General features: G+C 40.9%; 6 protein-coding genes and 1 pseudogene across 9 annotated transcripts; 3 read left to right on the forward strand and 4 right to left on the reverse strand.

Moving 5' to 3' along the window:
* Positions 1 to 6,106: 6,106 nt before the first annotated feature.
* Positions 6,107 to 19,660, reverse strand: LOC109996569 (insulin receptor substrate 2). Its single transcript, XM_020650759.3, has 3 exons — positions 15,957 to 19,660; positions 15,344 to 15,840; positions 6,107 to 8,798 (listed from the first exon to the last, which is right to left on the reverse strand). Exons 1-3 carry the CDS (start codon positions 18,515 to 18,517, stop codon positions 8,794 to 8,796), a joined length of 3,063 nt encoding a protein of 1,020 aa, XP_020506415.1. The 5' UTR covers positions 18,518 to 19,660; the 3' UTR covers positions 6,107 to 8,793.
* A 3,303-nt stretch (positions 19,661 to 22,963) lies between these two features.
* acp2 (acid phosphatase 2, lysosomal) lies at positions 22,964 to 32,159 on the forward strand. 2 transcript variants are annotated; one of them, XM_065952256.1, is made up of 14 exons: positions 22,993 to 23,123; positions 23,840 to 23,911; positions 25,670 to 25,765; positions 26,120 to 26,206; positions 26,366 to 26,426; positions 26,515 to 26,606; positions 26,682 to 26,780; positions 26,906 to 26,995; positions 28,472 to 28,555; positions 28,650 to 28,698; positions 28,934 to 29,022; positions 29,723 to 29,829; positions 30,040 to 30,215; positions 30,301 to 32,159. In XM_065952256.1, exons 2-14 carry the CDS (start codon positions 23,909 to 23,911, stop codon positions 30,444 to 30,446), a joined length of 1,179 nt encoding a protein of 392 aa, XP_065808328.1. In that variant the 5' UTR covers positions 22,993 to 23,123; positions 23,840 to 23,908; the 3' UTR covers positions 30,447 to 32,159. The 2 variants fall into 2 exon arrangements, with proteins under 2 accessions (XP_020506426.3, XP_065808328.1); XM_020650770.3 differs by lacking the exon at positions 23,840 to 23,911 and having other exon boundaries at positions 22,964 to 23,123.
* A 2,897-nt stretch (positions 32,160 to 35,056) lies between these two features.
* cfap20 (cilia and flagella associated protein 20) lies at positions 35,057 to 38,172 on the forward strand. Its single transcript, XM_020650745.3, has 6 exons — positions 35,057 to 35,347; positions 36,634 to 36,713; positions 36,815 to 36,926; positions 37,036 to 37,224; positions 37,323 to 37,436; positions 37,580 to 38,172. The coding sequence occupies exons 1-6, from the start codon at positions 35,264 to 35,266 to the stop codon at positions 37,583 to 37,585; spliced, it is 585 nt and encodes a 194-aa protein (XP_020506401.1). The 5' UTR covers positions 35,057 to 35,263; the 3' UTR covers positions 37,586 to 38,172.
* A 1,034-nt stretch (positions 38,173 to 39,206) lies between these two features.
* LOC136178192 (G-protein coupled receptor 20-like) lies at positions 39,207 to 45,149 on the reverse strand (annotated as a pseudogene).
* A 3,580-nt stretch (positions 45,150 to 48,729) lies between these two features.
* On the reverse strand, positions 48,730 to 60,205 carry gpr137c (G protein-coupled receptor 137c). Its single transcript, XM_020650751.3, has 8 exons — positions 59,516 to 60,205; positions 54,792 to 54,841; positions 54,489 to 54,596; positions 54,266 to 54,404; positions 53,769 to 53,918; positions 51,879 to 52,004; positions 51,665 to 51,789; positions 48,730 to 51,580 (listed from the first exon to the last, which is right to left on the reverse strand). The coding sequence occupies exons 1-8, from the start codon at positions 59,888 to 59,890 to the stop codon at positions 51,292 to 51,294; spliced, it is 1,362 nt and encodes a 453-aa protein (XP_020506407.1). The 5' UTR covers positions 59,891 to 60,205; the 3' UTR covers positions 48,730 to 51,291.
* A 672-nt stretch (positions 60,206 to 60,877) lies between these two features.
* txndc16 (thioredoxin domain containing 16) lies at positions 60,878 to 72,700 on the forward strand. Of its 2 annotated transcripts, XM_020650747.3 has the most exons (20): positions 60,878 to 61,300; positions 61,507 to 61,671; positions 61,762 to 61,844; positions 61,958 to 62,031; positions 62,131 to 62,205; positions 62,592 to 62,713; positions 62,927 to 63,017; positions 63,099 to 63,267; positions 63,519 to 63,688; positions 63,931 to 63,991; positions 64,080 to 64,197; positions 64,293 to 64,439; positions 64,530 to 64,589; positions 64,709 to 64,904; positions 65,854 to 65,984; positions 67,262 to 67,346; positions 67,455 to 67,596; positions 68,908 to 69,095; positions 69,245 to 69,435; positions 71,878 to 72,700. In XM_020650747.3, exons 2-20 carry the CDS (start codon positions 61,512 to 61,514, stop codon positions 72,111 to 72,113), a joined length of 2,499 nt encoding a protein of 832 aa, XP_020506403.1. In that variant the 5' UTR covers positions 60,878 to 61,300; positions 61,507 to 61,511; the 3' UTR covers positions 72,114 to 72,700. The 2 variants fall into 2 exon arrangements, with proteins under 2 accessions (XP_020506403.1, XP_020506406.1); XM_020650750.3 differs by lacking the exons at positions 60,878 to 61,300; positions 61,507 to 61,671 and having other exon boundaries at positions 61,793 to 61,844; positions 62,105 to 62,205.
* A 28,770-nt stretch (positions 72,701 to 101,470) lies between these two features.
* ptger2a (prostaglandin E receptor 2a (subtype EP2)) lies at positions 101,471 to 115,332 on the reverse strand. Of its 2 annotated transcripts, none has more exons than XM_029280574.2 (3): positions 114,339 to 115,332; positions 111,938 to 113,099; positions 101,471 to 104,489 (listed from the first exon to the last, which is right to left on the reverse strand). In XM_029280574.2, the coding sequence occupies exons 2-3, from the start codon at positions 112,850 to 112,852 to the stop codon at positions 104,211 to 104,213; spliced, it is 1,194 nt and encodes a 397-aa protein (XP_029136407.1). In that variant the 5' UTR covers positions 112,853 to 113,099; positions 114,339 to 115,332; the 3' UTR covers positions 101,471 to 104,210. The 2 variants fall into 2 exon arrangements, with proteins under 2 accessions (XP_029136407.1, XP_020506402.1); XM_020650746.3 differs by having other exon boundaries at positions 114,335 to 115,332.
* Between the last annotated feature and the right edge of the window lie 2,805 nt (positions 115,333 to 118,137).

A 118,137-nucleotide genomic window follows, 5' to 3' on the forward strand; every position in this document is an offset into this window, starting at 1 on the left:
TGTAGCAATTGATTTTATCATTCAGTATAGCAGTGATATAGCTTCCTAAACGTAGTGTCCGCCTCGCTCTTTAAAGTCCCAAAAGGATAGAACCAATCAGAAGATAGAAGGGCGGGACTTAACGTTGGTTTGAATTTGATTGTTGAAATTTGTTTTTTTTATTGGTAAAATTAGTAATCTTAGATTAGAGAGAAAATTAGAGAGAAATAGTGTTGTTTGATTCAAAGCTACCCCAACCCCACCCCCGTGGCCATAGCGTTACCTGTGACATCGTTGCAGATCTTGTCCTTGTCAGATGAAAGCTCTCATCTGCTCCTTTAAGTCCACAGAGGATGGAGGACAGAGGATGCTTTAACTCACTTCGTCTGACATCTACCCGCCCTCAGCTCTGAAAAGAAACAGGATAACTGTATAGGAACTATCAATCATGATGCTAATGGTTTATGTTTTCGGTCATAAAGAGGCCTCAGAATTATTTTCAGTCTGTTTCATAACCAGTTAAAAAATACATGCAGGAGCTTTCATTTCTTATTTCCCACTGACATCTGCCACTATTTCTAAACTTACCTTGCCTCTGAGAAATTCTAATTCTAAAAAACTGAAGCAGGGGAGCATGATAAAAAAAATCATCAGGCTGAGTCACAAACTACATCACTCCCACTAGATATTACACAGCTCATCAGACACACAAAGATATGTGATGACTTATGTTTGTCTCTTTCACAACAGAGTTTCCTTTGCAAAACATGTTTATGAGCTGTGAAAGAGAGTCTGCAGATAAGACAGCATGTGGACAGGGAGGCTGGAGTCTTTTCAATCCACTGCCAGCGTGGTAAACAGCAGCAGGCGTGTTTGTGAGCAGTGGGCGGGGCCTGGGCTCCACATGCTGTTCAAACACATGGAGTGTGAATGACCAAGAGATACAGAGCTGCAGAGACTTGAGGTTTCCATTGACACCACACGCGCGCACACACGCACACGCACGCCTTTACTTATTTTTTCCAGAAATTCCAAATCAACATGGAAACTTTTTTACTGGCAGAACAGCTGGAATGTTAAATCAACATGACAAATATCCCGTCTTCAGATACCAAGCCAAGCATCCAGATGTTTTTTTTGTTTAGCCTCAAGGTAGCTTCTTCTTGTTTTAGCAATCACAGAGCATTGATGGCTGATAAAAAGCCAAAAAGGTTGAGAGGGAATGCATGAGGGGTGGTTAACCTGTTGAACTTGTGTGACTTAGAGTGCTGCTGTTGCTTCAGGAGGAAGACCAAAAACCGAGTGCAGACCAATTTCCCCAACCTCTCTGGTATTTATACAGTGAAAGACAAACCAAAGAGACGACCTTTTAAACAAGCGTCTCCTGTGACCTGCTGTTTCCCTAAACATTCACCCTTAAGAGCTGTTTTAAAAAGGTTTTTAACATTTTTGATTCCATGGACAAGTCAGAAATATTACAGCTCTCAGTTTGACCTATAAAACAATCCTCAGCCATACTGTGTGTTGGTGCTAATTAGCAGATGCTAGCATGTTAGCATGTTAGCATGTTACTAAACTTTGGTACAGAAACTAAATCCTCCGTGAGCGAGCTCTCTGTGAGCAGCGAGGACAAGAAATCCAACTGAACAGGCAGAAACCTGGAAAAGGACTTGACTCATTTGCAACCAGCCATCTGTGTAACAAAACCACAGGTAATTGAACTCAAAAGCACAACTCAAAACACAGTCTTTACTTCTCACAAGCAGACAGAATCCAAAAAAGTGTTCCAAGAGAAACAAAGGCTTGTACTCTTCACACAGAGGTCAAACACAAACTGGCATAGAAGGAAGGGAAGCCACAGACTAAATACTAAGGTGAGGGGGAAGACAACAAGATGCAGCTGGGAACAATCAGGGCGGGGCAGACAATCACACAGGTGGGAAACACATGAGGGCAGGAAGTGAAGGGTCTGAAATGAGAGGAGAGGTTAGTAACCCAAAACAGGAAATAATACAAAAGTAATACAGGTGCCAAGGTTTAGAGATGTTACTCCCTTTAATCAACACTGAAATAACTCAACATTTCAATGGATTCTCCTTACATTTTGTGTATATATTTATGGAATCCTTCTAATTCTGATCATCTCCTTATGTTTCTGAGTTGGAATTTTATATTCTCTCAACAAATGGAAACCATGTGGTCCTTTGATGTAGGTTCAACCCTCTCTGTCCGCTTCATGAAAGCAATATACTCTTAATACTTTTTGATATGAAATGGAATTTCATAAAAATATGTCAGTGTGTTATATTTTCATGAGGGATCAGGAGTGCTGTGTGTCTCTCTCTGTGGAGAGCCAGAGCTCGCTGTCTGTAAGTGGGTCACAGCTCCGCTCCCGCCGCTGTGCAGGGTAGTTCAATGAGCCCCCGCCTGAAACCCTCCTTAGGCTGATTCAGGGAGAAATAATGGGGCCAGCGACTCCCAATCCCCTTGAGAGCCGTCAGCGCAGCAACGTGGCAGCGAGCTGGAAGACAGAGCAGCTATTGGCTCTTTTAGACCCTCATACCCTGCATACCACACATTCTGTTTCCATCTACAGTGGAGCCAGTGCATCGAGTCCATACTGTACATTAAAGGGCAATTTCACATCATCATTTCCAGTTTCGCTCTCCGCAGGTCAAGGCGTGAACAAATCAGCTCCGGGTCACGAGTTAAAATCCCAAATGCAGCTAGAAATGATTTTCACACAGTCATAAACCAATACATACTATCAACGGGGCTGTTGCTAAATTTGCTGAATTCAAAATATAAAGCAAAAGACTATTTGTGACGAAATAAAATATGCACACGGCACATGCTAATTGTTTTGAAGTTGGAGGTGATAAATATTTCTGCAGTAGTTGATTGTGCTGCAACTATATATCGCTGCAAAGAACACAAGAGGGGAGAAGTGGGAGGAGATGAATGGATGGAGTGTTCAACTTGATAGCATAGTCAGGCTACTAGTTAGCTCAGGCTATTAGTCAGCTCAGGCTACTAGTTGGCTCTTAGGTTACAAGTTAGCTCAGGCTACTAGTTAGCTCTGGCTACTAGTTAGCTCTTAGGTTACTAGTTAGCTCTTAGGTTACTAGTTAGCTCAGGCTACTAGTTAGCCCGTTAACCACACATAGGTGCATAAATACAAAGAACATATATTTACTTCAGGCAATAAAAATTATGGATTTCATGGTCACATATTTGGAGTTCCTTGCAGTTAATTTTGCATGTGCCGTGTGTAATCAAATGAAGAAATCCACTGGAGGCTGCTAGCTTAGCTTCCATGTTGCTAACCATCGTTACATGAGAGTCAGAGAGTCAGGCATGCCACTTGATGTCACTAATAATTGGATGTTTCCTGATCTTCAAAGACCGCAGGGCACAAAGAAATGTAACAAGGTTGAGGGAGAATAAAGCCTCTGGATCATTATGATGACGCAGACTTCATGGCCTTGGCATCACAGTCACGATGAATTCTCTCCTGCTCGTCTGCGTGTGTGTATCCAAGCATGTGATTTTGAATGTGATTCTAAATTTGGGAATAATTGAGGGCATCCAGGAATAGACTAAATAGGCAAACACACACAGAATTGGCTTGAAAAGGAGCTTCCTGTACACTGTATTTTTAGGAGCTCCTTGACTGTAGTTGAGAAATCCACTTTGTTCAGCGAGCTGTCCTTCACATCGAGGAAGGAAAAACAACAAAGACTTCTGCCTCTGTGTCTGTCTTCTGCGGTTTTGCCTTTGGAGCAGAAATGTGCCCGTACAGATTCAGTGAAAGTATAAAAGGGAAGTTGTTTTTTCTCTCAGACAGACAGTCAGTGCAGAGAGAGGGTGAGGAACATCGTGTCCCTCCTGGTGGCTTGGTGGTGGTGGGTTCTTATGTAAGGCTGATTTCTGCCTGGCAGCAGAGCAAAGCCCCACTGACACTGTCAGACTCCTAATTAATACACGCTGGAGGTGTGCCCTCAGTGGTTCATTTTGTGTCTGTTCTGGAGAGCTGAAGTGATGCCCATAAAGAATATTAAAGGGGCACATGTCTCGTAATCATATTGTGAGTGGGGGTGTTTTTCATTATCACCGTAATTGGCTTTCCAAGGGGATATGCCTGGAAAACGACATTTATAAATGTAAAAAATAAGAGGAATATTTTTCTTAAATATTCATCAAACAGAACTAACATAATGACTGCCACTTCCTACTCTCATAGTTTGTTTTCCGCTTTGGGAATAATTTCATGAAAGTTTTTGCTAGCATCGATGTCAGTTATTAGTTATACGGGTGCCGTACTAGTTAGCTCAGGCTACTAGTTAGTTCTTAGGTTATTAGTTAGCTCAGGCTACTAGTTAGTTCTTAGGCTATTAGTTAGATCAGGCTACTAGTTAGCGCTTAGGTTACTACTTAGCTCAGGCTACTAGTTAGCACAGGTTACTACTTAGCTCAGGCTACTAGTTAGCACAGGTTACTAGTCAGCTCAGGCTACTAGATAGCTCAGGCTACTAGTTAGCACAGGTTACTAGTCAGCTCAGGCTACTAGTTAGCACAGGTTACTAGTCAGCTCAGGCTACTAGTTAGCTCTTAGGTTACCACTTAGCTCAGGTTACTACTTAGCTCAGGCTACTGGTTAGCTCAGGCTACTAGTTAGCACAGGTTACTAGTCAGCTCAGGCTACTAGTTAGCTCAGGCTACTAGTTAGCTTTTAGGTTACTACTTAGCTCAGGCTACTAGTTAGCACGTTAACACACAGAGATGCATGACACAAAGAACATATCATCATATGTCATAACATCCACTTGTCATAATTAGATTAGCGTCCCGATGTTTTACATGTGGAGCAAGCCAGGAAAATGTAGACCAATCAGAGGGCTTGAGGTCTGGTCGTGTCAACGCAAGGTTACATTTTTAAGGAGGTGCTTATAGGCTAATGATGCTTTATCTCCAATTCCACACATATCCCAAACATAAATGTGATATCAGTCTTATATCACTGACAACACACACTCAAATAAACCTGTCCTTAAAACAACTACAAAATGATTCCCTGTTGAAAGTAAAAGACAAACTTTGGAAAATACCAAAGTGCATCGTCTCAAACTACAATCTTATGATAAGAGGTGTTATATCCATTATCTTACCATGGATGTGTGATAACTCCATGGTAAAGAAACAATACGTTTCTATGTGACACTGCCAGCTATTCATATCTGACTGTGGGAGATAGAATCTTTATTCACTCATTGAACCTGTCAACCTCTGGACTCTTACGACACAGTGGTTTCTGCAGACGCGTGGCTTGGCAGGAAGTTGTTGGCTCAGTCGTTTCCTGACTTGGACTCGGACTGAAATAAAAAAAACACTCACAGAGGGAGAGAAAGTGTTTGGCCGGGAAGTTCAGCTGCTCACTCTCCACAGGATGGAGGTCGGATATCCTCCTCTTTGTGAGACTATTAGACAGTGTGTCAAACACATGGTTATCCAGCGGCTGAAGGGGGAAGGATAAAGACAGCATGTGGGAGATGGAGTCTCAGTTATTTGTCTTTACATTTTCAATCATTTTTTCAAAGTGAAATAGTTTTGCCATTCTTATTTAAAACACAGCAGAGGGCATTTCCTGTTGATTTCAAATACCAGCTTTATGATACTGTCAGAACAAGGTACAGTATTTCCTTAGAATTGATTCATTTTATTTTATAAATTTTATATATGGACCTCGTTTCCAAAAATGTTGGGACGCTGTGTAAAATTGATGCTGCGTTGCAAAACATTGAAACCCCATATTTACCAGAAACGCAAAGACAACAGATTGAATGTTAAAACTCAGTCATCTTAATTGATTTAGTAAAATGATGTGCCCATTTTGAATTTGATGCTAGCTAAACTTTTCAGAACAGTTGGGTATCGGAGCTGCAAAATGAGCCATTCAGTGGTATCTTCATTGCCTCGGTGGCTCTACAACGGTACGCATTAAGGGACAAAACAGCCTGCAGTTAATGCAATTGAAAAAAAAAATGAATGCATTACTTAATCGTGTTGGTGTTCCTGTTTTGTCAGTTTTGTTCGAAATTTGTGGAAATCAATATCAAAGACAAAGTGGTACCTCTTTAAATAAATTCATTTATTTCTGTAGGTTGCTATCCATAATCAATACAGACAAAAGCAATACTCGACTACCAGAATTGATAAATCATTATAATCATCTCTTGTGAGCATCACAATAAACAGTATATTGAACTATGTACAATGGAAGACGATGACACGGTCAGACTGAGCCGATCCAAGATGGATCTGTAAAAGAAGAGTCCGTCCATGGGACACAGAAATGTGGGGAGAGCGCTTTGAGACATGTTAAGAACAAATTTCCAAGCAACAAAACCAAAACACTTGGCAGAAAGAGAAATGTACAAGGAGCAAAACAGAAAAAAAAAAGAAAATGATGCAATGTTACATTTGGTTCCACGGTTGTAAACTAGATTGTTTCATGTCACTATTGCATATGCCATTGGGTAAAGTGTATCGACAAGGCAAAGAGATCTCTATAATAAAATAGTATTTTTTCATATAGTCAGACACTGTGAGGGAGAGAAGCATACACTGTACAAGCCCAAAGCAAAAGCCCCGCCCCCTTTTTAAAAATCTGTAGCCAAAGTCTTTACACAGGAATATCATTGCAACAAAGGTCAAATCTAAGTACTCTATGTATGTCCAATAGATTTCTTTTAGTTAAACTCTCTTATGTACACATATACACATTCAAGACTGTGAACATAAATAGATACCACAACCTTGCGCGGTACAGCTCCAATATTAGATGACTCTGTGAAAACCATTTCCCACATTATGCTCCTGTGGTGTTAAGCTCAGCGATACATTCAGACATGGTTCAAGTTTTACAATCTACTGTACACTAAAGGGGGTGGTGAGCCAGTACACGTTCAACAAGCTCACACGTTTGAGAAGAGAGATAATGTTAACGCAACATCTAGCAGCCATTTTGGAAGTTCAAAGCTTTTCATAAGCAGCTGAGTTTTTTGGTTGTTTTGGGAATTCTTGATTTTCATTTCAGCTTTTTAAAAATGTTAAGGGTCTTCTCAATGATAGAAGACTACGTTTTAAAAGTTAGCAAATAAAACCCTAACTTGACAAAGCTCTCGTATGGCGTTAGCAAACGTTAGCTAAAGTTAGCAAAGTTTTGACAGATGTTGTCAAACGGAAGTTACCGAGTAGATTTGCATACTTTTTAATCCAATATGCCGTGTACTAGTGTTACACTACAAATTTATTTGGAAATATTTTTAAATCTCTTCTTGTGGCCACAGTGGCTACTGTTGTGTAAAGTATAGCTAACTTAAAAGAGAGACTTAGCCTAACTTAAAAGAGAGACTTAGGCTAACTTAAAAGTGAGACTTAGGCTAACTTAAAAGAGAGACTTAGCCTAACTTAAAAGAGAGACTTAGGCTAACTTCAAAGAGAGACTAAGGCTAACTTCAAAGAGAGACTAAGGCTAACTACAAAGAAATACTTAGTCGGATTGGATTGTTTTAATGGTGTCAGTGATTTAGCTGACACCATTGACAGCTGATTCTCCACTGAACCTCCATGATGGTGCCAAATGTGGCAGTTGGCCTCTTTTCCACTTCTTTCTCTTTGCGGCACAGACTTCCTGGCAGCCCCCCTTTTCCCTAACTCACTGCATGATCAGAAACCATTTTAACTGTGCCCCAGCCTCATCATTTTTTCCACTGGCTCCACCCCTTCATCGTCACCTAAACTAGACAGTTGTGCCGTCAAATGATATCACAGCAGGGCGGCCTGCGTCGAGCTCAACAGCAAGGCCGTAGGATCGAAGGTAGGAGTGTGTGAGGTCTTCAGGAAACGTGGGAGGTACAGTGCATTCAGATGCCTGGTGTTGTGGGGGTCTGAGCTAAACCACATGCATAACTCTCAAAAGACATTTAGAAATATATTTCTTTAAGTCCAGCTCTTTGATTGGACACAAATAAAACTAGGTTAGAATAAATAAGAAATTATTAATTAAGAAAATACTTTAATATTAATACGATAAATCTGGTCTCAAGCAGCCTCCCTGTATTGTACATTTCTGACATGTTAAGCTAGGCTTCTTACTTTTATCAACAGAATAACAATATAGAGACTCCGGTCCAAATAGAATATTTATCTCTTATTTCATAGAAAACATAAGGACAGTATAGACATTAAGGCATCGGGTAGGTCTTATCAGACATTCATCTTTCAAAAATAAATAAAATATCTAAATCTAAATATAGTTATTTACTCAGTGTACCTTGGTATCATCATTCCCTGGGCCGTTTTAAAGTTTCATTTCTCACTGGCATACTGGTTGGTTGTGTCTCTGAAGCATACTCGCACACACACACAGCCAGTCATAAAACCAGCCTCAAGTAAATAAATAGTATCTGGGTACCATTAGAGTTTTCTTATTGTCTTGACTATCTTTCCTTTTGTGCTTTGCGCCAAGATTTGGGTCAGAGCAGAAATGGGCCTCTGAAAGCGCAGGGAACATGAGACACACACAAACGCACACACATCCACTCGTACACACGAACACACCTGTCTGGCCTTCAGCCAAATTCATGACATGCATTGATGGTGACCTGCTTGTTTCCCCAAGTGCGTGTATGCATGTGTGTGTGTGAGGGTCCAGACAGTCTTTTAGGGCCACATAGCAGAGTTTTTAGTTTCTCTTCTTGTTTTTGAGCAGCAGTTCAGTGAAGACACCGATCCCGAGGATAAAGGAGTCCTTCAGTCTGAAAGAGAAAAGCAGAGAGAAATGGTGTGTTAGTGTATGTATCAGGCATTAGTGCAACTATGTGACTAGCACCTGCAAATTGCACTCACAAAATGTGACATTAAAAAAAATAATGGAGAAGGATAGATTCTACAGGATATGGACCAGATGGACTGAATATGTCAAACCTATAAGACCTGATTTTATTTGACTTATTGGAGTACATTGGGTGTTGTTTCCTCATTTTTTGTCATTTTCTTTCATCCGTTAACCTGCTCTGTATTTCATTTTCAATTTAATTAATGTCATGTTACTTGAATATGAAAAAATCATTGGAGGAGCTAAATTTGTTAAATATACTGTTAGCAACGTACCCACCCTCTTTCTGCAGATAAAGTGCTCCAATGTTTGAAAGTTTGAGGGAGGAGCCTTGCGATTATTTATTTTTGGGCTTTTCGTGCCTTTAATGCAGAGCTAGGACAGTGGATAGAGTTGGAAACCAGGGAGAGAGAGCGGGGAATAACATGTGGAAAGAAGCCATGGGTGGAAACGAACCCGGGCCTACTGCTCGAGACGAGAGTCTCAACACATGGGACGCGCGCCCTAACCATTGTGCCACCAGCATGCCCCACCTTGCGATTATTTTGCTATTATGTGTAATTACTAATGTGTGAAGAATGCTTTTCCTAAAAAATAAAGGGCCCATTCCATCAGCTGAAAATTAGTCAAGGTAAATCAAATATACAAGGAAACTTAAAGCTGCCATTGTTAACATTAAAATTCTAATTGCATACATCATAATTACATTTGAATTCCTTGGCTAAAACATAATAAGAAATGACATACGTCAAGCTAATTAAGAAGATTTGTTTCTTCAGTCTAAGTGTTAAACAAACTGCAGTTTGTGGGCTGATTATTATTTCCTTCTAAATATGACTGGTGCCAACAATGGAGACCTTTTAAGAAGCAGACGTGAGAGGCTGGAGAGAACAGAGCGCTGTACTGTACAGCATGAACTGGTTTATGGACTCAGATTAAGGCTGTGTTCTCGTCCCAGAATAACAAGGAGACACTGAATAACAAGAACAGGGAGTGCTGGATGCAGATTCAATAAGAGGGGGGGGTTTGGAAATGTTTACTTGTTTGTTATTGCTTTATACATTCACATAGTGTGATTCTACTGCACATAAACAGCTAACTGGTCACGATATACATTGCAGAGACAAGACCCTCTCTGCAGGGTCAATAAAAAGCTATTTCAACTTGTGAAAAAAAAGAGAACCCTTAAAAGCAATATTCTCCAGAAGGAAAAGGATAAAGGAATGGTTTAATAAACAATGTATGTTAAGTCACTTAATCCTTAGATAAGAGTGAGGATTTAGTATTTTATATTATGTAATATAATAATATCCAGGATTCCCTTGTATGAATTGACTCCTGGGGACAAAGCAGATCAATATTCCTGTTTGGGAACATTGTCTTTAAGTGCTGCACAGATTGAATCCTGCAGCCGATTTCACACATATTCCAGAGTTTAGCTCCATTTGTCAATCTGGACAGGTCGCCCACACCTTGCATTAACCAACTGCTGTCTGTGGAGAAAGCCCCTGTCCATCGCTGATCTCCCCCCCCCCCCCCCCCCCCCCCCCCCCATGGCCCATCTAATCTGGCCTGTAGAGGTCTGTAATCTCATCTGGAGAGCCGCGGCTGGCTAAATGTGGGGAACGCTGGCCACGCAGTTATCTAGCAGCTAGCGCTTTCTGTCTGGAACATCCCGCCCTACTTTTAGCCCCCCCTCCTGCCTTGCGCCATGACACACACACATCGCCTGGAAACTCTGACACAAGAGCCTGCGGTGTTACGTGTGCATGTTTGTTCTCTATATATCAAGTAACATGGCATTTCTGGATTTGTAGTGTTTGCCAGATCTCCTGCTGTAATGCAAGTCTGCAAGGAGTGTGTGTGTGTGTGTGTGTGTGTGTGTGTGTGTGACCCCAGTGTGAAGGGATGCAGCAACACGGGATTGGACAATCAGTCTGATGGATGAAATCAGGTGTCACCTTTACGGGTAATTCCACAAATGAGAGCTAAAAAAAAGAAAAGGCCACATGGGTTCAACAGGATTATCATATTAGCCTAAATTCCATCACAAATTTTAGTTTTGTGACTTAATTTTTCTGTAAATCCAGTATTCCCTGTGTGAAAACTGTGGAGGAAACACTTCTCTTCCCCTCAGAGCATCTACTGAGCATGCTCAGAGCGAGCGTTAGGGATGCATGGCCGAGCAGCAAGACCTCTTTCGCTCACTGCACAGGAAATGTAAATAACACATTTAGAACATAACCGGGCTCTGGGTGCATTTTTAGATCACTGCCTCGTCTTTGCGATGACATCATTCATAAATACTACTTCCTGCATGATGTTAAAAGGGAAGCAGGATTTGAGCGGAATGCTTCTAATCTGGCCGATGAATTACACACAGACACACTATGTAGGCCTGTGGGAGCGGCAGATGGTGGGGCTGTCATTAGCAGGAGGATAGTGGGTAGGTGGGGATGTGTGTGGGTTTGCTTGGAGAGTGGGGTGTAGTTGTTATGTATGCATTTATGTGCAAGAGTGGGCATATGCAGGGGAAATTGGTGTAATGAGATGGTTTGCGCGCGTGTTCAGGATAGTGCAGCGTGGCAGGTGTTTTAGCCCCCAATCCACCTCCTTTCCCACACACACACACACACACACACACACACACACACACACACACACACACACACACACACACACACACACACACACACACACACACACACACACACACACACACACACACACACACACACACACACACACACACACACCAGAGAGTGGCCATCTGCCACTAGCACTCAGGAGGGACTCACAGCAGGGCACCTCCAATCTTAAAGCCCCCCTTTAGGTTTTTCCAAGAAATGTTCCGCTACACTTTTCCTTCCTGATTCTGATTACAATAACAAGGCTAGCATATATTAGCCGCACAGACATGTTAGAATGCTTATATTAAAGCTTTTGGCTACAATAATAGCCGTGTGTGAATTTGATATTAATGCTTTGTTGGTTAACCTGGCTCAATATGCTAAATCTATACAAGTAAAACGAGCTAAGCTAATGCTACACACTTGCAGCCTTTCTTTGCATCCTGTGTCTACCAAAGAGATTTTTTTTTTTACTTGATGTTAGTGTTTTTAAAATCTTAACTGTTGATTAAAACAGCCATAAAATGTCTATTTGCAAAAGACTGACTGCTAGGTATGCTCTACGCTAGCAGTGCACTGTTCTTCTATGCTAGCAGCGACAAAGAAGAGTTGCTAGTGGGATCACTGAAGTAATCGAGCTAGGCTAAAGTTAGCGGCTGCTTTTCTCACTACCTTCCATGTGTTTGCTGAGTGTTGTAGATATTAGAATTGGTGTGATAAGCTGCTGTTTCGGGGGGGAAGTTACTACATTTTCGGGGGAAGCTAGCAAACCTAGCTAGCAGCCTACCATTTAGGCAGTTTTGGGGCATTTTTGGTAGTAAGTGTTTATCAGAAAACTCACTGTTTTTAGTCCATCTTCTATCCTCTATCTTCTACCTATTATGATGTCTGATGATAAAATGTTTATGTACTGTACTAGGAATAATCTCGCTAGGCTAATAGAGCTTCTTGAGTCGTCACAGAGGTGTCAGGAGCTGTTTGACACCGTCAGATAAAAAGGTATTAATCAGACGGGGAAGGGGAAACAAACAGAGACGGCTGACTCGGCTAATCTAAGTCTGGTACAGAACATCCACCTGGCTGAGCTGCGGCCTGTTGATCCTGAAGGGTGATGATCAGCCGAGGGGTTTGGCTTGAGCAGACTTTTTGGGTCAGGGTGGCACAAGGTCCATGTTCCCAGCATGGTGCCCTGATGAACACCAAATCAAAGCTGTCCGCTAGTTGGGCCTGGCGCCAAAAAAGCCTCAACGACCTCCTTCACCCGGGACTGAGTGTTCAGTAAACAAGCCATCAAGTCCTGCTATCCTGGGCTTCTGAACTCCCAGAATGCACCTTGGTTCAGCAGGGCCTCACCAACGAGTTTGTTTGTTGCTTAAAAAAAAAAAAAAAAAAAAAAAGCCAGAACCCCCCATCCTCCTCCTTTTTTCTAGCGAACATGCAAGTGTGGTCCATGTCGCCCTCTCCGCTCGTCTTACTTCTGCTAAGTGAACAGCCTAACGAGGCAGAAGGCCAGTGGAGCGCACGTGCCATGCTGCCCCATTATGCACGCATTCACTCGCCCTTCCACAAACAAGCAGGCAGGCAGCACTGGAAAACAAAACACTCACTCTCTCTCTCCCTCTCTTTCTCAATTTTTTTTTTCAATTCAAAGAGCTTTATTGGCATGAAAGTGTAAAATATATTGCCACAGCATATAATAACACATAATACAATAATAATAAAGAAAAGTTATAATTAGCAATTAAATATTTGAACAATGAAAAAATAAAATAAAATAAAATAAAATAATAAAAAAATAATAATAATAAAAGAACCAGAAGCTCTCCTCTCTCTATATATACATATATCTTTTCTCTGTCTCTCTTCTCTTTCTCTCTCTCAGGCAACACTACTGGAAAAAAAAGGCTCCCTGAGAGAGAAAAACAGCCCTCACTGCTCTGCATGCGTACGTGCTACAGTCCACATGTATGTGCTTGTGCCTTCTTTTCCCACATTCTCCCGACTCATTTGGATTCAACGAGCTCTATTAGTGCCAATAAAAGGTTTGCACTCCCATCAAAACATGAGTCGAGAACACGTGCGGGCCCACACTGCTCGGATCAAAACAAACCCAATATGTTCCCTCATGTTGTTATTAGTCATTTATCTACTGTTCATATACACTCAGTTACATTCTGAAACATGACTCATGTACATGATCTTTCAGAATTTAGAAAATTTAGATTTTCAAAGCATTTCTCTGCTGTTTAAAAGGAAATGTAATATAACGTCTCTTCCAACACACACAGGGGGCCTTGTGGTGAAATAAAAGCCACTTTTCTATTCAGGAAGGGGGACAAAAAACAGGCCCCCCTTTCACAGCAACTTTCCAAAACCCTGCTCGGCCAGGAATGTGAAGCGTGACATCCAGTTACCTGATGGCCGCATAGCAACTCGCCCACTTTGTTGTTTCCCCCCCCCTCTCTCTCGCTGCCTACAAGGACACACACACATATCCACTTGTGCTGGGGCCTCACATGTCAGCGTACAACCCCCCCTTCTATGTGCTCACAAACACATGTGAGAAGACACAGAGTCAAACTAGGCTTTTAAGTCAACATTGTGCGCTTTGTTTACATCTGTTTGTTTGGTTATTTTGGGACGACGTATTGATCATTGGATGGTGGGAATGAGGGGGTCTATGAGGGCCATATTGATGTGCAACACATCCTAAAGCCTAGCCAACTGAAAAACAACAGGCAGAAATGCCTGGGGCTGACAGGAGGGCTTACCTATTAGCTCTGAGGCATTCTTTCAGCGTTACAAACAAGATAGTAAATAACAAGCTATATTTACTGGTTAAGCTCGACCATCCAGTCCTCTCCTCTCTGCCTTTTGCACAAACAACTTTCATTCATAACAAGCGTTGGAGGAATCCTCAAATCTACACTGAGGCAGTGAGGAAGCGAGGCAGCATCCCGCTTGTTTACTTCAGAGCTCACAGCCTGGTCACGTTTCAGAGCAGCCTCATGCTGCTTTCACATGCCGCCGGAAACCTCGCTATTACCGAATTACAAAAAAACACATAACAGAAGAAAGCACAGCTGATTCAAACTGTAAAATCAGCTGACATTCCTCACATTACATGAAAGTGTCTAAACAGCAGCTTGAAAGGGAACACCCAAAGGCCACATCAGCACCACCTCTACTCATGCTGTCCAAATCCACAGAGCCAGTTTCAGTTTGATTCCACAGGAAATGCAATGTTTGGCATTAGCCCCCTGATCCCCTCTGTCTCTGTAAACGTCACAAACAGTTAAATATGCTACAAATTGTGAGTTTGCACATTTAATTTTTTCTTTATTTTCATTGTTTTCTGTCTTTTTTTTTTTTTAACTGAGCTTTTTTTTTTTTTACCTGAGCTTTTTTTTTTACCTGAGTTTTTTTTTTAACTGAACGTTTTTTTACCTGAGTTTTTTTTTTTACCTGAGCCTTTTTCCCTGAGCTTTTATTTTTTACCAGAACGTTTTTTTACCCGAGTTTTTTTTTTTTTTCATGAGCTTTTTTTTTTTTACCTGAGCTTTTTTTTACCTGAATGTTTTTTTACCTGAGTTTTTTTTTTTACCTGAGCATCTTTCATCTTTGTTGTTTTTCTCTCCTCCTCAGTTTGACTGCTGACTGCACATCTGCTTTTTTCATAACCAAACTCTTGTCCTTCTTTGTATTTCAATTTGAAAAAGATTTATGTCTCGCATTCCTCAAATACTTTGTCTCCTACTTTAAAACAATAACACCTGTAAGATTCCAAAAAATGAAGGAATCCTGCACTAAAACACCTGACATCAACTTCACTCACCTTTGGCAGTAGTTGCAGCCTCTTTGAATCCCAAACAGACATATGGTGAGCTGTGTAATCCGTGCATTCCGCCTTTGCAGCTGCTGGCGGCTTTGAATCCAGACAAGTCCTCGCACTTCTCCACGTCCCTGTTGTCCAGCAGGTTCAAGGCGATGTAGTTCAGTCCGCTGGGGTACCTGGCCGAGCTCCGCTGGCTCACGGGGCTGCCGTACTCCTCGTCGGAGCCCTCGCTGCTCCGGGACGAGATGTTCTCCACTGAGCTGTGCCTCTTGACCGCGTCCCCACGTGCAAAAGACGGGAAGACGGGCGTCACCGTGGCGGTGGCGGAGAAGGTCTCGGAGCTGTGGCGCCGGCGTCCCTGCGGGTTGGCCCGGATCACCTTGGCGGAGCAGTCGGGGTCCAGCGTGGAGGAAGAGGGGCCGCCGAGCAGGAACACCCCGATGCTTTCTGGGACTCCCTGGTCCTCCAGTGAACGTTGCCTGTCTCTGCTCATCTGGCTGCAGGAGGACACATTTTAAAAAAATGCTGAAAATTACAAACTGTCATTTACACGTCATTTATTGAGCATGAATACACCATTTTTTAATTCAGATTCAACCACAGATGCACATACCTTGCTGCGTTCTGAGGAACCAGCTGAGGAGGTGAGCTGGTCATCCCGAAGCTCATCTCGGTGTAGTCACCTTTCACATCAGACCCCTTCTCCTTCTCCAGGTGGTACACTCCACCCTCCTCTTGCCTTGTCTTGTCGGCCTCCTTAGGTGAGCGCGAGCCCAGCTCAAGGTTCATGTAGTCCGTCAGAGACGACCTCCCAGGCCCCCCGCTGCCGCTGGATCCCAGAGATGAAGACCGGCTCTCTGTGGGCGGGGAGTACCTGGGGCCGCTGAAGTCGATGTTGATGTACTCCCCGGGGCTCCGAGGCTCCCCCGGAAGAGGGTGCTCGTTCATGCTGGGCAGGGTCCTCAGGGTGTCCAGATACAGCCTGTTGGGTCTCCCGAGCCGTCCTCTGTACGGCAGGCTTTCTGCCCGGCCGTGCCTGACCGGGGAGGGGACTGAAGGGCTCAGCGGGGAGGTCTGAACCGGGTGTACCACAGAATAATAATCAGACTCCCCCGGCCTTTGCCTCCCGCTGTGAGGACTCATCAGCACGTACTGGTTGCTTTCTTCACTCTTCGGGGTTTGGAGTTTAACAGGAAGTGTCAGGGAGCCCGCCTGGTGAGCGGGATCCGCAGCCAGCAAGTAGTAGTCAGGGGGGGTCTGGAGAGGGGGCGGGTTCCCGGGCGACATGTTCATGTACTCACCATGCCGGTCCGGGCTCTCGATGGAGGATTTGGATCCGCACCACATCCTCATGTAGCCGTTGTCCTCCAGGGAGCTGCTGCAGGGGGAGCTGGTCTTGTACGGGGCGGCCGCCTGCGGGTGCACCCTCGGGTTCACAATCTGCTTGGGTGCTGAGACGCACATGGGGCTCATGGGGACGTAGTTATCCACTTTAGTGGACTGGGAGGCGACACCTGGCGTCATTGGCATGTAGCCGTCGTCGCCAAGGTTACTACTGGAGCTCCGGGATGACCCGATCTCAATGTCGCCGTAATCCTCCGGGTAGCACACCTTGGGGGAGGCGGAGTGCGAGTTCATCCTCATGAGGGTGTACTCATCGAGGGAGGCCGAGGACAGCGGCGTCAGCACCCGCTGCTGGCGCGGCGTGGTGAGGGAGTGCGTGCGCTTCCTGTACGCCTTGTCGAGCCCGGACCTGCTTGACCCCTCCATCGTCATGTAGGGGTCGCTGATGTCGCGGGACGGCGGCGTGCTGGACAGAGAGTCCGGGGTGTCACTGCGGGTCAGGGGGAGGAACCTGGGCTCCCCAGGGCTCGAGCTGTAGTCGTCGCACAGCAGGAAGCCGGCGTCGCTGAGGGAGCCGGAGATGGAGGCACTGCAGCTGAAGGGTCGCCTCGCCCCGTCCGGAGTGCAGACGCCGCCCCCCCCTCTGGGAGACATGCTGATGGGGCTGGAGGCGGCAGGGGGGGAGTTGGACACCGGCATGGAGCGGCTGTGCTGCAGGTTGGAGTTGGAGGAGGACTCCAGCATCCTGCAGGTGCGCCCGCTGCTCAGGGTGTGGCACCTGCTCAGACTTCCAGAGCTCGGACTTGTGGGACTTCCGGTCACAGATATGGACATGGATACAGGTCGGGTCACGCTTCCATCCCCTTCACTTGCAGTTCTCACCCGACAGGAAGTGAACTTCCTCCCCGGGGATGTAGCCGCCATGCTGTCCGTCCTGGACCGCCTCACTAGTCCAGTCTGGCTCGGGGGCAGGTTGTTGAGGTGGCGCCGCGTCGGCACCGAGATCGGGTTGGTGCTGGAAGACTGGCTCTTACTACGCGGCCGGAACTCCGACAGCTCCTTCATGGCCTTCATGGCCTCCAGGATGGTCTCATGGACGTTCTGCGCCACCACCGGGTCCTCCGCCTGCATCCAGAACTCCCCGGGCCCGGTCACTGCAGACCTGCCCACTTCAATAAAGAAGAAACTATCGGAGTGTCCGCACCTCCGGATGTTCATGAGCTGCAGACTCACCGCGGCTGTCTCTGAGTTCAGCTTCACGAAGCTGATGGTTCTGCTGGACAGACACAACCGGTACACCCCGGTCAGGTTCTTGATCTGACCCAAACCTTTGGATTTTAAGTTGACTTGCCACACCTCCTTGTAGACGGCTGCAGCCGGAGTCATGAGTCCATAGCTGGATTCCTCAAAGCCCACTAAAGAGGACGTGGACGCGGGGGTGTCGTACACCTTCCCCTCCGCTATGACGTCAGTCAGCACCCCGTGCCAGCTCTCCTGCTCCCGCTCGGTGTCCGCAGCCACGGCGAAGTACTCGTCCTTGGTGTAGAGGGCGATGAGGTGCTTGTGTTTGGCGTCGGCGCGCTTGTTTACGCACAAACAGGAGTCCAGAGCGATGACCCGTTTGGCCGCGGACTTGTTCCTCCACTTCTTCTCGCTCTCGTAGTACTCGAGCCGGGCGGGGTGGCGCTCCGTGGGCTCCCGCAGCACGAAGAAGCGCCTGTGCCCGTGCTTCTGTTTCCTCAGGTACCCGCACTTCTTCACCCCGCTTGTCCCGTTGGATAACAGGTGTCCCCCTCCTCCTCCTCCTCCTGTCGCCGGAGGACTTGCCATTTCTCTCCACTTCTGTTTTTTTTTTTAAGTTCCGGATTAAGAAGAGAAGAAAAAACTCGAAGCAAACTTAAAGATCACCCGTTTTTTCAAATCGAATCCATTTAACACCGATTGCTGTCATCCACAGCAGTACGGGGACCAGGACCAAATGGAGGGGATTGATCAGTTCCAGGAGAAAAACAACATGTGACGCTGCTGCTGGCTGCTTGCTCTAAAAACAGAATAAAACACGGAGTCATAGGGGGGCGGTGCCTGTCCTGTGTGTGCAAAGGGGGGCCGTGCCTGTCCATCAGCCGGCTGCGACGCCGCCTATTGGCTGGCTCCGATAAACCCCGCCCCCCTTGTTTTCCAAAACAGCTCTCTCATGTAGAAACTGAAATTATCAGATTGAAAAACAACAAAGTGTTTATGATGTGTTGTAAAAACGAAAGAGTTCAGGGCACGTTTTTATATCTGTGTTTCACAAAGCAGATTCAAATATATGGTGATTATATTTGATGTTTTTAGAGTTAATGAGGATTTGAAATGTGCAACAACATAATGCATTCATTTTCTGAGGCTACACTGTAAACAACCCCAGCTTCTTATGTAAGTGTGTTGTGGCCTATTTTTTTTTCTTCATCCATTATGAACCCTTTTTACATCCTATTTCAGAGCATCACATGTTCATCCTCACATCCAAAAAGTAAAGCATTTTCAAAACATGTCAAAGCACTAATGGTGACAGTTGAAAATGTATTTTCAGCCTCAAAGAATTTGCTCGTGATGTGATGTTCCCTTAATGCTTTTGATGCAATTTGCTGCATTTTTACAAGATCTTCATACTGAATGAAAAACAAACCAGTTCTCTCAGAGGGGAGAGTGACTAAAGCAAAATGCGTCAGAAGCCTCAGCACAATCCCAAGTTTGCAGAAATGCTGCCATCATCTGGCTGCTCTGGCTCACTCTGCAGCCTGCAAGACTTTTTTTTTTGTTCCCACACAAAAAACAACTTCATTCCTCTGTGTGAATGGAATCAGAGACAAACATTTCATTTATCACAGTGATTGGAAAAACAAGCGACTATCAGGCTGTGAACAGATCACAAACATCTGTCCATCAGATCATCCCGGTAATTAAGCCATGTAATTCTGTGATCTTTGTAATCGTTTAGTCATGCCAGTGCAGGAAAAGACCCCCCCACCACCACCTAAATACACTTGGATTGCTTTATATAGGAGCCTAATCCCCCCAACAAGCAGATTACACCTCTGGGTGGGGTGAGGTGTCATTGTGTAGGGAGGGTAACCCCTCCTTTAATGAGCATATCTAACAAACATGTACATACTGCAGATTAAGAGTAATCCCTGACTCCTCTAATCACTATTGTTCTCACTATTGTTATTTTTGTTACCAATGTGTGTTTTTTTTTGCACGTGTTAATCACCAGGGGTTAAACTCTTTAGCCGCGCACGAGCTATAATCTGAGCTATGCAAAACACATAAACACCTCCACCGGGATTTAGTAACACATGCCATTTGACCACAAATATAAACAGCCTGAGGCAAAAAAAAACAACAACAAAAGAACACAAAGATTATTGTTGGCATCATAAGTGGTGATGACACACAATAAGGAGGTTAGGGAAGGTTGGGAATGCCAGATATTATTATTTGGCATTGGAAACTCTAATTAAATAACTTGTTGTTTGAAAATGTTTTGAAGACAATTGGTGGGACGAAGTGTGCTCATAGGTTCCCACAGGGTTTTATTTACACACCAATCTGTCTGTTTTCAGTCTCAACCCGGGATTTGTCATTTGTTTTCCTCTTCCAGGTGTGCCACAAGATCTTCAAAATATTATGTGGCTCATATTGTGATTTTCCTCTGTCTTTCCTCTTTCCCATTCTGTAAAATATAGTCTGCATCTTCTCCAAGCAGATGCTGATACCAGTAAAGAAAAACATCAGCCAATAAAGGGAGGGGGCTGTTCCACCTGCAGTGGGATATTTTGGGAGTCTTTCCACAGCTGGTTAATTTTCAACTCCATGAGGCTGACAAGTTAACCCCATGTGTGATCAGAGGATAGACACGTGTTCCCTCCCACTGTCACACCTCCACATGATCCTCTCAGTAGCTTCAGTAAGGTCCATTTATTAGCATTTAAACTAGCTTTGATAGTCATCTTCAAAGTTGAGTCAAACATATATTTCTGCTCTCCTCTGAACTCTCCTGTATGTCACAGTAGTAGCTCTTGGCAATCTCGGCAGGAATAGAAATAGTGGAACTTACAAAGTAACCATGTAGGGCAGCAGTAGCTCAGTTTGTAGGGACTTTGGTTTGGTTTGGTGTGTCTTTGTTACGCCCCACCATAAGGCGGCCCTAAGGGGACAACAACAATCCACACACTGACCCAATAGAAACTCTAAAACATCTTTCCCAAGTTAAAAAACAGATTTATTACAATTAATCTAACTTAATGATAACAAAGTTCAACTTAGAAAGTAACATAACAAAAGACAACAGACAAGACTGAAAGGCACAGCAGGCCCAGTCCCAGTCCCAGGTGTACCTCGTTATTCAATTAGTGGCTTCACCTGGGCTGCAGAACAGAAAGGGAGAACATTCTCCTCTCCTCTCCTCTGCTCTGCTCTGCTCTGCTCTGCTCTGCTCTGCTCTGCTCTGCTCTGCTCTGCTCTGCTCTGCTCTGCTCTGCTCTGCTCTGCTCTGCTCTTCTCTTCTCTTCTCTTTTCTTCTAGCATGTTCAACAACAGAGTGTCAAAATTGAATTTCCCCTCATGGGATGAATAAAGTCTTTAAAATAAAGTCTGGAGCGCTCAGAAGTTCTAACCAAGTGTAGTGAAGGTGACAGAAAACATTCAAAAAGAGGAATAAAGCCAAGACTCTCTTCTGAAATAAAAGTAAAAATACTTTATTAAATTTCATCATAGAAATGTTAAAAAAAAAAAAAAAAACGGTATGTATACAAAAAGCTGTGTAACAACCAGCAGCCTTCTTCATGGTGTCATACCCTGATCACCTTGTTTTTAACATAGCACCGGTTATCTTCTTGAACCATTTCTACATTAAAAAAACACTTTTAAAGTAGTTTAACCATGTTGTGAAGTCTACACAAAAATGTAACCGAGTGGTTTCTTTTCTTTCCTACATGAGGCTAGTTACTTTTCTGCAGGACTAGTTCTGTTGTCTTAATTTAGCTTCTTACTGAAAAGGCTTAACATTGGTACAGCACACCCAGGGAGGTAGGTATAGCTTTAGTGAAGTTGTTTTGTCTTCCATATAAAGCTCTCAAAAGGGATTCTCATCGAATGTTTTTCAGAGTGATTAGGAATCACAACAGGAGCAAAACAAGTGACCAAAAGATGTGTCACCCTAGCTCTGTTTTCTTTCTTCATGCACACAGTGGGGACACAACATCCTGGTGTTTTACTGTAAAACTATTCAAAGATATTCAGGAGTTAATCCTTCATCTTTGGCACAAACTATCATCTCATAACCAAGATGAGCAGAGTACAGAAAAACACGATTTTTTTTTTTTATATAGTTTTTGTGATAATGAAAAAGGTAGATTAAGATCAGATTGACGGTAAGATCCAGGCTTAGTGATCCTCACACACAGAGCAAACACAGAGCAGCAGTGTGGCATAAGAAGGGAGGTGCATTGATTTAACACAACACTGACTTCTAGTGGCTGAGGGGGAAAACGGGAACCTGTGTTCTGTGAAATGTTTTTGTAAACCAGACTCTTCCAAGAAATTGAACAAAGCCTTTAGTCACGTTTTGGGAAATCCATGATTTACAAAGTTTAAATATTAATAAGGGAAACTGTTCATCTCAATTATTGTTTATGTTAAAACATTATTTTGCTCCAGTCAGATCATATATACAAATGTTAAACATTTGATGGAGAGTTTTCGAGGGAAATTTGAACTGATAGAAGACTTCCTCTAGTCTGTGGGCTGTTAATGCTAAAGGCACCGATTTAAATTCATCTAATAAACAGAGTTACATAATATTTAATTGAACTCAACATTGTTGACGCGAGGTCCAAATGTCAAAGTATTCTTCACAGTGCACTGCAACACCTGAGAAATCTTGGGACTGTTGACAAGCGAGCACAAAGCTTGGACCTCGTCACTTCCGGTTACTCTCTCTTTTTTTTTTAATTCTTTTTTTTTTAATCAAGTTAGCCAACGATACGCCGGCTTAAATTTCAAAATAAAATACACGCTCAACTACGTGTTATTTTCACGAACTTGAATGTGGTCGAAAATTCAGAAATATCCATTAAAAAGTAGCAGCTAGCCACATTGTGTCTTGTAAACACTCCGTTGACCTTCATTCTTTTCTGTTTTTGTAAAAAGTAATGCGTCACGTTTAATGCTCGGACTTCCGAAACTGTCTTGAGTGACCATACAATGGCGAGCTTGATTGAACAGACTAGATAACCCCCTTGTAAGGAAAGACACTTTCCACCATAGCAAACACAGGTTAGCCCGACTGTAAGACGGAAACATGGTGTCCGCTTCGTCGCTGTTTCTTATAACATTGAGCTTTCTCTGTGGAGAAGCTGTAGCACAAGGAAAACTAGTATACGTGACTGTGGTGAGTAATAATAACCATTTTGTATAACGCCACTGTAGCTGTGTTGAACCCTGCTGCTGCAACTCTCCCCGTTTTCTCTTAAGGGGGTAAACAGACGCTCACGGAACCGCGTTCAAAATGTAGGAAGTTTTGTGTTTTCGCTTGTTATTTGTTCACATGTGAATGTGTCTGCACAGGAATTTAATCTACCAGAAAGTAATTTGTATTTCAACAAATTCGGCTTGCCTTAAATCCGGCTAGAAGATTTAATTTAGTTAAAAGAAACAAATTTCATGTTTAATTTGACCCGCTTGTCTGCTATACAAAGCGTTAGAAAATAGGAACTAGCTTAGCCGACACTTTGAATAAATCAAGTGAGGACTTGTGAACTCTCATGTTTCTGTTACTGCTTCCCAGTTAAAGTGTCAGCCTTAACCTGTTAGACCTGTCTATTCTACTTACATGACAAAAATGTGGGGAAACAAGGTGTAGCATTGTCACTGTCAGAAAACTCCTCGGTCAGCTGTAACAACACTTAGGGAAAAAGCACATGTCTGCTACGTTGATATTCTGTAGGTTAAGTCATTCCTATGAGGCGTTTCTTGTCGTATATCTTTATATTTGTGTTATGCAGAAACCTCCCTGAAGGTTTGACACCTTAGTGACAGGACACAGTGAGGGGAACTGAGATGAAATTCAAGGATGCAATGTGAATGCCTCTTGTATTTGTGTCACAGCTTTCCTGATTTCCACAGCGATGGCACTCTCCTTTTGGCTTCAGATAGTTCTTGGGTCTTCAATGATAAATGGTGAATGTATGCATGGTTTGAATGTTGAATAATCCCCTCAGAGTTAAGCATCACTTTTGCATATTTGCAATTTTTCTCTCAGTCTTCTGTGCATTTCAATGGGCTTAGATTTCCCTATGCAATGTTTAGAGATAGAGGGTGATAATGTCATGCTGCAGACTCAGAGGGATTACTCCGGCCCCAGCTCGCACAGCAGCTTTTGAAATGACAGTTTTGGTGATACTTTAGTGCAAGGTGGTATTGGAGATTGGACAAGCAGGGTTTTGTTTCCCTCCCTCTATTCCATTTTTTTGTTCTTGCGTCACAGACATGGAATCTGTCACACATGTGAGAATTGAAATGAAATCCGTTGCAGTCATGTTTCCCCTTGTTAAATCCACAAACTTGCGTGTCTTGCATGTCACTGAGTTTGAGTTTGACGCTGAAAGGGGTTGAGGTCAAAGGTCAACACACTAATGTAAAAGTAGTTTGATACTCCTCTTATTCTTAACCAGCTGCCCCATTTGACAGAATAGATCAATATGTAGATTAGGAGTTTGAAAAGGAGCTTTCAAATAGAGTTCACACTCTTTTTCTGCTCTTCTGGACGGATCAGTCATGCATGCTCTTCACCCCCGACCACAAACACACTTCTCTTTTAGCTCGCGGAACGAAACTGGAAACTAGTTCTGCTTGACTAGCAATCCTTTCTGAACTGGCTTCTTGATGTACTGTCAAAATGAACCACTTCAATTCAGGAACCTGAACCACTTCCTGTTTCGACCCTGTAGCATGCAGGAGAGAGAGGAAGTTCTGAAGTGTCATTTTGACTTCAATAATAAAACTCCTCTTGGTTTATTCTTACTCCTGACACTGAAATGAAAAAAATCTTGTTAACATGCCTCACACCTCATCTTGACTTTGTTCTCAGAAATGAAACTATATTTCTCTTAGTTGTTTTTTTCTAACATCTTAAATCTGTCTGGATACTCTGCAGTTTAAAATGACTGCTGCTGATTTGTTTTTTTTAAACCTGTGGCTGACATATGATTTACAGAGCGTGACAGACGCTGTGAAAACATCAGCTGACTGGACAACAGACCGTGACACAGATTAAACCAGGCTCTGTTTCAGAGGACATGACTAATGTTTAAACATGTATTAAAGGGGAAATCATCAGCTCAGTTAGGTGTAAGAATGATGTCTTCTTTAAAGTGTTCAGATGAAGTCAAACAGAAGTCATGTTTATTTGTTCAGTCTGTATCTGGCTGTAAGAGCGTTATCTGCTAGCTGCTGAAACATCAACCTCATACTGTTCCCACAGTGATTCTGCTCATACCAAACCAGACACATCTTCTAAACACCAAATGGCAGAATGTAAAACTTTTATCAGACCAGGAGGAGACAACCAGGAAGCAGGAGTTTCCAAAATGCTGACCTTACCTCAGAATTTGTTTTTCCTCATAGTCCACTGCACAGCTCCTACATTGCACCTTTTGTACATTTTTTGTTTTTTATTTTATATATTTTTTTATTTCTACTTTATATATTGTAATATCTTCTTATACTGTATTATTTAAGTTGTTGCTAGTTCTGCTTTATTTCCTTGTTAATTGTTTAGCACCAATACACCAAGTCAAATTCCTTGTATGTGTAAATGTACTTGGTAATAAACCCTGATTCTGATTCTGATTCTGATTCTGAATGTAACACACTGATGTTCTGTATATTTCTGTGATTGCACATTCGAAGGGTAGCCTCTCTCTCTCTCTCTTCCAGTTGTTTCGACATGGTGACCGCTCCCCAGTCAAAGCCTACCCTACAGACCCGTACCAAGAATCCGCTTGGCCACAGGGCTTTGGACAGCTCTCACAGGTACAATCTGCCTTTACACTTATCACAAAGTATTCATTCAGATTATTCATCTACTCTTGAATAACATGATCATTATTTAACATATAAGCTCTATTTATCATCAACTCCTTTTTTTTCATCTTCATGTGGTGTTTGATGAATATTTCTCCATTTCCTCCTCACTCCTCCTCACAGTTTGACACCTGAGGAGCTCGCTGAAGGGCGAGGAAGCTTTATGAGTAACTTTCTTCTTTACAATGATGTAGTCTGAACTTTAGGGGGACATTCTAAGAAGAGAGAATTGTCACTAGGAGCATATAGGAGTCTTTGTCCAAACAGCCCCAGGAGGGTAACGCTTCCTCTCTTGTGTTTCAGGAGGGGATGAGGCAGCACTTCAACCTGGGCCAGTTCTTCAGAAACCGATACAAAGGATTCCTCAACGAGTCCTATGAACGACACGAGGTATGCTGACCCTCACACACTGACTGTGACCCTCCTTACACCTGGGTGTCAGCAGGGTTCAAACTTGTGCTGGAATGTTGAACATGATCGATGATTAGCCTCAGTTAGCTTCTCGCAGTTTTTTGTCAAACACTAAATCAACATCTCGTTTGTCCTCAGATATCAGTCCGGAGCACGGACTACGATCGCACCCTCATGAGTGCTGAGGCCAACCTCGCAGGTCCCACCTCCTCTTCCTCCTACCTCAAATGTCTCTCATGTTTTAGTTATTTTTCTTCCTCATGTGAACCTCTACTTCTGTCCTCCAGGTCTGTACCCGCCCACTGGTCAGCAGGTCTTCAAGACAGACTTACAGTGGCAGCCGATCCCGGTTCACACAGTCCCACAAAGTGAAGAGAAAGTACGTCCATATTATCTATATTTGTAGAAATGCTTCCTGTAAACCTTTGTCTGAACATCCCTCCTCTTCTTGTAGCTTCTCTCTTTCCCCAGACATGACTGTCCTCGCTATGAGCTGCTGATGACTGAGACCGAGCAGGCGGAGGAGTTCCTCAACGTCACCACCTCATACCAGGTAAAGTCAGGAAGCTGAGGGCCAGTGTTTACGTCCCGAGGGGTTTAACTTCTTAACTCTACAGTAGTTGTTTGCGCTCCTCTTATGAACTTGAAATGACCTTTGACCTGTGTTCCTCTCTTCAGGACTTTATCGAGTTTGTGAGGGACAAAACTGGATTAAATAAAACCGATGTGGAGTCAGTCTGGAGCGTGCACGACACACTGTTCTGTGAGGTGAGAACACACACACACACACAGGAACTTCACAGTCGAAGTGAGGAAAGAGTTATTTCACCCATTTGGTTGCGGTGAAGAAATATTTCTTGTATTAGAACTCCCTTTGACCTTTTGTAATGACAGTGCATATTTGTATAACCAAAGAGGTGTTGTTAATTGGAAAAACAGGAAGTGTTGAACTCCAGTTGTGATCATGTGACATGACTTCCCTCAGGCCTGCCTGCAGAATGGAGCTGGGCCCCTGAGAGGCTCAGTGAACGGCCCCTCTCAAGATAGCCTACAGGCTAACATCAGCTCCCTTAGAAATATATTGTTATAAGAAGAGGAAGTATAGAATTTAATCAGGAGCGATATGGATCAATGATGTGTTCATTAGACTGCATCATGTTTATAATGTATAAACTATTTAAGGCTTTTAAGTTACAGCCAATTAATTAAAATAATTCACTTCTGAAAATAATCTTAGTTATTTTTGTGTTCTTTTGGAATATTATTTAAGTACAGGAAGTGTTTGCAACCTCCTGGTATCAAACGTGAACGACTTGCTGAAGTGCCTTCAACCTGCTTTCTTTCTAATGGCCAGCAGGGGGCAGCTGAGCTGAATGAAACAAAGTTAAAAAGGCGTACCTCTTACTTTATTTACTCACTTTTTGTGAACTTTTTCTCCAATAAGTTTATGGTTTAAATCACAACCTCGGAATCTATTGATAATGAAAAAAATATGTTGTCAGGAACATTTTGGTCCCATTTAGAGTAAAGACCTAAAAGAAGGGCGTGGCTTTCTATGATTGACAAGCAGCTTCCACAGAGGTGTACCACCCTGTTGGGCACATATGGTAACTTTTTTTTTTGGTGAAAAAATCGAAACGGTGATGATCAACATGAGGCTTCAAAATGGTAGATCACAGACCAATCGATGATGTCACAGTTGCTACGTCCATTTCTTATACATAGTCTAAGTTTCAGACGTGAACAAAGTTAATTGTAGACTTCTGCTTATTTAGATGTTTTCTACTAAATTAGCAGTTAGTTTGACCTTTTCAGAGAAACATGTTCTTACAGTTTCACATCCGTGTTCACATGGAAATCAGCGAGGCTCTAAAGGACAGCGTGAGCACAAATATGATCCAGACTTATCACTATTTTTAAACTAATATTCATGGGTAATTACCACTTTAAAACGAGTTAAACTGGGTCACTGAGGTCAACAGTGTGAGAGATAGTTGCAGTTAGAGGACTGCTTTCTTTGGCGTTCCTCCTTTAGTGAGGGGAGGTAGAGCAACAGCTCTGATTTTACTTCATGAAACAATAATTCTCTTAAATCATCAGATTTTCTACAATGTAAAAGAAAATGGGACTCCGTTTCAACTTCGTCCAACTCACACATTACACAAAGTCTGTTTTCTACTGGAATATTTTAGAATCGACCGACTTCAATGATCTACAACTGTGTGTATTTGTGTGTGATTTCAGTCCCGTCACAACAAGTCAGCTCCAGACTGGGTCACTCCTGAAGTCATGCAAAAGCTCCGTTTCCTTAAAGATTTTGGATTTAAGGTAAAACTTTGCAGCAATTGTTATCGTTTTGTTGAGGAGTTTTGCCGTCTCAGAACAGTTTTATTTTTCAAATCTGTTTGTTCAATATTCACAGGTATTTTTCGGGGTCCACAATCCTCAAGAAAAAAGCCGTCTGCAGGGAGGTAAGAAGACGACCATCAGACAAGATCAGCCGGAGAGGAAATCAGAACAATGTGTTTTATCTGTTTAATCATTGCTATAACATTAAGCTTTTTTAAAGAGTGTTGTTTGGACTCTGATGCACACAACAGGTCACAGATTGATTTTTGTTTTCAGTTTTGATTTATTGACAAAGGGAATACTGTAAAATATGACTGTTTGTTTGAAGGAGACTTAAATCTTTTGTTTGTTTTCCAGGAATCCTTCTGGGTGAAATAGTGCAGAACATTTCCAAGATGGCTGTCCCAGACCCCAAAAATAAACTCAAATTGATGATGCTGTCAGCGGTAAGCAAGTTGACATGACAAGCTCTATGACAATGTATTTAGAGTTTCTTTCAGGTAACACTGTGAGCTAGATTCAAACAAAGTTTTATCACCAATAATCGCTAAATTTCAATAGTTAAAAGCGATTGGTCGCATTTTTTGGAAATTCCATAATTTGACTGTCTCAAGCTCAAGGCAAGGCAAGTTTATTTATGTCGCACATTTCAACAATAAGGCAATTCAAAGTGCTTCACACAAGATAAAAGCATCATGACAGCAAAGAAAAGAAACATTAGAATAGAAAATAAAAAAATCGCTGAAATTATTAAATCTGAAAATATGTTCAAATAAAAATAATTCAAATGAAATGAATTGAAATTAAAAAAATAAAGAAATTAAAGTAAAGAAATTAAAAGAGTTAAAAAAAAAAAATAGCTCAGAGTTCTTTACTTGCTGCTTTAAATCAACCCTGCTTTTATTTTGAAATGAAGTAAGGACCTTCTGGTAGATCGAAGGCGACAGCAATAACTTAACTACTTTGGACTCGTCAGCTGAGACACAAGTTCTTTTCCATCACTGCGACTGTAGGGAGACACTTATCTACGGTGCACCTAAAGGGACGATCGGGCTCTATTTTACACAAAGTCATGACCTTGGTTTTCTTAGTTAGTGTTCCATAAACTTCTTGTTTCATTAATGTTCAATGTGTGTTTCTTTACAGCATGACACCACTGTGGCCGCGCTGCAGTGGAGCCTGAACGTGTACAACGGGAAACAACCGCCGTACGCCTCCTGTCATATATTTGAGCTGTACAAGGATGAGAATGGGTAAAACACACACACAGGATACTGACATGTTTACAACATAATTAAGAAGCTGATGACAGAAAGAGAGGAAACATATAATGACAAATATTTCTTTCCAGAGATAAACCTCTGAATTAAAACTAAAAGTATTAACTGATTGATTTCAGCTCTGAATATAAATAAATCTTATTACCCCTGTCTCTGTCTCCCTCTCTCTGTGTCTTCTTTCAGTTCTGCTTCAGTGTTGATGTTTTACCGTAACGACAGCTCAGTGGAGCCGTACCCTGTGCAGTTACCCGGCTGTTCCCTTCACTGCCCCCTAGAGGACTTTGTAAGGATTACAAAGCCGTCTATTTCAGAAGACCGGGACAAGGAGTGTCAGCTGCCTTCAGAGAGGAGAGATACAGGTGACGTTTTCACACACTACACCTCAGAAAGTCCTTTTGTTCCCCTCCTCCATCTCTCTTTATCCTTCTTTTTTCTGTCTTTCAGAAGTCATCATCAGCCTGGCGCTGTCCGGCTGTCTCCTCCTCCTCCTCATCGCCCTCCTCCTTGGCGTTATTTGTTGGCAGAAAGAGCCAATGAGCACTCGGGGATACCAACATGTGATCAACCAGGAAGTAGGAGAGGACTCCTGACAGGAGTACAAGCTCCTCCCTAGGAGATCGACGAGCCTCGTGTCATGGGAAAGCAGTGATGACGGTGAACTCTGAAAGACCTCTTTGATGGACTCTGTAGGATCCAGTTCCAACATGGTTTTTGTTTTGTTTATTTCTTTTGTGAAAGGTGAGTTTTAACCAAAATGGACCTACCTACAGGACTCTAAACTGAGACCATGTTTAAGGACCAGCTGATTCCCACATCGAGCTAACAGCAGAGACAACACGTAGCATGTTAACTCGCTGTCAGCCAATCAAGCTCATGATTTAAAAACATGGACAGTAGTCAAGACCAGGACACACCTGAATCAGAGTGCTCTGAGACCCAGAGCTTAAATAACTAAATCAATATCTTGTGTCCGTAGCACAGGGAAGGCTGCGGCTGGAACCGAGGGGCAAAAAAAAAATCAAACTCCAAATGAATAGAAATCATTATTTGTTTTAGAATGGGTGCTTTGGTCTTGATTTAAAACCTGGAGTCCACCAAGTCTGAGACCAAGACAAGACCAAGTACTACAACACTAGTCTGATCACTTCTGTTATTAAAGATTGCATATGTCCGTGTGTAAGTTTACCTTTTTGTGTTCAGTGTCTGTGCTCACTCTGAGGCCTAACCACCGAGCTGCCTTCAACATTTTCAAAACCTTTCTTTATTTCTTCTGATTGAAGTGTTCTTTGTGGAAGGTCAGGTACTTTGAGTTGGAGTCTCTAAAACGCTGTGTTTGAGTAAAGCAACAGCTCAGTGGTGTCTTCACTCAGCAAGACTTTTGACCTCCGGAAAGGCGGGACTCTTCTTCTGTGTGTCAACAAGAATCAAGTCAGTCTATTTGAAAACTGGAAACCTTAACATTTGTGTTTTAGGATCTGAATAGCTTCTTTAAAAAAATTTTTTTTTTAAAAACAGCTTTGAATTTTTTGAAACATAAAAATCTGTTTTGTCTTTGAACTAATCACATTTTTGATGCAGAGCTGATATTAAACGCTTTTCAAGAAAATCAGAAACTGAGGATGGTAGACTTTGAGCTATTGCAGTTTAAAGGTCACATAAAATCCACTTCTCCATGTTCCTCTAACACTAATATGTGTCTCTAGTCCATCCTCTCCGTCTTTTGCCTGCTCCACTTTTCAGAAAACGTGTGCTGAAACAAGCCATTTGGAGATGTTCCCTTCATGACATCACAAAGGGCAGTAGCCCCTCCCCCAGGTGGGTGACACTCCCACAGCTAGGTGTTTGTTCTGCCCTCTGAGTCTGCCTTCTCACCGTAAACAATAGAACATGGAGCGAGAAAGACCGAGTACACCCAAGCCCTTCCAGAGAGGGGGTGTGGTCAGACACAGCTCATTTACATATTTAAAGGTACAGACACAAACAGTCTGTTCTGAGCAGGGCTGAAATAGAGGGGTTTAAAGACATGATCAAATACAGGATCAGAGTGGATTTAGAACAAGAAACTTATTTACATATGTTGAAGAGGAGGAGAATATGTGACTTTTAAATCTTAATCAAGTCATAATAAAGATGAAGGTCTTTGAATTGAATATGCACAATGTTTAAATAATCTATGGAGAATACAAAAAATACAAACATTGCTTTAATTGTGTTAATTGCTTGAATTTCATGTCATGCTGTATGAAGTGATCGATGGGACTCAAAGAATGTGTCAACTTGTTTTAAATAAATGATCAATCATGGCACATGCTGTTTGCAGATCTACAACACAACAAAGAACATAATTAGGGCCCGAGCACGAACCGTGTGAGGACCCTCTTGAAACCTTAGCGATTATTATTATTTTTATTTTTATATTGTTCCGCCACTTTGCAGCCACTTTTGAGGGCCTGAACATGCCCGAAAACTCACCAAACTTTCCACGGTCATCAGGTCTCGTGAAAAATTTGATATGTTGGTGGTTTCGTAAAAACAAATTCGCAAAATGGCTCAGTGGCGCCCCCTTGAAATTTTCAAAATGGCCTCCCCATAAAGGTTTTTTTCACGTACACTCAAAAATTGGTATGCATATTAAGCTCGTCAGGATGGACTAAAAATCATCTTGCAGCGTTTCAAAAAACCCGACAGGAAGTCCACAAATTAAACTTGAATTTCACGATAATGGTCAAAATCGCAGATTTCAGCCTTCCTAGTTGAAGGATCTTGCCCGAGGGTGCTCATCTGATCGGCGCAAACTCAGTGTCAGTGCGTTCTAGACAGGCTCAACATATCTCGTTGTGCGCTGCATATTATTTTGTCAAAGGGCGTGGCCGTGGCGTGTGTTTGAAGTTTTTTTAACGTTTTGGCAAGTTGCCAAAAAAGTAAATGCTTATATTTCTGCCATCTAGTGTTCAATTATATTACAATTTCTCATGCATGATACAGGACCCGCCCTGAACACATCCATGATTGACATTTTTTGATTAGTCACAGCGCCACCTGTTGACAACAGGAAGTTACTGCTTCTCAATTAGCATTAGCCATTGCTACACGGTAGCTCATTTTCCCCTCAAAATTGGTGTAGACTATGCTAACACCTTGGCCATACAACACTTTCAAGCTCAAACGCCTACGTCCAACGCTGTCACCATACGGACGCGTCGCTCGCCAACAAACAGGAAGTAGTTTTTTCACGGGCTTAACATAGTCGTACTGTCCTGAAACTTCATACATGTAATCCTGGTAGTAAAGTCAAACATCTTATACCGTTTGAGTGGGCGTGGCTTAATGGCTCAGTGGCGCCCCCTACAATATTTCAAACATTCAGCCCCTGCAGCACATTGAACCTACAATTCTGAATTTTACTATGCATTTCCAACATGACAAAACCTACAAAAAAGCCTCCTCAACCCACTCCCAAAACGCAACAGGAAGTCCACAAATCACATCGCCATCAAACAGGAAGTGGCTGTAACTCTTATATACTTTGATCTTCTTGAAATTACATAGGTATGATCAGGGTTGGCTTCTGAACACCATCCCAAAACAATAACAAAGTTTAACCATAGCGCCCCCTACTGCAAAGTATAAGTACTACCTCCCATATACAATGTCAGATTTGCTCAAAATTTCCCATGAACAATGTCAGTACTGGCATGATCACATCTAACCTAATACAATTATGCTATTAACATAGCGCCCCCTACTGGAAAGAGGCGGTACTGCATCTCAGATTCTATGTCTGATCTGCTTCAAATTTCACAGGTATGATCAGGGTTGGCCTCTAAACACATTGACACAACAATAGTCAACTTCAACCATAGCGCCCCCTACTGCAAGGACTAAGTACTACATCCTATATACTTTGTCTGATCTGATTGAAATTTCACTTGTATGATCAGGGTTGGCCTCTGAACACAGACATTTTACGTGATCTTCATTACGTTGCCTATTTCAACATGCCAGTACTACGACTTTTAGACAAATCGAACTGCACGGCCTGCTGCTTAGCCACGTTAAGCTGCTGCTGCACTCCCGTGGTCGCGAAACACCCTGACATACAGAGGCGTGCGAGGGCCCTTCATCACCGCTTGCGGTTTTAATTCATCTTGGTTTTACATAAAGTTTATTTAAAGTTATCTCCAGGGTGGTCCGACACTGAAAGGGTTTGAGGACAAAACAAAATATAGTCCCTACAACAGTGTAGCGTGTTGGAGACAGAGAGGAAGGATGTCAAACTTTTAAAGACATTTAAGTGGGACAAAATAAGTTCTGAAATGTAGTTGTTAATGTGAAGGATCTTTCTAGATACAGTTACTGGATTTAAGGTTTAAATTGCCTGCCCAACACTTTTTGTAAATCTTTTGTACATACTGAATTTACCGGGCAAGGCTGGGAGATCTGACAAATGTAATTAGTTTGTGAACTTATATTTGGCTTTTAACAGAAATCCTGTAGCGGTTGTATGACTGCATCTTTAAATCAGATTGATTTATATCCTTTAAAAAAAAAAAAAATCTTTAACAGTTTTCAGCATAGCAATAATTCCATGTCACTTTGATAAACAGTACAATAATGTTCTTAAAAAAAATAGTGAATCATTAATATATAGCTACTTGGTAATGTGAAGTTTTTTTTTTTTTTTCATATTTTATCAAGAGGCATTTAATATTTACAGTTATATGAATCATAAAATTAAACTTGAAAAAAATACTGTTTTTTTATGGACCCCGCCCCTTTAAGCCGTCGTGCTCAATAACATAAAAAAGAGAATACATATTCATACAAGTAGCCTATTTGGTTAGATGGCCCATTATCAACAAGCACTAATAATAGACCTATGTGGATTATGGCGTCCAAATAAAGTTGTGAATTTTACAACATTATACAAACGAAAATCTATAAAATATGCTATGTCTCATGAAGAACACACAATTATAAAGCAGATCAAATGTGCTATCAAAGGTGGCGGACAAAAATTTGAAAATTGTACATTGCTCTGGAAAAAACATTAGTCAGGCTTTTTGTTGCTACGGCAACCGGGATACGTCAGCGTTTAGAAACCGACGTGAACAACGTCAAAAGGTTCCTCTCCCTAGCAACACCGTAATAAAGAAGTAACAACTACTCTACTTACGTTTTACAGATTAAATGAGAGATATTTGAGTCAAACAAACACACGACATATCTCAATTCTGTTTCACTGAAACGTTTTAATTTCACGCAGCGGAACGTTTTGTTTGTATTACACGGAACCAAAAAGCGTTGGGACGGAAACCGAATCTGTAAACAAACGCAACTCGCGTTAGCAACGGTGTCAGTGGATTAAACACATGTGAAACACGACTGTGAACTAGCTACCCTCAAGATGTTTAAAAACACATTTCAGAGCGGCTTCCTGTCTATTTTATACAGCATCGGCAGTAAACCTCTTCAGATATGGGATAAAAAGGTAAGCAGCGTTTTAGAATCTGAACCCAATCTTTTTAGCTTCCGTAGCCTGTCATGCTAAAGCTAAGTCGCATAATATGTTTTAATACTGTTTGATCATATGAAACCTATAATCGCTGCTGTATATTGGTTTGGAAGCAGTTTTGAAGCAGTTTTAAAGCAGCTGAGAAAGCTTGTTTTAGCTCCATTTGAGGCTCATTACAGCATTTTGCCTAAAAAAGGAGAAACTGTTTGAGCTAAGAACAAATTAAAGTTAAACCCCCTGATATATTTACTACGACACCATTCATTAGCGATTACATGTTCTTTCTCTGTAGATATTTGGTGTTAGTTTGCCACGTTAAACTATATTTCAACTAAACACAGTCTTAATTAACGATCACAAGCACCAGTTTATCTGTCCACAGGTGTTACGGTTTAAAGAGTGACCGTGTTAACTGGTGACCTTCGGCCGGATACGTCTGTGGTTGTAGTTACAGCAGATGTTGAAGACGGATAGTGTCCATAGACTGTAAATATTAATATATATTTAGTGTGCTAACGAATGGCTCTATGTTGAGTTTCTATTAAAATGTAAAACTACTCATCATCACATATTTATTAAAAAAAGAAGCAATAGAGTTGTTAAACCATAACACCGGAAGAAGCTTTTGCTTAGCAACAGATACGAATAGCAACAACATAATTGTATAAAACAGTTTGCCATTAACTTACATGTTTCAATAGTTAGCAGATTTAAATGATCGAACTGACAGCTTTCTTGACATTTAAAAAATATATATATTTTTTATTTTTCATTTAAAAAAAATATATTTTTAGTATCTATCTATTTTTTTGTACATTGTTAATTTTTTATTTTATTTAAATTGTACTGTGTTCACTTTCTGTTGGCAATTTTTGCTCTTTGCTGCCGTAACACTGTAAATTTCCCCGTTTTGGGATAAATAAAGTATTATCTTATCTTCTCCATGATCATCTTAATTGACAGATTGTTTTTGGAAGTCACTACCAATTTTAATTCGCAAAGATGAAAAATATGAGCAGAGCACAACAATTTATCATCGGAAATGATGATGAAAGTATCTCAGAACTAACTCTCCTATAGCATTTCTGTCGTGCAGTTTCTTGATATTATTATGGCCAATTTATACATCAATGCATTTATATGGACTTGCATGCATATCAACTAATATCTGATAATGATGACAGCTGTCTTTGACCAGAAAGATCAAGCTTGTTTCCTGTGAATGAACCTTAATAAAAAAATGCATTTGTGTGTGTTCACAGGTGAGGAATGGCCACATCAAGAGAATCACAGACAATGACATCCACTCACTGGTGTTGGAGGTTGAGGGGGTAAATGTCAGGTAAGTGTGTCAATCTAACGTCAGCTCACATCAACTCATTGAAGCACCGGTAACCTAACCGACCCATCTTTGTCTGTTTTTCTTCCTTCTGTTTCCTTTAGTACTACATATATAACATGCCCTGCAGATCCAAAGAAGACATTGGGCATCAAGCTTCCTTTTCTCGTTATGATAATAAAGAACCTCAAGAAGTATTTCACCTTTGAAGTCCAGGTAGTCCCACTGAAACATCAAACTTCCAACAGTTCATGCTGTAATTATTCCTTCATGTGCAAAGATTTGAAGCCGTCCATACATTCTGCCCCCCTCTTTCAATTTGCAGGTGTTAGACGATAAAAATGTTCGCCGGCGGTTTCGAGCGAGTAACTATCAAAGCATGACACGAGTGAAGCCGTTTATCTGCACCATGCCTATGAGGCTAGACGACGGCTGGAACCAGATCCAGTTCAATCTGTCTGACTTCACCAGGAGGGCCTATGGAACCAATTACATCGAGACGCTGCGTGTGCAGGTTAGTAGACGGGGACCAGCTGTCTAAGATATTCTTTTGTCACTTAAATGTTTGCATGATCTCTAAAGTAATGACTAAGTTTCTCTCTTTCCTCTCAGATCCACGCTAACTGTCGAATACGCAGAGTGTACTTCTCAGACAGACTGTACTCGGAGGATGAGCTCCCAGCAGAGTTTAAACTTTTCCTGCCTGTCCAGAACCAAAAAGCAAAGGTGAAACACAAACATTCAACTACAACATACTGTAGACACAAAACATCAAACCGCTCATTACCACAATCCATGCATGTGCATTATTTTAGTTACATAAAATGAGAACCTTTCCTCTAAAACTCGTTTGTGTTTGTTTCTTGCAGCAATAGAGATTCTCAGCCTTCACTGTTCCCCACGACCAGCTATGGAGTTTAGCTGTAAGGTTTTGTGTGTAGACGTATGATTAATTAAAACCTTTGATATTGTATTCTTTTGAAGTATAAGATTTGTGTTGCCTTGTGTTTCACTATGCACAATAACGTTTTTTATTGACTCACCTGTCCTCACAGTTCTCAATACAAACTGATGAATGTATCTGCATTGTAGTAACATTACATGCTTACAAAGGACACACTTGTTAGTGCTTAAAATAAAACGTTTTTACAGCAGTTTTTACAGATACAAAGAGTCCATCCATCAGATATAAATAATCTTTATCAAACATCACAAATCATTTCAGGCAAAAGGCTTTGAAACTGGTTTGCCTTCCTCACTTTGTGCTCTGGTATACTACATGAAAGAATAGCAAATCATTTATTTCATTACATTTTGCGTCACAGAAAAGTCCACAAACAGAATTAATGACAGTTCAACTTGAAGCTGCATTTTCAAATCATATCAGGAGCAGACTCAGTGGAAACACAAACTGATGAACATCAAGCTGAATGAATAAAAAACAAATATGTCATGAATGATACCAACGTGTTCTGACTGATTTAAGTGATATTACTTTGAACTCGTCTGAGCATTTTAACGGCATTTTGTACCTTAGGAAAACGCTGCCTAGACAGCATCTGTTAGCATTGCATTACACAAGTTGTCAATGTATTACACAAGACACATCGGCTACCTCAGAAAGTAGAAATTGTACAAATGTCACCGAGTCCAGTTTGAAAACATTCACACAGACTTTACACTGGGTCATAATGATCTATAACTCTGTCAGAGCAACAGCCTCTACATCAATACGATGATCAGATACTGATGAAGAAGGCTCTCTTCACCTCTTCAGGGTTATATTTGGTTTTACATAAATGGTAAAAATGTCAGCTTTTCATAAGTGGGGTCATATTTCTAGTTTTTGTCATGATTTCAAATATTTTAAAAAGACTATTACAAGGACATTAAGAATATTTTGGAAAATGTCAATACCAGTAATAACATTTCTGTATTCAAGTTATTGGCCCTGTTATTAAGCTATTTGTTTTTTGTAAACCTACATTTACACCTTTTTTTTTTTTTTAACATTTAGGGGTTTAAAATAGTTTTCCAGTAGGCACTTTAATATTTTAGAATCTTTGTGAAAACTGGAAAGCTTTGATTTAATATTAAGTCAACTGCTGTATTCAAGGGCGTATCCAGAGGGGTGGCCAGTGGTGGCACGGGCCCAACTAGAAATCTTATTGGCCACTCAAAAAACCTATACTATGATTGAATATTAGCTCTGTCAGAGGCGGGACCTAATGTTAAAACCAAATATTAGGCTGGTAGTTTTCTTTACATGTCAATGTAGGAGATCTTCTGTTGTTTGTACATTAAATGGTAAATAATAACTTTGCACGTCTATTTCAGAACACAGGTTCATAGGAACGTAATCTACTCTGTCTTACTTTCGATTAACTATTTATGTTTAGGGACCAAAACATTGCAAGTTAGATAAAAAGTATACATTATAAAATACTTTAAGTTGTGACTTTGAACGTGAATCTCCTTTTTGTGTCATTAAAAAAATAAGCCATTATTTCATTATCTTGTGTTATGAAGTAGAAATGATTGGTGAAGTAAGAAAGGGTAAACAATTGATGTTTATTTGTGTGTGTTTGTGCACACATCACACTTTTAGCCACCTGTGCAAAAGTCTCTGCCGCAGATGGGCCACCCCTGTCAAACAGTCTGGACACGCCCTGGGCCATAGTGAATTTGGATAAGATATTAAAACAAAAAGTAAAACAAAAAGGAGCTGTGACATCATTGATAGTATCAGATCAGGTCAAATGAAGAAATAGACTCTTCAGGAATTTTACACAAATAATAAAATAAATCAAGCTTGAATGTTGTATTTTAACCACTGCAGGAGCTTTTACATTGAAACTAACTGAACAAACAACCTCTTCAGACAACAAAATGTCAAGCAAAAAAAAAAAAAATTCAAATTATTTCAACAAAACAATTTTCCTTCATGATTATTGAAACAGAAATACATTCATAGAAATCTATTGCTTTAGTTGACAGCATGCATTTCTTTAAAGTGCGGAAAACATTCATTTGTTAACATCAGTAAATCAACTACTGCATGAAAAATCACTGACTGAACAAAAAATACAAAATAACTGAAATTTGGCACAGCGCAACATTCAGTCCTTAACATACATAAAGTATAAAATAAATCATGTGTTTAGTAAAATAAAACACACAGAGGACTATAAAGCCACGGGTAACACATGGAGCATGAACCCCTTGCATTGATGGATAATAAAAAGGTCACAAAAATGTCCTTTTACTGTTTCTCCTCCGCTTTAAAGCTTCCTTCCTCCATATCTTTGTTCAGTGTCCTTTCTTTAACAGTTTTTGAGTTGCAGATCATTCTTTTATGCATTTCTTCAACATACATGATACATGAGATATTTACAATAAACATGTACCACAAACTGCTTTTACAGTCAATCCTACAATCATCCTACAAGCCTCACCATGTAGAAACAAACTCTTTGTTTGGCCTCTCATTTTCTCTTTTGCCTCTATTTACAAGTAAGAAAGTGACTTCTTCACCACTGATGTAGAGACAAAACCTTCTCATTGGTCCTTTTCTGGCTCGGCAGTGTTTCACGATAGTTGCTCTGGCAGGTTTGTGCATAACCCAAAACTCAAGAAGTGTTGGTTTTACAGCACTGTTTCCACTTTTTTCGTGTATTCAGGTGCTTCCAAAGTCATGTAGAAGAGTGAGGTCCACAACATTTAACCTTTCTGTGAGCTTAAGAATTAACTACCACCGATATTGGCTGATCAGGGAAACCTTAGCACTGCATATTAACTTTTATTTTCAGCAAACTCTCTCTACAGACAAAGATAAAATCCAACGGTGATCAATATCAATATTACCTTTGGACCGGGATCATTTGTTTAAAGTTAAAACGTTCAAACCCTTAAAGATATCAAGAGCCTGTTGGAACTGTTGAGGCTGCCAACAAAGATGTACTTAAAAAAAATCTCTTCTTACATTGTGAAAATAATTTGCTGGCAAGACTGCTATAATTCTCTCTAGTGCAAAATCAAGAAGTCAAAAACTCTTTCCCTGCTGTTTACAAACATGTACATATTAGCAGAACATTGTACTAAAATCACCTTAAAACTCTGCATTCTCTCATTGAGGCTTCCTGCAGGCTTGTGTGTGTGTGTGTGTGTGTGTGTGTGTGTGTGTGTGTGTGTGTGTGTGTGTGTGTGTGTGTGTGTGTGTGAGAGATTGTGGGAGCAGAGTGCGGCTGTGTTTGTCCGGTGTTATGTAGCTTCCCTGTAATGAATGACATAGTAGTCATGGACGTACATCAACACAGCGACAGGCTGGCCGATGATGAGTGATATCCACACTGCTGCGTTGCCATAGTTTCCATTCAGGAACCGACCCACAAACCAAGTCAGAGGAACCTTTAGAGAAGTCAAATTGTGTTTGTCCACGTGTTATTGGTAAATGACAACAGAAAAAAGAAACAGACAGTCTTACCTGAGTGTCTTACCTGAGCCATCATTCCCATAAAGGCCCACAGTCTGAACATCTTCAGAGGAACGCTCACCAGGTACTGCCAAACAAACACAACCCAATGTGTTAATGTAAGAAGTCAAAGCTGATCTTTGGATTTTTTAACTTCATTTATCCTTTAATTTCTTTTCTTTTAATATGTTCTGAATAAAGATATCAACTAATCAAACTTCAGGTATCATGGTTTGGGCATATTAAGCCTTCTGAAGATGTCTGCCTGAAGGACAACACCTTACTAGTGAAGTTCCACTTCATGGTGTTTCAAACAACACAGGAGATTTTTTTATTTGAAATACAGATGGTCGTGTGACTTCCTGTTATTTAAGGTTGAAATTGATTACACTGCATGTTGACTCCAGAAGTGCTAAGGGAAACTAAATTATGTTTCTTTTTGTTTTTTTTACACCTCGTGGAAGAATACAGATACCAGGAAGACTGCGGTTTTAGCCAGAAATTTGTTGGTCCCTCTCTTCAACATTGGCTTATAGAAGTGTGATAAACAAATATCATACACACGCTTGATACTGATCTGTAGTCTGCACCTTGATTTCTTTATTTTGTACTCTGGATTTTATTTGACACAGGTTACAATGAACATGTTGAAACATAACATCACACTAAATCAAACACAGAAAGTGCTCCTGGTAGAGTCGTTCGTTGCTCACCTCAGGCACCACTTGTGAACTGGGATGTTCCAGTTGGCCCAGAAATATGTGACAGTCTCAGAGTTCCTGAAACATGTGAGAGAAATGGCACAGTCACAGAGTATTTTGTTTCAGGACAGTCCTTCAAATCACTTCTGGCTCTGAAGATAATCGGACATATCCAACATCCATGCCTATTTAACATGTGATAATTATTTTAACAAACAAAGGTTAACAGCAAAAATGATTGTGTCTGTTTGAATGCTCACTGCCAGTCTCTGTAGAACTCCCTCTCTCCAAACTGAAGCAGCTCTGCCACAAAATTCATAGAAGAGAGGAAAAACCAATAGAAGAATATTAACCATATCAAATGGTTAGGAACCAAGGAGAGGAGAGGAGAGGAAGAGGAGAGGAGACAAGAGGAGAGGAGACAAGAGGAGGAGAGGAGGAGGGGAGAGGAGGAGAGGAGGAGAGGAAAACATTAGAGACTGTAATTGTGATTGTGTAATGCAAGAGGTAAGTGGTTAAAGGGTTTTTCATTATGAGGTCATGGCAGCATACTGTTGTGTTTCTAATGAATCTTCAGCACATCATGAAACTTACAGCCAGCTTTAGGAGGCGCTCCACCATCTGAGAAAAGTCCATTTCCTGTGAAAGACATAAAAACAGACTTTTTTTCACCAACATTCATCATGTTCATCTACAGAAACTAAATAAGACATTTTTGACTTGTTCAGACTAATTAAGCTCCCACTTTGTAATGGGCCTTTGTATATGTGTGTGAGCACTCACCTGGAATGATTTCATTGAGTTTTGAATGGTTGGTACCATTCACTGGAAAACATGAATGAAAACATATACAATCTGCACTGTTTGATGAATATCTTTGTGTGCATAATGCAATCTGACTGCTTGTCACTGCTTGTTCTGTTAATGTGAGACATACTTGTTGTATCAACCCCACCAACAGCTGCATGAAGAAAAGCAGGTGTCCAGGTCAGCCACCTTTATTTGTCTTAAGCGGACTGTTCCATATGGGCTGCAGAGAGGGGAGAACTTGTCAGGGTGAGTGTGGCCACACTGTGAGCTATCGCCAGAGCTGAACCGTTGACTGAATGCCTCTCTCCTTCCCCTGCACTCGTGTGTCCCACCTCCCACCCCCTCTCCCCCCTCATCCTTGACCTCCACACTCTCTTGAAGCTGTCCGTCACAAAGCAGTAAACCACTGGATTCAGGCAGCTGTTCAAACTGCTCAGAGTGACTGTGATGTGGTAGGCAAGTACATGCCCCGCCCCCTGCCCCATCGCCTGAGTTTCACCTGGAAGTAAATCAACACCTGCCGGACATGGAAGGGCGTGAAGCAGATGGTGAAGACCACTAGGACGGTGGCCAGCAGTCTGACAGCGCGTGCCCTCCTCGCCCGGCTCTGCTGGGGCATCGGGCCGTGGCTGGTGGAGAGGAAACAGACGACCCACAGCCAGCAGGGATGGTGAGGTAGAAAAGGGCAGGAAGGAGCACACAGGAGGAGTTAAACTCCAACGCTGTGGTCTGTAGAGAGAAATATAAACATGTTAAGTGCTTTTTATACATCTTTACATTATATTGCAATCTTGCTCTTTTTTTTAAGTAGGGTTGCTCATTCGGTCAGGTATAGGGGGGCTCATTCTGATATGAAGGGTTGCTCATTTTGTCACCAAGAGTAGTATACACTCCTGTTCAGTACAGACCTCCGATACTTTACAGTCAAAAATACCTAATGACACCTGCTCCACAAACCTACAAGTCACATTATCCCCATAAGGGACCCATCTCCTTATTAACAAACCATTCTGCAAAAAAAAATGTACTGGAGCCCCTTCCACCCCCTTTTGAAATTGTCCCTGCACAGTCAAACAGTCGCCTTAAAGAGTTGCCGATGTGTGTGCCTTCACCAGCTCTTTTCATTTTTAGACTGCAAACTTTCTGTTGAAGGAGGAGCACCTGATACGATCACCTGGCATCATGGGCAGTTCTAGGCAGGGGCCAACAGGGGCCAGTGCCCCTGTAACACAGATCTTGGACCCCCCTGTGGCCACCCATCCAAAAGGAAGGGGTAAATACTGTTACTGAAACAAATATACATCATGATGTTTGTTGCTATTATTTGGCATAATATATTTTAAAAAATTTAAGCGATCATCTTTGTTAATTTTTCAACTGGGTTTAATGTTCTCTCTGACCAAACAACTGGCCCCTGTTTGGCCCCCTCAGTAAAAGTGGTCTAGAGCCGCCACTGCCTGGCGTGGCTTTTCCTGTTACAAGTAAGAAAGCGTACCCTGAATAAGCACATGGAAAAGTGCATGTATTTGTTTGGCTACTGCCTATAATGTCACATTTCCACTTTTTTTTTTTTGTTCTTTCATGTTAGTAAATGTTTATTTTTTTCCCTGAAAGGAGTAGGTGACCACCACTGCAATGATCCATACTGTTCCTGTAGTCCTGCATTTGTGCAGAGTACTGGACGCATGGACGACAGCGAGGTAGGGATCTACACAGATACTGTATGAAGGGAAGTCATACGGATATATTATTATGTATATTATGTTGACAGATTTGATTCACTTTCTATCAGTTTTCAACGCTGACTTAAGGAGTGGCCCACCCACCTGGTTAGAAACAATATGCTACAGTACATGTTGACAAAGTAGCTGAAGGTGTGAATGTATGAGCAGGCCACACAGGTACCTCCGCTGTGATACAGAGCGATGCGAGCGGGTAACGACAGCGCCACCAGCAGGTCGGCTACGGCCAGGTTCATGGTGTAAACCACAGAGGCTGATGAGTGGGTGGAGGCCCGCAGAAGACATAGAGGGCCAAACGGTTGAGGACCACACCGACCACCAGCATGAGACAGTTATACACCTGTAGCAGGTAGAGATATGAAGCATCAGCTTAGTATCAGTCACTGTTGATGTACTGCTCTGATTGCATATTCATTCAGAGTCAAACTGAGTCCAGAGAGCACAGACATCCATCATACAAAACTCTCAAACATTTTTTAAAATCAGTTCAGCAAAAGTTGATGATGAGGTTCTCCTATTAACTGGTGTCTTTTCTTACCATGAGAGACACCCAAACAGATACCAGCGCTCAGTCTTTAAAATGCCCTCTAAAAAGGATGTGACACTTTGAACTTCAGTTTATCACGTGACCTCTTGCGTTGCTTTAAACAGTGCACAGTATTAAAGCAAACCGTGTCAGTGCGTGCTGCTCCTTTAACACACGTGTGTTGAACATGATATATGTGTTTGTCTTAAAGGAGTCCCATAAATCTGATGAATGCGACACATCCTGTTTAAAGACGAGAGGCTCTAGAATCCTCAACGTGCAGACATGGTGCACTTTCAAGAGGTTTAAGTGAATGGATCTATACAAAAACTCAAAATAGAAAAAAAGGAATTTTAAGGATGGGGAAAAAAACAATAAGTGGTGGAAAATTAAAGTTGTATTCAAATCGATAAAAGACAGGTGTGCTGTAATTCACAAGTAGAATCACTCAAGATGCAATGCCCACATTAGGTGTATCAGGTTTGATAAAGCACCCAATCCTAGAGATACATTTTTTTACACGTATGAGCTCATGAGCTGTTGATTAAAAAAAACAATCCCTAAACAACACCTTTGCAGTTATCTTTAAAGTATGACTCCACGGACCCCTAGATGTCTTTCCTTATTAAAAGCAGAGACGGATGAGCTCCTGTCTGTTAACACGTCCTGCCGAGAAAAGGTCTTTCCACTCTTCATCATCATACAGACAGTTACATAAAACATGTCCAAGTGTCTGGATTTAACGACAGAAACAAACCCGCTCACCCCCACATGGTTCCTGATCGTGCTTTTATTATATCTTCATGTTCAAGTTCTGGATGTTCCTCCTGATCTCCTCTGTATTTACCATTATATGCTCAAATTGGATCTTAAAATCTGAAATTGAATCTCTAGCATCCTCTGAACATTTAATTAGCATATATTAGATTTAGACTGAGCAGCAGAATTCACTAATGTTATCTGTAGTGAATCAAAAACTGACAAGCTGCATGTAAGCATAGCTGTGAAAACATAATTTTTGCATCTGGTGAAGTATTTTTATTTTTGGTTCAAACAGGGATAATTCATAAAAATCATTTTACTAAATGAATCTTGGGTTCAGTGCAAACATTCTCTCTGTGAAAATAAACCAAAAAATATAGCATTTTCACAATATGTTTAAATAAAAGACAAAGGTTCAAACAATGAAAACAGGTTGAGAAATGTGTTTGTGACACTTACCTTTTGATGACAGTGAAAGGGGAAAAAATAAGATTCACACATGATATCTTCAAGGTTTGATGTTTAAATCACTTTAGCCTCCGATCTCTACCTTTTCTTTCTTCCTGTTTAATTTATTCTTTCAGACCTTGGTAAGCAGAAAGTAGAGCGTGAGTAGAGAGATGTCTGAGTGGGACGATTCCTCAAGCAGAGCAGAGTGTGGACCTCCTCCTCGTCTCTCTCTCTTGTTGTGCCCCCCTTTTCCCACTGAGGTAAAGTGCAGGTACACAAATTGAAATAAAGAGTCTGTCCCTACTATTTTTTCTATCGATCATCCTCCAGCGTTAATCAGAAGACTGCTGGTCTAAGAAAACATACGAGTTTGATCATAAAGTGTTACTTATACACAAAGTGGATTTGCTTAATGCAAAATGGTTGTTGAGACAGGCAAAGGTTGGAAACAGGCAAGCAGTAAAAACATGAAACAAGGGATTTTGATAGAGGAAGACATGCAAAAAAACTGGGAAGACTGCTGTAAAGTTGGAAAGCTCATTATGGAGGATAAACTGGATCTGGATCTTCACCAAGGATGTTTCAATGATGGATTTGGAAAATAGAATCTGATACAAGTTGGCATAGAAGACTGAAAAAAGTGCATCATTGACATCTTGACAAACAAACACTGTCTTTTATTTGTGAGACACAACGAAGAAGAGAAGGAGTGGACTGTTTCATTAGGGCCCGAGCACGAACCGTGCTTAAATTTTTATTATTCTCCTTATTTTTCATCCGCCACTTTGCGGCAACTTTTGAGGGCCTGAACGTGCCCGAAAACTCACCAAACTTTCCACGGCCATCAGGTCTCGTGAAAAATTTGATAATTTGGTGGTTTCGTAAACGGAGTTTGCAAAATGGCTCAGTGGCGCCCCCTTGAAATTTTCAAAATGGCCTCCCCATAAAGGGTTTTTTCACGTACACTCAAGAAAATTGGTACGCATATTAAGCTCGTCAGGATGGACTAAAAATGCTCTTTCAGCGTTTCAAAAACAGGAAGACAGGAAGTCCACAAATTAAACTTGAATTTCACGATAATGGCCCAAAATTGCTGATTTCAGCCTTCCTATTTGAACGCACTCGTCCGAGGGCGCTCATCTGATCGGCGCAAACTCAGTGTCAGTGCGTTCTAGACAGGCTCAACATATCTCGTTGTGCGCTGCACGTTATTTTGTCAAAGGGCGTGGCCGTGGCGTGTGTTTGAAGTTTTTTGAGCGTTTTGGGAACTTGCCAAAAAAGTAAATGCTTATATCATGTTCAGTCATATTATGATTTCTCATGCATGATACAGAGCCTGCCCTGAACACATCCATGATTGACATTTCTTCATTAGTTACAGTGCCACCTGTTGACAACAGGAAGTTACTGCTTCTCAATTAGCATTAGCCATTGCTACACGGTATTGTATTGCCATACAACACTTTCAAGCTCAAACGCCTACGTCCAACGCTGTCGCCATACAGACGCGTCGCTTGCCATCAAACAGGAAGTAGTTTTTTCACGGGCTTAACATAGTCGTACTGTCCTGAAACTTCATACATGTAATCCTGGTAGTAAAGTCAAACATCTTATACCGTTTAAGTGAGTGGGCATGGCTTAATGGCTCAGTGGCGCCCCCTACAATATTTCAAACATTCAGCCCCTGCAGCACGTTGAACCTACAATTCTGAATTTTACTATGCATTTCCAACATGACAAAACCAACAGGAAGTCCACAAATCACATCGCCATCAAACAGGAAGTGGCTGTAACTCTTACATACTTTGTCTGATCTTCTTGAAATTACAATACTCTAAACACATTGACATAACAATATTCAACTTTAACCATAGCGCCCCCAAATGCAAGGACTAAGTACTACATCATACATACTTTCTCGGTGCCTATTTCAGCATACCATAGTACGACTTTTACACAAATCGGACTGCACGGCCTGCTGCTTAGCCACGTTCCGCTGCTGCTGCACTCCCGCGGTCGCAACACACCCCGACATGCACAGGGGTGCAAGGGCCCTTCATCACCGCTTGCGGTTTTAATTTCTTATTGTTTTCTTTGCAAACTTTCACTTCCTGGAAAGTGCAGTGACATTTGTCAAATATCTATCCTGCTGCAGATATTTCACTAAGAACTCCCTTAATGCTGTTTGTCTGAACGCAGAATAAATGAGGCCATCTTTGTTTCTTTGTTGTTGTACAGCTAGCTTGAGCCAATAAATAAAATGTGGACTATACCAAATCCCACCCACCAAATTGTGTCGACATGAGGGCTGTCAGCATCAAAGCGTCAATCACTATGCAGTTATTGCGTTAATTTTGTCCCTTTTGGGCCACTGTAGGTAATAGTCTCCCAGTAGTCGCAATGATGAAAAAGAATGCATGTTTCGCAGAGTCCACCAGCTGCTGTCTTCACTTAACTCGGATGTCCTTCATCAACTTGTTTGCCGGAGAATTCCGCCTCATGACCAGCTGCAGGAGTTCATCTGTGTGTTGTTATTCACTGTGCAGATTTGAACAGGAACAGTGCAGTAGGCCTTTATTTCAATATGGTAGTGCTTTTCTCTCATACAGCGTTAGTGATCTGTCACACGATAGGTTACATTCAGTATGGCCACGAGTAAAACAATAACATGACACAATTAACTCTGCCTTGAGGCCACAGAAAGACATTTTTTACATAAATAACCTCACCCTGGACAGAACATGTGACGCAGAGATCTCGCACGCTGATACAGAAGCATGCACTGCAGCTCTTGAGATCTCTCAAAAATATGACACAACTTGTTGATTCAAGTCATAATCTTTGTTTTTTAAACGGTCATTTACAGTTTAATTTCTTGATAGCTGAAGAGTGGTAAAGTATCATGCTGAACGTAAATCTGACAAAAAAAGGTAGCACTGATTTATTCCTTAAATCTGGTGATGTATGAAAATGTTCCATCGAGGTGAAAAACGGCTCGCTGCTGCAGTCTGTCATGAGATGCTGAACACGTGTGTGAACTTATGACTAACCATAGGAGATGGAAATAGATACAAAATATAAAATCTGTTAAAGGATAAAAAAAAAAAAGTTTATAAAAGCATATTAAAACGTCAAAGACAAAATTAAGATTACACACAAACGACTCAACATGGATTAGGAATCAACACAAAAAGACACGCCTCAATTCAACATTTCTTGTGCAAAAATATTTCCCATAAGGAATGAAACGATTTGTCATGACAACATGTGATGGCACGTCGATGTTTCCTTTCTCAAAGGATAAGATAGTCAAATATAGAATTCAGACGATTATTGAGGAAAAGGGAGTTTTAAAATCCCCCCCAAAGGCCTTTTCTCTCAACGTGAACGTCTTCCAAGTGCAAACTGTTGCCTCACAGGTCACAACAGATCTGATTACAATAAAGGTTTTTGGTCAAACATTACATTTCAGAAACAGTTCCCCCTTTTTAATGCACAATCCGTAGGCTGATTTCTCCTTCAATGATGATTGTATTCTACACTTTGATCTCTTATTAATCTATGATATGTTCTTTAAACCCCAACATTTACAGGACAGTGTATGAAACTGTCTATTCCACATCGTTCACATGCTAGGGGTAGCCTAAGCTAACCATGACTTAGCTGTTTCTGCTGAGATGTAGTCAAAGCCTAAACATTAACATTGTGTTTAGAAATGTATTTGACTGATGTGACCAAGCTAGTGCTATTGAGTTGGACAATAACATCAATATAGCAGCTACATAGAGATTTCACTTTTTTTCAGTTGTAAGTAGCTTATACTGAGGATATTTGTAAATACTGACATATACATTGACCAGTATTTTCATTACAGATAGTTATGAAATTTGCTCAAAGCTTCTTTTACCTGTCGAAGAATCCAGAAGGAAGGCTAATGTTTTAAGCTAGCTTGCTAAAACATTTAAATTCCAGTGGAACTAAAATAAACAGACATTGTTGATGGATGGAGGTTTGGTTAGCTTTTTTTATGTATTTTTTTTCTTCTATATTGAGATAGTTGTTGGTTTAACTATTTTAAGCTAACTGTTAGCGTTGAGCGTAAGCTAGCTCTCACTGATACAACAGAATCCAGGAGGAAGGCTAATGTCTAAAGCTAGCATGCTAACAGTATTTGTAAAAATGTTTCAATTCCACTGGAACTAAAATACACAAGCAATGTTTGATTCTTTTTTGCAACGGATTAGATAGGACCATACTCTGTGATGGATGGAGGTTTGCTAAGCTTTTTGAATGTCTTTTTTTCATCAACAAAGTTGTTGGTTTAATGATTTTAAGCCAACTGTTAGCGCTTATTGTAAGCTAGCTCTCAATGATACAACAGTCAATGGCAAATTAGCCACAGCTAATTCCTGTCATATGTTATCAGACCCTAAAACAAAGATTTAACACCAAAATTGTCCCTTGTATGCATAGGCCTACTGGTTTCCATGATTAGAAAGCATTTCTGAGAACTTACAATCAAGCTAGTAGCTTAGCTTCCATCATTGCTCTTCTCCAGCTTATATTACATTTGAATCCTAATTAATACGATTGTTTCATTAAAATCAGTCCTATAAGTTTTTAAAAACTCTTAATAGTAGTTAGCTGAGTGTATATTTATGTGCAGAACTGTTGCCTTCAGGTTCAGGTGACAGGCTAGCCTGTCTAAGCAGTATTTTATACTCCACAAAAACACGTTTTGATTGAATTTAAAAGGAATGGCGGAAAATACGTTAAGAGCAAATGATTATCTGGTCATGGTTGCAGTTTCAGAAATTATAACTGCTGATTGGAAACAAAAAAATTGCACTTTTAGCTGTATTAGCTATCTATGCTAAAAACGCTTCTCCATAGCCTGCGCTTGCTTTCATTCTGGTCCAAACACCCCGTTTAAAGATGAGGATGTCCTACAAGAGTGGTTAAACAAATCAACAACTGCCTGGTTGCTGATGTCACCACCTTAGCTCAATCTGGGCCCAGGAACATCCTTGTAATATCACTCAAACACCTGCTTTAATGTATCTGGGGAAGCAGGATGTTGTTAGTTATTAGTCTTTCTTAACCCATCAATGGATTCTGCTTAATTTTGCGGGGTGCAGAAATAGGTTTGTGAGCCGCAGTAATAATTCTGAGGCGTGGAGTAGAAGTTACTGTGATGATGATGATGGTGGACGTTGTTGTTCTGCGGGGTGGAGTAATAGTTGTGGTGGTGATGAGGATGAGTCTGGATGTTTCCATAGGCAAAGAGGAGGGGGGCCGTGGAGGAAGAGGGCTGCTGCCCGGTTGTTAAGCCAGCTGTCAGGTTCCCATTGCGCTGGATGGAACCGTACCAACTCGACGTACCAAGTTGGGGAGTTGTTGAGAGGAGGCTGTGAGACAATAAAGGGAAAAAGAAAGATCAATCACAGGCCATTGATTTTTCAATGTGTCCGTGCTTATGTGTGTGTGCCCACCTGGCTCGATCACTCCTACTATTGATCCCTCGGGACAGGTCGTCATCACTATCGTACCGTCGAGGATTGTCAAAGAAATATGCTCTGGAGCTGAAGCTGTGGCTGTTGATCATCCCTCCAGGAGCCTGACAGATAAAGATGTGTTTTTAAAGTTTACAGCTCAGAAAAGATTACAGTCCAATCTGAGCGATTACTGATAGCATTTTTTGCCTACCAGGTTTTGGTTTGGTCTCTGCACTCTGAAGAAAACCACCACCAGGCTGGTAGGAAGCAGCTCCCAGAAGAAGAGAATGATCCCGAACGCGATGTAGGCTTCACCGCTGACCTCCTGCACATCAGCCTGTAACACACACAGCAGGGGGTGTATGTGTGCCAAGTCGTCATCCAATTTACAAAAACAACCTTTTCACTTGATGAGGCACTGATTTGGATCAATAGTTGGCTAATTGCTAAAGTGAATAGGTACAGTCCTTGGGAGGGTTTAAAAAAAAGCATTCAAGCAGGCATTTCTTACATTCATCATTATTCTACAGTGGCTGGGAAGTGCAAAGCAAAATTACAAAGTGTGAAACACTTTTGCAAAATTTGAGACAAATTTACATTTTCAAAAACATTTTTACATTTCATAAAACAAAATTACAAAACCAAAACACTTTTACCTCGTAAAAATGTGTTTTATAAAATATAAATGTGTTTTTTCCTCTGTAAAAGTTTTTTGGTTTTGTAATTTTGTTTTATGAAATGTAAAAAAATATTTTCAAAATGTAAAATTGTCTCAAATTTTACACTTTGTAATTTTGCTTTGCACTTCCCAGCCACCGTATTATTCTGTAGTTTCAGTTTTTGTTTGTGTATCGCTCCTCCATTTCAATGACCAAATCATTCCCTGGATTTGTCATTCGATTTTAAAACTATTTTCACAAACAGAGCAACACACTAACCATTTTTAAAACACTTTAAAGTAGAATTATAGAAAAATTATGTTCGATTTGTAAAAAATAAAAAATAAAAAAAATAATCACAAGTTGCTCCTGCAATTCCCTGTAGTGCCACTAGGGGTAGTAGCACCCCAATTAGAGGAAAAACTGCACAGAACATCACAACCAACAGAAAATCAAGATCATATTTTTTAAAGCTGCTTTTTCAAATTGTGAGTGTAGAAGTGTAGCTAGCAAAAAGTCCATATTTTTTCATTCTGTCTTGTTTGTTTGTATATTTCATTGATATATATATATATATATATATATATATATTTTTTTTTATTCTTTTGACGCTGTTTGTCTCACTAGAAGGACAGACCTTCATGCCGTCTGACAAGAGTTACATAAGACTTTAATCAATCCTCTAAACTGACTCTATAAGAAAGTGAATTTACTGAAATGTTAAACTGTTCCTGTAAATCAGCCATCAATGGTCTGGCCTTTCCCCTTCCCATTATCCACTTTCAGACATGGTGGTTAAGCTAATTCTGCTCTGACAGTGTTGTGGGTTCAGTGCACTAGCTTTAGGTAAATTGATTACCTCAGGAACATTTTTGTGTTTTATTCTAGCCAGGGATGCAGGGTTATTTAAGATGAGGATAACTACCATCTTGAAGTACAATAAATTATTCACTTTTTAATCATGCAGAGATGTAATAGTGTATGTGTTGTGCAGTAATGTTGCTGTATACACCTCTGTACATCAATGCTCATGGATAGGATAAAAAAAAAGGTTGAGATGGTTGGGCTGACATCTGGTGTACGGACAGATTAAAGGAATCATTTGTAATGTCAGATTATGTGGATGTCTGAGGGTGTGTATCATGTCAAACACACACACACAAACAAACAAACAGGATGGAGCCCTTTAGAGCCCTGATGTAGGTCAGGACACACACACACACAGAGTCACCCACCCAGACACACACACACACACACACACACAGAGAGCCACCCACCCAGACACACACACACACACACCCGCGGTTATTTATAGGCAAACAAAGCCCTTTACCCCACTAAGCATTGCCTCCCCAAATCTCCTATAAGATGGATTGTCCACACCGGGTTCCTGACTAGATGAAAGCTTTTTTTCTCTTCATAACCGAACACACTTGCAGTACCTGATCCGAGACGCTGTACCAGCCGTAGTTGAAGGTGCTGGGTCTGTCTTGTGGGGACATGGCCACCACTACCAGGTTGTAACAGGCTCTGGATGTGTAGAGTAGGATCACCATGGCTCCAATAGCGGTTGCTTGGCACACTGATGTACCCTGAGGAGGGGGGCGAGAGTTACTGCTTATTACAAGCTCACGCTCATGTATCAGTCGGCTGCTGGCCTCTCATTGAATGTCAGATATGGGCCACAGTTTCATCAACCGAAATGACTGAGGCCTGTCCTGCACCAAAATGTCACACTATGAGCGAGCAATGTAAATGTAGCATTCTGTGCATGTCTGCGCTCCATAATCGTCTGTAGCGACGTGTTTAGTTTGAATATAATCGTCACTAGCGCAAAAAATGTTGTGCAATGTGAATGCATGCGGGGATATTGACGAGACACTAGTACAGATACTTTACCTGAGTTTAATACAAATTAGCGAGACGAGCATTTGCATACCTTTGATTCTAGGTACACATTTGCCGAGGACATCTTGGCGATCTTGAAGATGCAGAAAGCCAGAGACACGGCACACAGGACAAAGAGACTGTCGTTGATCAAGACCCGGGCCAGGACTGCATGTCTGACCCCCCCGTCACTGCAGACAGAAAGGTGATCAACACAAAGACACTCTCACACACACACGGGCACTTAGGGAGGTTTTCATGTTTTCTTTGTTTACCTCGGTGATTCAGAGCGCTCCAGAGCTCCTTGCACTAACAACGCACACGTTAAATTCACCACCAGGAAAAATATGCCGAGACACAAGAAGAACAAACGCAGAGGAATCCTGGAGGAGAGAGAGAGCGACACACAGATAGTAAGAGGGCGGCCAAAAAAAAGTATATATTAGATGAAAATCACATTCTAATTCATGGTGCTGAAAGTAGAAATGAACAAAAAATAAAATGTGCATGGGAAGGAGAAGGATGACAGACACATTTAACTTAAAATATATAAAAGCGTTGATGTAGGAGGGCCTTACTTGTATTTGGTGAGCTCTGGGGAATACTTGGCTTTAGCCTTAAACATCACCTGAAAACAAAAAAATATATAATCACCACACAAGATCTGTTATTTATATAAAAACACATTTTAATGACTTGTTCATAATCCAGGGCAAAGCATCTTCTTATTTACTGTACACGCTCAAATGAGCTTACAGGCTTAACAATGGTTGATTAGTGAGCAATTAAGGGATTTTAAGAACTCAATGAAGTTTGATCTGAAAATCCCATTATTGGTACAATTTTCCACTCTAAGTGTAGAAGTTATCAAACAGGAAAAGTCAAACCACCCATGTGCAGATGATTCTGCAAATCAGTTGTTTGGGGTTGAATTACTGCTGAAAGTAGAATATTATTAATCATGCAAATTTAAGCAAACGTTATCTAAAAATGTGTGTGTGTGTAAATATGTGATCACAGACGAGCGCAAAGAGAAAATAAGGGTTATGAATGCATCTGTGTCCTTTTCAAATCATCATTAAAAGAAAAAAAAAAGTCATTCCAGGAAGTGAGTGAACCACATCAGTCGAGGCCAACGTCCTAGATTAATGTATTCAAAATGTGACTCTGTACAGTTTGATATGCTGATTGTACTGAAGTAGAGCTTTGTTACAAAGGGGGCAATCGGGAACAGGTTAGAGTAATACACAGCATCACTGTTGATATCACACTAAACCTGATTAAGCACCTCGTTGGGGCGATTCAATGAAGCTTGAATAGAAAAGATGTTTGGGTAAATCTAAGGGAATAACATGCCAGACAAATGTATGTCCAAATCCTCTTAATGTTATAAAGCAATCCTGCTAAACGAGGTGCTGCACAGCTTAAGGTCTATCCCGTTGGAGTCACCTGAATAGACTGACCTCTGGTCGAGAGCGTTGAAAGCAAATAAAAACTTTTTGTGGCATTCGAGCAATTGTGCAGCCAGGCATATCTTCTTTTTGCGCTAAAATCCTGATTTTGTTTTCCTGCTTGATGTCAATCTACGGCTAATGCTGCAGAATATAGATTAGTATAAATCAGGCTTTACGCCATTGATGAGCCAGGATTGTAACATTTCTACTAGTTTAATGTTGTGTGCTTTTATAATGTCTTCAAAGTGTAGATAAGAAGGGCAAACTAGCCAGAAGCTAATATTTTACTATGCAAACGATGTAGTAGTGACAGTTACACCTTAATGCAAATATACAGTTTAGTGTGGCTATAGGTGATAAGCTAAAGATGAAAAATCAAACAAGAGTAAACAAGTCCAATGTATGTGTGCAGAAGCTGGGACGCTGGCCTCAACCGATCAAGTTCATTGACTTCCCTGAATGATGTTTTGATTTGTGAAACATGTCGACGTACAGACAAACAGGCTGACAGAACACTTCTCTTATCTGTCAGACTGGGATTAATAATGATAAGTGATATTAAACAAGAGCTGCCATGGTGACCAAGCTCTCGAGAGTTGCTCAACATTGTCAACAGCAGCGGGTTCAAAACGCAGACACTTGGCCTTTTGTGGAAGAATGTAGGGCAGGGGGAGGTAATTTGTAACCGAGAAATGTAGCAAGCAGCCAAAACACTGTCACACTGCATACTTTATGTGTAATATATACAGTATGTGTGCATGTGTTCCCCATAAATATAAGTCAAATGTTGCTGAATTGGTCTATTTCTTCCAATCGTTTTATATACTAATTCCCATGATCATTTTCTTCAACCATAAGGAACTCAATTTCAAAAAGGGGAAGTAAATCATGGGTCATCATGAAACATGCCTGACTCATCAGAAAAAAAACACTACACTCAACTATTTCCACACATGGCTGTCAGGCGCAGAGCGTGTCATGGTGGCATGATGTTATATCAGCGTTTATGACGATCAGAGAGTTCAACATTTAAGAGGCAGTGAGGCACTAATGCAGGATCGCTGTTGGAACATGGGCTGAACAAATTATTAATCATACTGAGCTACCAATTTGTTAACTGACTCTGCTTGTGTTTAAGCAGTCTAGATGGCTCTGTAGTTTCAGTTTCTTAAGGCCAAATGTGTGCAGTAGTCGTAATATACACATCTTAATACTCTGAGTTTATGACTATAGAAAAATTATTCAATTAAATTTTTTCAATCAATTTTTATTTGTACAGCGTCAACTCATAGCAAGTGTTATCTCGAGACACTTTACAGAAAGCAGGTAAAAGACCTTACTCATTGTTATGTTACAAAAAGCAGGTAAAAGACCTGACTCATTGTTATGTTACAAAAAGCAGGTAAAAGACCTTACTCATTGTTATGTTACAAAGACCCGGCCTATCCATCATGAGCACTTTAGCAAAGCAGCAAAAGTTACAGTGGTAAGAAAAAACTGCCTTATTAAAAGGCAGAAATCTTCGGCTGGATCCTCGGCTCATGACGAAACAGCCTTCACAGGCCTAGACTGATAGATATCTCAGGTCTGACATGAAACCACAAACAGGGAAAAATGTGTTCAATGAGCAGGTCAGTCACAAGGTTTCCCCTACATCTATGGAAATACTTCTTTAACCCTTTAGTGACAGTGGAGATGCATGTGACTGCTGATGCCACCATATATGTAATGTCAGTTTTATTGCTAATACTCTAAGTATCCCAACAATCAAAGACATTTATTTAAAGGGAGTCAACTGTTTATGCTTTAATTGAGCAGCTAATGGGGGTAAATGTTTATCCAGCAGTCATATGACACAGCTGGTTTCATTACCTAATCTTCACTCGGCCTGTTGAACGAGCTTCACACTCTCACATGTGATTGAGATACATAATGTTTTTCTCCTTTCAAGCAGTGACTGAACCGGTGTGATGATGCGACCAACTGAAACTCTGAAGTGTGTAGGTGTTTTGTTTTTCTCTGGGACTGAACAAACAGGGCTTTGACTGAGTGGGCAGGTGTTAAACAACTGTGACCGACCAGCTGCGTCCTTCTACCATCAACGCACAGTTGATGAGAATACGATGCTGACGGAAACATTTGCTCCTGTGAATGAAAAACATCAGCCAACATTTCTCACCAATGGATATTAGCTAGCTACATTAGCGTAGCGTTCAAGCTAACAGCAACCCAAAACCAGTGGTTTATATCAGACCACCCAGAGATTTAATCTGTATGATAGCTGCAGGACGGTAAAAACCGCTCCTACTGAAGCAGTTCAAACAAAAACAAGGATTTAAAGTTACTTTGCTCCACATCGTTCACCCAAAATACTAGCTAAATGTGAAACAAAACATTTAAGGAAAAATAGCATCACAGCCTTCTTTGCGGGGGTTAATGAAGAAGATTGATACCAATGACTGTCTGTTTGACACATATTAAACTAAAGCTGTTAGCTTAGCTTAGCATAAAGACTTAAAACAGGGGTAAACTAGCCTAGCTTAATCTTAGTTTAACAACGAATTTACATGTTGATTCTAATATCTTTTTACACATTTTCACCCACAATACTGACTAACCTAAACAGGTAATTAGCATCTCATGGCCAAGCCAGGAGATGCTTAGCTTAGCATAAAGTCTGAAAACTGGGACAACAGCTTTCCTAGCTAATAAGTTTTAACAATGAGTTAACATGTTGTCTCTAATCTCTTTCTTACAAACATCAAGACTGTAAAAAAAATGAAGCTGTATCGTTAAGGGAGGTCATGTGAGGGACTGTTTCTTAGCTAGGTGCAACTTCCTGGAATAGCTGCTGCTATCTCACTCTTCCTGCCAGTTGACACAATGTGGCACTATTCCTTTACAATCATGTGGTATTTTCAGATAACAAGACTACTTTCACACAGTGACCTTATCCTTACTTTGCAAAAAACAATGATAATCCTTATCATCTAAGCCTATTGGCTAGTTGCAGCTAAGAGCTAGCTTAATTTAAGTTCAGGCTGTTAAAATATTTGCCTGAAAGTGTTATGACAAATGTGTTTAAAAAGAAATCAGCTTAAGGTCTTCATGAAGCTTCTCAAACAAAAGGCCCAAAACAAAGATATTAAAAAATAATAATATATTATATTATGATAATGAATATGATATTAAAAATAAATCTAATTTAATAAAGACGAAAACAATGAAAATCAAAATATCTTCAGAATTATAAAGATATAAGTAGAATATCCTTTTCTCAATATATTTTAAACTCCTAACCAGCTACCAGATTGATATTTATTATTAATATAAATCAACATGTTACCCTATTATTATAAATAACTGAGCAGGCTATGCCATGGGCCCTTTAAAAGCCTTTTGGGAGCTGTAGTTTTTTGAATAACTGGTGATTATCTGATGCTTGTTTACTGGGATTGCATTGCAACAAGATGTTTGTAAAAATGTTTATTTTTGGATTGAGTGGGTACACTTTAACTAGAATTGGGTTATCATCCTAGCAGAGCTTTTGACCAAAGGGCAGTGGGGGGGATGATGGGGAAAGGAATTAAGGACATTGTATGAAGAGAAAGGAGATTCCAGAAAATATAGTTGAATTAAATACTTTTCACTGGTATGGAAGTTAAATAGAAATGTGCAGAGTCAGCAGTTTTGTGAAACCAGGTCACACACACAAACCCTGTGTGTGCGCGCTCACACACACACACACACACACACACACACACACACACACACACACACACACACACACACACACACAATCTCTTTATCTCGAATCCACAGACACATACAGATAGTGCAGATCTTACCTGTGTGAAGTAAAGGTTGAGCAGGCATAATGTGAAGAACTGAAGGCAAACAGGGCAGCAGTAGAGCAGCCAGTAGGCCAGGGGCTGCAGCTGGTTGGCCTGCACCACATTTTTAAAGTAGAAAGAGAAGAGGGTCGTCCTCAGTGCTGCCCACAGCAGACACAGAAACAGAAACACACTCTGGTAGCTGAAGCGCTTGTGTCCGTAGTGCAAAATGAGCCAGAGCTGCAGGTAGACGAAAACAAACAGGAAAGAGTAGAGGACGGTGTAGATGATAGTTAGACTGAGCTCCAGTGTTGGGGAGATTGCAGCTCCATGGGACTCCTTCAGTGGGGTAAACAAATGGGAATTAACCTCCTCTCCTGCCGGAAACATCTCCACTGGCGGCTCACACTTAGCACATTGGAGGCTGTAAAGGGATAAAAACACTAAAACTGGGTCAGACCTGGACTAAATTCCCCGTGGCTGACAAGAAGACGAGGGTATTCGGGTATTATGTGCCATAAAGGCAGTTTATTCTGTAAAGAAGTGGCATGATGAAACTGCGTTGTGGTTAAAAATCCGAGATAAGGTCTGGGGTTTTGTTTTTTAAGAAGCGCCAGGAGAAAAAACAACAAGACTGAAACAGAAAACAAAAGAGATAGGTCCCCATCTAGATCTCTGCAAAGCTCCTCTCTGCAAAAAACAACTTAAGGGGGGGAAAACCTCCAGATCAGCTGTGATGCAGTTTTAGACCCGCCCCCTTGTTCTCAATGAAAGCGGAAACTAATTCTTAACAGGCCGCCATCTTGGCTCAACACTAGATTCATTTGCTTTTGGAGCAGCGGGCTCCAGAGCCACAGACGCTTGACAGTTTCCGAGCTAAACCTCCTAAGTGAGACCTCCTCCTGCCCACTTTTCCGACGTGCCGCGTTATTGGCTAATTCTGCCACCCAACCTCCACTGTTTTTTTCTTTCTATTGGTCCACAATGATGTCAGCTGCGATAGAGCCCGCCCTCTCTGCGCTCCATTTGTTCAAGTCGAAACCGTACCCTCATTTTATTGGCCCAAAGGCACGTGGGCGTCTCTTCACAGGCATCAAAACAAGTCGCGGACATTTCACGTCAAGTTGAAGAGCGGTAGCCAACGATTCCGGCGAATTGTGTCGCCTTCAAAATAAAACTGGAGAAAATAATGCTAATACCATGGCTAATACTTAAGCTTTTTTTTTTTTTTTTGGTGAATTCAAAGCAAAAGAGATAATACTATTATCAGTTAAATTTGTATAGCTTCACAGAGTGTCTATCACTCGAAACTACTGAAAACTTTGCCAAACGTTTACAAACGAAGGCTTTTATTCTGAAAGAAAACTAGGAAGTGCTATCCTACATATAACAACTTAACACTTTAACGAAAACTGGAACGCCACTCTTTAAAAACACTTTAACTATTTCAAGTTGTATAGTTAAAAACATTGTAAACGTATTAGTCTACTTCCCTTCGTTGCATCATCATATACATAGTTGACATGACTCATATAAATGTACAGGCGCTAACTTTAGCTAGCCATTTAAAGCAGTGCTCATCTATCCGGTCGGTTGCTAACATGCTTAGCTAAAAGCTAGCTAGCGTCCCTTATATTCCTCATAAGTAATAAAAATGCGCCATTCTTTCCTCGACTAGGAAAAGCTGCTGCTCTTTATATTTTGTTAAAACGATATGTGAATTATTATCTGTGGTTATTAGCATTTTTGTCATTTGTGAAGAGTAAAGTTGAACTCTTAACCCCACCTCGACTGTCTCAGGTAACCTTACAGTCTTCTTTAATGTGCATGCTCCTGTCACTTCATATTTAACATTTAACAGTCAGATATGTTTTATGAAGATAGGGCAGGTCGTTTGATAATAACTGAATGTACTTTTTAGTCTTTTCTTACCATTACTTTGTTTTATGGGGATCTCCCATTGAAAAGTTAATCTTACATTATTACAATGACCTTCTTCCCCACAGAGATCATGTGTGTGTGGATGTGTTTGTCCGTGTTCCTGCTGTGGATGAGGTCAGGAGGATGCACGGAGAAGGCCAACACGTCAGATCTGATGGAGTACACTGCAGCAGACTTCTACGAGAAGTTGCATTCAGGGAAGATGATGTTTATCTATTTTGAGCATCAAGGTAGACCTCACATAAGAGACGATCATCCACTTATCCATCTATGTAAACTTTATATTGATACAGATGAGGATGATGAGTGTTTGTCTTCAGTTTCTCCAACAGTGTCCCTCTTTTTGGTGGAGCTGGAGAAGTCTGTTGAGGCTCTGCAGGATTATGGGGTGTTGGTTGGCAAGGTAACCACAGTCGTCACACACAGCTGTATGCTCCACCTTCAATCTCACATATTTACTACTTTCAGAAATGGATATTAGAATATGAGCGGTTGAAGTTTGTTTATTCTGCTTAGGTCAACTGCAATAAAGAGCTGGTTCACACACACTGCACAGACGAGAGGGCGCTGCACACAGCTTTTCTCTTCAGGTAGGAAGTGTAGACTTAAAAAGATAATCTGGACTCTATAACTCACATTAATAACGAACAACCTTTTTTGTAGTAACGACGCCCGTTTCTCTTCGTCAGGGGTGGAAAGGAGTTCCTGGGTTTTGATTTGGACACCGTGTTTGATGTCAACTCCATCGTCTCTGAAGTCCTGTTGTAAGTAAACAGCAGCTGTGAGAGGCTCCAACCTCTATCTTTAATGTTCTTCAGAGCCTCAGACAAGGTGTATTTTTTAAGCTTTACAATTCAAAAATGGTGTTAAGTTTTCATTGCAATGAGTTTAGAGAAAATAAATAAGGCAATTATTCCCCTCCCAAAAAAAAAATCATAAACTACTGTTTAAAGTGTATTTCTGCAAAAAGTACAACAAGCTTTTTACCACAAATATCATGACAATATACAGAAACCATCGAGGACTTAACGTCTTTATATGTGAATCCAAAGCTGGATATGTCTCGCTCCTCTGTGCCAGTTTCATCCCTGAAGATTTACTTGACATTGTGTTTAAAATTGAGCTCTCTCTCCTCCCCGTCGACCTCCAGTGCCATCCTGCGTGAAGAGGTGAAGTACGTCCACACAGACGCTGACCTGCTGGCCATGGAGAAGGCAGCCAGAGGGAAGAAGGATCTCGTGCTGGGTTATGTTCGCAGTTTGGGAACACAAGGTAAAGACGCACACACCCACACCCACACACACACACACACACACACACACACACACACACACACACACACACACAACTAAGTGGTCGTATGTTGGTGATTCTGATAAAAGTGTCTGATGGATTTTCCTGTTTAAGATTCCTGAAGACAACACAAAACCATTGTTGGATTAAACTGATCAAACTGACTTCATTGTGCTGATTGGGTCACTTCAGAGCACAGATCCATGATGGAGACGGCATATGTGTACGGATCCAAATACCAGTTCATCCTCATCACAGGAGGCCCGGTTCTGAAGCACCTGGGGTAGGTCTTTCCTTCTACACGAATCACATTCTCACAGCCATCGTCCTGTGTCTAACTCTTTCTCCTCCGTCTGTCTCTCAGTGTGGACGAGCTGTCTCACTCCTCCCAGGTGTGGTTCCTCCACTGCAGGCTTCACAGCAGCTACAGGAGCCCGATGACCTCAGAGCGCTGTCCTTTAACCCGCATGAGGAAACCCCTCTCCACCCTCAGCCTGCACTCCTTCCTGCAGCTCATGGAGGCTCCACTAGTGGTCAGTAAAGAGGACTCAGAGTGGAATAATCTTGTGGATTATAACCAAGATTTTTGGCACCAGTTGCATGTCTTGTAGTTATAATTTTTTTTCCTTTGTCATTAGAATGTCTCTTTACTCACGAGAAATTAAACAAAACGAAACAATTAAGATAAAAGTGAAGAAGTGAAGAGTAAAAGAAGTGATTGTTTCTGCTTCCACGGCAGAGAAAATACGATAAAATAACTGGATATATGTCTCTCCACTCTCAGTCAGAAGTTTATGAAGACCCCTCCTCAGTCCAGCCCCCAGTGTTCCCCTACCAGCAGACCCCCCAGGTCTTCTTGTTCGCTCGTCCTGCCACCGAGCACCTGGACCGGGAGACGGCTGTCACCTTGGCCTGGAGGCTGCGGGGCCTCGCCCTGCTGGTCCTGGTACACAGGTACATGTTGGATGATTTTACACAAGAAGTAACATCCTGTTTTCATGCTGAAGCGTTTCTTTTGATACTGTTAGAATGTATTGATCGACTTTTTACCCTTTTTTCTGCTGTGTGTGTGTGTGTGTGTGTGTGTGTGTGTGTGTGTGTGTGTGTGTGTGTGTGTGTGTGTGTGTGTGTGTGTGTGTGTGTGTGTGTGTGTGTGTGTGTGTGTGTGTGTGTGTGTGTGTGTGTGTCATCATCAGACAGAGTCCTGCAGTGAAGACCTCAGATGATTATAACGCTGCTTACAGGTTGCCTGTGAAGGTATTAACGCCTCCTGCACATGTTCAGAATACAGCCAGCTGTTTTCCCACAGGTGTTTTACCTTCTGTCTGTGTGTTTGTGTTTTAAGAGTTCAGACGTGAAATATTTGACCTTGCACGACTTTAACGAGGTGTTAGATCTCTTCACAAACGAGGAGGAAGGAGAGGAGGACGAGGACGAGGCGGTGGAGGAGGATTCACATGTTGGTAAGAAAAAAAAAAAACAGAAATCAAACGGTGACTGAAAGGAAAAAGCAAAGGAGTCCCGGCATGAGAGTAAATCTGTGTTTCTGTCTCCTCAGGCGAACTGGACGATGAAGTAGCAGCGTCTCTGTATGAAAACCGAGGCGACCTGCTGGACATGGACTCAATCACCCAGCTGACCTCTGAAAACTTCCACGCTGCAGTCGCTCAGAGCAGCCTCACTGTGGTGCTCTTCTACCTCAGATGTAACACTCACAACTCCTGATCACAACAACCAAGCAGAAAATATAAACAGATGACATTGAATGAACTGCAGTTTCTGTTTTCACCACCAGGGGATGCTGTTGCTATGGCTTTTCTCAGCTCGTATATTGAAGTTGCAGAGAGACTTGAAGGTAAACAGCATGACTTTGGTTTTTTAGTATCTGACATTTCTTATGTTTTTGATGATAACATTCTTATAAGATTATCAGATTCGATCCTGATGTTTTCCTTTATTAATCGATCACTTCAGGCTCCGAGGTCCAGATGTGTGCGGTCGACTGCGGCGAGTGGACTGACCTCTGTGCCGCTCAGACGGGCGGCTCCCCCCCGATCCCGTTCCGGCCAATCACAGCATTCCCCAGCGTCCTGTTGCTCCGCCCCCGGGAGTCAGCCCAGCAGTACAGAGGCATGCTGGGTACTGAGGCGCTGCATCGCTCCATCATGCTGTGAGACACTCTTTCTTTGAATCAACTTCCTTCTTCTTATTCCTTTTTTTCTAAGTTGATATAAAATAAAAATCACAAACAAACAGAATTACAGGTAAATATGCTAATATGCTAACCGCTAAAGCTAAGAAATCAAAGTGCCATTTGACACATCCACTTTAATTTACTCAGCATTGGGAAAACTACTCGACTTGGTAAAACCTTCTTTTATTGCTTTCTGTGATTTCGGAGGTAAATAAATAACCCTGATGATGTCATAGTGACATCATCAGGGTTAAAAGGAAAAGTAACACATTGGGTGTTTCTGTCCTTTCATCCTTTAAAGATGCTAAATCAATCCGAGCAGTTAGTGTTCCTCATTATGTGGGACTCTACAAGAAAAAGGGAGCCAATAAATTGCATCATGGGAAATGTAGTATCCAGTGTTTTTGACATGTAATTCATATCCTCTTAGTTGTGAAATCAAAGGCACAAATCATGCAGCCTCACAGTTCCTAATTACAAAAACAGCTGCAGACCGAACATTATATACAATGTATCAGAATGATGCACAGAAAATAAGATAATCAATCAGATGACAGATCACTAGTAGAGGCTGCTTCTTTCCACTTCTATTTATTTGATCCATTAGAGCCGAATAAGCCACGGTTTATCTCCACGACTACAAATAAACTCACACAGGAAACAAGCTCAGTCTGAGTCCGGACATAAACATAAACAGCAGAATGGTTTATAAATCAGTCTCAGGGGTTTTTCACAAATACATTGTCAGTGTGGGTCATTGCTTATCCCTAGTTACTTATTTAGCTTTACCAGATTTCTTGTTTCCTGTCTCGTAGTGCTTCAGAGATACAGTTTATCATCGGTCTGGTTTAATTTAAGCAGAAGTTCCTTCATGTAGTGTAAACAGTCTGTTTACATCTGTGTATGTGTCGGTTCTTTCCCCCAGGAGCAGTCGAGCTTCTCCTGTGCTGCTGTCCACCCCTAAAGAAGTGACATCATTCCTCCAGGAGTCGCCTCACCCTGAGCTAGCAGGCCACAAGCCCGACCGAGTGCTGGGGCTGTTCCAGACAGATGCAGGTACATACATCACTTCCTGTTTATCAAGGAGCTCAAATCAAATCTACAACTAAAGTTAAGGCTAAAAGAATTGTCAATAAACCGAGATTAATAATCACTGGTGCACTGGATTATTTTAATTTCTGTCTAAAAAGAAATCCAATAAAGAGAAACACTTCATGTCATTTTTAGAACTAGACAGATTTACAGGTCTTTATATTTGCTCACAGCACATAGATCAACTTCTTCACACTGATATGAAAAGGTTTCGTTACATGATTCTCCAGCAGAGGGTGCTCCTACCTCAATTGTTCACAATAATATGGCAAGCAGTGCAGGATATTTATTTATTTATTTCACACAGAAAATACATGTATATGAAGAAGATATGAGAGCATGTGTGTGGTGGATATCTAACTAACTAGATATCAGACATCACATATAAGGTGAAGGGAAGACAAAATGTAGAAACAGGCAAAAAGTATTGAAAAGCTTCTAGAGATGGTTAAGCTTATTAAAAAAAGTCCTTATTTCTCTTAAAATGACAAACGATGTAGCACAGACAAAACCAAGCTGTTCTTTCCAGGTGACTTTGTGATCAATCTGAATATCCCCCAATAAACATGTTCAAATGTCATCATTTTAAAGTTCATTTCTTCACTTTTATTTTATACAAAATGTAACATTTGTCAACAAGCAAACAGCCATCAGTAAGTAGCATCTTTGCTATCAGCGTCATGACAGAAAACGTCCTCTCACCAAACTCGTCTTGGGCAAACTCAGTCCAGACAGCTGCCTTCTTTATTTTGATAAACAGTATACAACAGTTCGAGAAAACACACACATCCAACCCAAAAACAGGCAGGTGCAGAGTCGAGCAGAAACGTGAAATGTGTGATTGCAAGTGTTTGATTGGCCACTGTGGTGTCCCGCAGGGTTAAGTGGACAGTGATCAGGCAAGAGATTAGCTAGGCTCCACTTTTTTTTCCTTCTGGATGGTCTTGGATCTGTTCAGGTGAGTGATGGAGCGTCGTGATTCAATCTGAGGGTTAGGGTCTGAAGCAGGAAAGTGTTTTTGTTAGTGGATCTCTATGTCAAAGGGGGGTAAGCTATATCAGAGCTGAAATATGGGTTACCCTTGAGATCCTTGGACGTGGAGGATGCTTAGAGGCAGAAATTAAGTTAGAAAAAATGGCAGAAATATCTCAAATTTTCCTCCACCACCTACTCCTCGTACCCACCCATGACCCACCTTCTGTATGTAACGCTGTGTGATGATGTGACTCTTGTCTTGTCAGGTGCATCACTCTTTACTGAAGCAGCCAAGTCCCTGAGAGGAGAGGTGCTGAGCGGGCTGCTGACAGTTGAGCTGGCAGAGGAATGGTAACAGCTCTGCATTCAGTCTTACATTCAGTAAGATGCAATTTCTCTTCTCGGTTGATTTTTTAAAATGTGTACAAAGTGTATTTAAGTGTGATGTTGTGTGTGCAGGGCTGCAGAGCACACTGTGGGCCTTCCTGGAGTGTTTGTGTTTCCATCGTGGAGGACTCAGAGTCGTCCTTCCTCACTGACTCTGCCAACTTCTGTTGAAGAGCTGCTCACACACATTAAGTCTGCACTGCTGCATCCACTGGTGAGTGAGTAAACCGAGTGTCTCGCTGGGTGATACAGTCATGTTTGCATTGAGAAATACTTCTAAATACTCAAAAGAGTGTCATAAAAGTTCAGAATAAATGCATACAGCTGAAGTCAGAATGTGGCCTAACCTCGTTTAAATCTCATTAAATTGTAAGAAGATGGAATCGTTCAATAACAAGCACCATATGTGGACAGAGTCTGGATGTAGTTTCCACACGATCCAAGGTCAGAGTATGCGTTATGTCAGAGTTTACATTCTCTAGTGTAAACAGATAAAAAGAAGTGATGTTCAAACAGGCTCCGCATGAGTTTAAGTGTGGACACCAGGGTCAAGGTTAGTGCAAAGTTTGGTGTTTACATTGAAAAGTTCAAAGTTTGAACACAGTCTTCCTCTGGGTGGCGCTGTTGTTTTTCAGCTTCATTAAGGCAACAAAAAGTTTGTTATTTAATTATTAATAAAGTGTATTCAAGCCAGTTAAGAGCATTCAGAAAACAAGACTCACTCTGATGATGGTGTGGTATGCTGAAGGAGTTTTTATTTTTTTTATTCTCAAAATTCTTGCAAATTTTAACAGTCACGATAAAACATTTTTTTTTTTTTTGACATTTAAAAAAACGTGTTGAATTAAATTTTTCTTATAGATGATTATTTGCATACAGTCCCTTAAATAGTTCCAACTCTTGTCATAATTTATAATTTATGATATTGGAAAAAGATTTTAGGGTTTCATTTAAAAAGATTGCAAAATAAAAACTGTAAAAAAAACTGTAGAGCTTATCATTTGCATACAGTCCCTTAAATGAGTCCTATACCAGTCGTAGATTATCATTTTTTTAACTGGGCAAAACAAAACATTTGTATATATATTGTTTACCATAGGTAAAGTGATTAATTTAATTTATTTTTGACAGCGCTTAGACTTTGAGCACAGCCCCTTAAATTATAAAAACTCAGGTCTTAGTTAATAATTTGTGGGAATGTTGTAAACAGCATTCACACTATTGTTATTTATATTAGATTTTCTTTTTACAATTGATTAAAAAAGGTTTTCAGAAAATCTGAAAATGTTGTCTTTTTTTTTTGCCAGAGCTGATAATTTGCATACAGTCTCTTAAAAAAACTAAATTCTAGTCATAGTTTAAAATTTTATTGGAAAAACGTTTAAGAGATATTAATGAAAAAGATAGTGATACAGTCATTTGCATACATTCCCTTAAATTTGTCCAGCTCTTGTGATAGGGGTGTGAATGATCATATTAAACAGGTTTCCTTCTAGCTTAATCCTTTTCTCGCTTCTCTCTCCAGCCTGAGCTCACAGTGGAGAACCTGCCGTCCTTCCTCTCCCTGGGTAAAGCCCTCCTCCTCCTCTTTGTGGGAGAAGAGGAGGATGAGATCGGCTGGAGGCAGAACCAGGCGCTGCTGGAGGAGATGAGAGGAGTGGTAGAGTTGGGTGGGGGGAAGATGGAGCGTTACCTGGCCTGCTGGATCCACCTGTATGTACATCGATAAGTCCTTCAGTCAGTCAATAGAACAGACTCAGCTCACTAGATTTGAAGCTCCAGTCATCCATCATGTACTCCACTTTGTCTATTTTTATACACTTTTGATTGTTTTAAATGTATTTTGTTGCATTGTGTTCCAGTGGCCGTACTCCAGCTGGTATGTCTGTCCTGGGGTCATACCTGGGCTCCATGCCCCCCCTCCCTGCTCTGGTCCTCACACATTTGCCCTCTGGAGATGAAATCTACCAGTACCCCTCCAACACCCCCATAGGAGCGCCTGCTGTGCTGCAGTGGCTGCAGAGGGTCGAGGATGGCAAAGAATCCCCCGCAGGTAAGGAGGAGTCATTTGACTTAATGACTCCTCAGGCCACATCTTTTCAAGTTCAATCATGTCGTATTGTACCCTTTTGTTGTGTGGTATCCTATCGTATTGTGAGGAACCCTGCGATACCATACCCCTACTTTCAAGTATATTGTATTATGAAGTAGCACAAAATATTTGAACCACTTTTTTTCACTGTATGGAAGAAAAGACTGAGAAATATTTAGATTTTGTTCAAGGTATGTTGGATACCTTTGACAGTTTTTTCCCTTGTAAGTACGTTCAGAAGTTATTAAAAACAAAAATTGAATAGGGTCAAAAAGTCATTTCAAATTTGACAGGATCCTCACAGAAAATGTTTTATCTACTCAACACATCTGCTAGACGGTAGGAGCCTCCCAAAGGTTCCAAACGAGCTCCAGTTTTACAAAAGAATCCTTTCAAAGTCTCTTTGCCTCAACAGAAGAAAATGAATAAAGTACCCTTTTTTAATCAAGAAGTTTGATTTAGCTCATAATAAGTAATGAGTGCAGATAAACAAATATATTTTGCATTTAAGTTTCTCATTCATCGTAAGCTGTGATTGGCTATTTGCCCTGTTAGAGGTGGGACTATTAGGTCTTATTTATTGCAGAATGCTGCTTGTAGTTTTCTTAACATATCAATGTCACATGTATTTTTTAATTTGTACTTTAAATTGTAAATAAAAAACTTTGGGCATCTGTTTCATAAAGTAGGGGCACAGGAAGGTACTCTGTCTTAATCGCTGTGAAATAACTGGCAGTGTGTCGGGACCAAACCATGGCAAGTTAGACTGAGTCATTAAGAAATGAAGCTTATGTTGCCTTTATCTCTTTTAAAGTAGAAATGCTTGGTGAGGTTAGACAGGATAAATAATTGATATGTATCTGTGTGTGTGACCAGACAGCAAGAATTAAGAGTGTTTCTGTAGAGTCATTCCTAGCCGTCACAGCTGACACTGAGGTGGATTCCAACAAAGTGTTTTACATAACACAGGGCCTTTGTTTACATTTTTACGCTGAAGTTTCAGCGATAAGTATGTTTTAAAAAAGGATGTTGAAGAAGATGTTCCTTAACACATAACAACAGGACGGAGAAGATCCATAAACAATATCCAAAAAGTGACTCACTAAAACACAGATATTTGTTTCTAGAGATCTCAGTGAGGCTGTAAGTTGCTCCCGCTCTGTTCAACTTATTGGCTCTTTTAAGTTAGCCGTGGTGAGGCCGTCTGGACACCTGCTGCTAAAACTACAGTCTACATCTGGTTGTGTTTTTGATTCTCTGCTGAATTCACTCTCACTTTTACACCCGATTAATTTTTCCACCCATACCTAATTTGCTGACAAGCGAGCAAAAAATGCTGTGCATCCATCAGCAAAAACCAGACACAGCAGGAGTTTTACTGAGAGGTGCGTTCTCTCTCTTGAGCAGCAGGAGTTTCTCCGATTGTGTTTTTCACTGCCAGCGGTGCTGCTTATAACAGGCAAGGCAGGCAACTGACCCCAGGCCACTTAGCCCCCAGAGGGCTTACAAACATTGAACCATAGTGGTGCAATGACAGTGCAATGACAGTGGGAAACCTGGGATTCCCACATGCATCTCATGTATTACTCTTGTAAAAACCAACATTCGTCAATAAAATTCACTGGAAGAGGAGGAGCGTTGTGGTTCATAGGTTTTTGCCTTGGGCCTACATACAGCACTGTGTCAGATGACTACATGACGTGTGTCTGTTCAACATTTCCAAGCATAGAAAGAAGGAACATAGAAAAAAACAAAATGACATTTTAGAGAATAAGAGAGATTTAGAGTGTTTGTACGCCTCAAGGTCTCTGTGAGGGAATATGACAACAACTCTACTTTATTATGATGATGTAATGGCCCTAATGGCGTCGCTGTCTGAGGAGTGTAAAGTAATGTACGAGTCACTTTGAGTTGAGTAGCTAAATGAACAGAAAAAGCTTTTTTCAATGAAGGCTTTAAAGCATGGCTCTCTGGATCCATTAACTCTTGACCTTTGACCCCTGTCGTTTGTATTGGTGTGGGTGAAGATAAGAGACAGACCCTGCTGAGACTCGTCCCCCTGCCAATCTGGACTGAAGGATTGTCATCCAGCACATTCCCCACATTCTCTCTGGAGAAACAGGAGACCTACAACCTGACCAGACTTTTACCTCCTGTGACAAAACATTGGGCTGTTTGAGTTTGTTTTTATGCTGTTAGATTTAAAGTGCATGTATATGTATTTTTCCCAACATTAATTTCTGTAATTCATTTAATAATAACGTAGACGAACTCAAGTGGTAAAAAAATAATCAAAACTGGAATCAGCTGTGACGATATTATTATTTCCAATTAGCTAAAGAAGACTGATGAGTTACTGTCTCATCTTTAGTAACGATCTCTTGTCTTGGTCCGTCTCCACAGGGATGTTGGGTGACGACAGCTGGCCTCCTGCTCACGACTTCTACGACTTCCTGAAAGTGATGGACATGCAGGAACCGGAGTCAGCCCAGCAGCGAACTCCGTCAGCACACGACCACTATGAGGACGTAGACGAGGCGACGGTGGAGGGAAATGATGTTGAAGAAGGAACGGGTTCCTCCTCCTCCTCCCGGCTTTCTGCTCCAGACAACAACGCTAACCTTCACTCTGAACTGTAGTGATGATAATGACTCCATTATTAAATCATCGGGCTTATAAACAGGTGTTTGAAATAAGCACAAGATACCTGTGCCTCAATTAAAGGACCCCCCCATCGACAAGCCCACTACGAGCTACCACCACCAGATCTAGACCCCGTCCGACCTCATTCCTCTGTTTTTAACACTATAGAATTAGTTTTACATTAAGACATTTTATACTCTGAAATGTGGAATGGACCAAAAGACACTGTGAACGTTTGAATGAAAGGAAATCTATGAATATGCATAAACACACTCTTCATGTTTCTGCACATTTGCACATGTTCTGTGAGTGTTTCTGGGTTCCACAGAAATGTTGAGTTTCAGTCTTGTTTTTTTTATGTAAGTGCAGTTTCTTGCCTGATGAACTCCTGATAAGCTGACAATGGATTTGTAAGGATATAATTTAAAGCTTAAGTTTTCTCTTTTTCTATCAGTTTTAGTCTTTGAGGACTAGCAGTGTTTTTCTCATGTTAGGCTTTAGAGTTTTATTTTGTGAAAATATTTTTTATGTCTGCACAGATTTATTAATGTAGTCCCAAGTTTTAAAAACATTATCCCACTGATATGAGAATTCATTTGCCACACACACAACCAATGAGCTTCATTTGGAAGTTAGCAAACACGAGTGAAGTTTTGATCTGAAAGGCATGCTTCCAACGTCCTCATCACTCATGAGTAGTGTTTTGACTGATCTGTCATTACAATCATCGCAGGGATTTTAGATGAAGGATATCTACATCCTGGAACTGGTTCTACTCTCATTAGTCCACCTCCTGTACTGTAATAACAGAGGCATCATGGGATGGTTGTGTAATTATTTTCCCATCAGTCTAGATGCAGAACAAAGCCAGTAAATGTTAGTTTAGCTGGTCTGGTTTCATTGGTTACGCTGGGTTTTGATGTGGTTCATGTTCATTAATGTCTCAGATGAAGGGGGAAAGTACAATCCAAGCCTTGTATTGAGGTCTGACGGGCTTTTGGATACAAAACTGAGCTGGAATGATAAAGTTACATTTGAAATAGTTGGCAGACAGAAGAAAACACACTGAACAGTTTGTTAGTTTAAGATAATGTAGTAATCTCATTCAGTAATCACTGAATCTAATTATCACTGACAGTGAGAAACAGCGCCCCCTTGAATGGGTTAGGGTATCTGTGGTCAAACATGGTACTGCACCCCAACAATAACGTGACGTCACGATGGAGAAGCAAGGTGAAGTTCATCAAAAACAATAAAAACTATTTTTCGAGCTAACTGTCAATGGAAACATACCGGCAAAAGAGATTTGAAATAAGAGGTCAGCCCTTTCATGGTCAGGCACCTCAATATTAAACTAAATGTAATTAAATCTATGTAAAAAGTTACAAACATGCGTTAACACGTATAATACATGTTATTAGCTTGGCGGCTAAAGTTAGCAACTGTTAGCCTGAAAATGAGCAAAGTCAGAAAAGCGAAATGACTTCAAGAAAGACACTGAATTTCATGTCAAATGGAGGAAAGGAGACCAGGACGTTGAATAAGGTAATTCAGAAACACCCTCTGTCTGTTTGTCCACTTGATATTTTAATATTTTGGCTAGCTTGTTTCTTTTCTTTGGCCAAACTCCCTCCGGCTGTCAGTTTGTAAACCATAATCATTGTAGGAGACATTTACTGTAAAGCTTTAAATACTTAGAAGTTGGTTTACTTGTTCGTTAATAACCAAGGAAGATATTTAAGTTGCTGTGCTCCATATTCGCAAGTTAGCATACCATTAGCCTGTTAGCCTATTGGATACTTGTGTGTAGCACAGGCGGCTACATTGCTGTTCGTAATATGAAATGGACTTATTGATGTTTTCATTGCAAAGAGAGTATGCTCATGAATATTTAGGACGTGTTTAAGTCAGGTGTCTATGATTTGTACACTGTCTTTTCGTGTGAAGTTAATATTGTGTCTAAAAGTAGACTAACTGAATGGTGACTGATTGATGTTGGGGTGCAGTACCATGTTTGACCACATGTACCTTAACAGTTACAAACCCATTAAAGGTGTTTCTTGCTGTTTCTCACTGTCAGTGATAATTAGATTCAGTGACTACTGACTGAGATTACTGCATTAGCTTAAACTAACAATCGTCCAATATCTTTACTTTAAAAAATACATTTGGGACAATAGAGTCTAAAATGTCTTAGTTGTTGATTATGTTTTGGCAAGCCATCAGAAATGCTCAGTAAAAGGCCAAACAGGGAGAAAGCAGTATTCCAATAGGGAATGATTCCTGTCTTGGAGTGGATTTCTTCATCATGAAGTCAGTCCTCAGTTTGTGCATGCTCTGCTCAAGTCAATCAGTGTCAAAGCTGAGCAGAACTGAGTGTTTACACGTGGCAGACAGCTGGATTTCATCCTACAGTATTTGTTTGGGTTTCTCTGGAGCCAGTGATTAGAAAAGGATTAAATCCTGAGATGTGGCCACAGTCTGGAAAAGATATTTGTACATAAAATAACATTTATGTCAGAGGTCTTTAAGAGCTTATGTGATGTCCACTTATATGTCAGCTTTGTAAAGTAATGCCAGTTTGGACGGTGGGATAACTGCTGTCACTCACTTTGAACTGATGGCAGATATTTCCATTAAGAGAGGCCAGAGAGCTGTTCCAGCTGAAGGAATAATGATGACAAATTAAACCTGCACGCGCCAACTTCACGATCTGTTCATGGCAGCAGGAACTGAAATTAGTGATGTGTTAGTGGGTTTTGTTTTCCTCCTTTGAAACATATAGTACCCATTGGTAGCCTCTTGATGGAACAGTATTGTATGCAAATAAACTGTAGATTAATCAGAAGTAAATGGAAGTTTATATACTTTAAAAATATCCACTGATCTGTCATTTTTTGTTGAATGCAAGTAGTTGAATAAAGAAGTATTTTGGGCCACTCTGCATTAAATGACAGACCCATTAATTATACACTCCCTGCATTAGAGAAAGAGCTCAGCACAGTGTTCTCTCTAAGTGCCCAAACAATACTAACCAAAAACACAAGACTATGTGAAGGGAATATTTCAGCATCATTACAGTAAGTCCATGAGAGATTTGAGCTGTCTCTGTTTCTCTTCTGCTTCTCTTTGTTTTGAAGGAATGATACCGTTGAATAACCAGAAGTTACCTTGTTTTGATATTTACAGATAATGATGTTTGAACAAATCACCAGATGAGTATAATTAAGCTGAAGACAAGATGGAAACCAGACCTAAAGCTTCTACTGTTATCCACTTGTTTACTAAGTGCAGGATCCTGCAGGTCTACCCCCCCCCCCCCCCTCTCCTTGACAGTGTATGAAAGCTTTATAGTGCATTTCACCACAGAGCAGCTTTTGGGCGCTTCAGTTGTTTTCAAGCAGACAAAATTGATGGGAAGTCACATTCAGCATTTGTTCTCCTCTCACATCTGGATGCCACTAAACTGTGCTTTCTCTCTCGTCTTATTGGCTTCAAGGCCCATCATAATCCCTGGGTGCTTATACATAACCTAGGCAACATCCACCAATATATGAAAAACAAACCTTGGGAAAAGAAGACCCTCATGCTGCACCTATAGAGCATATTGTGAATGTGAAGTAGAATCTCAGCCGTGCAGTGTCCTGAGATGCTGTCGATGATTTTCTGCAACATGATCCATGTTGCTGTGTATTCTTGCATGTGATTGATAATTAGTTTTGGATCATGTAAGCTTCAATCTTGTGTACATTTCCCACTCTCTAACACCGCGTTTAGAGATTTACAGAAAGCACTGGATGGATCTGTGTAAACCTGAAGAAGCATGGCTCACATGCAGACTAACATACAAAATAATTGTGTTTGCTGCTGCCTGGAAAAAACCTGAGTCAGCATAATCAATCAGTTGGGAAATGATTCTCTAGCAGATTACGTATATAACAAGATTGCAGTGCTACCATCTGCCCTGTGTTACATGTGAGTTATAACATTAGAGTAAGCAGACCTTGAATATTATTGAATTTCTGAGGGACGACACACTCAGGCCTGATACCTAAAGCGCTGTGTTTACTGGTAACCTTTGCAGACAGTTTAGAGTCAGCTGGGCTACATCTATACATCACCTTAAATGAAGATAAGTGAAAGCAGTTTATGGTGTAAGCAGAAGGCCAATTTCTCAAACTCTGCTCTTTGGAAAATGGATTCTGCCGTTGCATAACGCAGACCACAACGGCCGGTTTCATGTCGGCACACATGCAGGCTAGCGTTGAAGGAATCTGGCTTAATCACAAAGGGGAGTGTTTGCAATCACAGAGAGTTGATGGCATAATAAACCGCAGATGCTGCAAGTGTAGGAGTGCAAATATGTGATGATACAGAGGCAGAAACAATGCAGGGTGAAGACGTGTTGGGAAGTTTTTCTGAGGCATCAAGAAGTTTTCTGTTCTCTAGGATCGGATATATGTTTTTTAATGTCTCTGTGTGGTTGTTGGTAACAGGAGAACGTTCCTTTGTATCAGTCGTCTTTGTTGTTCTTGAATATAGGCCTTTGATTTTGAGTGTTCTTGACATTGAGGGAGAGGGGAAAAGAGATGTGAAGATGGGTTGGGAATAATCAAACTCTAAACCATAATTACACTACAACTCCCATGGGACGTCCCTTATCTCTCACAGACACACGCAATGATGCGGTTCATAAGTTTTTGGCGCCACATTTCTCTGTTAGTTTAAGACAGATTGCCCTCATACATGTCAGTGGGTTGTTCCACTTGTAACACAACAGTGTGTATCTTAGGTGACGTAAGGTGACAGTGCTGTGTCTTTGAAAAGCCTCCAGCCTACATTTTAAAGATTTATATATCGTGCACCTCTCATGCCACAGGAATGCAAAGGTAAGGAGTAGGAGTGTAAGTAAATACACTTGATTATTGCTTTGCTCCGACTAAATGAAGTAGTGTGGTGAAGCAACATGTCACAGGGTTTGTGATGTTTTAAAGCAGATCTCATAGTAAGGAAGGGTCAACTCTTTTTCTTTCCTCTGAAAAATCACCCCCCCTAGTATTTACCTCATGACGCTTACAGAGATTCTGATTCTCTCCTCCGATTGGTTCCTGATTATCTTTTTCATAACGGACAGTTTATGTAGCATCACGACCTGGCAGAGGAGCTGTTTTCCCTGCTCAAGTGTTGTGGTTCAGGGTGTGACACTTTGTTCAAACACTTGTTTTTCTCTTAGCTAACTTCTTTAAAGCCAGTCCTCGTTAGGAGTCTGCATTGGGACCGTTTTCTACCAGTTGTTAATGATGAAGGTAACAGATGACCTTGTTATTCAAAGTCTGGAAACTTCCCATCAATTTTGCTCTCTTACTGTTATTTTATTGTTTCAGGCCCAATTGTCCTCTTTACGAAGTTAGTGGAGAAATAAAGAGTGTTTATTTGTTCTTCCTTGAGAATAAATGTTTTGCTAACGTGCTGAGAAGGAGCACAGCGAGCTGTAATGACAGAGGATGAGTGAAAGTGAGTGGCTCTCTTAGTACGTTTAATCATCAGCTCTTGAGGGACAGTGCTAATATTTACGAGAAGCATCCACACTGTGTTGCCATGGGAACCCAGTGGGCCATTTCCTGCCTCTCTGCCATAGGGGGAAAAAAGGGAAATAAGATCGTCAGATTTCACCGGAACACTGACCCGTCACCGTCGGGTTTACTGAATGTAACTTGTCCCTGAAGAATTAGGTCCGTTAGAACCCTGCAACCCCGTCATAACTGCTGGAAACATTATGATGACTTATGGATGATGACTCTGAATAATGTGTGCATCATTTCTAACTGAATATACAGTTTGCTCTGGAGGAGATTGTAAGGGCAAATCAAATCAAACCAAAAGAGTAACACGTACAGAATGACGCCCTTATTCCCTCATTGTCATCAACACTGTGGTTAGTACTCAACTGATTTCAGACACTTCAAATGTCTGGAGAGTTGCATTGTGGCATTGTTGACAAAAAGAAAACTCCACACAGTCTTTCCGACTCATTGCTGTCACTCACTGTGATTTATGTATCATAAATTTAAGTGATTACGACAGTCAGTTAGCATGTCCTCCATTCCTTAGAGCACTGGTTCCCAAAGTGGGGGTCGGGACTCCCAGGGGGGTCGCCAGCCACCAAGAGGGAGGTCGCGAGATGCCTTCCATAAAAAATAAAAATAATTTTAAAATGCACAAGTATATCTTTTTACCCATTTTTGTAAATATACAAAAAGTGGTCCAATGTCATATAAGACAGTGTCATTAAGTGAAATGGAAAATTAAATTAATAGTTTTTAGGCTGTTGTATTATTTTGTGTTACTAGTTTTTGGATAGGTTTATCAGTGTGTGCGTGGCTGTCGCTACGTTATATACCTAACTAACCACCTTAAAGAACAGTGGAGGAGTCCCCAGTTTCTGTCACTCTTATTTTAGAGGTCACGACCTGAAAAATTTGGGAACCCCTGCCTTAGAGCATGGCATTATGAGAGATGATGAACAATGCAGGCAAAGTCTGTGTTTGTAGTTTTAATCTCAACATTGATCTGTACTCTTGATTGTTGTTGTGTTTTATAGTAACTACACCTCCATCAAATTCACATCAATTTGTCACATTTTGTTGTGAAGTGTGATGACCTCATTAACTGAATTTGAACTCAAGCAGAAGTCTGAGTAATTAATAAAAAGTGAAAGTGCCTGTGTGGATGTTGAAGAGCTTCATTCACGTCTTTAAACTTTATATACAGATGGCCAATAGGGGGAGCCAGTATTATGATGGAGTGACACCGTGCAGGACAGTAGTGTGCACATTAATGACAGTTTCAGATTTGTGTATATGTGAACCAGAAGTCATTGGGTTTGGAAACTAACAGTCTGCAGAATCTTTGTTTGCTTAATTTTTGCTCCTGCAGCAATTATGACGCATATAGAGGTGTTGAAATAACAAAACAGCTGATGATGCAGATGATCTTATGAAATCATTTAGTATTATTAGCACATTTAAGACGTCTTTAATTTTTTTTTTTCCAACACCAAGTGACACCAAGCTTCCTGTTTTTAGTGCATCAGCCAATCACTACGCCTTTACGGTAACAGAAGACTGATGCTGACACTTAGATTACAATCAAATTTGTATTGATGTTTTTGTTGTGGTTTTCATTTTACGTGTGTGTGTGTGTGTGTGTGTGTGTGTGTGTGTGTGTGTGTGTGTGTGTGTGTGTGTGTGTGTGTGTGTGTGTGTGTGTGTGTGTGTGTGTGTGTGTGTGTGTGTGTGTGTGTGTGTGTGTGTGTGTGTGTGTGTGTGTGTGTGTGTGTGTGTGTTAAGGGAGAGTGAGACATCTACTGTAAGAGGCTTTTATTGGCTTTGTTACACAATTCTGGGAAGAGAAACACAATAGCCCGCCATGAAGGGGTAGATGTCAGGAAATTTGGTGGTTTTAAGTGTGTGGTGAGAAGAGAGAGAGGGGAGAGAGATGAGAGAGAGAAGAGAGGGAGAGAGAAGAGAGAGAGAGAGAGAGAGAGAGAGAGGCAAAATAAGGCAAATAATAAAAATAAAACAGTCTCTGGACCAATCCCCTCTCTTTCTGTGACAGGATTTGATAAATTCATTTTCTCGTAATATTTCAAGCAATAAATGGCTGCGCCTGGTTGTGGTTATGATGCCATGCAGGTCAGGTAACTCTTCCTGGCATTGATTGAGGTGCTGGAAACTTTCCTCTCAGAATTTGATCCATATTGGCAGAAACATTTCTCTTTGAGGCCGCTCTCTGTTGTGTCTGATGCTCAAACAGTCAGGCCACATCAACTGTCTGATGCTTGCTTTGAGATTTATCTTCACTCGATGTCTACACCCTTTCCTGCATTGAGATGCAGCGATGTGATTGCCTGATTAGATGATTGCAGTGGGTGTAAATGGCACAAAAGGAAAATCTAACTCAGAGGTGTCAGTTTCTGTGAGTAAGTGTCGGCCATAGGAAAATAAATTGACCACCAACCAGTTCATTTCAAGGAAACACCTGAAGTAAACATGTAGGAGGTACTTCCATTGAATCCTCTCTGCCCATCACATGGAGGCTGTGGTTGAGTAGAACGCTGTTCTCTATAAGCGTCAGCTCGACTTTGAAACATGCTTAGTCGTCTATTTCTTACGTTTTCTGGATCTCCAAACTTCATGTTCCTCTCTTTGACTCTGTGATGTACAGTGAGTGTGTGATGGTACTGATGCTGATGTGCATACACAGCCTGGCTTTCATGAAATGTAAAAGGAGCAAAGTGCCTCCATACTGCCTCTTGTTGGCCACAACACAAAGAACTGCTCTCCTTCCTCCAGCTCCCAGGAGCCTTACCACACAATACCTTTTAACACCTATTGGAATGGTACACAAAAGCTCTGTGTGTGTGTGTGTGTGTGTGTGTGTGTGTGTGTGTGTGTGTGTGTGTGTGTGTGTGTGTGTGTGTGTGTGTGTGTGTGTGTCACAGAGAGGAACATGGAGCTCACAGCTTCTCCTTCTTCAATCACTCAGATTTTCTGCAGCCAAACCGTTTTTCTCCTTCTGGCTGTTTCAGGAGGAAAAAGAAATCCGGATCTGAGTGACATGTTTTCTTTAGACTCTAATCGATCCTGTCAGGGCAAGAAATCAGGATTGAAAATTGAGAATAAGGCAAAGAGATAATCCAGAGGAATGTGGGAGCTGTCTAATGTGATTATGAGACGCTGTCTGATTGGCTGATATGATTATGAAACAAGACATAAAAGACAGATGTTGCTTTATGTAAGTCTTTCCAGTTTTCAGTTTTTGGTTTCTATCAACATTGCTTAAACCCCAGTAGGACTAACAAAGACTGTGTGTGTGCTTGTGCATGTTACAGTTCACCTGGGACCGTCTGCTTTGGCTATTTTTGGGGATTCTTCATTCCTCCACAGATTTCCACCACAATAAATGTTGAGTGAGACAAAGAGAAACAGGAAGTTGTCATCACATGAGCATGAGGGCTCACCGCAGGACGTGTAAACACAAGCAAACACATGTTGTGTATCTGTGTGTATTCAGTTTTTTAAGGGTCATGGCCTAGAATTCATTGGTTTTTTTTCACAACAAACCTGATGTACAGATCTGTTTCATCCTAAGAACTAAAGATAAAGGATTTGATTAAACAGGTTTAATTTATTTAAAAAATAAAACTGATTAACACAAGCAAACAAAAATAAAATGTTCCACCAGAAGTTTAAAGACCAAATACAAAATGTCTAGTGTTTTCATCTGTTAGGAAAACCTTAGAAAAACACTTTTTTCTGCATGTGGACTTTTAAACTTCTGGGAACAACATGAAACATCTGTAATGCTTCACAACTGGCAAAGCTTTTTCTTCTATTTTAGGATACTGTGGGAAATAGAACAGCTACCTGCTGCTTAGTGTCTTTTGAAACCTTTTTAACTCACGCTAACACATTTCACAAAGCAAGCTGCATTCACTTCATTTGCAGATAATTCACCCACACAACTGATTCATTTGCCAGGTATTTGCTAAATGAACCAGGCTCTTAATTTGATTGCCACATTTTGTTATTTTAACCATTCCCTAATTTAAGTGTGGTGCAATATATTTGAAGAGTTAACTTCTTGTTGTTAAAGTTATTCAGTTCAGAGTCTTTATTCACCGTGCAGATAGCGTCAAAGGTAGCGTCCCCACTAACCACACGCCCACAGTGCTCACACGCCCTAAGTGGCTTCATGCAAGTTAAAAATATTCTCATGCACCATGGGGATGTTTCTCACTTCTGCAGTGTTGTTTTAAACTGATTGAATCTGTATTTCTATATGAATTATTGCTCAAATGAGTTGTGTTGTTGTGTCAGTGTTCCCGTTAAGGAAGTGCAGCATTGGTCTAAGTTCAGGAAGTTGTAGAAGTGGTGGATGGTTTCGCTTTGACTCAGCCTGAGGTTGATTAAATAGCTTTTGCTAAAGACATGAAAGTGAAATATTTGTTTGAATCTTGTATCTGGTCTCTGTTGTCTTTCTTTGTAATTAAGATTGCATCTTCTCCAAGCCTCAACAAGGTGCTTTAACCCTAACAATACCTTTTTTCATTCACACTAAAAATGTTTCCTGATCGTTATAATGAAAAGTAATGCTCGGGGCGCCGTGGTTGGATCGTGCGCCCCTTGTATGGAGGCTGTGTTCCTCCAAGCGGGCGGCCCAAGTTCAAATCCGACCTGTGGCTCCTTTCCTGCATGTCATTCCCCTCTCTCTCTCTCTCTCTCTCTTTCTCCCTGATTTCACAATCTATCCACTGTCCTATCTCTCCAGTAAAGGCACAAAAAGCCCAAAAGTAAATCTTAAAAAAGAAAAGTAATGCTCTTCTGCACTACTTCACATTTCTTTTATTTAGTATCATATAAACACAGACAGGATTAACCTGAATCACTACAGTCTCTGTTGAAACTACAGTACAAGAAGCTTTGTGATTAAAACCTTGGAGCGATGGATGATGGACTTTTATTGGAATTCCTTTGGGTTCCTCCTTTCATCTCCTACCTCCTTTTTTATTGTTCTTTTCTAAATGACTGCTTCATTGAAGTGGGTTGGATTGTGGGAGTGTTTTCTTTATTTTCTGTGCATCAAGTCTAATGAAAGCCCTGCGCTGCTGTAAATCTGTGCGATAATAAGTCAACCTTTTTGGCTCAGAGGGAACAGAGACGTCTGAGTTCACATTGTTGCTGCTTAATGGATGTTCAGTGTTTACAGAGTCCGACCTGCGGCCTCGAATCTGGGTATCTGACGACTCGAAGCATACTTCCTGTTGAGGTATCCAGGATCCTTGACCTTCTACAGAAGAGATTTCTGAAATAGTAAGCGAGCTGTCAATCAGCTGTGTATTTGGGAAACAAAGGTCAAATGGATTTGATCTGATCGTTTCTGTATATTTACTCTTTGGGTGGTTTTTCAAGTTTATTCCTCCATGACTGACGCTGCTCACTCGGCTATAATAACACTTAATGAGCTGTGACGGATTCAGATCTCTCTCATGGATTAAACAGCAAAATGTTTTTATTAGGAACGATGTCAAACAGGATGTCAGCATTCCTCCTGGTCCTGTGAGACACGCTCTGCAGGCAGAAAGGCACAGGGCGTCCCACTCCAGACAAATAGGGGTCAATGGTCATTTTAGTGCTCTGATTTCACTAAATGCACTGTCGACATGCATGTTTGGGGATATTCAGGTGGAAGTGTTGAGGAGCGTTAAGGTTGTTTGTTGCTCTCTCGCATAAAACTTCTTAAAACTTTCTGAAATTTCTCGGCCTGAGATGCATCTGGCCCGTGATCATAGATTGTAAAGTACGCAATCAATCAGTGCGACCTCTGAGAAACAAAATGAAACTGCTTCAGTGTTTCCCCTACCATTATATTGGGGGGGGGGGGGGGGAAGTCATTTAAGGATACCTTTCCGATAGAAAAGGACAGCTGTCATTAAAAGTTACGCATGAACACCAAGATTCCTTCAAGTGTTTGTGTCGTCGTGTCGTCGTGTCGCTGTGTCGGCATGTCGGCTTGTGCCCACCCCCCCAACGCTGTAAACCTAGGGGAAACACTGTACTTCATTAAGTTTTCCGTTCTCTATTCTGTTCTTCTCCGCTCTTTTGTTGATTTTATGAATATTGACATTTCATCATAGTGCTAAGGCTGGGGCTCGCTCGGCCACTTTCATATTGATCTTTTTGTGTCCTGTCTCAGGAAGATTTCAGGGGCAGCTAGAGTGTGTAGTTATTCAAAAAACACTGAAAAGCTGCTCATTGGCTTTGTTATTGCTGTTGTGATGATTGTAAATCATTTATGGATCTTAATCAGATGCATCACTTTAATTGATCAAAAGCATTTCTCTCCAAATATGAAGTTTAATGTCGGGCAACCTAAATATTTTCATTTCCCAATGTTTTTTTTTTTTCAATGATTTAAAGGGCCACATTTCCATTCTAGTTTTATATTAAAAAAGGAACATGGGAGAACAGCAGCCTGACAGAATGCATTCAAGGGTCATTGGCTATTCCTGCTGAGGCAGCCAGAGCTGCACAATATGTTTCAACACACACACACAAACACACACACACACGCACACGTTCACACAAACTCTACACTCAGTAACGTTTGCTACCATTAGCATTTTTGTTCTGGATCAATGAAGTTAAAAGGTCTGTACATGTGTCCAAAAACAGAGTGTGTGTGTGTGTGTGTGTGTGTGTGTGTGTGTGTGTGTGTGTGTGTGTGTGTGTGTGTGTGTGTGTGTGTGTGTGTGTGTGTGTGTGTGTGTGTGTGTGTGTGTGTGTTGAATATTAACCTACAGTAGAGAAAACATCCTCCTCTTTGTGCCTCTCTCCATCTCCACATGTACAACCTGGTAAACATCCTCCTCTGCCTCCGTTCATCAGGAATGTCCTGCAGCGTTTGTCTTCTAGTGTGTGTGTGTGTGTGTGTGTGTGTGTGTGTGTGTGTGTGTGTGTGTGTGTGTGTGTGTGTGTGTGTGTGTGTGTGTGTGTTTGTGTGTGTGTCGTCCATGATAAGCCAGCTCTCTCCTGTGAAAACATGTGTGTGTTTGTGTGCAAGTTCTGCTAGTTAGAAAGTTTAATTCAGTGTAGAAATCCCCGTTAACATCAGGAGGGTAAAAGTGAACGAGGTGACATGATGATGTGTTCAAGGTCGGGTCAGTGAAATGACGATTAGGCCATCATGATGCATTCAAATGTAACGTCAGTGATGAAAAGAAAATTTTGTATTTGTTGAGAAACTTTAACAAGTTTGTTTGGAGGGGGATCTATAAGGACCCTGACCGTTAAGGAGTCTCGATAAAGATCAACCATATACAAAAAGTACAGGAATAATAGTTATTGCACTGGGGGGGGGGGGGGGGACGCTACAGCTCAGGGGAAGAAGCTGTTCCTCAGTCTGTTAGTCCTGGTTTTAATGGTGCGATACCTCTTTCCAGATGGTAGGGGGACAAACAGTCTGTTTCCTGTAGGCGGCCAGCATACACAGCATCAAGGTCTGGAAGCACAGCTCCTGTGATCCTCTGCGCTGTTCATACGATCTGAGTCAAGTCCTTGCGGTTTTCTGCTGTGCAGCTGGCGTACCACACGGTGACACATTGACAGAGGATGCTTTCTATTGTGCTTCTGTAGAAGTTGACCAGCAGTTGGGAGGACAGTCCGGCTTTCCAAAGTTTTCTTAGAAAGAAAAGCCTCTGTTGAGCCTTCTTTACCAGGTGGGACGTGTTGAGTGTTGGATTTAAGGCAAGTAGGGACAACAGGCTGTTGTAAGGAGAGGTTAAATATGTTTGTAAAAACCCCTGATAGCTGGTCAGCACATGACTTAAGTGCCTGACACCCCATCTGGTCCTGCTGCTTTGGAGGTTTTTATTCTCTTCAAGGTGGATTTCACCTGATGGAGCTTCAGGGTGAGTGCTGACTCCTCTGAGGGCAAGGTCGCCTGTTCTCCAACTTTGTTGTTCTGCTCCTCGAAGCGTGCACAGAACTTGTTCAGGGTGTTGGGCAGTGTGCTGTCCTGGTTGATCTGAGGGCTGCTGCCCTTATAGTCAGTGATGGTTTTAATGCCTCTCCACATATTCCGAGGATTGTTGTTGTGAGCAAAGTGTTCTTCAATGCACTGCTTATACTTGAGTTTTGCCTCTTTAATGCCCTTTTTTAAATCCTTTCGGGCACCATTGTAGGCCAGCCTATCTCCAGTCCTGAAGACAGCATCGCGGGCCTTGAGCAAGGACCGAACATTACTGTTCAGCCATGGCTTCTGGTTCGGAAACACCTTGATGGTCTTGGTGGTTAATACTGTCTCTGTACAGAAATTAATGTAGGCAAGGACGGCTGAGGTGTATTCCTCTAAGTCTGCTCCCTCTGCAAACACTTCCCAGTGAGTGCTTTTAAAACAGTCCTGCAGGAGAGGGGTGGCCTCCTCACTCCATACCTGGACAGTTTTGATAGTTGGTCTCGTTCTGCAGATTAGAGGTTTGTAAGATGGAGTCATTAGCAGTGAAATGTGGTCTGAGAGTCCGAGGGACTCGAAGTGTGTGTGATTTGTGGACAACCTGAAAACACAGACTTCTGTAAACATTTCTGAGAATACCTGATGGAAAATACTTTATCCTCATAGCCGACTAGTTCCTGGCCCATCCTCTAGGAAGGACGTTTCATCTGCAACGAATCAGCAGCCATTAGTCAGGGTGAGAGGTTAAGCGCGCAGCTTAACCTCTCACCCTGACTAATGGCTGCTGATTCGTTCATGCCTACAGAGAGGTTATTTGTGTCATGCATGAGACTCACCTGGGACACGGGCTGAAAGTGGCGGGGGGCGCTGGATCAATACAAGTGCTGCTCAAAGTCTGTATCACTCCAGTAGGCTGTTTATCATTTTCAGCTGTGGGTTGATGAGCCTTGCATCTTGCTGCAGGAAAGCGCTGTCATAAACACTCCTACACCTAATAAATGTGACCTTTTTAGAGTCATGAGAAAGAGTTGAGCTCATAGGTTAGTCATTGCACACACATACAGCAGCATATCTGTGTATGGTTTTGAATATCTCCCCTGTGGTGACAGCTCAGCTCTCCTGCTGCATTAAAGATGTGATCTTTTATGAATGGAGATGATGAATGGAGGAACACATGTGGCCAGATCTGAAGAGATCAGCTGGCTTCTGCATTCTAGTCAGTGTGCAACTCGAGCACAATGATGGAATACAGTTTCTAAGCAGGTAAAATGTGTGTGTGTGTGTGTGTGTGTGTGTGTGTGTGTGTGTGTGTGTGTGTGTGTGTGTGTGTGTGTGTGTGTGTGTGTGTGTGTGTGTGTGTGTGTGTGTGTGTGTGTGTGTGTGTGTGTGTGTGTGTGTGTGTGTGTGTGTGAGAGTGTGTGTGTGTGTGTGTGTGTGTGTGTGTGTGTGTGTGTGTGCGTGCGTGTGTGCGTGCGTTACACACACACACACACACACACACACACACACACACACACACACACACAGCAGAGTAGATGGATTGGTTGTAGTTAACTGTACAGGAGCAGATAAATCATAGAGACACACACAAGGTCGATTTGAAGCAGTGTATAATTAACAGTTGAGCCTTTTCTCACCTGGTTTGATGTAAAAAGTGTGTTTAAACTAAAGCACACACACGGTTAGATGATAAGCGTGTACATGAACAAACAACACATCCATCAGACTCTGATGTGTCAGTCCTGTGAATGGCCTGATTTGTTTTATAGATGACAAGTGTTCTTCCTCTTCACTCATCTCGTCTACCCTCTGTGTGGTTTCCATGTAAAGGTGTAAAGAAAACATTGAACACAAGCTGTTAGCTAATATATAAATAATTCAAACACATTTAAAAGTGGTGATGGTTAACACTTACGTTTCTCAAAGCTGAACATTTATTAATGGTTGAAATATGAAGGCTGAAATCGGCGATTTTGGGCCGTTATTGTGAAATTCAACTTTCATTTGTGGACTTCCTGTTGGGTTTTTTGAAACGCTGCAAGAGGATTTTTTGTTCGTCCTCACAAGCTGAGTATGTGTGCTCATTTTTGTGAATGTACGTCAAAACTTTGAGAAATTTGTGAATGAAAAAGCAAAAATATAACACTTTTCACCAGACCTGACGGACATGGCCAGGTAAACAGGTTTAACATTTAACGATGGGTCGGACACTTGAATGTCAAAGAAAAGCTTTGTGGGGAATTCTGACTAAACTTTAAAGCTGACTCATCGCTCTTGTTGTAAACATGTCGGTTGTACTCAACTCCAGGAATAATTCACAACTTAAACAATAAAGTCTAATCTAATCTAAACTGTTTGTTCCTGTGACTTCTCCTGTGAAGTTCTCCACAGGTTAGATCTCAGACATCAACAGACTTCTAGATTCTAGAAGGTAACTGGTGAGCTGTTCAGCTGCACTGATTTCTGAATAAGTCACATCACTGAGAGAGAACGGGTGATAAGAGGAGGTGAATGTTTCTGGATGACAAAGGGTCAGAGGGGACAGGAAGTGGGAGAGGAAGGTGGATCATGTATTAGAGGGGGAGTGGATAAACAGAGATACATGCAGATATGTGAATATTTATGAGAAGTTTAAAGGGGGATTAAAATAATATTATCATCCTGGTATGCATGCACTTTCAGTTTGAGCGTGATTTTATCTTCCATCTTGGATTGATAGCAGCAGTTTAATGTTAATGTGACAGCACGAGCACCTCATACAAACAGGAACATTGAGAAAATGCCTGTTCAAAGCAGTGTGACGTATTGGATCAACACAGAAAGCTGAATGAACTGCAGTCTGATGACGTGTCAGTATCGTTTTCAGGACCCTGGTCAGGACCCTGACTGAATTCAATTCCAGATTTATTTGACAGAATCTTAAATCATACAGTCTGCTTTCTTGTGTTTTATTAGGAAAGTCTCAGGTGGAGCTTCAGTCTCGGCTTGACTAGACATTTGATGAAGTTAAATCCTAATCGATCCTGCTGAGGTCACATGTTATGAGTTTAAAGTGAAGTCTCCCAGGACTGATTGACCTTTCCTTTATTGATCCTCAGGGGATAGTAGCTGGTGAAATGACAGATTGCACTTACTCATAAGACCTACAGGGAGATCAACCAACCAACTACCTTAGAATCTGACATAAAAGAACATTTCCATGAAAGCTTTTTTCTGCCAGAGAAACATTATCCATGATAGAAATAGAAATATAGAAATTAAAGCCTGATTTAACTGCAGAGCCTGACTCGTACCAACAATGCAGCCCTGTGATTGGACCGCCGGGAAGCATCTTATTTTACATTATAGACAACATTTCCATTTCCGCCATATTCAGGAAAATGCTAGACCAGTATTTATCAAAAAATCCAACATCATAGAGTATATCCTCGGTTTTAGTCTGAGGTTTCCTAGTTCATAAAGCACAGGATGTGGCGAAACAGGAAGCTGACGATTTCACAGCAAAGTTATCAGACTGACCACAATCATTTGTAGAGTTTCAGATCTACGCAGATGTTTTATTATTTATACAGCACTGTTCACAGACAAAGGTCACCAAGTACTTTACAACATACAGAACATAATGAACATTATGATACAGTCAGGTAAACACCAGTGGGGATGCTTTAAAGGCCCCGACACACCAAGGACACCGTCGGCAGTCTCGCATCACGTCATTTGCTAGCCCTGTTAGCACACGTCGTTGTTAGCGACGTTGTTGAAATTGAAATCGCTTTCTGTTGTTGGTTATTTATTTATATTTATGTTTAAATATTGGATGTTTATGTCATTTTACAGACATAAAGTGTACAATTTCGGGTTCCGGGAGGTCCGTGTCCAATGGACCCTTTTTTTGTTTTTGGTTAGAAAAAAAAAAAAAAAATCTGCGGGTGATCGATTACTCATTCATTAGGTAATTCGAGTAATCGAGTACAGGGATTACTGTAAATTCCCATCCCTCCTGACCAGTCTGTTCAGTCTCTTCCTGTCTCTCTCTGTGTTCCCTCCTCCCCAGCAGACAGCTGCTTAGAAAAGTGCAGACGCCACCACAGTGTCATAAAAAGTCCGTAACAGAGTCCTGCCCACTCCAGAGGACCTCAGTCGCCTCAGCAGTACAGGACGTCTGTGATGTGTGACTGGTCCAGTTTAGGTATTTACACGACCCCACCATCTCAATGTCCGAGCCCTGGATGGGTGCAGTCTAAGGCGATGTATATCATCATTCCACTTTACATGATGTGGGCCATCTTTGTTATTTATCATTTTATCCCACTTAATGCTTCATGGATTCATGTGAGCTTTCCTCGAGTGAAATGACATTTGAATTAAAATCTTGTCTTTATTTAGATAAAACATAGAGAGTAACATTTCAGTGGTTACTTCTGGGACATGCTGTTCGTGAAAACAATAAAAACCAGCTGCTCAGACGAAGACAGTGACAGTTCAGAAAGCTGTGGTCTCTTCTCATGAAATAATATGGTAGCATGCTGTAAGCGATCACCTTGAAGGCAGACTGCTGCTCCTCTCTTCTAATGACGTGGTTGTGTTTCCTGGGGCGACGAGCGGAGCATGGGAATATTTCGCTGGTCACATTTCAGGCATGTGATGATGTTCTGATATCAGGGAGATCATTTGTGATGAATTCCCAGCTCTCTCTCTGGGGTTCTTTTCAAAAAGAAAAAAAAGAATGGAAGCCTTTATGGACTGGTGATGTAACGATTACATCAGTGACTAAACAGTTCTTAGAGGATGTATTAGTCTTCAAAATGATGACATTGACCTCTTAATTCACTCAGTGTTGTAAGTTTGCAAATGATTAAAGTAAATTCAGTAATAAGGTTGATGAAAGTAACAGTGTAGGTCGAACCAGTCCATTTAGCATTATTTGTGAAAACTAAAAAGCTTTTTAATATGGGTCAAAGTGGAGTCAAATCATCAACTACTGTAACAATAGTAACAATTTAAAATCAACAGAAATGAGGAAAGGCTCGTTGGAAAAAGTGTGTCTTAAGAAGGGACTATAAGAGCCTTTAAAAAGGAGATGTGACATCAAGTCTCATCCAGAGCTCTGTGGCTGCACTTACAGCTTCAATTTAGGGCAATCAATAACAACCATCCAACCAACAAATCATCAACAGGAACAACCACAGCAGCAGCATCCGCCTGTCAGCAGCCTCAGAAGAGTTCAAATACTTTCTACCAGTAGACAGTACATCCTGTCATTTACAAATACAAACTCTTTTTCTAGCTCTGCCTGTTTTTTCAGGATCGTTCAGTCTTCAGTTTCTTAAATCAAGTCCTGACACGGCTCCAATTCAGAACTGACACACTTCTACCAACACACACCCCACTGTAGGAGCACACCTCGTTATGGGGGAAAAACACTGACACACACTAAAGGCTGTTCATTATAAAAAACATGAGGTCGACCTTTCTGCAGCCACTACTTGAGACATATTTTAGTGTTTTAAACTGAGGTGATTTGTTGTGAGTGTAATGTTTAAATTAGCTCATTAAAAACCAAAGAGCGTTTCACACACTCAGAGTGAAACTGGATGTGTTCAGACATGAAGAGGAGGATGAGGGGGAGGGGGAGCTTTTCACGCTGGTAATCAGGTCACTCTGACTTTTTAGGAATTAGCACAAGTCGAGTTCTTCACTTATTAGTTTCCAGATTTTCAATGAACTCTTATTGTTGTATAAACTTCTCCTCAATCGCCTTCCAGTCAGACAAAAAAAAACAAAAAATCTGTTTCAATCTAAGTTAGTTTTGTTTTTTTATTAATAGGTGCTGATGAATTTAAGTTTCAGAAGAAACAATTTGTTACAGATTTCAAATGTTTGCATGAGAAAACGTTGAAAATGTTTATATCCTTACATTAAGTGGTTAATTTGTGACGCCTGGAGCACAGAGGGGCAGGAGGAGACAGAATGCATAAAACATGCGCCGAGCTTTGGGAACACCAGCATTCACAATAATCAATAGTGTGCATATATCTCCCTCACACTCTCTCTGAGTGACATGTTGACTGCTTTCAGTCGAGATAAGTCTCCACAACCATGAACATCGACAGTACCAGACACAGTGAGTGATTTGAGGATTTGGTTCTAGCTGGTTGAACATGTCATGACATTTTAATGTAATGTATGAAAACCTGCCAACTAACCGCGTCATTTTCATTATTTGCACAACTCAGCAGTGATGATGATCCCTTCTTGTGAAACAGGTTTATAAAAGTGGAGTAATAAAAGTTAAATGAAGCAAGAGTTACAAAAATGGCTTTCTGGCTCGTGTATTTCCTGTCTAGCACGCTATTTTCTCATTTCTCATACACACAAACACAGTGTCACCCTGTCAGCTTTGGACACTTAACTCTTAGTTTCTTTAGACACAGAACATCACATATCTGCGTTGTTTATGCTCAGAAACCATTTTTTTTGGTCTTTCCTCCCTGAACAGATGCTTCCTGTAGACACAGACACATCTCTGTGTAGCCTCAGAGAACAGATAACAACTGCAGCAAAGCACACTGTCACTCCAACTCCTTTTATCAACTGGACCAGTTTGTAGTTGACATGGTGTATCTGACATATGAGACATATATATTGTTATTAAAAACCTGCCAGGAACATGTAGAACTAATCAGTGTTATTCTAGGATGAAGATAAACACACATCCTCTGGCTGCTTTCTGATGAGTCTGACAGTATTCATATCTATAACTGTTATTAGTACACCAATGGTTGGAAAATTTACAGTGAACATTTGTCATGCCCAAAACCTGAAGAAAATGGAAACATTGTTTTCCCCTAAATTCTATTCTGAATTCAGTAAGATACATTTTTTTTTATCTTAAAAAAGGTTGGAAAGAACACATGTAACTATCGAGGTATGTGTAGCAGATTTAGTCTACAAATGTTCCAAAATAATTGTTTTGTTGATCTCATCGCAGAGCGGAAGTCTTTGGAAAAACCTTCAGTGAAGCACGTATTTTCTTCCAAAACAAAAGCCAAGATTCTACACGCGAGCTGCTTAGCGTCACCAATTTAATGCTTTACTCATTTTCTCACAGACGAACCCAGATGTACATCTTAGTTTGTTAGCTTGATGCTAACCGATGATGGAAATTGCCATTAACAGGCTAACAGATTTAGCATTGTGATTGCGGTTGTTTTAACTTTAGAAAGGAACTATTTTACTTTGCAATGGTAAGTAAACAGGATTGTTAAATTGAACGTTTACATTTACTGAACATGTTAAATGAACATGAACAAGTAAAACAGATCATTCTTGAAGTTAAAGCATGCTTAATAAGTTCCTCAGCGTCATCTCACCTTTAAAGGGGACATATTATGAAAAATTCTCTTCTACAGAAAAATGCTCTGTTTCAAATGTGCTCCCCTTGTGATGTCACAGTGGGATTCTGGTGAAGAAAAATCCCCACCCCTCCCTTGATATCTCCACCCATGGACTCCACCCCCAGCCTAGAACAAAACTTTTGTGCAGGTCGGCCATTTTTATTCTCGTTACAGAGGAGTGATGTCTTCTGGGAAATATTTAGATATTTGAAAAATCCTGATCCATCCCTTGTTTGAAACACTTTTGTATACTCAAAGGTAAAACTGATAGCTCTTTCCTTTCACTTTGTAAGCTTATCTAGCATGACGTATGAGATTTTATAGAGTCAATGCAGCAAAAAAAAAAAGAATAATAATGGCAGTGTATTGGAAGGTGAAAAAATGTAGAAGCTTGTTTATGTTTGGATTCCATCAAAAAATAGAGATGTTTAAAGGTATGCTCCTCTCACAGCGTGGGGGAGCTGGAGAAAGTGTGTTGCTAAATTTAACTATGTGTCCAGAGACTGTGTCATAACTATGTGTAACAGTGGACATTTAGGAGTTACTCAATCTTATCCCTGCTTTTGTCTCTACTCATGGACTCAAAGGGAAATCCCTCTGAAGCCCCCCTTTCTCAATGTCTGCGGGCGCTTTTCTCTCTAAAAGAGGCATGAGATGTGTATTGATGGTCAAGTGAAAGTGGGCGGAGCAGTTTGGTTTTCAAAGGAAGTGGTTTCATTATTGAAGTGGGAAAAAAAAACAGGAGCAGAGCGACGCGCCTTTTCTGGGATCTACAGGCCTCTGCTGTCTGATTCATATGTTGTATTTCTCCACTCCACATAGTAGCTGAACAAGCCTGCTGAAGAGAAGACAATGCAATGAACTCAAACAAAGCTCATCATAGTTACATATAATGTAAGTACTTGCTGAAACACATTCTGCTTTACATTTCCTTTTTCAAATTCAATCAACATGTATTTATGGTAAAAATGTAAACCATGTCTTTGGACAAGTCTCCCTAACGCACCATACCAGGTACCACATTTTTGTTAGAGGAGAGATAAAATCCATCCTGGGGGAACGGACAATCGTTCTTTTTTAAAAATCGGCTCCTTAAATCAATGTTTGCGTCAAGTCACCTATGCATATAATGAGGGAAAGAAATAGTGCGACATCACTGAACGCTATCAAATTGTCAGCAGGTAGTGATTATCTACCTCTGTTATGAATATTTCATTACAATAGTAGCAGAGAGCTTCTCCATATCAGCCAACGCTCAAGTTTTACAATAAATATGGAGAAATAGAAAATGGAACATTTGTGTGTGCAGTGGCTACTGTAGACTGTGAGGTGATAGTAGTGTTTGAGGGACAAAGGGAATGTCTCCCCAAACAATATTGCCACCCACAGAGCTATGCTGATTGTAGTATATGTAATGCTATTTCTATATAAGAAACACATACAGATAAATGTTGAGCTAGCGTGACACTTAGCCTCCTTTTCTAATCTGCAGTTGTAAACCTCACTGCCGTCACTGAGCGGCTTATCAACTTCAAGGATCCGCTATTTACTAAATATATCCAACCTATACTATATATGTGGATCCAGCTTAGGGAGTAAAAACATGTCTTTTAGAAAATATAATAATCCTTCTGCTTTTGCTGATAACCGCTGTGGTTTATTTTAGCAAAGCAGCTAATCTCTGTTTACTCACATGCTAATTGGTAGACTGAGCGGAAATCCAGCTAATAACGGATCGACTTTCCCTGAAGGGAGGAAGCCTCTCGAGGTCAAATCGTGAAGTTCTCCAAAACATCCTCCCTCCCCCGCCATCTTCTTTCCAAACCACGCTGATATCAGAGCAGCAGGGCAGCCAAATGTCAAAGATTGAAGTGTCCTTCAGCAAGTCGCTGATTGCTACCATGGCTTTACTTCTGCTGTTCACTTTGAAGCAGAGGAAAACTGGTGACCCAGGGGGCATCAGTAACATCTCGTATATCAGCTCTCCAGGAGGATGAGCATGTCTGCAGGCTCAATTTAACTCCCACTGGATGTTTAGGAAGAAAGTCTGAGGGAATAAGAGCTTTTTACACTTCCTTATTTCATTATCTCAGAACCATTAAAAACTCTCAGTGAAGGAGACACAAAACAGACATTGCGCATCGTTGACACAAAATATTTCTCCAAAACTTGAACGTCGGGCTGCTCTTTTCAGATAAATGCCGGCTTACCATGTGTAGCTATGGACCATTCTTTTGTTAGCTCTCACAAAATAGCAGATTTGACAAGCTCTATTGACAAGAGAAACAGAGCAGCAACAAATAAAACAGATTTATTGCTGCCTATAATGGGACAGAGCAATCTTCACCTCTCAAGTCTGTGGTTTCAAACATCTTTACAATGTGATTTCCATGAGAAAAGCCTCGAGGACAGATGAAGAATGTACCTTTATTACAGTTCCTATAGCCTTCACCCCCTTTATGTAACAGCTGTGCAGATCTGCTTCTCTTTCTGACTGACTCACTTCCCCTTCAGCTACACTTTTCCTGTGTGCTTCTCATGTTGACCTTGTGACCTCTTGCTAAATGTTGACCTTTTGACCTCATGCTAAAGGTTGCTTTCATATGACCTGCACCTCCAGCTGACCGGCTGGTGGTTGCAGGAATAAGATAAGAGTATCTATGTGTTTCCTTTCTGTAGTGATGGCTCCAGTTAGAAGCTGACACAGATTACAGGGGTAAAACATGAATTCATGTTATTACATTTTTTATTCTAAGGAAGATGTACTTTTTCAGAGCTAAGGAGGAATTTTACATGAATGTGAAACATATTCAACAACTTGGATAACCAACAGTTATTAACCAACTATTTTAGACTTGACTAGTTATTACTCATCAGCTCACCTTCCATTTCCGATCAATACAAAACAGTTTAAAAAAAGAAGAAAGTGAGACAATAGGAAGAGAAAAAACAAGCCCTCAGCTTGTCCCCTTGAACTCTAAAGCTCCAGGATGCAGTTCAGCATCACATTAAGTGTAGAATTGAGACCTGGAGGAACGAATGGAGGACAAAAATGAAGCCAAGAGGAAAGATTGCAGTTGCATCTCTCTGAGAGTGAAAAAGCACCCTGCGAGCGAGACCTTCCATTAATTACTTTAGAACTTGCACAATTCATTTCTGGACTAAACTGAACTGCCATTTGGAAATTCATGACTCCTTCCAATGTCTTAAAGACCTACAATCATAGTGAGCTCATTGCAGAACGACCTCATGTTGGGGTGTGTTCGGGTTTGGAGAGGGATAGAGAGAAACAGAGCAGCAACAAATAAAACAGATTTATTGCTGCAATGCCAGTATTGGTAAAAGTGTGCATAGTATTGGCAGTAACGTTAAAGTATGAGAATAGACTGATCAGTCCAATATTAACATGAAAACTACTACTGGATGACCATAAAATGTGAAGGACTGATTGGTACAGTTGAAGTCCAGCAGCTCTTCACATTAACATCTATACAAATGATAATTAAGACTTAGGGTAATAGTTGTAGCATTTGGAGTCAATAGGCCGTCCAAACCAACAACACAGAGGAACCTATGAGACAAAGGAGCTCAGGAACTCCCATGAAGATATACGGCTAGTGACTGACATGGTACATTAAGTTTTACTGTAGTGGATCTTGCTTTAGAAGATTTGAAAAAATACCAGTCCTCTTTTACTAAACGCGACGGCCAAAGTAAGGCAACTCTTTGTAAAAAAAGAGTAAACTTTGAATCTCATCTAGATGGTTGTAATATCCTGTTCATTCTCGCTAATTAGCCGTGTACAGCTAGCCCGCGGCAGGTTAACACTGGGGTCGTAATGTTGCACTGGGGTCTCCGGAACAAGCTGTTTTCTCCTTCATTGTTTTAACCCAACACAAAGCTACACATTTGAAATATTCATTCGCCATAAAACTTGACTTCCTGTATCTTGACATTCCTCCTCGGTGTATTAAGATCGACACTTTTTGGGAAACAAACAGCTGTAATGTTCAGCTTCTCATATCATGGTACCTCTTTGTGGAATCAGGAAAGTAATGTGCACACACTCAGATACAACCTCAACACATGGCAGCAGCTTCCTTCCTCTGACCTAATGAAAGACGGAGAAAGACACAAGATGATTTCATTAAAGTGCCAGGGTTAATTAATCAGCTAATCAATTACACAGAATAAATCCAGTTATGGCTGATGTGTTCCTGATGTCTGTTCAGTCACTGGTACATAATTGTTTATTGAAGAAGCATTAATTGTCATAAATCTAGCAGGATATAGAGTGGGTTATTGGTTATTACGGGGGATAATTTCATTCTTGTCAACATGTAATCAGAAGACGTGTGCTACTTTGGTCTCAGCGTGTTTTATGGTCACAGTTCCAGACTCAAACCTTGTCTTAAAAGTCATACGTCAGGCCTCTTCTATGAATGCAGGTTACAAACTACTGCATTCCATTTTGGCATGTAGATTCACAACACTAGGTACCATTCGCAACATATTTGGAGACTTGGAGCTGTTATGTTCCTGTTGCTGTTACAGTTGTTGGAAAATGTTGTTGAATTAGTATTATTAAAGAGAGTTGGCAAACTTGAAACACATGTTGCAAGGCTTCGGTGTGTGACCTCCAAACAACATTCTTGCGTCTAAGCGTGTTCTCTGGAAATAAAAACATCATTGGCCATCGAACTGAAATGACTAATTGTCCATTGAATAACCAAACATTGGACTTAATATCCTTTAATTTCACCAGAACACAATAACATTTAGCAATCTATTGTCGTGTGGTTCTACTTCTCAAACACGACTCACTTTGAGTAATGACCTTCACGGTTTTCACTTCAATAAAAGCAGTCGAGTCATTGCCTTTCACCATGTTGGTTTAATAATCCAGTCGGAGCCTTTATGGCCCACAAACAACAGCCTTTGGATTGCGGTATTGTGTTGATTGTTTTCAGGGCAAATAGAAAAGTTATCATAACTGAACAAACCGGGAGAGGACAACGAGTGAAGACGTTAATGCAGCCGACAGAAGTAAAAAGCTAACGTTATGCTACAAGCTAACTACACCACGGTCGGATGATTGTGACATCACTAGCGTTATGCTTCAGACGATCTCCGATAAACTAATCCGCGTATCTTAATAAATAGTTTACTAACATAATATTCAGAAACAACATGAGGTAAGGGTGAAAGAAAGGTCCAAATCAAAGATAATGAAAGTTCAATATTTGAGATGCTACTTTAGGCTACATGCATGAAGACTCCAATGAGAAAACACTTGAGGTCCTATATTCAAAATGTAACCAAGCTGAAGGTAAAGACACTTTATGGATTATATTTCCACAGTTTAAGATACTCCTGTTACGTAAAAGGTCCCTTGGCAGTGTTTTGACTGCAGCCCTGGCAGCTCACCCGTTTTTCTCTGAGAAAGACTACATTTATTTCTCAGAGAAAAACTTTGGGTACTGAAATAAATAATCCTTTATTGCGGCTGTAACTGTTTATGTTTTTTTTTTTACCAGAGGAAAGACCTGTGACTCATCAAAACTTGCATGCAAAGAAACAGGAAGTGCATATTTCATAACATTGTCTTTACAGTCAAACTGAAGACAGATGCTTTCTAGACACTTTAATCCTGAAACATCTGCACGATCATACAAAATCACAATCATGCAAAGATCAGGCGCCAGGGGCTGACAATTAAATATTAACATGAGGCCGTTCACACTGCAATAAATGAACATACGCTCACTTACAGACTGACACCACTGCCTGATGCCAACGTGTTCTGAGTTAACAGATGTTGGAGAGACAGATTAAAAGAGAAGAGGGGAGTGACAGATTATGCTAATTTAGAGCATGTTAAAAGAGAGGGAGAAGCCGACATTTTTTCATGAAAATTTCAACTTTTTTGAAGGCAAATTTTTTTCATGAAAATGTTTACCTTTTTTGAAGCCAAAATTTTTCAACTTTTTTGAAGCTGAAATTGTTTCATGAAAATTTTCAACTTTTTTGAAGCCGAATTTTAGAGCTAGATAGAGATCATTTTAGAGCTAGATAGAGCTTTTATAGGGGTGTTGGCATTTAATGTGTCCAATCCTGAGTCATAACTCTTATTAAATTATCTCACATTTACGATAGGCTTATTGGAGCAGGGCATGAAAAGAAGAAATGTAGAAAGAAGAAAGGAGATAGAAATCAAAGAGAAAAACATTTAAACCTGCTCAAGTCAGAGAAAATAAAATCATGTAAATATTAGCCTCTGTTCTGCTGTCAGCTGTTGTCCTTTTACAGGCAACAGTATAAGTGGTTCTCAACTGGTGGATCGGACCCAAAAGTGAGTCCCGGAGCCCTTCTCGGTGGGTCGTGAATGTGTGCTTGGAAAAAAAACTTGTGTCAAAAAGGTAGTAAATCTATTTTCAAAAGGTTTTTTCTTTCTTCCGTCACATGTTTTGTACCGGCTAAGGCGATTTCTCATCAAATAAATCCGACTTGTTAAAAAGTCCTGAGGCGGGACAACTTGAGAACCACAGCTCTGAACAGTACAGCGAACATCCATCCACACACATAATAACTTATGTGCTGGAACCCTAACCCTAACCCTACCTCATCTCAGTAGGCAAAACCTGCAGTTCCTGGAGTGACCACATGAAGTCAGTTCAAAAAGTGAGTTAATCCCAATAAGGCCCCAGTTGAAAATTCCCAACACTTCAGTGGAAGTAAACTTGTTTACAGCCTGGAATCAAAAACATAATCTTAGCCTCTATATTTTGTCTCTATTAAGACAATATAACATTGTTGAATTTTCACTCGTTTTAATTATTTTAAGCTTTAATGTTAGGGCAGGTGGTTGCTGCTAATTCAGTCACTCATTTTGACATTTTTTTGCCGTGTATGTGCTGCCTGTGCTTCTCATTAGCACTACCCTTTAGTTGCTTCTGACTTCCAAAAATACTCCATGGAACCGTATAGCACAAAAGCATTTTAATGATAATACTATAATCACTGAAGTGTTGCTATTGGGGACTTCCATGCTAGAAGCTGTTCGACTGTTTCCTTTTCAGTGGCTGTCAGAATGTCCAGAATAAAATATTTCCACCATGTTTCGAACGTTGAAAATCAAAAAATTAAGTTTGTATCTATGTCATTTAAATTTCATTGGGTCGAAGTGAAAGGTCCAACCAGGACGTTTTAAAAGTTGGAAATACAAGTTACAACTGCATTGGGCTGTAGTTACATTTTTTTTTTTAGATGTGCAAGAAATTAGTTGAGAAACGGTTGAAAAAGCTTTTTCAGTGCACTTTAGGGACAGTCCCTAGCTTCAGCCCGAAGTTTCCCCTCCTTCAGCCGTGAAGCTTTCATGTTGTATCATGAGATCAAATGAACTTCTCTGCAACATCTGACAGGCATCTCTACAAAACTTGTGAAAACTGATGACAAGATAGTGGACTAAACCTTTGCTGTATCTCTAAATAGCCAAGTGTCAACAATCACCACCTCCATAAATAATTCTACATTACAGGAAGTCATGCTTCTTAAGCTAGCAGGTCCTGTTTACAATGTTCAAACTAACACTTGTCTAACATTAAAAGTGGGCCTCAGTGTGTTCTTAAGTGTGTTTAATTCCTTCTCATCACTACTATGGTGGCTAACGTGAACATGGATGTTAAGAAATGGGGACATTTCTAGATATTAAGGTCCATTAAAGTCAGCTGTTTATCAAACACAAAGTGCTGAAGATCTCCCTGTAGACTTTTGAAGGTAAAAAAAAAAACACAGACTCAATTCAAGATGTTCTGTTCTAAACTAATGCAGTCAAAAAGGCACTTTTTGCGTGCACTGTGCAATTGAATAAAAGTTGTGGAAGAATTTCAGCTCACTCTCTACAACTGAATCCAAAACCCGGTGATTTATGTGCTCATACGGTATGATCTGATAGTCAGATATGACTTCAGAGCTCGCTGTACAGCTGACATTGAGTCGGAGTAGAAGTCAGATCTGTGTGTATTTCAGTTGTCACATTATGCAGGGCTCAAATAGAAAACACAAGCTAGCTAACTCGTTACAAACATTCCCTGTTGAATGTAACTGTAGCTGTGTAATTTCGCAATATAAAAACATATATATAAATTGCCTGTAGTTTGCATTAAAAACAAATACCCAACATAGGGAAAACTTTAAACCACACATGGCATAGTAAGATGGAAAGAGGCCTTAGCTTCCTGTTAGTGCATGTAGACAGGTTTCAGCCAAAAGACAATGACCTACTTAGGAAATACCACAAAAATATGCTTTGTTAAAATGTTAAAGAAAACCCTCTCTAAACGGGACTTTAGTGTAAAATTCCTGCATTCAGACCTCCAGTGAAACGCCATCCACAAACTGTGTGCCCTGAAGAAGAAGGTTACAAAGCAGGTTGGACCGAGTACTTGCTGAATGAGAGATGTTTATTTGCACAAGCAATAAAACACACACACACACGCACACACATCCGTGTGCTCAGTGCAATCAGTTTCATGTACAGTACTTTAATATCAGAGTACGAGACATCCAGGTAGGTAGCATTCTGTTGAGACATCGATACATTTCAGTGCTGTCACACACACACACACACGCACGCACACACACACACATTTACACACACACATTTACACACACACACACACACACACACACATTTACACACGCATACACACACACACACACACACACACACACACACACACATTTACACACGCATACACACACATTCACACACACTCATACAGAAACACACACACACACACATTCACACATACATTCACACACATTCACACACACACATACATTCACAAACACACATTCACACACACACACACACACACACACACACACACACATGAAGCAAAGTGCACAGAACACACAAAATCCACAGGGAGCAGTAAGTCTCTGTCGTAAACACAGAACATTTTGATGCTGAGCTCACAACCAATAACAGAAGGCAATAAACTGTTGTTCTCCAAACACAACAACAAAACACACACTCACACTTCAAGAACTACATGGTTCACACACTTTCTGACATCCTATCAAACAAACTGTTTTTTTCCCATATTAAACAAATCAATCAAGCAAACTTTTTTCCATTTCAAGCGTCTCCACGGCTGTTACATAACCCCCCCACTCACCGACTGCGGTCGCAGTGTTTTTATACTTGGAGAGATTTATGACCGGAGATCCTGAGCTAATCTCTAGTAGCTTATTTTCTTGCCAGACACTTGAGCCCCGTCTGAATTTTATCCTTTTTTAAAGAATCACATCTGGTAATCGTTACAATTCCCTGTGGGCTTTTCTGTGCAATTCATCCCAACATGTGAAACTTTTTACCAGTATGAACACGTAAGACAACACAGTGGAGGAAAGAATCACTTCTTCCAGGAAACTGATTGGTCATCTGGAGCATTCAGTTAGAACTTACATCATCATTACAGCGTTATGAGTAAAGCTGGTGGGCGACAGATTGGCGGTAAAAAAGATCAGCATACCAAGACTTTAAGAATCAGTCGTGCAACTCAAAAATCGGGTCTTAATCGGCCTGAAATGGACGGTGTACGCCTGGCTTAAGTTTCAGAGTATATGTAGAACAAAGTAAGAGCCAGATTCAAAGTGAAACTTGTAAATTCTCTATGAATTCATTCCACATAAGACTTCTCTGAGAGCTTGTGTATGGCACAGATTTAAAGCAAACAGTGCCTTTTTTTTCTTTTAAAGAGCAAAAGACACTTTGTCACCAAGTTGTAGATATTCTGTATAAATAACATCTTTTGTAAATGACAATGATACATTAACTGTTAGAGATGTTTTTAACAGATGTAGATAACAATGCAACCAAAAAGTTCTGTGGAGTTTGTCACATGTTGAGCTTACCTCAAATGTGTTGGTCTCATTTAGTTTGTAACGTCAATGTGATATACTTTACTAACTATGGATTAAGCCAAGTGGTGAATAACACTTGTATATATAATAATAATAATAATAAAATAATAATATCCTTTGTTTACTAATTCTCCACTTTTATGAAAATGTAGTAAATAAATAAAAAGTTAGTTAGAATAAAGTATTGATCATACAGATAACCTGATCTTGCTCTTTAAAAAGAACCATCATTTGCTACGATAATGGGCCATGAATTTATTGGAATAAAAAAACAGACGATAACTCTTTTGTTAATTTAAAAAAAAGGCAGACAGTGTCAAGTCAAAGGTCACCTCAGTCTCATATGAAGAACTTTCATACTGTACATCCACATTGAAACTATAATCCACATAGCCTTTTTCATTTTTGTCAGCCACTCCCTGAGTGACTTCTCTTTTTCAAAAACAGGGTTTCCCGGCTGGTTGCCCTTTGACCTCTTCAGCAGGAATCTGTTTGGAATGTGAGGGGAAAAGGTTACCAGGGGTTGAGAAGCTCAGAGGTGATGAGATAATGTTCTCAAAGTGATAAGACAGTAAGTCACGCCTCAGGCATCTCATAATGAACATTAAAAGGCCCCATGTATAGATTACACATCATACATAATGCCCAGGTCAGACTACATGTCATGATCCGGTAGACATGGGGACCCATCGGCCCTGAAAATCCATCATTTCATACCATGTAGTGTCAGCGTGTCCAATAAGGTGTAAACAGCAAGGTTTGGTTAACTCCTTCTTCAGTGTTTGTCCTGAATCAAAGGCTTATTGAAATATTTGTCTGTTTACCTCCTGCGCCCAAGCCTTTCCACATCGTCGATGAATTTAATACACACCAAAACATTTGCAACTTGTCTATTCCAGAACAAAACCGAACCTGGAGGGAAGTCTTTTTCTTTGCCATCCACAATCAGCAGCCTTAAGAATGAGTTAATGGCATTCAAATACAAGCAGCAAAGGAGGCAAACTGTTGAGCTTTAACACTTAAATAATAAAGCTCCAGACAAGTCTGTGCCAACACAACTGGAAAGTTTGTGGAGGGTGTAAATCCATGAAAATGACAGGACCAGCCCAAAGACTGTGGTTCTAATGGCCATTTTCATCATGGGATGTTTTGGTCCAACACTGCTCACCGGTTCAATGGATTACAAAGGAGAACCCCCATCCAATATTAAGTCCAATAAATATGAAGACCTTAAATGAAATACTGGTATGGTCATAGAGCTTCTGCAGTCTGAAAATGTCTCGTTGGACAAGAAAGTTGGACGTTAGTCTGAGAAGTCTCTTTAGCTAATGATGTTTGAAAAACAGAACCCCTGGAGGTCCTCAAGGTCGCCGGGCAAACTGAGGCCCAGAAAAAGTGCAGCACGCTGGGGGAGAGGAAGATAAAGACCCAGGGGTCGATGATGGAGTTGACAGATATGAAGCGGAGGGCGATCAGGTCCATTGGGTGAGACTCCACACCTGATCGCGTTGAGTTGATGTACACTCGAATCTGAAAGATGAAGAGGAAGAGGGAAAATAAAGATTTGGTGTTAAATTAGCGGCCAACACTCTGCTTTCACCATCCATGACAGGCACAGATAGATAGAACATGCTGGAGAAAATCACACACTAAACCCCTCTGAAGTAACAAGACTGGGGCCAGAGATTGTAAGCAATAAGTAAGGTCTTTTACCTGCTTTTTGTAACATAACAATGAGTAAGGTCTTTTACCTGCTTTTTGTAACATAACAATGAGTAAGGCTAACGGTTAGAGTGGCAGCACAAAGGGTCGTCCATTCAGGATAGCATCCACATGCCCGTGCTAACCGTGGTTATGTACCCTCGAGTTAACCTGGCAAAACTGTCTGCTACTCCTCATCCTCCAATTTATCAAATCAATACACATGAAGAACAGCAGATAAAAACCAAGTTATTATATCTGATATGCACTCTTTAATTTGCATTTCTTACTCTTCATATTGCTGTTCTCATATCACACAGGCCTAGTTTCTAGCCTCTCTAAAGCAGAAACCCTGTTTACTGAGGACACTTCAGTGATTGTGTACTTTGGCCATGAGTCTAAATCTGTTTGCCCACCCTCCCAGTAAAAGAAAATCACTTTTTCAATCCCTTTAAATATTTCTCATCTTTCATGCTGGAAGCACTCTCACTCAGTCTACAGGATGTGTGCACAGTCCTAATTCAAAGTGGATATTTCAATTACTCTCTGCATCATTTTGCCGGCCGAGGCCAACGCGGGCCAGTTATAAATCATTCAGAATGTCAACATCGATGTGGCTTTAGGAGAGGCTGAGAGGCAGATGTTGAATGCTGAGGCAGACAGAGATTCCCATGATGGTATACACAGACACTGAAAGAGTGTATGTTGGGACATCAAGACTCCACTCATTACTGTCTTAGTGTTGACATTTCTTACTATCTGCGCAGCATTAACAGCAATGGAGATCATGTTTCAGATCAGCACATTGTCTCTGTATATGATCGCATTACTCCATGAACTACAATGCAGCTAAATAAGTTATCCCTAAAGGTGTTGAGGAAAGCAAATAAACATCATAATGTATAGAAATGTACTTACTTCAAACACAGATATTAAAAGTTTTTTTTATTATTATCCAAAGTTCATCAAACTTTGAAATGGCATCTCTGCAATAACTAATAAACAGCAACAAATATGCACGCTGCTAAGCAACTACTTGATGGTTGTTATGTGATCAACAAACTAAAAATACGCCTGCAGGTTATTTCTACATCCACTCATTTACAGGAAACTGAAGAAATGGACTTTAGTAATCCCGAGTTATGCTCAGTGTGTTTGAATGTTTTGGTTTGTTCTACATTTGTGCTTTGCAAAAAGAAAATGGAGTCACAATCTACTCTGAAAGTAAATGATTAGCTTCACAAGATAAAGTGAAATCCTTTGGAAAAGTAGGAATCCAGTCAGACTGCAGTCACTGCTGTTTTGATTTCATTACTAGCACATTTTAAATCCATGGAATTGTACATGCTTATGCAATATTATTGTTGTGAATTTGACAAAAAATAATGTTGTTTGAACCTAATATGGTAAAAAGAGTTTTGCAGACATAGAGCAGAATGTTGAAGAATGTGTTTTTAATCTTGGTAATAAGTACCTGTCTTTGGCTTCTTCCAAATGAAACAGTTCAAGTTACTCACTGCAAAGCTCGTTCTTCAGCAGCTACATTGAAGAAACAAAATGCTTTGACCTTTTCTAATGAAAACAGCTTTTTTTATTTGCACCTTGAGGCCAAGAACGAGCAGCTGATTCTTTAGTTTCTGGATAAAAATGTTATCAGTGAAATCACAAAGCTGTGAACTCCTTGAGCTGATGTTCACAGGTTTAATACAATCCATGGAAGCTATGAGCAGTTCACAGGTTTAGAAACCCCCTGCAGCTGCTCTCTCCGGGGGCCAGAGAGGAACAATATCCAGTGAAATGTCAAGGCAAAAGTGAACAGGTCGCAAAGTCAATCTATGCACTGCCTCGTGTGATGTTTTCCACTTTCCATTCTCATCCCTCTATCCACCTTTACCCCCCTTCCCCACCCTAAAACTGGATCAGATTTCACTTCCCTAAAAGCTCCCAGCTCCCTGAGAAACTACTTCAAACTCTTTTCTCATTGTTACATAAGATGTTTTAAAAAGCTAATCACTATAACACAAGGATCTGCATGCAGCTGGAAAACACAAACGATGCAAAAGAAATGAACAGAATATATAGGGAGAATATAGAGGAGCTCCATGCTTATCCCAAAGTCTTTCCAAATAAAGCCGCCTGTTGTCATTACTGTGATTGGTGACAGGCCTTGCCATGTGTGTGAGACATAAACAGACGAGGAGAAGGTTAGTGTGTGTGCGTGCGGAGGTTCAGCCATGAAATCCACCTCACACTGTGAACCAAATCTCTTCTCCTCTGTCAGTGCCAACAGGAAGCGTAATAAAAGAGTTATTGGGAAGTGTCTGCAAGAGGCCGATACTCCGTCGTAGTTTTCCCTTGCTTTCGAAACGGTTGCCTCTGGTTTGTCATCAACGTGAGTAATAATTCAAAATGTCATTTTAATAGGCTTATCTTCATGTTCCCACATGCCTCTAATTCATGAAGGCTTGGTGAGTTCAGCCAAAACTGAAGTTTGGAACAAACAACTGAAACCATTCACAAGGATCCAGACTGTGTTTTTTATTCTATAGGAGGGAGAATAATATGTATTCGCATTAGCTGCCAAATCCGTTGACAATATTTTTAGCAATGAATGTGTCCCAAAATTAAAGTGACGTTTGTTAAAATTATATATTAATGTGGAGATGGGGAAGGAGTAAGAGCCAACCGATGGTTTTGACTCGAGCGCCTGATGATGAGAGAGACTCATACGGACAGTTATCATAGCCAATAGAAACGCCCAAAACACCACTAAACTGTGACTCTCCATGCTTCCAATCAGTTGGTATGGACATCATGACTTTCTGTCGGTGACGCTTATGTTTGTTGAAGTTTGTCAGCGAACACTTACTACATGGTTACTTACATCATCATCAATAATATGGAGACCATCATCATTAAGTTAGTAGGTATTCATGAAAGAGCTGGGTCTTTAGCTTTTTCTTAAAGGTGCAGAGGGACTCTGCAGATCCAATGGAGTAATATATAATTTGTGGTGTCATGGCCAACCGAAACTAATAGACTAAATAAATGGAGAAGAATAAATAATAATTTGGTTAACAGATGGAACACTGGCTTTAATGTATCATGGGGAAAGAGAAACCTAGATTCACAATATTCAAGATCTTTTCTTTCTTTTTTTAAGATCTATTTTTTTTTTATTTATATTGTGGTATCTATCTATTTTTTTCTACATTTTTAATTTTTCTTTTTTTATTTAAATTGTGCACTGTGTTCACTTTTTGTTTGCAAGCTTTTCTCTTTGCTGCTGTAAATTTCCCCGTTGTGGGATAAATAAAGGATTATCTTATCTTAAAGTATGAGAGATATAAAAGGGATGGAATAATGGCTCCATAATGAAAAAAAAAACACAAGGCAACTCTTCATGAATACACAAGGTCAATGCACCAAAAAAGAAATGATGTCACCAAATGAGACCAAACAAAAAAAAGATTATCTACAGTCCTGAAACAAATTCCATTTATATTCTTCATCCATACTGGTAGAAAAATGTGATCTGATCTGTGTGTGTGTGTGTGTGTGTGTGTATGTGTGTGTGCTTCGTATACCAACCTCAGACTGTGGTATCACATTGCTGCCTGGACGCACATGAATGTCTATTAAAGGCTTGATAAATTATGCATTGGTAGTTATATTTAGCGGTGTAACTTTGAAAAGCTCTCGATCACATTGTACTCATACAACACCTTAAAATGTACACGGCTTCAATCCATCACATGTGTAGCCATCTTTGCTGCAACATTTGTCCCCACAAACACAGAGGTCCTCTCTTCAGAAGGTACCTATGATCCTGTATGAAGTGTGCTTTTGATGTAGGCACCAGAATTCATGATGGATAGATTTACCTTACCCTATTTAAAATGTCGCCCGCCTGGAGGACTACAGCCTCCATACATGGGGCGCACGCACTAACCACTGCACCACCAGGGCCCCAGATGTAAGGCCTTTAATATCGACTTGTTTTTTAGACCCTGGAGAGGATAGTGATAGGTTGCAGAATTTGCTTTCCTGTCCTTGACTCTCCTCTTTCTTCTGTCCTTCTGCTCGTTCTCGTCTAACCTCACTGTGAGGAGTCATCTATTTTAATCAAGACTCCTGAGGAGGCAGTGAAGGGGGTCAATGTTGGAAGCTGATTCCAGAGTCCTCAACCTGCCAACATCGGTTAACACCTGGTACACAGTGTACAATGGAGGACGAGTGAACTGTAAACGCCCTGTGATTATGTGTGATGTTCATTTATTTGTTTAGAAATGAACAGGGAATGTTTATCCCTTATTACTTAAAATGGAGTTCAAATAAAAGAGTAATTGTTCACATCATTATGTCTCCGGCAAATTAACTAGCCAGATCCAATCCAGATTTTTTAAGACCTCGAGGATTTACAAGGATTTCATATCCTTATTTCTTAGCTCATCTTAATCCTCATTTAATCCTTTAAACCTCCAGGGCTAAACAGGAAGCAAAGATGGAAGTAACAGAAAGCTGCAGTTCCTTGACTGGCCACTTGAGGCTTAATCCAAAAGTGAGTCAATGTCCATTAGGCTCTAAACATTACATCATAGTTAAACATGTTAACTGCCTGGTACAAAGACCTGTTTGGCCTCTTCAGCTAATTTCTTAATCTGTGGACTTTTAATGCTCACTTGTTTTAATTATATAAATGATTAGGGTTATATATATATATATATATATATATATATATATATATATATAAAATTTAAAAAAAGGGGGCCTGACCACTTTCAGTGATCGTTGGTTGCTCCTCGCTGTTTGCTTGGTGTGACTTTATTTAAAAAATATATAATTTCTCGGAGAGGTTATGCTTGCGTTTAGAGCCACAGTCAACATTCAGCTGAGCAGCAGACGGCCCACTGCTGCAGTGAAAAGCACTACTTCATATTCTGCTGGGAGAGTTATCCACTGAACTCTTGAAATGTGTTTGTCATATTTTGGAGATTTGTGGGTTGGCCAGTTTGAATTGGGTCAAAGGTCACTGAAATAACATCCCCAATGCTACTCCCCAACACTGCCATTATCCAATCAGGATCTGACGATATTCTTCCTCTATGATTGGCTCACTGTTACTGTGATGTAAGCAGATTCTTAACAAGCAGAGAAATCCAGAATCTGAGTGCAGACTCAATGTTTAATCTTCCAATTGGGTTAATCTCCTAATCTATCATTCCAATCCTGTCCTTCATGTGTTGATTTAAAAGGCTTGGTATGTGGTTGATAATAAGTCCTCCCCTCTATTAGTCACCTGGATGTATTCAAGTGTTGTGTTCTGTCTAAATTACAAACCGATGTAATCATTCAGTTTTTTTTTTAAAGGTTTATTTTGGGGCTTTATTTTAGAGACAGGAAAATGGATAGAGTCTGAAATCAGGGAGAGAGAGAATGAAATGCGGGAAAGGAGCCACAGGTCGGATTTGACCCCGGGCTGCCTGTTTGGAGGACTACAGCCTCTGTACATGGGGGAAAACTAACCACTAGGCCACCTGTGCCCCTTAATCCAAACAACTCAAGTCTATTGTTTTGATGTTTTTTTTTTTTCCTTTTTAATATCGATCCAGATGAAGTCATTGTTTTGAGGCTTTGATTTGAACTTATATTTAAATAATAAATTCAGCTTTTGTTCAAACAAATAGGATTTGTTGTTCTTCTCTGACACAAACAAAAGTGAATTCAGTATTTGCAGATTATAAATGTGTGTAATGTTTCCATTTTACCACTAGGGACAGTGTGTAGATGTAAGTGTAATGTGTCCATTTTACCACTAGGGACAGCGTGCAGAGTTTAAATGTAAGTGTAATGTGTCCATCTTACCACTAGGGGCAGTGTGCAGAGTTTAAGGGACTGCTTTAAGTTGGTTTGAATCCTACTTATCAGACCGATCTCAGTTTGTACATGTTAATGATGAGTCCTCTATGCACACTATAGTTTGCCATGGAGTCCCACAAGGTTCAGTGCTTGGACCAATTCTCTTTACATTATATATGCTTCCTCTGGGAAATATTATGAGGAAACACTCCATACAGTTTCATTGTTATGCAGATGATACTCAGCTTTATGTATCAATGAAGCCCGATGGCACCAGTCAGTTATGTCAGCTAGAAACGTGCCTTAAGGACATTAGGACCTGGATGACCAGAAATGTTTTGCTACTTAACTCAGACGAGACTGAAGTTATTGTGCTAGGCCCTAAGAACTTTTCTAGTGATTTGACTGTCCTTAGTGACATCAGACTGACATCTAGCACCACTGTTAGGAATCTAGGAGTTCTTTTTGATCAAGATATGTCTTTTAGCTCTCACATCAGTCAAGTTTCAAGAACAGCCTATTTTCACCTTCGTAATATATCCAAGATCAGGATGCAGAAAAACTAGTTCATGCATTTGTTACCTCCAGACTGGATTATTGAAACTCTCTTTTGTCAGGGTGCTCTGGCAAATCTCTAAAGACTCTTCAACTGGTCCAGAACGCTGCAGCTCGTGTACTGACCAGAACCAGGAAATGGGACCACATCACTCCTGTCCTGGCTTCTCTGCACTGGCTCCCTATACAATCTAGAATAGAATTCAAGATCCTTCTTCTCACCTACAAAGCTCTAAATGACCAGGCACCATCCTACCTGAAGGAGCTACTAGTGCCGTACTGTCCCTCGAGAGCGTTGCGGTCCCGGAGTGCAGGCCTGCTGGTGTCTCTAAGTGTACTATGGGGGTAAAGCCTTCAGTTATCGGGCTCCTCTCCTCTGGAACCGCCTTCCAGCCGGGGTCCAGGAGGCAGACACAGTCTGTATTTTTAAGAATAGACTTAAAACTTTCCTTTTTGATAAATCTTATAGTTAGTGCTGGTGTAGACCAGCTCTTAGTTATGCTGCTATAGGCTTAGACTACCGGGGAAACTGGCACCTTGAGCTCCTCTCTCTCTCTCTCTCTCTCTCTCTCTCTCTCTCTCTGTGCATATACAGTACATCATATTACTGCATGTATCTATCTGTAAATCTCAGTCACTAACCACCTACTTTCCTGAGAGCTCTTGAGCTCTCTTAGGCTCCTCAAGATCGTTGGTTGACGGCCTGCCAGAACAACCCCACCCCCTTTTTTGTAATGTTAACAGACAGCTTTCTGCTTTCTGTAAAGTGTCTTGAGATAACACTTGTTATGAATTGACGCTATACAAAATAAATTGAATTGAATTGAATTGAAATTTAAATGTGTGTAATGTGTCCATCTTACCACTAGGGGCAGTGTGCAGATGATGAAGATGATGGTCATGAACACCAGCAGGATGAGATGCTCCACCTCCTCGGCCATCGACATCTTCCTGCCCTCGCTGCTGGCTCTCGTGGTGGCCATGACGGAGCTGCCATTCCTCTTGCGCCGCTGGTACATCCTGAACAGCTGGTACACCACAAAGCAGTTGCACGCCACAATAGCTAGCACCAGCACGAGCATCACTGACGCGTAGAGGCACGCGTAGGCGCGGTGGGTCGATAAATCGGGATTCATGTCGATAAAGCACCACGTGCCTGGACAGTATTGAACATAAACACCAAAACCAGCAAATGGGAGGAGGCAGAACAAAATGCACAACAAGAAGACTGCTGGTATGGTGATGTAGGCGCACTTCCTGGTGACATGGCGGCTGTAGAGGTAGGGGTACCCGATGGCAAAGCCTCTCTCCAGCGCCATCATGAAGAGGAGCGACATGGTAGCCAAGCTGAAGAAGGTCATGCTGAAGCCGAAGTAGCGGCACACGCTGTGGGACACTGGGGACATCCCCTCCATGGTGGTGTTCTGAGAATACGACAGCTGCACCAGCGGACTCACCAGGCAAGTCCCCGCCAGGTCGGTGACCACCAGTGACGCGATGAGGACATGGAAGAACGATTGCCGTCGCTTGTTCCCGGCCCTCATGTCTCGGCGCCGCCGGATCTCCAGGATCAACAGGGCGGCCACGTTGCCAAGGATGCCCGCAGCGAACATGACGGCGCTGATCAGATGGTTCTGGTCAGGGTCGATGTACTGCTTGGTGTGGCACGGGTCCACTTTTGAACTCATGGTGGGGATTTGTGGAGAAAATATTTCCCTGACTTCCAAAAGATAACGAGTCCTGAAGAAGCTGTCTAAAGAAACACTAAAAAAAATCATGCAAATAAGGAAGTTCTCGCCTGTTTTATAATTTCCTTCCCTCTGGATGTTTATTTCTGTGTTTTTACAGTCCAGGTCGAGAGTTGAAGTAGAGAAATGAATCCCGGTGAAAGCTGCTCGGGTTCGGAGGTGAGGTGTGGAGAGGGCGAGGTGCGCGGCGATGGATGAGGCAGGATTGAATGAACCCGGGGTACAGGGACAGATGCAGTGACGTCACACCGACTGGATACACCCATCTGCAGCCATCCTGGAAACAGAGAAGAACAAAGACGAGGTCAGTTTACAGAAAAGTTTCAGTATACTGAACATTTCAGTATGGATACTGACTTCCGGATTTCATGCAGCATTGGATCGGATGCATCCTTTCAGGAAATGAATTGTATTTTACCACCCACAATGCTGTGCGAAATTAAACGTAAATCGTCACTTCACGTGTGCCTCCAAATCAAAACAAACGAGTGGGGATTAATTGAATCTTCAATTGAAGTTCCGTCTGAAATCACTACTTTTAATTAACAACAGAAAATATAACAAATGTCTGCATTATTATAAAACCTTTCCCCCTCTATTTAAATAATGATTTCACTATTTAAATGTGTCTTTATTGGTTTATTTTATATTCTGTATATTACTGTCTTTCATTTGTACTTTTCTTTATGTACTGTATGTTATTTAGTTATTTAATCTGTCTTTTACTTGATTTACATTGTGATATTGTTTTTTTTACCTGTGAATAGTAGGTACTTAACAGTATACAGCACGGATAGTAGGTACTGTCTACTGACAGATTGAGTAGGTACTTGGCAATTCAGATGCACCCTCTGTTTAAGTTTCTCATGTCTAAGAATTCAGTACAGCCTTAATGAGCTCAAACATGTGCAAAGAAAATAGATTGTGACAGGGCTTAAGTGAAGGCAGCATATCATTATTATGTTCCAGCACTTTCTAGATACAAGCAACCTTTGTTTACAAGCCGGTCATTGACCCTATTACATCCTCCATCATCACTCACACTTTAACTGCCAACAAATCAGAGTCGGTTTTTAATAAAGACCTCTTAACATTAGTTTTTTTTACAACCTAGAAGCTACTGTCTATATTTCTTGAACAGAAACAGAAAAAGAGGGAGCACCTCCTTCCTCTTTATAAAAAACACGTTTTTGCATGTGCAGACAAATTTTCAGGGTTTGAACTGTGCTCCACTGTGAGAGTTTTCGCATGTTGTGAAACCTCAAGTTGTTCCCCTTCTGTATCATAAGAAGTGCAGTATCAGCTGAGGAGCTCGAGGTTCAAAAAGCTGTAGTGTTGAATCACAAAAGAAATCCGAATGTTTCCCACACATGCAGCTGTTGCCCTCACTCGGAAACACGTGGATGCCTTTTGAAGTATAATAATGCAACACGTCTGTTCCTATTACATGACTCCTAGTGTGTGTGTGCCTTCACTTTCACGGGGTGTGTGATGGCCAGATGAGTGACTCACCTACTTGTCCAGAAGCCTGCTGCAGTGTGGGACTCCAAGTCCCATCAAATCAATCAAAAAATACACCAACAACGATGTCTGCGTCTTTCCCTGTCCGGAGCTGAGCCAGATGTTTCCAGGTGTGAGCGCACAACTAACGTTCACAACACAGCGCGCCGACTGAGTTTGGAAAGCGAGCGAAATCAACTTGACAGCAAAGTTTGAATCCATCCAGAAAAAAAGGATGTTTGGTGAATGCAATTCGCGCCGAATGAAAACCTCAGCTGCATAACTTACAAAATAATCAAGTGGAGCTCAAGCCGGCTTAACATTTTTGTGTCGACGGGGGGAAATTTGGCATTTTTCTGCATGGAGTTCGGCTACCGCTGAGAAAACAGCTTCAGGCTACAACCAGCGTGGAAACTAAAAACAAAAAAATCATGCAAATAATGAAGTTTTATAACTTGCTCCCCCCGCGGCGTGGATGTTTATTTCCGTGTTTTTACAGCCCAGGTCGAGAGTTGAAGTAGAGAAATGAATCCCGGTGAATCGGAGGTGAGGTGTGGAGAGGGCGAGGTGCGCGGCGCTGTGATGAGGCAGGCTTGAATGAACCCGGGGTACAGGGACAGATGCGGTGACGTCACACGGACTGGGTACACCCATCTGCTTGTTAAAAAAAAAAACTACAGAAGATATACCAACGAAGAAGAAACGCGTAGTGGTTCTCATAGGAGAGGATCTTTTTTTATAATAAATACAGTTTATATTTCATTTCAATCACATAAGGTCAAAACTGTACTGTTTGTTTCTATTTGTCTGTATTTGCCTAGCCCACGCTGATGTCCTGTAAATGTGTTTGTCTGGATGTGTCATGACTGTGGTTTATGTTTCATGTTCTGCAGAACAGGAACCTGCTGGAAACCAGTTATTGAAACTGAGTCAGGCCTGTTAAACTGTAACTTAATGTTACTTTTAAACTTTCCTGTAGCCTATAATAAATGAAATGAAATGAACACATCAAGACATGGAAGAGCAGAACAAATAAAGACTTCCAGTGTGTGAAGGTTTCATGTAAAAACAGACATTGAAATATATATATAAACTCTACCAGCCACTTTGCATGTATGTGCTATTCTGGAAAAATATATAGAAGATATTCAATAGATAAAAACACCTCGGCTTGAATATGCAGCAACGACAAAGTGGGAAAAAAAATGAAAACATAAAAGAAAATCTGCTTTTAATTTGCCTTTCTAAAAAACAAACAGCTGGACACTCTTCTTCTAAAAGTACAGTACAAATTACTGTTCTGACTTTCTGACCTGTAAATAGCTCGGCTCTAAAAATAACATTAAAAAAACACCTCATGCAGAAGCCTCGACCTCTGTGTGACGTGTGAGTGGACATACATGTTGCAAACCATTCAGAGTATGGAAGAATGGTCGCTGTGTTTTATGCATGTTGGTCTCCGGGGTCTCCTCCCTCAATCTTACGGATTTGAGGCCTTAATTTACCACAGGAATGGAAATATGATTGGTATGATATAGCCTTCCATCTCCTGACCCTCCATGTATCCATCATGTCTGATAACCTATCTCCACCCCAACTCATCATTAATTCAATATGAGCACGCATTTGGCAACAGCGGCAAAGAAAACATCCTTTAAACAGGCGAAACAACCTGACTCGTGATTGGTGGAAAGCCTTCTATTAGCACGACCAGCTGGGCTGAGAAAAATCGAGAGAAATCGATAGAGACGAACTTGCAGAGTGAAATCAAACTGTTTCAGATTTTCAGAGTGGGTTCCATATGAAACATGGACATATAGGCTCAGTGTTGTCACCCATTGGTCTCTGAAGAAGAATTTTGAAGTCCAACAATGACAGTCGCCATATTTGAAATGCTACCTCCTCATTTTCAATAAAAAAAACTGTCAAATTATCGGAGCTGAGGCAGGCCTTCAGTCTTTTGGATTCAACACGCCCACCTGTCAGTCAACACAGCCATGCCCAAGTTGAAGTAAACGTGCATAGCTTCTAGCCTTCATGAAATCAAATGGATGAGTTATGAACAAATTTACAGCCTTCACAATGTTGAAGGCTTTCTATGTGATTTTTTCACACTTAAATGTAGCAGAAATCAAGTATATCTTCTGAAAATAACTCTGTGAGTCATGACTGTCTACAATGGGTGAGACAATCGAGTGTTTACATGGACGGGTTAGGCTCCTCCCCTTGAGTATAAGTTGTTTAATTGAGGGACTAGAGAAAAGAAGAATAACATACTGTACTCACTGCTTAACTGTGTTTCTAGATCACGCTCATTTCAGGTAAATTTACATGCAGTGTGAAGATACGAACATAATAAAGATCGCTAGCATTAGCATGCTAACACAACAATGCAGCACGAGTTGTTTTGGTTTCATGCTGGTGCTCAAGGGCGACATCTGCTGGATCAAAAAATCACATATAAAGCCTTTAAGGAAACTGTGTTTGATCCAGAGTGTAAACACGTTGACGTCTGCTCCAATGGGGATAAGTTGGACCTCAGCAGCCAGCCTCAAGTGGACACTCAAGGAACTGCAATTTTTTTTTTCAGCTCAAGAGTTCACTTGGTTTGTACGGGAGCTCAACTTACATGAGCATGACATCAACCTTAAATGAGTTATGTAACATCTGCCGTGTAACATCTGTAATGTATTAAAATGTTATTCTAATTACATCTTAGCCAATCAGGATCCTGAAAGCTGAAAGCTCTGAAATGACACTTGAGTGCTTTTCTACAGGCCCAATTAACCAATCCTTTATTATGACATACAGAAACCATGCCACTTCCCCCTCTCGCTCTCTCTCTCTCCTCCTGTCTCTCTTTCTGCTCACTTTTTGACCGCAGACATTTCAACAAACCTCACACAGGAGTGCCGAGACACAAAGACACACTAAGTCATGGAGAGTACAATTTACGATCTGCCTCGTCAAGTAGGGAAGATTATTTTTAGTTTTGGCCCTCTCTGTTTTATCTTCTTCTCTGTCTCTTTCCATTGTAGCATACATTTCTGTCTCCTTTACCCTTGATCTATATTTGTGTCCTCACGTACCAGAGGCCCTTTCTCCCTCTTCCCTGCCCTAACTGACGCCCTTTCCCCCCTAACCCTTAAATCGTTCCTTTCTTCTTCTCCTTATTTCTCGTTTTCTTTCCTTAAATCGTTCCTTCCTTTTTCTCCTTATTTCTTGCTTTCTTTCCTTAAATTGTTCCTTCCTTCTTTCCTTATTTCTTTTTTTCTTTCCTTAAATTGTTCCTTTCTTCTTCTCCTTATCTCCCGTTTTCTTTCCTTAAATCGTTCCTTCCTTCTCCTTATTTCTTGTTTTCTTTCCTTAAATCGTTCCTTCCTTCTTGTAAGTGATCAGTCAATTCTCTGATATCCATCCATTGACTTTATTGGGAATTAAAGCTCCTTTTACAACATTATTTTGGAGCTTTGGACTTTCCTCCAATAGTAGTTTGAAACAGAATCAGACAAATGGTTAATATATCCAATAACAAATCCATAAGATGACCCTGTGCCTAGACTCTGATGGTCTAAAGTGGGCCTCTTAAGTCTGCCTGTGCTCTTTATTTAGAAGCAGTTATTGATCAGGGTTTTAATCCATAAATCCTCGGGCGTGCTCTGCTGGTAAACAGCCTTTGTTCAGGACCTGGCGTCTGTTAAAAGTGCTGACGAGCGCTGATGTATTGTTACTCCTAACACACACATAACACACACACATGCATACAAACACAGCCGCACAGCTCAACAACACACTTTGGCGTGCGGCCTGCCCAC

The sequence above is a fragment of the Labrus bergylta genome, chromosome 24 (assembly GCF_963930695.1).
Source record: "Labrus bergylta chromosome 24, fLabBer1.1, whole genome shotgun sequence".
NCBI classification, from domain to species: domain Eukaryota; kingdom Metazoa; phylum Chordata; class Actinopteri; order Labriformes; family Labridae; genus Labrus; species Labrus bergylta.

Coding starts and splice junctions, on each gene's coding strand:
- cfap20 (XM_020650745.3), top strand. CDS start 35,264: ATGTTTAAAAACACATTTCAGAGCGGCTTCCTGTCTATTTTATACAGC. Junction 36,714..36,814: donor GTTGAGGGGGTAAATGTCAG/GTAAGTGTGTCA, acceptor TGTTTCCTTTAG/TACTACATATATAACATGCC. Junction 36,927..37,035: donor ATTTCACCTTTGAAGTCCAG/GTAGTCCCACTG, acceptor TTCAATTTGCAG/GTGTTAGACGATAAAAATGT.
- LOC109996569 (XM_020650759.3), bottom strand. CDS start 18,517: ATGGCAAGTCCTCCGGCGACAGGAGGAGGAGGAGGAGGGGGACACCTG. Junction 15,841..15,956: donor GTTCCTCAGAACGCAGCAAG/GTATGTGCATCT, acceptor GTCCTCCTGCAG/CCAGATGAGCAGAGACAGGC.
- acp2 (XM_020650770.3), top strand. CDS start 23,034: ATGGTGTCCGCTTCGTCGCTGTTTCTTATAACATTGAGCTTTCTCTGT. Junction 26,996..28,471: donor ACGACACACTGTTCTGTGAG/GTGAGAACACAC, acceptor GTGTGATTTCAG/TCCCGTCACAACAAGTCAGC. Junction 30,216..30,300: donor TTCAGAGAGGAGAGATACAG/GTGACGTTTTCA, acceptor TCTGTCTTTCAG/AAGTCATCATCAGCCTGGCG.
- gpr137c (XM_020650751.3), bottom strand. CDS start 59,890: ATGTTTCCGGCAGGAGAGGAGGTTAATTCCCATTTGTTTACCCCACTG. Junction 54,842..59,515: donor TCAACCTTTACTTCACACAG/GTAAGATCTGCA, acceptor TTTTGTTTTCAG/GTGATGTTTAAGGCTAAAGC. Junction 51,790..51,878: donor AGAGACCAAACCAAAACCTG/GTAGGCAAAAAA, acceptor TTTATCTGTCAG/GCTCCTGGAGGGATGATCAA.
- txndc16 (XM_020650747.3), top strand. CDS start 61,512: ATGTGTGTGTGGATGTGTTTGTCCGTGTTCCTGCTGTGGATGAGGTCA. Junction 63,018..63,098: donor CCGGTTCTGAAGCACCTGGG/GTAGGTCTTTCC, acceptor TCTGTCTCTCAG/TGTGGACGAGCTGTCTCACT. Junction 69,096..69,244: donor CTGGCCTGCTGGATCCACCT/GTATGTACATCG, acceptor ATTGTGTTCCAG/TGGCCGTACTCCAGCTGGTA.
- ptger2a (XM_029280574.2), bottom strand. CDS start 112,852: ATGATTTTTTTTAGTGTTTCTTTAGACAGCTTCTTCAGGACTCGTTAT. Junction 104,490..111,937: donor TCTGCACACTGCCCCTAGTG/GTAAGATGGACA, acceptor TTCATCTTTCAG/ATTCGAGTGTACATCAACTC.